This window comes from Strongylocentrotus purpuratus, unplaced genomic scaffold (genome assembly GCF_000002235.5).
Source record: "Strongylocentrotus purpuratus isolate Spur 01 unplaced genomic scaffold, Spur_5.0 spur5_scaffold_13, whole genome shotgun sequence".
Classification (NCBI taxonomy): Eukaryota; Metazoa; Echinodermata; class Echinoidea; order Camarodonta; family Strongylocentrotidae; genus Strongylocentrotus; species Strongylocentrotus purpuratus.
In genome coordinates, this window is record NW_022145598.1 from 9,340,956 (window position 1) to 9,485,134 (window position 144,179).

At 37.6% G+C, this 144,179-nt stretch overlaps 6 protein-coding genes and 2 long non-coding RNA genes across 8 annotated transcripts; 7 read left to right on the forward strand and 1 right to left on the reverse strand.

Annotated features, from left to right (window-relative positions):
- Positions 1-4,045: 4,045 nt before the first annotated feature.
- LOC115923165 (monocarboxylate transporter 3-like) lies at positions 4,046-7,043 on the reverse strand. Its single transcript, XM_030983486.1, has 3 exons — positions 6,812-7,043; positions 5,644-6,156; positions 4,046-4,231 (listed from the first exon to the last, which is right to left on the reverse strand). The coding sequence occupies exons 1-3, from the start codon at positions 7,041-7,043 to the stop codon at positions 4,110-4,112; spliced, it is 867 nt and encodes a 288-aa protein (XP_030839346.1). The 3' UTR covers positions 4,046-4,109.
- An 18,264-nt stretch (positions 7,044-25,307) lies between these two features.
- On the forward strand, positions 25,308-27,885 carry LOC115923166 (monocarboxylate transporter 12-like). Its single transcript, XM_030983487.1, has 3 exons — positions 25,308-25,614; positions 26,274-26,786; positions 27,764-27,885. Exons 1-3 carry the CDS (start codon positions 25,308-25,310, stop codon positions 27,883-27,885), a joined length of 942 nt encoding a protein of 313 aa, XP_030839347.1.
- An 18,809-nt stretch (positions 27,886-46,694) lies between these two features.
- Positions 46,695-47,719, forward strand: LOC115923309. The gene is made up of 2 exons (XR_004063844.1): positions 46,695-46,797; positions 47,601-47,719. It is a non-coding gene; the product is annotated as an uncharacterized LOC115923309 (long non-coding RNA).
- Positions 47,720-65,499: 17,780 nt separating this feature from the next.
- LOC115923167 (monocarboxylate transporter 13-like) lies at positions 65,500-77,041 on the forward strand. Its single transcript, XM_030983488.1, has 3 exons — positions 65,500-65,717; positions 72,896-73,039; positions 76,680-77,041. Exons 1-3 carry the CDS (start codon positions 65,522-65,524, stop codon positions 77,039-77,041), a joined length of 702 nt encoding a protein of 233 aa, XP_030839348.1. The 5' UTR covers positions 65,500-65,521.
- Positions 77,042-77,675: 634 nt separating this feature from the next.
- On the forward strand, positions 77,676-80,495 carry LOC115923310. Its single transcript, XM_030983760.1, has 2 exons — positions 77,676-78,185; positions 80,131-80,495. The coding sequence occupies exons 1-2, from the start codon at positions 77,789-77,791 to the stop codon at positions 80,250-80,252; spliced, it is 519 nt and encodes a 172-aa protein (XP_030839620.1). The 5' UTR covers positions 77,676-77,788; the 3' UTR covers positions 80,253-80,495.
- An 11,336-nt stretch (positions 80,496-91,831) lies between these two features.
- Positions 91,832-96,355, forward strand: LOC115923168. Its single transcript, XM_030983489.1, has 3 exons — positions 91,832-92,063; positions 92,906-93,418; positions 96,234-96,355. The coding sequence occupies exons 1-3, from the start codon at positions 91,832-91,834 to the stop codon at positions 96,353-96,355; spliced, it is 867 nt and encodes a 288-aa protein (XP_030839349.1).
- Positions 96,356-104,622: 8,267 nt separating this feature from the next.
- On the forward strand, positions 104,623-114,162 carry LOC115923169 (monocarboxylate transporter 11-like). The gene is made up of 4 exons (XM_030983490.1): positions 104,623-105,101; positions 107,488-107,631; positions 113,463-113,792; positions 114,107-114,162. The coding sequence occupies exons 1-4, from the start codon at positions 104,906-104,908 to the stop codon at positions 114,160-114,162; spliced, it is 726 nt and encodes a 241-aa protein (XP_030839350.1). The 5' UTR covers positions 104,623-104,905.
- A 680-nt stretch (positions 114,163-114,842) lies between these two features.
- LOC115923311 lies at positions 114,843-115,805 on the forward strand. The gene is made up of 2 exons (XR_004063845.1): positions 114,843-114,945; positions 115,704-115,805. It is a non-coding gene; the product is annotated as an uncharacterized LOC115923311 (long non-coding RNA).
- Positions 115,806-144,179: the final 28,374 nt, after the last annotated feature.

Genomic DNA, 144,179 nt, shown 5'->3' on the forward strand with positions numbered 1-144,179 from the left:
GACTGTTCTTCCAGCGGGCCCTTCATAACATAATATGTTATTACTACCCTTCTCCAATCTAATATGCTGAGCGCCTAGCTAGAAGGCAGAAGGTCCCATTGTTATAAGTCTTTGGTATGACTCGGCCAGGGTTCGAACCCACGACCTCACGTTCATGAGGCGGGCGCTCTAACGACTGAGCCACCATGCCCTAGAGGAGGTGGTATGTCCACATTTGAAAATAACAATAAAGTACTGTATTATGTGTCACTTTGTTAACTCTCGTGATTTCAGAATACAATTAACCCTTTTTCTTTTGCAGTACAATGTAGCACATCAGTGTTTGTTCCATATAATAGTTAGTAACACAGCTCGCGGTCATAAATAAAAAGCGCCAAAATAGCGCTGAGGCAAATTTTGACCTGTACCTTCATTTTTAAAATTTGATGATGATTGTCTAAATGAGGGGTCAGTATCACGATCCTTGTTGCGCGGATTTTCAATTATAAAATATTAAAATATGGAAGAAAATCGAGTGAAACAAGCGAGACACTGTCCAAAGCAAATTGAGAAAATGACGTCATTAATTAAAAAATATAAAATCTTACTTAAAATGCCAACATGATGACGTCTTAACCTCTGTGAATCAAAAATGCATAAAATTACATTAACACTACAAGCTTTTTGAATTAAATTGAATTGAATTGATTTTCGTCTGCAAAATATGAAGCAAATTACATTTCTAGAAATACATCAATTCTGTTGATAAACAATTATGATAATTATAAATGATAACATTCAAACAAAATGTAACCGATAACACAATACGAAGAATTATTCATAAAGAAATCTGCAGAAGAAGAAGAAGGGCCAATGCAATAAACGATTACTTGATAGCGTGATAGCGGGGTATGAAAAATTATTTCAAAATATATAAAGAATTATATCCCTTATCGTAAGATTTTTGCATTAGGTGTGTACACAACAAGAAAAAGAATAGTTTTACTGTAAAAGACGTTTCCTGCCGACTAGATCGAAATAGTTCATTTTTATTGATGACGTCACGCATAGTACCTTTTTTCCCTAGGGACGTGACGTCACAATAAAAAAACCCATATTCTTGAACTATGCGTTTTCCCAGCGAGCGCGTACATGATTTCAAAGTGCCTCTGCGCGGTCAACCCCTGCGGTGTCAAGGCGCTCAAGCCATATGCAATTTACGCTGTGCGATAACTGCACTACACTAGCGCCAGCTAAACATTTTTACATCCTTCAATGTTTCATTTGAGCTGTGCAATTTTCTTTATTTCTTTTCGATCTGAATGTAGATGTGAATGTGAGTATAAGGTTCATGTTATTACAGAAGTGTACAAGGAATAATATAGATGGAAGGGATATAAAACAAATATAAAATGACTCATTCTCGGAACAAGCTAAAACTATTCGCACTCAGGAACATCATTAGTTTATTTGTATAGTATTTAGAAATGGTAATGATGATGAAGGGGATGATGGTGATGATGGTGATGATAATGATGATGACGAAATGAAAATGAAAATATGTTGATGTAAATATGTCTCACACAAAAAATAAGTGTATGGGAGTTATAAAATATAGGGATGGATATTATAGAAATCTATAAATAATATTCAAGATTAATTCAGCACTGGGAAAAGACCAAACAATGTAATCTGACAGAATTCTTTATTCGTATTACATTTAAATGAATTAAGGGTTTTACGTGATTTCACTGAGTCTAATTTATTAAGTCTAATTTTGATAGTATGTACTATATTCACAATAACGACAACAATAGGCCGAAGGCGATGGTTGCGTGTTATAAGCAGTCGCTACGACGTTCTTTACATTTAAGTTATTCCAATGAAGCTACATAGCAATGTTTACAAGTATTTCACAAAATATTACAACCTGAGGAAACTGTGTTTAACAAGTGTAGAATAATCTGTTAAAATGCCCAGTGCAGGAATACTGTTTTTCACTCAAGAAAATTTTCACTCCTTAAATGGATAGTAAAGTTTTGCAATTTTAGTGAGATAATTAAAAAAAATAAAAAAATAATGAAAACTGAGTATCAAATTTGAAAGAACAAACAATTTAAATGACAAAATCATCTTTGTTTGATCAAAATCGCTGAAAAATCCATAAATATAACTATTTCTAATATTTGTGGTGCCCCACAAATATTGGGTAACTTGAACCAACAATTGACAAAAAAAAAGCACCTTATACGTTTTTTTCAGCCAATGCTGTTGTTGGTTTTTTTTTTTTCGTGCTGGTTATAATACGCACAACCAGCCAGCCCGTGTATTGTTATTATTAATTTGTTAATAAATTAACGGTCACGATAGTTCTTTGACAATGGAGGTGAATTAGTATGATCCTTTTGGCTAAATTTCACATATTTTGGAGTCTGAAATTACCTTCATAGCAATTATAGGTCCTAAAAGAGCACTAGAAATGTCATAAATAAGAATAAGAGCAATAACCATGCACTCTGAAGTCATTTGAAGTATGAAACAAGAACTCAACTATCCCTTTAAGAATTCAAAACAAAATAATCAAATAAATCATATATGAATAAAACATCTAGAAACATAGTAGTCTCTTTTAATTACCAGCAAGCGTAATAATACACACACAACTGAGAATAACACAATATAATATTCTAAATGATATGTGCCCTGTAAACAAGTGGCTAGCTCGTATCGGGAAATATAAGTGACTGTCAATGCTCTATTTCCAACAAAGAATAATAAAACATATCACATTTGTTCCAAGGTTTGAAATTTTTGGAAACAATTTTCACTCTATGTTTTTTGACCAAGGACGATTACTATTTTACTATCTTACTCTTGGGGAAACATCCTACTCGGGGCAACACAACCCAGAAATCAACTCTCACAAAATTTAAATCATGTTACTTTGAAAGTAATCTATTAAGATGCAAACAACAAAACACTTTAACCGAATGAAACTATTTTCTCCACTTTATAACCATGTACAAATGAACCGGAGAGGAGGTAGCTTAAAGGGGCTGTAGAATGACGAGACTATTTGTCTTTTCCGAGGCCTGACTCAAGGCCAATCGGGTATACTACTACGACTATGGACGACGCGACCGCAGTAGGCCTATGCATTCACGTGCGTACAACATACGCAAACCGAAGAGTGAGGAGAACTTCGGTCTGTTTAGCGAACGCTAGAGCGCTGACCCAGTAATAATCAAGTCCATTCGTTTACATGCAGTTGTCCAAAAGAAGTCGTAGATGGCGTTAACCAGTATTTACCATGCTACAACCCCTTTAATATACAGGAAAAACAAATGATATAAACTAAGAGTAAAGTGGCAACAAATAAACAACGTTATACGAAATAGGGTCCCTCCATGGACCAAACACATTGACCAAACACATGGCCCTTAATTCAAACAGAGGGAGGGATACAGCCACAACCAAGGGTAAACTATGTTGTTGTTTTTTGTTCAAAATATTATGTTTTCTTCTTGTTCATTGTTTTCTGCTCTAAGTGTTATTGTTACCTTCCAACATTATATATTTCCTTTGGGAGTTTCAATAATGCCAGGTCAATATCCATTTAATCTTTTAAACAATATCTGGGAGGAGGGCCTTCCCAATGGGAAAGGAATGTGCATAAACAAGCTTCTAGAAGATGATATCGTTTATTCATTGCATTCACTCTGCAAGTGAAACTATACATGTACCTTCTACATAAATCTACTCCATCGACTAACCGTATCGATTGGCTGTACTTCATTAAACCGATCAGAATCGTTTTTCTAATGTTGTAGGACATGTGATTACTTTTAATGCAAATGTTATTTTTATTGTACTCTATAATACTTGAACATAAGGGACAATCTTTTTTTTAAATTATATACACAATATGTTGGTAATGAAAGTATTACTATATGCAGCATGTAAACAAAAGTATCTATCAGTTGCTTATCGATTACTTAAATAATATGTTCCAAAATTGTTTGTAAAATAAATGTTTTTTTAATATATAAAAAGAAGCTACATTCTGAACGAACTCGCTTTCAGAGCTCACTGTAAAAAAATATATGTTAGATGCTTCCGATACAGCATGTTCAGACGGGGTTTGCTTTTGGTTTGCATCTCACGACTACCATGAGGAGGAGAACGACGACCTCGATGAAAGCTAATAGTTTGAACGTTGCGTTGTAGGATGAGAAGTGATCCGCAATCATTCCTGAAAAAAATACAATGAGAGCAATTTGAATCCACTATGTTGATCTGAATACCTATGAATAAATCCCTTGATTACACTCATTCGATCAGTCACTATTTTGATCTTTTTGCATTCATTGTGTTATCTCATTGAATCCTTAGCGGAGTGTTCTTCTTCTTTAGGAAAAACGATCCATTATATTAAATCCAATCTATTTGTACATGATTAACATGCGGCCCTTTCATCATTTGGTGCTCGATGGACCAGTCACGTGTGATGATTCTTTTCATGACGGATGTTGTGTAATGAATATTCATTTCATAATGACTATTCGATATAAATAGACACTGATTTATATCATATATAAATCAGTAACGGTACTCCAAGATTATTTTTGTTCATCATTTGGTCTCCATACAGCTCTTATATTTGATGCCCTCTATTGTCACCATTATTTTCCTCGTCTGCGTTTGATACCTGGTACATGTCTCCTACCAATGGGTGTGGTCTTCATATCCATTAAATCCTTAAATGCAAACTATTTCTAAATAACCGGTAGGGAACTGTACCCCAAACCTACTGAGTTTGCAATCTTTGTTCTGTCTATCATTGAACCTTATAACATTATAGTTTTTTTTGTATTGAGCAGTTAGAGCAAAACAGTTCATAATCGTGTTTTTTTTTAAATTGCATTCCAAATCAACGATTAAAATCACGAGAAGGGTGAATTGTTGAAATTAATCTTATCGAACCATTCTTTTCGCTTTCATGAAGGTTTTCAAACTGATTTTCTTCTTTCTGGAAACAACATGAAATCAAACTAATTTGTTATTTTATTCAATTTAAGTTTAAAGGTAAAGACCAGTTTTGGAAACGCCTCCCTCTCAAAAAATGACATGGAAGTTCTTATTACCAATCATGTGAAAAAAGATGTTTTGACTAATACGTGATGATACAAATTTTGTCGGAAAACCGCCTACTAATTGATATATTTGGTAAATTATTATATCTATCTGGACTGGATAGATATATTGTAGTCCCATATACATCTTTCTGTGTACAGTGTTTGTAACTTTACCAAGACTGGGCCAAATTTCTTATCATTTTGATGATTCCAGAACCTTGCCGGACACACCAATACTTATGTGCTAAATGATCAACCTTTTCTGATCGATTCCACAACGTTTCTTTCACATTGCAATCGCATGACCAGCACTGGTCTATACCTTTTAATAAAGGGGCACGTTCCCGCCAGTGTATTTATCGGAACAAGCCATCTGCGTAAGAGCCGTATTCTATTGGTGTCAATAGGCAGCTATAACGCCGTCTGCCAGCGCGTACGTATTTTGAGCGCCCTATGGAATACGTGGAACATGCCCCTTTAACAACAACAAATTATTTAATGGCTCATATGCGATTAAGGTGATCCTTACCACTCAAATAGCCACCAAGAAACGACCCGAATCCGATAAAAAGTGCTTCGGCTGCATACGCGACATCAAACTTCTCTGGAGATGCTCTGTCCCTCACAACCAGATGTCCCAACACCGCCTCCCCTCCTACTGCCATTGCGGAGATACATGACGTCACCAACATGGCGTAGAAGTTGGTGAAATATACGTCGCAAAGAAGGGCGGCGATGTTCAAGATTGGGAGGAATAGATAGAGGGTGACAGGTTTGGCGAGGCTGTTGGTAAGGACACCTACAGCAGCCCTGCCAAAGGTATTTCCTACTGCTGCTGAGAAAGTGATGATAATGGTGTTCCGGACAGAGATTCCCCTCTGCAGAGCATGCGGTACAAGAAAGGAGTGCCAACCGGCCCAAACCAGATACGACACGAAAATTGCACAAAGTACCACATTGAGCACAGGATCCACGTAAAAATCAGATTGACGAAGGCTGTTGGCGATACTACGAAACACTCCAATCTCGTCCCTGTTGTCACCTTTAAAGAAAAATTGATTATGAAGGCCTCCAAAAAGATAGTTTAATCTCAAAAGTACATTCGGTATGAATTTACATGTTATATATCACAGTACACGAGGCACATGTAGGTCTCTCATCAATTTTCTAATAACGATTAAAGATTATTTTTTTAAATAGAAAACTAACTATCATATTTACACTTCCTTTCTCTGCACTACTCCATTATTTCATTCCAAGAGTATACCATTGTATCGTTATTCAGCTGTTTATAAGTAGTTTATTGGTCTCTTAACATATTTTATCGTTCGAAGGGTTGCCAAAACCCTCGACCCTGTCCATAAAATGTGAGTTAGCAGTCAAAGCATTTATGTTTAAGTCGGACATGGTTACATATCGTCGACCATAATTTATAATTTATGCCAGTCTTCTTAGACTAATTTAGCACCCGAGACCGAGGCCCACGAGACCGACACTCTAGGTCTAGAGAATCTTCCAACAAACTTTCAACATGGTAAAAGGCCCAAGAGACCAACAGAATACAAGACCGACATGTTGGTCTTCTTGACTTTCTGCCATATTTTTCTGACATAAGTTCACGAGACCGACTATTGCGTTTGCATGAAACTGCCGGTCTCACGGGCTTTTGGTCTACTAGGAATAACGGTCCAACTCACCTTCTGTGTCCCGACTTGTGCTGCTGTTGCTTTCTTCTCCCTCGTTGAACTCTGGGGGCGAACTTGGGACACTTTGAAAACCATTTCTCTGTGTGCTACTCTCATCTGTATACAACTTAATTGCCATGCCAACTGGGATTATATTTGACATCAGAGCGCTAATGATGAGCAGTCCACCTCTCCAACCGTAAGCTTGACGTAGGAATTCAGCTATGAGCGGTAACAAAACCATTCCGACGCCATATCCAGTCAAACCAATGCTGAAAAGTAGGTTGAAATTTTGAGCCACGTGGTGCAATGTCATGGTACAACATATATTCACCATGCAATATCCAAGACCTGTTTCACATAAAAAGAAAACATGTGGGATAATTGAAATTGGATTATCATACCTGAATATAAAGCATAATTACCCATTAAAATTAGAGGTACAAGAATAATTCACGAACGTCATTTTTCAGACAAGTTATATCATAATTTATCAAGGTTCAAGCTTTCTGATTGTCGGAACTGCGGGCATTTAGCCATTGGACGCCTAAAATACAAAACAAAAGCGAAAACTTTAGTGCGGGCTAAAGCTCCTTTTGTGAGTCGAACAAATTAAAAATGAACGCTTATAGTGTTTATAGTGGAGACGCACAATAAGATACGATCAGTACGCAAACTATTCCATATTCTATTGAAAATATTCTTTAAAAGAATTCACTTTACCTCAAGCATTAAACATATGTATGCTCTGATAATGATGAGGAGAATTATGATATAATCTTCATAATCGTCATGGCGGGAGTGTCGTGGTCGAGTGCTTTAAGGCGCTTGACTGGAGATGCGAAGGTCGAGGGTTCGAATCCCGACACGGCACTAATATCCTTTGGCAAGATATTAACCTGCACTTGCTACTCTCCACCCAGGTGTCAAATGGGTACCCGGTAGGATGCGGCCGTCATTGTCGGTCAAACAGCTTGTGAGCGTCAAGAAACGCCCGGCTGAAATGCTCCCCGGGAGTGGAGATTGTGCACACAGTGTGTGCGGGCAAGCACTGAATTCAATGACCGGGGCAATAGTATATTGTTAAAGCGCTTAGAGACATTTGTATTAAGCGCTATATAAAAATTAAATATTATTATTATGATCATTATTTTTTTCATTATCATTATAGTGGATTTATGTTACTGTAATTAGGTGGTATGTACGAATGAGCATATGTGTCTGTGCCTAATCTGGGCTTTACAGTTGTGGTTGAATCAGATATGAGGATGTACGCCTGGGGACCGACCTTTGACGTCACTATCCGAAAGACGTGACTCAGTTTCAAACCGGGGTCACCTGGGCCAGTTCGTTGGTGAAGACAGAGAGCTGACCAAACTCACATCTCCCTATCATCTATATCCCATATTCGTATTTAAAAAATATGTTATTTCAATCCTGAAGGGGCTCGAAGTGTACATGTAATAACATGATTGTTGTAGCTAAGCAGAGGTTAAGGCGTCGTCATATTGCAATTTAAATTAAGATCTTTATATTTGTAATTAATAATTTCGTATTTGCAATGTTCTGTTGACAGTGTATCGAATGTTTCTACTAAATATTCTTCCAATTTGAAATATGTGGTTGCTGAGAGTTTGCGCTACAGGGGCCGTACTATATACTGTGCATTTATCTCAGCGCTATTTTGGCCCCGTTTACCTACAGTGTATGACCGCGAGTTGCGTATAAGTATTCTATGGAACAAACATCGATTTTCTAAATTATAATACGAAAAAAGGTAAATATTGTTATGGCATCATGCCATTTAATACAATGTCGCACGATTGCACATCAAATATTCAAATGAGTACTACATACTACCGATACTTGTACAAGTTACAGGTAGTTGGGGATGTTCGGAGGGGAAATGGGGCAGTTTGTTGCAAATTTCTAAACGCACCACATTTGCTGATGCCACGCAATTGATTTGATGTCAAGAAGGGTGTCCCCTAGAGCCACAATTTTGGTCAAATCTAAAATGGCCGCCATATGAGTTACAAATTGTTTGTGTTTACACAACGAGAAGCTTTATAACAGGGGTTCTCAACCTTTTAGTTGACGGTCCATATGTATTTTTTTTATTAACGATGTATGGTCCGAAACATGGGAAGCCATTCGCCTAAAAATTACGGTCGATAGTAACTTCAACTTAAGTTGAACAATGTACAATTGAGTGTTGGAAAGCCGGGTACGACCTAAACATAAGTCAATTTTGATTCAGACTTTATAGACAATCTATTCTCCTTGATTTTGCAGTAATGAAACTCGTATACTGAAGAAATTGAGGCTTGATTTAGGTTTATATCTATTATAAGGAGAGTTGTTACAGGCAAAAGATAAACAGAGCCTACAAGTTTTAACAATAAATATCGGCTTAATTAGGGCCTTTAAGTTTTAACAGGGGCGTTGTGGCGTGCGCCTGTAATCCAGCTAACTAAGGAAATTAAAAAACTGATGATGATTCAGCCGAGGACGCAGGTTCGAAACTGCGTCAGGTCTTTCGGATGGACCAAAATTAACTCTCCCCTCCCAACGTCTTATGAAAACCTTTCATGTAATCAGCTGTAAGGTTATTATAGTATAGTAGTTTCAATAAAGCATTTTCTTACCGGTTATTGAGAGATAGATTGACATTTGAGCGTTGCTGGTTGCCATGGAAGTCAAGGCCACGCCCATCGAAGCGAGACATGTACCAGATATTAGAAGCAGACGACGAATGGAATGGTGGCGATAGAGGGCAGCAATTATAGGAGCTACATGCAGACAGACAAAAATATTATGCTCATAATAAGCAACATTTTTTATAACTGATATACATCTGTTTAAATCTCAAATATTAATCATGAATTGAATATTCTTTAACAAGATATATCACAATGATAATATTATCATCGATTGTTTAGGAGGGCTATCAAAAATATACCAAAGAACATATTGTGAAAAAATACACAAAATTCATTAAACAAGGAAATCATATCAAATTACTGAGGAAAGAAGTAGGCTTTTCGAGATCATTTGAAAGTGTCAGGACAGATTAATTCTCCAATGGAGAGGAATCGAAGAAGGAATTGCGAGACGTTTTTCGGTAGATGAGAGTCTGGATTTTTGAATAATTGGGTTACATTTGTGAATTGTTGAGCGAAGGTTCCTAGCTGGTGTTTATATTTTGAGGGTGTCATTCGGAAGGTATCATGCGAATGAGCTAATTGCCGCGAGGATTAATAATTGACGTCACGATCCATGTACAGCATGTAGTACTATTTTCAGATACTCAGATACTATACACGGTGTAAGACGTCACACACAAAGTAGTACGTACTGTATTGCGAAAAATCATAGTTTGTTCACAGTTGAGTGTTGTATCTTCCGGTGCAGATATTTATGAGTAGAAAAGTACATCTAAGCTTAAGCGAAATTCTATAAACTGCCTACGTCCGGTTGTGTAGAGTTGTCATGGTCTACTTGTAGATTGCATGGTTCACGGCAAGGGTTCCGTCACGATATAATAGTCCTTTAGCAAGTCATTAATCTACAATTGCCACTCTCCTCCCAGGTGATGTACAGAGTGAGTCAGAAAAAATGTCCCACTTTTTAAAAGTTGTATTGTTTGAAGTAGTAACATTTAATCATGGGTTTCATGATATATCTTGATAGAGTTATCCTCCCAGTACACTTAGGTACCATTTTCATTTGAATCTGTGCATGCATGACTGAACATCAGACAATCTTTACAAGACTGCCAGATCTCACTTGCGCCAAGTTGCTGGGTGAGGAATAAAATAGTGTTTTGAACAAAGACAGCCACACAGACAAACACACACACACGCACACACACAGGCACACCGATATCGTTCGTAATTTGTCATTGGTAAACAACAAAAGACATAGCCAACGATTGTTCATGTACCTACGTATTGAGAAAGCACATTGGATTCATGTGCACTTCATGATGATGATGATGATGATGATGATGATGAAGATTAAGATGATGAAACTGATGATGATGATGATGATGATGATGATATGATGGTGGTAGTGAATATGTACTAAAGGGATAGATTGTCAGTGAATGCCACTTAAACATTCAGCGATATTGATAAAAATCAATGCTATCGACTCAAGCATTCTTGCTTATGATAGTTGGCCTCTGCATTTATCTTGATTATTTTTTACTTAACTCCATACTTCCAAGCTTTCATTATATATATGCATTTTTATGTGTGTGTATTTAAGTTGTCACTCTTTATGTGAATCAATTATGTTATATACTTGTATTGTTATTTGAATGTTTTATATTTGATTTATCAATAAATGCAGAAACATCTGCTAAAAAAAGAAAAAAGATAGAAATTATAAAACAATTGTTACCGTGTGTGTTGTGTGTGTATGTGTGTGTGTGTGTGTGTGCGTGTGTGCAGCGCGTTTGCGTGTGTGCGTGTGTGTGTGTTCGTGTGTGTGTGTCTGTGTGTGTGTTTGTGTCTGTCTGACTGTCTTTGTTTTTTTTTATTCCTCACCAAGTAACTTGGCGCAAGTGACATCTGGCAGTCTTCTATAGATTGTCTGATGTTCAGTCATGCATGCAGAGATTCAAATGAAAATGGTACCTAAACGTACTGGGAGAATAACTCTATCAAGACATATCATGAAGCCCATGATGAAATATTCATACTTCAAACAATACAACTTTTAAAAAATGAGACATTTTTTCTGACTCACTGTGTAGATGGGTACTCGGAATAAACTTTTCGATCAGGGTACCTCGGCTAATAGACCATGGGCTGAGTAGTGAATATCTCCCCATTTCTTCGTTTTCGTGACCCACCTCTGGTAACTACCCAATTTTTGTCTGAGAGGAGATAAAAATTCATAGAATAAGAATTCATAACTCGGCAAAGCCGAAAGTTGCACACTAATTAGTATTCATAATAAATAGAAATTAAGCATATCAATAGCGTCCTCTACGTCAATAAAATGAAAGTCATGTAAAAACGTATGGGAACAAGGTAAATGACAACTGCAAATTTGTGATAAATATATGTTTGGTAAAAAAGCAATACAAATAATAATAATATTAATGATAATGATGATAAACAACATCAATATCAATAATAAAATAATGATAACAAATCATTATCGTCATCATTATCATCATTATCATCATCATCATCATCATCATTATCATCATCATTATCATCATCATCATCATCATCATCATTATCATTATCACCATCATTATCATCATCATTATCATCATTATCATCATCATCATCATCATTATCATCATCATCATCATCATTGTCATCATCATTATACATCATAATCATCATCATCATCATCATCAGCATCATCAAGTCATCTTTTTTTTCACTGACAGTTCACTCTGTCTTTGAACTGCATAGTCATGATGCAATCATATCGCTTGGTAATGCATTCATAATTACATGAAACAATTCAATAAATTCAAATCTTATTCTCATTGTCACATGGAATTTTTGTATTCATTTATTTACAATTTGTACGAGCTACAGTACTATAACATACTTATTTTGGGGTTTTACATGACGTCTTGTAATCCTTTTGAGATAATGCAACATATTCAACGCATAATTTTTACTAATGAAACTGACTTCAATAGTTACAACTTCTGTTAATCTCATTAACTGTTACATCCTAGAAATATCTTGATCTACACATTTGTTCAACCACTCCAAAAATATCCAATCGTTCAAGTTGAAAATGCTATACTCTAAATTTTCTTTTCTCTCTACTTAAGCGAGATCCATGGGGGGAAATTACTTTTCAGAGTGGAACATTCATGCTTTGAAAAATTCATACCAAGAGCATATATTGATTTAAATATATCACTAAAAATGTACATAACAGCACAGTTAATAATTGAGGATATGAGCTTAAATTGTACAGTAATCATGGTATCTAATGGCGATACTATCCAGGCAACAGATATGACAGACGAGTCTGTAGAAGAAGAAATATCAGAAAATACGAGACAAAGTTTGTAATATTGTTAACTCATGTACACCTTTTGTTTTTAACTATTTCACCTGCGACATTCTTCTCATCTCAGTATAATTTCTTTTATAGATGTTTGGATTATCCAGATGATTTTCTTAATTACAATCAAACAACCCCAGTAACAAAAGTAGTACCGGTAAGTTACAGTTGATACAAATATTGCGTGATTGCTTTGCTCACTATAGCTCCATGACATCATTAAGTTTTTTTTCAGAAAAATCTTAAACCCTGCAACATTCGATAGGCAGACAATTTGGTAGCGCTCAATTGCTCCTCATATCAGGACTGGCCACATTTTAAGAACTTTTCGATTCATTGATTTTAGTCAGAGTCTTCATATGATCCTGCAAAGGTGGATAAGGATACTGATAGTCGTGTGTACGACCTTCAGCCAAAAAGTACCCAATTTAGGAATCACAAAACATGCTGAGACAAAGCAACAAAAAAAAACATCTTTCTATTTCAGGCGAAAAACTTTGAGCATTCGCTTGCAAGAGGTAAATATATTAAAGTATCCATAATAATGAATTAAATGTAGAAATATTCCCCTTTCCACAGAATGGATTTATGCCACTGAATAAGAAAGTATTTTTACACATGATGGGGTGATAATACTACAGCGCTGAAAGGTATAGACCAGTTTTGGAAACGGCCACCTCTCAAAAAATTAAATGGAAGCTCTTATTACCAATCATGTGAAAGAATATGTTTTGACTAATACGTGATGATACAAATTTTGTCGGGGAACCGCCTACTAATTGATATATTTGGTAAATTATCGATTATCTTCAACATTGACCATTTGGGCATATATTTCTCTATTTGCGCAATGAGGTTGAAGTATTGCCATCTTCACCTTTGAAGGCAATTTTTAACCAATATTGAATGGATATTTTAGAGCCCAAACCCTTGGAATGCAATTTTACCACTACCGGTCTATATCTTTAAACATATGTTATAGGTGCCATACAAATGTTAATAATAATAATAATAATAGCCTAATAGTCCACTCCAAATTTTATTAAGCCGAAACGGAAATTCTTTTTGCCCAATTGATCGTGAGCCCGGCAGCCACAGGGCAGCGCCAGGTCGACGTTGCTCTATCCCTTATTGCTGAACGCCAAACAAGGTAGCAACAACTCCCATCTTTTAACGTCTTTTGGTATGACGCGGCCGAAAATTATCATTTTCTGTTAGTACTGTTACTACTCTTGGTAACGTGAATAGGACGATTTTCCTTCCAGGGCTCCACCATGCACTCATGAAAAATGTTTGCTGTAAAGAGTTACCTCAGGAACCATAGTTTTCAACCTGACCCTCGAAAAGGCATTTGTATGTGTTAACTGCGCTGTTATTAAAGGGATAGGCTAACTTTGCCTCATATTCTTAAAAAAATCCTGAATTTAGCTCATGCTGCAATCATAACTATAAACCTTAAGGTCATACATGAATCCCATGACTTTTACAAGCTGATCGCCTTTCTGATTATCAAGATATCTATGATTGGAATCAGAAATTTCAGAATTCGTTTTCGCAACGATTTTAATAACGCTACAGTCTATTGGGGGAAATAAATACCGGTCAATCAAAGATTTTTACTTTTTTGAGGCACTTCATGATTATTTTGAAGCGCAATTTGTTTAGGGTTTCAATATTACACCGTATCACAGACACTGAAAACACGTAGGGCCATTTATCTCAGATTTGATATCGTTTAATTGTATTCTTACGAAAGGGCAATCGTCCCGCAGAGGGGATGTATCCACTAGACCATGGAAGATCTACCTTTAAGTCCAACATTATTTGAAAACCTAAAGCTATGTCATCAAATAATAAAGGGGGTCTTTAATTTACGTGTCATATGGGGGGGGGGGTCATTAAGATTTGACACTTCAGTTTCAAAGGGGGCGGGGCACGGGTCGGTTATTCTCCCCTCACTCCAGCAGGCTGGTAGTTTATTTTTGTGTAAGCGATTCATCGCAAGTACATCGTGCGGGATACATTTAGAGATAATTTGCCACTGGATTTGAGCGATCACATTAGGAATAACTAAGATTTAGATTCTCACCTGGAAAGTTAGAGAATGCATTGAGAAGTCCAAGAGCAATTCCAATGTCCGTCGATGTCGTTCCAAGACTAATGTTGATATCTTCCAAGTAAATTCCAATGGTCTTAATAATACCCACATGACAGGATGCCTTTAAGAAATTACACACCACCACAGGTAAACTTCGAGAAGTTAAAATCTCATAAAACCGACCCATGGTAGGCTTTGATGGAATGATACAAAAAATATAAATATGTGCTTCACTTCTGTAAGCAGAATAACATATACGATACGTAGAATAGACGCGCAGATTATTGGTAGAAGTAGCAGTGTACCATTGTACTGTTGGAGCTCCAAACTTCTAGTTCAATTTGGTGTACGGTTGAACAGTTTTGCGTTAATACAAGTGATTTACCGTCTTTCAGCAAACAACAAACCTTGCTAGACTATATGATCTATTGAACTATTCGTTAGTGCATGAAAAAATGATGGTATCCAGAGGCGGATCTAGCTATTTGCAAAGGGGGGGGGGGGGGGTTGACCTAGTGGCGGATCCAGGATTTTCCAAAAATCGCGCAGTTTTACTTTTTTTACGTCATGTTTTTTGTCTCACTTGGCCGCCCAAGGAGGGGGGGGGGGGGTTAAACCACCGACCCACCCCCCCATATCCGCCTCTGGTAAAAATAAAATAGGCTCGCAGAATGAATGACAGAACTCTATAAGTATCTGTTTACCATAGTCCAGTCGGAACTACAAACTTCTAATTCAATTGGCATACTTGGTGCGGTTAAACAGTAGTGCATACCTTTGCCGAAATACATGTAGTTTCTTTCAGCAAACGAAAAACCTATTCTATATCGTATACAAAAATACTGGTATCAATCCCCAGTCTTCTTTAAAGAAATTGCTCGAGTGGAACGCTCTTAACTATCACACATCACACAACACAATAATATGATTGCAATGCCCTCAGGGAGAATAGTATGAATACCGATGAGGCTACCCTCGGTAAACAAGACATATTATTATTATTATTATTATTATTATTATTATTATTATTATTATTATTATTATTATTATTATAACACATTGCACTGGAATAGTGTATTATTATCACTAGCAGATTTAACCCGTGGCAGCACAGGGGGCAGGAGTCGTTTTTCTTTATCAAGATGTGAGTGTGTGTGTGTGTGTGGGTGGGTGGGGGTGTATGGTAACTTGTCTGTACAGCTAGACTGACCATTTACACTGAGATCAAAGTAGTTTATTGATAAACTAAATTTAAACAATTGATTCATAGCAGACTTCTCTTTCAATATAATAAATAATAAATAATAATATCTAATTTTGATATAGCGCTTAAATGTCTCTAAGCGCTTTACAAATATACTATTACCCCGGTCATATGGATGGGAGGTTCAATTAAGTTAAGCTTCTTGGGTTGAAGTGGAGTAAGAACTCCCATAATCATTACATAGTGAAATCCGAATCTAACTATAGAATTGAAAAAAAATGTATTAGATAACGGTGTATTTAGTAAGCAGTCAAGAGGCAATTATTTTGATATAGAAATGTTATCATTACATGTACTGGGTCAGAAATAAGTACATTGTACATGTACCTTACAATGTACACTGTCGCTCATAACGTTGGAATATTTTTTTTTACCCCAATTTATGGAATTATTTTGACAATGATTTATTCCTAATAGATCTAGATAATAGTATACATTCTCAAATTTTATTGAATGACAATTGGGGAGTTTTTGTTTTGCGTGACTGCTAAAGCATGTGTGTACTACAATGCTAATTAACTAGGGGACCTACGTCCGTAAGTCATAACTGATAGTAATGGGGATTAATACCTCACAAAATGGCACTAATATAGCACATCGATACGGTTTTGATCCTGGGGGCTAACATATGAAAGGAGTATGTCCCCCACAAAAAAAAATTGGGTCGAAGGATTTCATAGATCTGTCATTCAATTTAGAAACTGCACAACTAGCATTCAAATTAATATTCACTTGTCGAAGCGTAATTTTTATCATTTAAATTAACACCTGTCATTCGTATTCGTAATATTTTTCATTCAAGTTAGGAATGTTAGGGGGAAGAATTGCAACAAACTTTTACAGTTTTTAAATAATGCAGTTAAAATGCATGATTTGCCATCGGGGTCTAAGCTGTTATTCCATTTATTCATTTTCAGGACAATGCAGATGGGTGTAGTCAGACATAAAGTAAAGAAGGGGCGAAATCAAGGGATATGGCAATTCTGCACGGACATGTTCATATAGCCGGGAAAGATGGGGGTACCCTCAATCGCCCCTTTTAACTACAGACTCGGAATTTTACAAAAGTAATTCACATCGTCTCTTATACCCAGCACACCCCTCTGTTTTTCTTAAAGAGTTTCATAGTTTACTTGCCCGCCAGCAGATCGATGGCTAAAGACATGGCTAAATAATGAATCATGTTAAAATTGTTAACTCTAGTCCCTACCCCAGTCACAATATTGTACCCTTCTTCCATAATGAAATTATGATGAAATTATGATAAATTTATGATGAAACATAAGACAAACAACTTCCTTACATGAACATTTACAAATATACTGAGACCATCAGGTCCGTAGATGCAAGTCGTTTTTTTCTTCGTAACAATCAAACTTAAATGCTGATGAATATCAGGTAAATCTTATATAAGTATCAGTGTATAAATGCAAGAAAATGAAATATGATGAAATGCTCATTGAAAAAACAATCTTGAAAGAAAAAGAATGAGCTATAAAAAGTGTGTAATAAACGAGAAATGTATATTGACCATCAATTTAAGTGCACAAAGTACTAATTTGAATGCTACAAATGAATTAGAATGCTAGAAGTATTCCGTCGCGTTGTCAGAAAATCTTGTTGCGCCAAATCGAATGACCAAATAGCGAAAGAAGCACATTGTTCATTAGTTTGAATGAAACATACGTAGATTCTCACAAAAATTCCATAGATTTGAAAACTAGAAAAGGGAATATAAACCCGAGATATACCTGACTGCACTAAAACCGTCGAATTGAACGCAAGACAAATTAATTTGAATGACAAACTCGCGAATTTGGCCGGGAAATCCTATACACTATTCCAGTCCGATGTGTTGTGTGATGTGTGATAGTTAAGAGCGATCCACTTGAGCGATTTCTATAAAAAAAAAAAAGACTGGGAATTGATACCAATATTTTAGTATACAATATAGAATAGGCTTGTCGTTTGTTGAAAACAAGTACACTGTCACTCATAAAGGTGGAATATTTTGGTTTTACCCTAATTTATGGAATTATTTTAAAAATAATTTAAAAATAATAGATCTAGATAATAGTATACATTCTCAGATTGTATTGAATAATAATTTGCCAATGTGTGTTTTGCGTGACTGCTAAAGCATGGGTATGCTACTATGCTTATCAACTAGGGGACCTATGCCCTTAAGTCATAAATGACAGTAATGAGGATTAATGCTTCACAAAAGGGCACAACTATAGCACATCGACACGGTTTTGATCCTGGGGCCTCACAGTTATGAGGCCATTGTTTTGTCACTGAACCATGACTGTACGCAGCGGGGGCTAGGGTAGGGGGCAGTTTCCATAAATTAAAAAAACGAACAGAAAATGCAATAAATTTTCAATAATTTATTGCATTTTACCCCGGTCAATAACATAACAAAATCCTCTGGACGGCCATGCATTATGGCTCAAGGCATGGGCACACAGGATATTTTTTTATGTTGGGAACAGGGGTAAAATGCAATAAATTATTGAAAATTTATTGCATTTTCTATGTGTTTTTTATTTATGGAAACTGCCCCCCTGCCCTAGCCCCCGCTGCGTACAGTCATGGTTCAGTGACAAAACAATGGCCTCATAACTGTGAGGCCCCAGGATCAAAACCGTGTCGATGTGCTATAGTTGTGCCCTTTTGTGAAGCATTAATCCTCATTACTGTCATTTATGACTTAAGGGCATAGGTCCCCTAGTTGATAAGCATAGTAGCATACCCATGCTTTAGCAGTCACGCAAAACATTGAAGGGGGTTCTGGTAGGGCTAGTGTAATCTTTGGGTACCCCATGGTGGTCCTTTTGCCCAATTTGTATGTATATAATCAGATGACGTCACCTCTGTAGTGTCTTGAGTCCATTAATTAGATTCGGCTCTATACTTAATAATAACATTAATAATAATAATAATAATAATAATAATAATAATAATAATGATATGTTATCCCCGTGCGATATGTTGTCGAATTAATAAGAGCGATCCACAGTTGCAATTTCTTCCAAACGACTGGGGATAGACACCATTATCCTTTCATGCGATAAAGAATAGTTATATAGATCATATATCCTAGCTGTCGAGGTTTGTTGTTTACTGAAAGGAAGAACATCACTTGTATTTGAGCAAAACTGTTCAACCGAACACCAAATTGAACTAGAAGTTTGGAGCTCCGACAGTACAATGGTACAACGATACTTTTTGAGTTCTATCAATATTCTGCGCGTCTATTCTCCGTTTCGTTTATGTTAACCAGCTTACAGAAGTAAAGCCCGAATTTATATTTTGTGTATCATTCCATCATAACCTACCATGGGGCGTTTTCATGAGATTTTAACGTCTCCAAATTTACCTTTGGTGTTGTGTACCTTTTTGAGGGCATCCAGTGATGTAGGTATTATCAAGACTATTGGAATTTACTTGAAAGATATCAACACTAGTCTTGGAACGACCTCGACGGATATCGGAATTGCTATTGGTCTCTTCGGTGCATTCGGCAATTTTCCAGGTGAGAATCTAAATCTCAATTATTCCTTATACGGCCACTTTAATCCTTTGCCAAATTATGTCTAAAAGCATCCTATACGATGCACTTGTGATGATACGCTTATAATAATCAACTTCCTCACTGCTGGAGTTATATAGGAGAACATAACTGGCACGTGCACCGCAACTTTGAAGTTAAAGAGGCAAAACTTAAGGACTCCTTATCCGATACGCAAATCAAAGAATATGTGCCCCTTTTCTTATTTGCTGACATAGCGTTAGGTTATCAGAGAATTAGGGACTGAGAAGTAGAGATTTGGTGGTCTAGTGGATACGCCCCCTCCCCATTTTCCATAAAAATGTCCAAATGCGTCTGACAATTAACAGAAAAGAGGTGGGTTTTTAGATATTTTTAAGGTGTTGAGGATTGCTGGCGACGGAGAAATATGGGTACATTATTTTGCCGCTTCGTAGAAGCAGTTTTGGAAACTCAGTCACCAAATGTTAGAAGCATTTTTGGAGATAGTTCAGCTGAAAAATGTGCATGAGCTAGAGGAGTACTTTGATGGATTGCTGAAAGGTACGAGTTCTGATAGCTAGGGAGGAACTTCACTTGATGCATTTAAAGATCAGAAAAAAGTGCCCTGTAGTGAATCCGGGACCTGATGGGTAGCAAGTTCAATTTGGTTTCATGTCACAGATCTTTGGAGAATGCTTCCTTGCGTGTCATCGGGACATGTTGTTCCATGTTCGTGTTCGCAAAACAAACATGCAACTCAAGTTCTTGATATGGGATAGATGCAGGGACGCTGTCACCCTTGTCAATATCAAATATCACTAAGACAAGATTCCAGGATTGTAACTGTTTCTTCTGTACTTGCCCCATTATTAGGTTTTTAAGCCTGAATGAAAAACAAGTGTATTAAAATCGTTAATGGAGATACGATCATGAGTTGATTTTTTGACAATGGCGCCTGGATGACGTCATGAAGACCTGATGACATTGAAAATGCTGCTCTCACGTCTCGTGACAAATGACCAATGACTTGGCCAAAATTGAAAGAAATTGACGAAATTGACGAAATCAATTGGTAATCTTTCGATGACATACCACCTAAAAATAAAAACAGTACCATGTTTAAAGCGCCTAATATTAGTTTCAAGTTTCAAGTTTTTATTTTCTGTTTCATTAGGAAAAATACAAATTTCATGCAATAAATTAATTGCAAACAACATTTTAAACAAAGTATACACAAATAATTATTCAAGTAGGCCTATACATATTTACTTTGCATAACAAAAAACATTATTTATATCATTCTAGATTAAGTTATAAGGAATTATCAGATAATCATATCATACAATCTAAATATCAAGAAGAAGAATACAAATGTTACTGAATATGTATATGTCTAGTGAAATGGAGGGATCTACTATAACAAAATATTTTTAAAACAAATTAACACAAGGATTCAAACACAAAACAAGTGACTACTGAAGAGAACATATACAACGCAGCGTGAAAACACAATGGTAATTATGAACTACATGGACAAGATTATACAAAAGAAAAGGGGTGAGTGGGTGTCGACCCCATGATTGTAGGACAGTGTATATACAAAATTATGAAGCAGGTAGGGATTTAGAACATGATTAAGAGAGGTTGAGCGCGCAATTTTAATTTGAAAAACCATCTTTTGTAAAAATATTTAGCAAGGTTACCAAGATTTATTTGAAAGATATTGGTCAGGTTTCAATGGTCTTTTTGATTAATGCTGATAATGGCCCGAATTCACAGAGGAGGTCTGTAGACAAACCAAGGTTTATATGCGTCATATGACGCGTTTTGACGGTTTAACGGTGGCGGTCAGCATTCATGGCTTCACTTTTGCGCTCGATACGCGAGAGCAGTGGAGCTAACGAGCCAGAACAATGGGGTTACAGGACCGGATCTATTGTTCTGGCTTGTTCAGTTTTGGAGTGTGGTCGGTGGGTGCTGGCTGGCACTGTGATGTACAGTATTGGCATCTTACCTGATGTCCTCTTTCAATCTTGTTAATGATGTGAGTTTACTGTCAGTGGCATATACACATTATGTGTCACATTATTACATGTTTCAGTGTTTCATCCAGTCATTGTTATTATCACTCAATAGCTGTTGTTATGGAGACAAACATATACTGCACTTAATATTCAATAAAACGCCCTACTGTGGGGAAAATTTTGTATTAAAACAAAAATCTACAGTATCGTATATAAGCAGTAAAATCATTTGGTTTATATTGTCTTTTATTGCTAGAGCTTAGATATTCTGATTTACCCATGCATATCCTCACAATACGGCACCGCACTTAATTATGTATATTGTGCATAATTTCTGAGTATCTGAGAATAGTACTGTATGCTATACACTGATCGTGACGCCAGATGTTTACACCTGGTGGCAATTTGCCTATTAGCCTGAATCCCTCCAAACGGCACACTCCTGGTATATACACCAGCTCATCAGATTCGCTAAACAAGTGGCAACTATAACTCAATTATTCCCAAATCCAGACTCCCATCTATTATCAAAAACATTTTACAGTGGCTTATTTGAAAACATGAACAAATATCCCCCTTTCCAGCAAAAATTGAAACCGTCTTGACACTTTCAAAATATCCTTAAAAACATACTTCTCTCCTCCCTAATTTAAACTGATTTACCTATTTTAAGAATCATATGTTTCTTATCGCAATCTGCTATTTTGTTAAGCTCTCTGGTACTTTTTTCTGTTTTTTTGCTCTCCCAAACAATCGACAATAATATTTGCATTGTTATATATTATGTAAATGAATATTCATTTGATGATGACTATTTTATATAAATGGACACTGTATATAAATTATTATAACCTGAGAGTGTTCTTGTCTGCCTACAGCTCCTATCATTGCTGCCCTCTATCGTCACCATTCGACTCGTCGTCTGCTTTTGATATCTGGTACATGTCTCCCTCCAATGGGCGTGGCTTTGACATCCATGGCAACCAGCAACGCTCAAATAGCAATCTATCTTTCCATTGCCGGTAAGAAACTATACACCGTACCTACTAAACATATTTCAAGCCCTTCTTTTCTTTATCTTTGTTGACCTTACAGTTGATTACATTTTAGGTTTTCGCAAACAGTTGGAAGAGCGGAGAGTTAATTGTTGCAATTTACTCACTCTTATGAAATCATTCTTTTCGCTTTATTAAAGAAGGTTAAAAAGCGGACTTTCCACTTTCTGGAAACAACATGATTAAAAACTAAAATACGCATCGAATACAAATTTGAGATTTTAATTGTAACTTGTACAAGAATAGGGGGCATGTTCTCATTTGAAGATAATAATGAAGTACTGTATTACGTGTCTACGGAAGCGTTAAAGTGCCATTCTACTTGACGACATGACGAGATATTTCATCTTGTCAAGTCGACTTAATATCCATATCATGTCGACATGTAAAGATATTTAACCTACCATGTCGACTTATCAACTTTTATTAGTCGACATGGCGAAATAAATTATCTTGCCAAGTCGACTTCACAAAAAATTCATGTGGTCATGGCGACATATATTATCTTACCAAGTCGACTCCCCAAAAAGTAATGTCGACATGGCGACATAAATTATCTTGCCAAGTCGACTTCACAACAAATTTCATCTCGTAATAGCGACATAAATTATCTCACCAAGTCGACTTCCCAAAAAGTATATGTCGTCATGGCGAGATATGTAGTGTGACGACTATTTCATGCAGCGCGCGTATATGGCAAGCCCTTTGTGTAAAAACCAGATGAACTCTGTTTTTCTCAGATAAACTCAGTTTTTCTCAGATAAACTCAATTTATCAGAAAAACTGTGTTTATCAATGATAAACTCAGTTAATCAACAGATAAACAGAGTTTATGAGTTGATAAACTGAGTTTATCAGAAAAACTCAGTTTATCAACTTAGAAACATTGTATTAAGCGCATTATAAATGTAATGTATTATTATTATTATTATTATTTTCTGATAAACTGTGTTTAACTGTTGATAAACTGAGTTTATCTGAGAAAAACAGAGTTTATCTGAGAAAAACAGAGTTTATCTGGTTTTTACACAAAGGGCTTGCCATATACGCGCGCTGCATGAAATAGTCGTCACACTACATATCTCGCCATGACGACATATACTTTTTGGGAAGTCGACTTGGTGAGATAATTTATGTCGCTATTACGAGATGAACTTTTTTGTGAAGTCGACTTGGCAAGATAATACATGTCGCCATGACGACATGAACTTTTTGTGAAGTCGACTTTGCAAGATAATTTATTTCGCCATGTCGACATTACTTTTTGGGTAGTCGACTTGGTAAGATAATATATGTCGCCATGACGACATGTATTTTTTTAGAAGTCGACTTGGTAAGATAACTTATGTCGCCATGACGACATGAACTTTTTGTGAAGTCGACTTGGCAAGATAATTTATTTCGCCATGTCGACTAATAAAAGTTGATAAGTCGACATGGTAGGTTAAATATCTTTACATGTCGACATGATATGGATATTAAGTCGACTTGACAAGATGAAATATCTCGTCATGTCGTCAAGTAGAATGGCACTTTAACGCTTCCGTACGTGTCAATGGGAATAAAATGTGCAATAGCACGGTTAAATAGTACAATGTAGCACACGAGTGTTTGTGCAATAGCATAGTTAAATACGCAACTTGCGGTCATAAAAAAAGCGCAAAAACAGCGTCGTGGCAGATTATGACCTGTACCTTCATTTCTAAAATTTGGCGATGATTGTCTAGGTATGGGGTTAATATTACAATCCTTGTAGCGCGGATTCTCAACTATAACACATCAAAATATGGAATAAATCGGGTAGAACAAGCGAGACACTGTTCAAAGAACATTGAGAAAACGACGTCTTTGATTAAAAATATGAAATCTTACTTTAAACTGCAATATGATGACGTCTTAAAATATGTGAGTAAAAAATGCATGAAATTACATTCACCCTTCAAGTTCTTCGAATTAAATTGAATTTATTTTCTCCTGCAATATAAAATCTAAATACATTTTTGGGAAACACATTATATACATGTACAAAATATACACTTTTTTTAACGTGTATACAATATAATTATAAATGATAACGTTGAAACCAAATATAGCTGATAACACAATACCAAGAAATATTCATAAAGGAATCTGCAGAAGAAGAATAAGAGCTATTACAATAAGCAATTGCTTGATAGCGTGATAGCCTGGGGTGGGGAGGGGAGGGGGGGGGGGAGTGATGATTTAAAAAGTATATAAAGAAATATTTAGTAATGTGATAACCTTGATGACGAAATTTATACAATATTTATATATAAAGTGATGGATGTTCTATAAATCCGGAAATAATATTGCCTATACTTTAATTAAAACATGGCGTACGTAATTCATTCTTTTCCATCTAATTGAGTGATTAGGCATTATATCAATATAAAAATCCCAATTTTTTTCATTTTATGTTAAACAGGTCTTGGAAATTGTATGATAAGTACTTGTTGTACCATGATATTGCACCGTGTGGCTAAGGAGAATTACAACCTACTGTACAGCATTGGTTTGACTGGATATGGCGTCGGAATGGTTCTTGTACCGCTCTTTGCTGAATTCTTACGTCAAGCATACGGGTGGAGAGGTGGACTGCTCATCATAAGCGCGCTGATGGCTAATATTATCCCAGTTGGCATGGCAATTAAGTTTGAATCACATAAGAATAGCAGACAGAGAAATGGTTTTCAGAGTGTTCCAAGTTCGCCTCAGGGGTGTAACGAAGGAACAGAATCGAACAGTAGCACCAGTCAGGACACAAAGGGTGAGCTCGACCGGAAAACCTTATTAGACCGACAGCTCACGAGACCGGCAGTTTCATGCGACCGACATTATCGGTCTCGTAAACCTTCAAAAAAGATGTCTAACGGCCAAGAAGACCAACATGACGTTCTTGTGTCCTGTTGGTCTCAAAGGCCTTTGGCCATGTTGACAGTTTGCCAGAAGATTTTCTAGACCTCCATCTTTAGTCTCGTGGGCTGTCGGTCTCATGTGCTATAGTCGAGATGGTCTAGTCTAAGAGGACCGGCATAAATGTAAATTTGTTGTCTGCAAGATGTTACCCTGTCCGATTTTAACAGAAATGCTTTGACTGATAATTCAGTTGCGCCACCTCGGAAACAGATATTATTTTATGGAAACGGTCGAGGCTTTAGCCACCCTTCGAAAGATGAACTGTGTTTAAGAGACCAGGAACTAGTTATATACAGCTCAATACTCATACAATCTTCTACTCTTGTGATGATATAATGGCCTTTGTGATTAGAGGAGACTTCTGAATATATTGCCGATTTTTGAATCATTTTATCGTTAATCGTTGGTATTATACGAAAAGTTAGACCATCATGTATACTGTGACATAATACGAGAAAAGAACATACCGAATGTATTTAGGATATTAATTTCTTTCTTTCTTCTTGAAAGGGGACAGCAGCGACGAGATTGGAGTTGTTCGTACGATCGCCAACAGCCTTCGTCAATCTGATTTTTACATGGATCCTGTGTTCAATGTGGTATTTGGTGTTACTTTCGCGTATAATATGGTTTGGAGCGGTTGGCACTCCTTTCTTGTACCGCATGCTCTGCAGAGGGGGATCTCTGTCCGGAACACCATTATCATCACTTTCGCAGCTGCAATAGGGAATACCTTCAGCAGGGTTGCTGCAGGTTTCCTTACCAACAGCCTCGTCAAACCTGTCACCCTCTTTCTCTTCGCTACAATCTTGAACATCGCCGCTATTCTATGCGATGTGTATTTTGACAACTACTACGCCATGTTGGTGACGACATGTATCTCCGCAATGTCAATTGGAGGTCGGTCGGTGTTAAATCAGCTGGTTGTGAGGGATAGAGCGTCTCCCGAGAAGTTTGATGTCGCGTATGCAGTTGACCAACTATCTGTCGGATTCGGGTTGTTTCTTGGTGGTTATTTATGTGGTAAGGAATCACCAAAACCGAGTAAACAAAACGTAGCCATTTAATTATACTTCCTTAACTAATCACAATTAACAAAATGGCCTTTTAAAATACTTTGAATTACATTTTAAAAAAATCACAATATTGTCATGTTGTTTCCAGAAAGTTTAAATTCCGATTCGTAACTTGCATTCAAGCAAACAGAATGATTCGATAAGAGAAAATGAATTAAAAAAATTGCACTCTCCCAGGATTCTAACCGTTCTTTTGAAATTCAATGAATATAACATGAAATACAAAGGTAAAACAAAGTTTTGTGAAATTTTGAAAATTGGGTGGATAGTGATTCTTTAAAATTTTGAGATATTTGGATGCCCCTGTGGATGTAACACAGGCACTAGAAAATTTAGCCCCTAAAACACTTCTGCTTTTGAGACAAATTGAATATAAAAATTTACCGGTGCTCCAGGTAAATGCTGAAAAATGTCAAATAGCGCCTATGGCCGAACAATGACAATTTCAGAATATGTAGTTTATATTTTTCAAACGGGAATAGCTAATCGGTCGATTTTAGTCAACAACCATTGTTTTATAGCTTAATGAATATCTTGACCCTGAGAGGGAGCTATATAAAATAAAGGGTTTATCATTTACAATTTCATAATTTTAGACTCCATTTCAACCGCGACAACGATTACTGAATATTGTAGGACCGCATATGCTTCCAATATGTTCATTTGAACCAAATTCATGACCCCATACCAAAACTTTGTATTACCTTTAAGAACTAAATAGTTCAAACTGCTTACACAATCCTATGATGCAATTTACTACAAATAAAGAGAGAACGAGGCCACTCGGCTTAGGTTTAAATGAGATATCACAATAAATGAAATTAGAACAAAGTAGTGATGACCAAATTACTGTAATGTAAGGTATCTGTACATAGGTATGCATATGAACATGGTCTATTAATTTTTTTCTCATTATTTTTGCAGGCATGATTGCGGATCACTTCTCGTCTTACGACGCAACGTTCAAACTATTAGCTTGTATCGACGTCATCGTTCTCCTCCTCATAGTCCTTGTGAGATACAGACCGAAATCGAACCCCGCCTGACGTTGCAGTATCAGAAGTGTCTTACGAATATCTTTACTAATGAGCTCTGAAAGCGAGGTCATTAAGAATTTCTTTCTTCTTTATATAAGCAAAAACTTTTCTTTACAAACCTTTTTCTTTTTCTTTTTCATAAACGTATTTGGAGTATATTGACAATCAATTGATACATACTTTTTTTAAAATACTGAACATATGAATACATAAATTGTCAATATACAGTGTATATAATTTAAAGAAAATTGTGTCTCTTATGTTTAATTTAAATAATATGTTTATATTGTACAGAGTGAGTCAGAAATGTCCCACTTTTTAAAAGTTGTATTGTTTGAAGTATGAACATTTAATCATAGTTTTTAAGAATTGTCTTGATAGAGTTATCCTCCAAGTTCGATTAGGTACCATCTGAACATCAGATAATCTTTACAAGACTGCCAGATCTTACTTGCGCCAAGTTACTGGGTGAGGAATAAAACAGTGCATTGAACAAAGACAGTAAGACAGACACAAAGAAAAACACAGAAATAAACACACACACATACACACACACACACGCACATCCACACACACAACACACACGGTAACGATTGTTCCATAATTTCCCCTTTTCTGAATAAGCCATTGATTTTTTATCAAGATCGCTGAATTTTTAAGTGGCATAACCCTGACAATCTTTCCCTTTTAATAGTACACATTCACTACCACCATCATGTCATCATCATCATCATCATCATTGTTATCATCTTAATCATCATCATTATCATCATCATCAGCAGCATCATCATCATCATGAAGCACAACATCCGCCAATACGCACCAAGAGGACAGCGGCCACTCAACTTTTCGTACGAGAAGAAGAATTCCCGACAAAAAGTAACAGTTTGGGTGGGCCTTGTCGGGAATGGAACGCTCATTTATGTGCGTTTGCGTGTGCGCGTGAATGTGTAGGAGTGTGTGCGTGCGCGTGCGTGTGTGTTTTTTGTGTATGTCTGACTGTCTTTGTTTAAAACACTATTTTATTCCTCACCCAGCAACTTGGCGCAAGTGAGATCTGGCAGTCTTGTAAAGATTGTCTGATGTTCAGTCATGCATGCAGAGATTCAAATGAAAATGGTTTCTAAATGAACTGGGAGGATAACTCTATCAAGACATATCATAAAACCCATGATTAAATATTCAAACGTATAGTAAAACGTTTTGGATGTTTCAGGATTATTTACATGTAAAAGTTTGCTGCAAAGCTGTATATATGTATATATTTATGTATAATTTGCGTTTTTATTATCATGTCTTGAATCCTTAATAGTGGCAAGTAATTTATTGATTCTGTGAAGGAGTGATACTTTTCTTTCGTGAAAAAAAGCTTCCCTGCACATTTTCTTAAAACCGTTTAAAAGTGTTAGATATTTCGTAACTTCTAAATCTTTATTTTTTGCAATGCTTCCGGTGAGTGGTCACCTATGTTTGTTTAACTTGTCAGAATTTTTACACATCCTTATTCTGCTCTTCTGGAATTAACGATAGATTTTCCATTTATAAAGAGTTTTTTTTTTAGTTCCATAGTATTTCACCAGCAATATTCGTTTTGTTTCCTTGCTCCTTCAATTTTCATTATAAAGCAAATTGTATACCCTCCTGTTTGAACGTTTTAAGGATAATTAGTGGCCCCCGCGCCCAGCGGACATAATTATTGGGAGCTTTCTTTTTGTTCATATTTTGCTATTGGGTTGTTTCAGGGGGTGTTTTTCGTTAAGCTGTCCTTTTCGTGTGTTATAGCCACTATTAATTGATCGTAAGGTTCTGCAGCAAGTGTATTTAGGATACCTATTCATATGCTTTAGCGTCCTCCCCAACACACACAGACAGCCTAATCCATTTGTATATGCATGAATACTGTACTGCTATCGGTGATTGACTATAAACAACTTTCTGCTGGTGTACCACAAGCCTGGACTCTGACCAAACATCTTCCTGGTGATTATAAGGAGTGTCGTAATCCTCTCTTTCCTTGATGGGGTTGTAAAATCTATCCAAACAAATGTTGCTCAATTTCGTTATTCCGTGTGTACTCAAGACTGTTCAACAGTTGTTAAACACAGTTTCCTCAAGTTGTAATATTTTGTTAAATACTTGTAAACATTCCGATGAAGCTTCATTAGAATAACTTAATATTAAGGACGTCGTAGCGACTACTTCTAACACGCAACTATCGCCATTGGCCTATCAAAGCATATGCAGTAAATGTCTGGCAGACGTATGTAGCGTTCCCCGAATAAATTTGTTCAGCTTGTATCTTGTTATTTCAGCCTCCCTTATTTTGAGGTAACAAAATAATATGTTGTGCACTGAATGAATGATATTTCCAAAAAAAATCCGCACGACAAGTCTCTTTATCCACATGATTCTTTGTATTCGAGGAAAAAATTGAAAATCTTACGGTTAATTTAAGACCTCCCTTGGCGTAATATATCGTAAAAACATAGTACTCCGTTTGATTTCATCTTTTCCATTCTATACAAAAAAAAACTGAATGTTAAATCCTGTCTGCACTAGTCTGGCCAGGGAGATTATGCCTCCCTGCAAGGTCACTGAAAGGTGCTTATCTCATCGAATCAGATCTCAATTAAGATACGAAAAAGGGGATCATGGGGGAACAACAGGCATCGATAAGGAATTGTTTGCTATATAGAGGGCGCAAGTAGCTATAAGTAGTGCAGTGGGGCTTTAACACTTCAATTTCACGGAATGCCCAAGGCGGTCCCGGTGTGAGTGAGGATAAATTTACTAATTTTGATAGAACAAAATTCTTAATGAGTTGAAGTTTCCCCATCAAAGTCAAATCTCTTTGTTTCCACCACATAAGCAGCTTTTTAACTTAACTTTCTTTTTGTAAATCATTCTTTCCTGGCTTTCCACGTCTAACGTAAATTGTATACCTAATATCTTTACAATGTTTACTATCCTACCAAATGGAACTATTACATCTTTATCCGCGTTAGGACCCAACAGTAATACAAAAGTTTTGTTTCTCTTCAGCTACAATCCAGACATATTTGCAAAACTGGTAAACATTGTGTTTAGTCTATATATTAAAAGATTCAGTGTCTTGAAGTTGAACAAACAGCGACATGTCATTTGCATAAAGAATTTGTTTAACGTGAATATCATCGAAGGGAGCCTCATGAATAGCCGAGTCGCTGCGAATTGCGCGAGCAAGAATCTCAATGCAGAGTAAAAATGGATAGGGAGACAGAGGGTCACCTTGTCTTCACACCTTTCCCGATACGAAAATATCCAGTTGATATCCAAATTTCCTAGAAAATCCTTTGAATTTGATATCATTCGAAGGTAAGTTAAAGAAGTTTAGTTGTACAACTGAATGATCAGGAGCTATAGATGATATTATTTCATATAATTCTGCGGATATAAACTAATAATCAAGACGACTTTGCACAAAAGGATTGGTTTGTCTCTATAAAGTACCCTGCTTGATTATTCCATTTCTCACTCTCCAGATATCAATCAAACTTAATCTATCCACACAATTTTCAAAGTGTCTACACAATTATGAGGGAACCTTTTGTTTTCCAGTTTCCATGTAATGGCAGGTATAAATTGCTTATCGTGTTGAAATTACCTATTATTAGCTGATTATTTTGTCCATTAACCGCCGCTGTAAGGGCTTTTTCAAACTCGAGTTAAAAAAAAATTGTTCTAATTCCTTCGAACGAGCTGGGAAATATACATTGGCTATTGTATGCCTTACCCATTGTATGATGCGCTCTATTATAATAAGCCTACCATTGTCATCTGCAATTGCATAAATCACTTGAATGTCTAGTTTAGAATCAAATAGAATGAGAACCCCCTTACTATGGTTTGTCCAATGACTGAAATACGAACTATCATGCAATAGTGCCTTCCATTCATTTTCTATTTCCTTGGTGCTATACATTTCCTGTAAAAACACAATATCCGACCGTCTATCTTTACACGACATCAATATTGTCTGTCTCTTTAATTTTCCCTAATTCACTTAACGTTTAGAGAGAGGAAGTTACATACAAAAAATTAACTATTATTCTCAATTAATTGTTAAAATATCCCTGCAATTGTTGCTATCAAATTCGACCATTAAATATTTAGGCGAGGATGGCGAAGAAAAGTAGTATATCTGTTTCAAGTGATTTCCCATGATACAAGTACAATTTACACATTTACCGAGTAAGAGACTGCGATTCCTGCCGAAAATGAAAGTAACCCCACCAACACACACACCACAGCATACCAACATACAATACACATGCATATACAACATTGCAATCCTTGAGACGATAATACGCTCTTATTTATATATCTAATCTTTAAAAGATTGTCCTCAGTCCCTCTTGAATAGAATCGTGGAGAAAACCCGTATCGTAAACCTCTGAAGCTGTATACTAATATAAAACAAAACAATCAACTTGCAACACTACCCAATACTTGAGGCGGCCCGGGGGTCTCAGTCAAATATAAATACTGTCAGCACAGGATAGAAACAAATGGGGAAAGACAACAATAAGATGTGCAGATGTGGTCACCAATCGCCAGCAACTGACGGCGGCAGCCAGGTAGCCAGGTATAGGTAAGCATGCCTGACCAAGAAAACGCGCATAAAGGAGTGTTTTCTGCGGTCCCCGCATTAAGGGTTTAAAAAACGTCAATTTTGGGCCATTTTCAAGAAAAGGGTACTTTTTCAAAATTTTTCAAATTTCTGCTGTACGTGCCGGTATACGCGTTTAGGGGTATTTTTCTAGCCCTCATGGCCAGACCAGGACGGGAAGGGGGGGGGGGGGGGTAGGGATAGTAATGCCCATTGGCGAAATTACCGGCCGACGCCTGCGCCTGTCGGTCTTTAGATCTTCAGTAGATCTAGATGGATGCCCACGATACCTACCGACCCAGACCTACCAAGTCTCACGCCTAAAGCTTGTCCCTTACATTTTGTTTTGCATAGCAGAATATTCACTGTTAATTGTACATTGCGAACTTTTATTAAACACTACATGTACTTTACATAGGTTTGATAAAATTTGAAATGTAATTCTTTTTTTTCAAAGAAAGGACTTAATATGATGGCTGTGCATTAGACGTCCATTTGGAAGTGAACATGTTGATGTTATTGCTTCTCTATTGAAATATATTTTTACATTGTGAATATTACATCAGAAGCGCAATTTGCCTCATTTTATATTGTCAACAACTTAAATGGAAATCCCTATCGCACTTCAAAATGCTCAAGGGGTTACAATTTTACAATAATTGTTTAGGAGTATACTTTTTTGAAATACCCGTTTAGGGTGTGAATTCGGGAAAGAACCCTAGCGCTTCAGAAGAAATCCTCGTTTAGGGGATCATGGTGTCTGTAAAACCTGTGGTCACGCATGCTTATACTATTTCTACATGACTGAGACCCCCGCGATCAAAATCAAAAAGCGCATATGTAAACAATACCTGAATTTCTTTACGTCAATTAAAGTGTTGTGTTCACTTAAACGAAACACATTAATGATAGATCGGCACTCTCATTACGGTGTATTGATATCATCTATTAAATAACCAATGATCCTTCAGATAATAGGTCTGTACCCTGTAGAGAGTACACTGATATTCTTTGACCATCATTACTACTTAAAGATAAAGTTGAGTTCTGGTTATGCGATTACATTGTGAAAGAAACGTTGTGGAATCAATCAGATAAGGTCGATCATCTAGCATATAAGTATTGGTGTGTACTGCAAGGTTCTGGAATCATTAAAATGATAAGAAATGTGGCCCAAGCTTTGTAAAGTTACAAGCACTGCAAAAAGAAAGATGAATATGGGACTACACGAACATATGGCATAAAAATCCCTCCCGATTTGTATGATGTTACATGCCATATTTAGAATGTTAAGGCATTTGAAGAGCCATGCTTTTTTCACACTTGCATACAGCAATAATAACGCTTAAAAATTATTTATCATCTCTTCCCAGAACTCAAACCTTTCGTTGGACGTCGCATATGTCACCGAGCGGCAAATGCTTGCGAACGTTGCGAATTTGGATTCGCCAACCATTGTGACGAATGTTGGCGACGATTAGCGACTATAAGTGACATTTAGCGACAACTAGCAACAGTTGAGTGTTTCTGAAAGTGTTTGCGAAAGGCAATTGGCGACTGTCGTCAAATGTTAGCGACAGTTTTTGCGAAGATTAGCAACTATTTGCCAATCCGGTGCCGCTATTTGTGAACGTTTGAGACCTTTTGATAACCCCTGGTACTCAATGGGTCGATTTTTTAAAATAAAGGAACCATATGGTACAGAAGTCGCTAGCATTAGGGAAAGAAAGAGAACTGGCAATAACAAAGAGCGACATCGTCTTACAACCGTTTGCAAAGGCTTAGGATTGTTTTGCAAACGCCTGCAACTGTTTGCAGAAAAATAAATTCGCAAAGAAATGTTGAACGCGACAAGAAATACTGTTTGCGACAATGATAACTGAACCCTGGCGAAACCTTAAATTAGCTACGTTTTTAAAGGGCCTATCTCACTGAGCGGCGAATGCTTGCGAACGTTGCGAATTTGGATTCGCCAACTTTTCTGACGAATGTTGGCGACAATCAGCGACATTAAGTGACGTTTAGCGACAATTAGCAACATTTGAGCGAATGTCTCCGAAAGTGTTTGCGAAAGGCAGTTGGCGACTATTAGCGACTGTAAGCAAATGTTAGCGACAGTTTTTGCGAAGATTAGCAACTATTTGCCAATCCTTTGCCACTATTTGTGAACGTTTAAGACCTTTTGCTAACTACTGGTACTCAATGGGTCGAATTTATAAAGGAACCATATGGTAACGTGGTCGCTAGCTTTGGCGAAACACAGAGAACTGACGAAAACAAAGAGCAAAACCGTTTAACAACCGTTTGCAAAGGCTTGCAACTGTTTTGCAAACGCTTACAACTGTTTGCAAACGTTTGCGGAAAAATAAATTCGCAAAGAAATTTTGAACATGTTCAAAATTTCTTTGCGACAAGAAAAACTGTTTACAACAAAGAAAACTGTTTGCGATCTTTCTTGCAACCTTTTACAACATTTTACAAACTCTGGCGAAACCCCAAATTCGCTACGTTCGCAAGCATTCGCCGCTCAGTGAGATAGGGCCTTAAATGGTGTATCTCACTGAGCGGCGAATGCTTAAAGATAAAGACCAGTTATGGTCATGCGATTGCATTGTGAAAAAAACGTTGTGGAATCGATCAGATAAGGTTGATCATCTAGCATATAAGTATTGGTGTGTACTGCAAGATTCTGGAATCATCAAAATGATAAGAAATTTGACCCAGTCTTCGTAAAGTTACAAGCACTGAACACAGAAAGATGTATATGGGACTACGCACACGTGCGCGACACGTGCGTGTATCTCTCACACACCAATAAATCCATTTCATGTTTTGAAAGTGGGGCGTTTCCAATACTGGTCTTTACCTTTAAGAACGTTGCGATTATGGATTCGACAACTTTTCTGACGAATGTTGGCGAAAATCAGGGTTCACCTATGCGACATTTAGCGACTTTTAGCAATGTTTAGCGACAACCAGTAACATTTTGAGCGAATGTTGCGAAACTATCTGCGAAATGCAGGTGGCCACTGTTAGCGATTATAAGCGACTGTTAGCTATTGTAAGCGACAGTTTTTGCGAGAATTAGTAACTATTTGCCAATCCTTTGCCACTATTTGTGAATGTTTGCGACCTTTTGCTAACTCCTTAATGGATCGATTTTAAATAGGAACCATACGTAACGTGATCGCTAGCAGTGGTGAATAAAAAAGAACCCCAGCGACACTGTCTTACAACCGTTTGCAAAGGCTTACGAATGTTTTGCAAACGCTTATGACTGTTTTGCAAACGCTTACGACTATTTTGTAAACGCTTGCACCTGTTTGCGGAAACAGAAATTCTCATAGAAAAATCGCCAAAAAACATGTTCAAAATTTCTTGTTTGCTGTAATGAAAACTGTTTGCGAACTTTCTTGCAACCTTTAAAGTTGATACTCTAAGACAATCCCAAATACTGAGATAATTACATAAATAGAAAGCTTTTAACCCCCATAATAACACCAAATGGTGTCCACCCGACAAAACAAGTTTAGAATAATGAATTTATTCGAGTAAACTCTACCAAAATATCTAAGTCTGAAACCCGGAAGTGCACGTAGAGTCGAGCCTCTATCCGTGACGTCACGAACGGGAGTCATGGGCTCAGTGAGAGTGAATGGCAGTGATATCCCTACGTAAATGCTATCCTGTCAGAGCTTAGATTTGTTGTTGTTAAGGAGTATATTTGATGGATTTTCTGTTTTCATTTGAATAAAGAATAACGAAGCAACATTTTCCAGTCGCTGATTTCTTTTTATATCCTCATATTCACCTATTTGGTAGAGATTTAAGACGAGTTTACTGCTTATAGGAATTAAAGTTAAATCGTGCACTTATGAATAGGCGGATGCATTATATTGTCATGATGAGCAGTTTTGTAAAACGAATAGGTCTAGAACTATGATAGTACTTATCATAGATGTGTGTGACTGCCTCAAAAAAGGATACAGTACCAGTTAAACATTTTATGTTGTAAAATATCAAACTTGAACGAGATCATGCAAGCGCGCTTCCTCTATAATATTTTGGCGAGTGATGCGGCTCTTGCATGAACGTTCGTAAAGCGAGCAGAATCGGGAGGTAAGACCAAGCCGCTGCTCTAGGCGCTGCTTGCTTGTGATGGAACGTACGTGCGCTAGTTATATGTTTATCGGCAATTGCAAGAGAATGAAAGCGACGTTGCCAGCTAAGAAAAACAACTAACAAAGACTTGCTCCTGACTACCGGTGTCAGAATTGGTAGATGAAGGATGTTCAGGGCCAAGGAAGGCGAAAGACATGGGAAAAAGGAAGAAGAAACCATCGGGAGATCGCTGTAGTGTATGGTAATGAACTGTGCATGGGTAGACAGCTACTGTTCACTCCGTGCCTGGGCCGATTTCAACACCAAAACAAATATTACATGGTGAAAATATCGACTAATAGCACATCGTTGGCATGTATATGTCATAATTTTTAAAAGGGGAATTGATATTAATACTATGAAGTACTAGGGGAAGGTAAAGAATTGTACATAGAATTATGATTTATTAGACTTTTCAGCCTTTGAAACAAAAATATGCAGAAAATCGTATCACTCTGCACATGTTTGCTATGGAACATCCGGGTACGTGAATATACTCTCTCCCGGACGTGAGGTCATAAATAGTAGACCAGCGCCGTGACTGATTTTCTATGCAAAGAGAGGCGGATATTTTAGACATTTCAATTGAGGATTTCGAGTAGACAGATTTTTTTTGTGATATGCTAAGTAATTGAAAAACTTAAAAATAACATATACTTGCCGTAGGTAACAAATAAAGGGACATTTATTTGCTTAGAGTATCAACTTTAACAAACCTTTTGCAACCCTTTACGAACCCTGGCAAAACGCAAAATTTGCTACGATTGCAAGCATTCGCCGCTCAGTGAGATACCCCTTTACAGATAATAGTTCTGAACGCTCAGTATAGTGCATTCATCTCCTTTCCACCATTGTTATACTTCGCATAGTTTATGTTTTGACCTTCCTATCAAAAGAAAATCCAAAAATGCATTGATCATATTTAAAGCTATTAACCTTGCCCAACCAAGTTTGACTCCTTTTGTTAAAAAGCCTAACCATGCATTACCCATACATCCACTCAAGCATTTTCTTTAAAAAAAAAAACTGGGGATTGATACCAATATTGTTCAATACAATATAGAATAGATTTGTCGTTTGCTGAAAGAACTACATGTCTTCAGGCAAAGCTATGTACTACTGTTCAACCGCACCAAGCATGCCAATTGAAATAGAAGTTTGTAGTTCCAACAGGACGATGGTAAACTGGTACTTATAGAGTTCTGGCATTCATTCTGCGAGTCTATTTTACTTTACATATATGTTACCCAACTCAGAAAAAGTTACTAATTGATACAAAATATAAAACAATCAGAATATCTAACAATGTGAACTGATCTGTTATCTACAGAACCCTCAGCTATCATAATCTGCTCGTTTTCCCACAAAGTTGGACAGCACACTTTCTACACAAAGTATTGACAATAATTTAACGCCTATGCTTATGGGGATGGTAGAATAGGGTTAGGCTTGTTTTATTAGAGTAACTTGTGAGTAATGAGACGGCCGATCCACACTTGCAATTTCTTCCAAACGACTCGGGATAGATACCATCATTCTTTCATGCACTAAAATAATATTTCTATAGATCATAATTCTAGCTGTCGAGGTTTGTTGTTTGCTGACAGGAAGTTTATCACCTGTGTTTGAGCAAAACTGTTCAACCGTACACCAAATGGAACTAGAAGTTTGGAGCCCCGACAGTACAATTGTACACTGATACTTTTGAGTTCTATCAATATTCTGCGCGTCTATTTTACGTATCCAGCTATAAAAAAAGTGAAGCACAAATTTATATTTTGTGTATCATTCCAGCACAGCCATGGGGCGTTTTCATGACATTTTAACTTCTCCAAGTTTACCTTTGGTGTTGTGTACCTTTTTGAGGGCATCCAGTAGTGTAGGTATTATCAAGACCATTGGAATTTACTTGGAAGATATCAACATTAGTCTTGGAACGACATCGACGGATCTCGGAATTGCTCTTGGTCTCCTCAATGCGTTCTGCCACTTTCCAGGTAAGAATCTAAATCTCAATTATTCCTACTGCGACTACTCCAATCCTTTGCCAAATTATCTCTAAATTATCCTGCACGATGATGTTTTGATGGTTCGCTTACATAATCATCAACTACCTCACTGCTGGAGTAAGGGGAGCATAACTGACCCGTGCACCTCCACTTTGAAACTCAAGTGGCAACCCTTTAGGGCTCCCTATCCGATACGCAAATCAAAGAATGTGTCCTTTTCTTATTTGCTGACATAACGTTTGGACTGAAAAGTAGAGCTGTGGTGGTCTTGACGATACGCCCCCTCTGTATCATCCATATACATGTTCAATTGCATCTTACCATTAACAGAAAATGTATTATTTTGATAGCTTTAAGTTATTGAGAGATTACTGGCTTCGAAGAAATCTGGGTACCTTATTCTGCCTCTTGTGAGCGGCAGTTTGGGGAACTCATTCACCAAGTGTTGGAAGCATCTTGGGAGACGGGTGGTCCAGCTGAAACATATGCAGGAGTTTCGTGATGGTTTACTGAAAGATATGAGTTCTGATAGCTAGGGAGGAACTAGACCATGGATTATTATTATTATTTTTTTTTAATAATTTTTTTTTTTTTTTTTTTTAATTTACATTCATTTATTTATTTATTTATTTATTTTTTATTTTATTTTTATTTAATTCTTTTTAATTTATTTTTTGGTTTATTTTTATTTTTTAACTAATTAATTAATTAATTATTTTTTTTATTTTTTTTAATTTTTTAATTTTTTAATTTTTTTTTATTTATTTATTTATTTTTTTATTTTATTTATTTATTTATTTATTTTTTTTTTTTTTTTGGGGGGGGGGTATTTTAATCTCCCGAAAGGAGGTTTCTTTTTTTTCCCCCTTACTTTGGGAAATAATTTGAAAAAAAATGTTTGAACAACACAAAAACAAGATGTACAATTTTACAATCTCACAGAAATGAAAGATGAAAAAAGAAGCTGCTTTAACATTAAGTGTTTGAAACATCTAAACGATGGTCTATGTTTCCTGTACCTGTTATACATATATTTCTTTAACAATTAAGATTGAACAAAAGTTCAAAAACCGTAATTCGGGTGTTACAAAATTATATAAAACACTAGTAATATCACTATACCAGGCTTGAAACTCTTACCATACCGGCCTTATATATTCACACTCCCCCAAAATATGCTCCATCGTTTCAGGAAACTTTCACAAAAATTACATAGTTCTGATTCAACCAATTTCATTCTTTGTAATCTATAATTAGTTAAGAAAACAGTTTGTGTTGATTTTGCACTGGAAAAGTCTTGTTTTAACTTATATATATATATATATATATATATAATCCCCAATCACGATCTGCAACATTTATTTCTTTCGTAAGTTTGTAATGAGAACTAGGAGGTATAAAGACCCTTTTAATTAGAATACGTTAACATTACTTGGATGTCATGTTTTCAGGCGTAAACCCCGAGTCATTTTGTAAAAGCCTTGGAAACACAATTCTTCCTATCAAAACCTTGTCTTAGTTTCTGTTTCCAAGCTATAGATATGGCATGAACAAAACTCTTCAGTACCATTACTACATTTGGGGACATTTTCAGATGCGAACATTGTTTTAAGGTCGACCATCTTGAGACCCCCTTCTTCTAAATCCCCTATGATAGTTTTTCTTGTAAGCATACCTTTACCTTCACCCCATACATACTGATGTTTTATTTGTTGAAAATAATGTGTTGAAGATAAATGATTTATATCGTTATAGCCTCGGTCAGTTTATGTACCAGTTAAATAATAATACGCAACCCTCAGTCTTCAATTAAATATTCATCAAAAATAAAACTATACACAAATACCCCACGCGCCAATCTGACGAATTCCATATGCCATAAACTAGAACTATACTTCCTAAATTCATATTCACTTACGCAGGCCCGGAGCTATGGACGATTCTTGATGTTAGCATCAAGAATGCCGCCAGTGTAAATCTTTTAAATTCAAATTAAAGTCACAGGGGGCTGCAATCTACAAGCTCAGCTTTTCAGCAGTCCCCTCCATGACCAACCTGTTTTATGTGCCTGTTGTACACTATGGACCAATTAAAATTTATTGTTAAGTTTCATTGTTTTACTATGTACAATGCAATCCCATGTACTTTATTTATTTTGTTTGAAATGGAAATAAACGAAATGAAATGAGAAAAAAAAAATCTATATTACGTCATGATATAGGTCTCCAATTATGGATTTTACATATGTCTTTGCCTTCTTTTTCAATCAGAGTTATCACTGCTTGTCTTTGAGATGTTAACATTTATCCACTACTCAAACCCTTTTTTAAAGAGAAGGTTGAGTTCTGGGAAGAGATGAAAAATAATTTGTGAGCGTTATCATTCTTATTATGCAAGTGTGGAAGAACATCAGATAAGACATGTTTCCTGAAAAGCATGGCTCTTCAAATGCCTTCATATTCTAAAATATGTCATGTACATCGTAACACTCGGGGGTAGGTTTTTTACACCACGTGTTCATGTAGTCCCATATGCATCTTTCTGTGTACAGTGTTTGTAACTTTACCAAGACTTGGCCAATTTCTTATCATTCTGATGATTCCATAACCTTGTAATACACACAAATTCTTATATGCTAGATGATCAACCTTTTCTGGTCGATTCCACACCGTTTCTTTCACATTGCAATCGCAGGACCAGAACTCAACTTCATCTTTAAGTCCTGAACAACAAATTATCCAATAATATTCCAAAATCGTAAATACCATTCAGACGAGAAACCATGGATGCATTTGAAGACCAGAAAAGGTATTTTATAATGCTTCCGGTACCTGATGGGTAGCAAGTCCAATTGGCGAAAAATTGGTTTCATGTCGCAGAATTTTGAAGAACCCGTGATAATTCTGACGGCAGCGTTTTGAATTCACTGTATTTTTGCAATGTGGGTAGCAGAGGCACAATAAAACAGACCATGTATATAGCGCATAATATTAATATTGCTAAGCACTGTAGTATTATCACCCCGGCGTTAGCTGACGTACACTGATCGAGAAATACCTTCCTACCGGTCACTCATTTACATCACATAGGTGGAGAGCGGCAGTTGTAGATTAATGACTTGCTAAAAGACATTAATGACGCGGCTGGGTTTGAATCGTGAATCATGCGATCCACAGTGCAATGACGTACATGTATCCACTACTAGACCTCTACAATATCGGATATAAGCAGTATAAATAATTTGTTTTATTCCGTCTTATATCGCTTAAAGGTCCCCTCTAATCAAAACGGGCTTAAAATTGAAAAAGAGACATGAAGACAAACAAATTGACGGAGATTCCGAATATGACAATGATTTTTCTTAGAAATCATCAATAATTCTGGAATCTAGCTTTAAAAATGACGACTCAGACCACTAAAAAAAAAAAGGTCCAGTTTTGGAGCTGTATGGCGCAATAGCATATGACGTCACTGCAGGAGACAACATTGGCATTATACACAACATAACATAGCACTTGAATGGAGATATCCTACTATACGTTCTATAACATTCCCAAAATCAACTAAATCTTCATTAATTTTTCAAATAATGGTCACGATTAAAAAGTCGTTATCTTTTGTTTTTTTACCTGTTTCTAAAAACGAAGACATTAGTATAAATGCAATTTCTCAAAGATTTCACGGCAAACCGCTTCACATTACAAGTGCATAACGACGATGGGGTGCGGGTGCACGCGCGTGCGTGAAGTAAACGACTGTAATTTCAGATCCTCATTAAATGTATGCAAGCAATTCACATTATGAATTGATGATGATAATTTACTGTTAGAGGGTGACGCAAAGTGACACCTTTAAAGAAAACCATAGATATCTTCGTCGTTTGAGAATTTTTTCAAGATTTATTACACGTTTGAGGGTTAGTACAGTAAAAGGAATATGATAAGTAACATTTCATACAGAAATTACGCAATTTTTTCATCAACCTTCAACAATGTTTCCGAGTCACGTTATGCGTAGATGTTCTGATCTACTGATGCATATCTGCACAATACGGTACCGCACATACTCTTTCACAATGTGTTTAGTATCTGAGTGTCTGAGAATAAAACTGCATGCTTTACACGGATCGTGACGCCATATGTTAATCCTGGTAGCAATTTTCCTATTAGCATGAGTCCCTCAAAATTACACCCTCCAAGTATAAAAACCAGCTCGTAAGCTTCGCTAAACAAATGATGACTATAACCAATTCCTTCCCCAATCCAGTCTCTTATCTAAGAATTTTTGTTTATAGTGGCTTATTTGAAAACGTGGAGCAATAAATCCTTTTCCACCAACAAAAAGCTAACATGTCTTGACACTTTCAAAAGATCCTTAAAACATACTTTTTGCCTCCGTAATTTAATATGATTACCCTATTTTAAAAATCGAATGTTTCAATCTGACATTTTTGTAAGCTTTCTGGTATTTTCTTTTTTCCTTAGCTCTCCTAAAAAACGAAAATAATATTGTTATTGCAAATATATTGTGTAAATTAATATTCATTTGATGATGACTATATTATATAAATAGACACTGTATTTAAAATACAATATCTTAGAGTGTTCTTGTCTGCCTACAGCTCCTATCATTGCTGCCCTCTATCGTCACCATTCGACTCGTCGTCTGCTTTTGATATCTGGTACATGTCTCCCTCCAATAGGCGTGGCTTTGACATCCATGGCAACCAGCAACGCTCAAATGTCAATCTATCTTTCAATAACAGGTAAGAAACTATTCGAATAAGAACTATATATTATAACAGTATCTTGTACAAGTATAGGTGGTATGTACACATTTGAAGATAAAAATATGGCACTGTATTATGTGTCATTTTGCTAACTGTCTTGATGTCAGAATAAAACTAACTTTTTTCTTTTGCAGTACAATGTAGCACATCAGTGTTTGTTCCATAGAATAGTTAGATACACAAATCGCGGTCATAAATAAAAAGCACCAAAATAGTGATGAGGCAAATTTTGACATGTACATTCACTTCTAAAATTTGACGATGATTGTCTAAATGAGGGGTTATTATTACGATCCTTGTAACGTGGATTCTCGACTATAACATATCAAAAAGTGAAAGAAAATTGAGTAGAAACAAGCGAAACACTGTCCAAAGAAAATTTAGGAAATGACGTCATTAATTAAAAATTTAAAAATCTTACTTTAAATTCCAACATGATGACGTCTTAACCTCTGTGAATCAAAAATGCATGAAATTAAATTTACACTTCAAGCTCTTTGAATTGGATTGAATTGAATTTATTTTCTTCTTCAGCATATAAACGAAATTACATTTCTGGAAAAACATCATACAAAAATATACCAATTCTTTTGAAAGTATATACAATATGATAATTATAAATGATAGCATTCAAACACAATACGAAGAATTATTCATTAACAAATCTGCATTAGAAGAAGAAGGACTATTACAATAAACGATTTCTTGATAGCGTTATAGCGTGAAATGAAGAATGATTAAAAAATTATATAAACAAATATTTAGAAATGGCAATGATGATGATGGGGATGACAGTGATGATAATGATGGAGATGATAATGAGGATGACGAAAATGAAAAAGAAAATATGCTGATGTAAATATGTCTCACACAAAAATAAGTATATGGGAGTTATATATAATAAAATAGTGATGGATGTTTTATAGAAATGTAGAAATAATATTAAATATTAATTCAGCACTGGGAAAAGACCAAACAATGTAATTTGACAGAATTCTTTCTTCGTTTTACATTTAAATGAATTAAGGGTAATACGAGATTTAATCGAGTCTAATATATTGAGTCTAATTTTGATAGTATGTCCTTTCATACATACTATTACCCAATATCCACTATAACAATGATGACAATATTAATGATCATTATGATGATAAGGAATAAATGAGAATCCTCCTCCTCATCATCATTTTTACAGCATACATATGTTTATTGCCCGAGTTAAACTGAATTCTTTGTAAATATACGAATACATGGAATAGTAATATACTGATCGTGTTTGATAGTGCGTATAAACTGTAAATATTACGTGCATTGATTTTTTAATCATTTGACGCACGAAATGAGCTATTGCTCATGCAAAATGTTTGTTATTTTCTGGTAATTTAGACGCAGCGGTCCTATAGCGAAATGCTTGCAGTACTGCAAAACAAGAAAACTAGAATTTTGATACATTATTATATATCTTCTCTGAAACGTGGCATAGGTGAATTGCTTTCTCGTTCATCTAATTAAGTGATTATGCAATTTGTTAAGATATAACAATTGTATATAAATGACACCACATGTTTTCTTTTTATGTTAAACAGGTCTTGGATTTTGTATGGTTAATATATGTTGTAACATGACATTGCACCGTGTAGCTAAGGAGAATTACAACCTACTTTTCAGCCTTGGTTTTACTGGAACTGGCGTTGGAATGGTTCTGTTTCCGCTCTTAGCTGAATCATTTAGTGAAGCTTACGATTGGAGAGGTGGACTGCTCATCATAAGCGCACTGATGGCACACATTATCCCAGTTGGCATGGCAATTAAGTCGAAATCAGATGAGAGTAGCACACAGAGAAATGGTTTCCAGAGTGTCCCAAGTTCGCCACCAGGGTGTAACAAGGAAGAAGAAAGCAACAGCAGCACAAGTCAGGACACAGAAGGTGAGTTCAACCGGAAACTCTTATTAGACTGACATTTTCGGTCTCGTCACTGTTAATATGACGGACAAAGAAAGAGGACAAAATATACGGTTCCTATTCTACCCTCAACAATTGCTGTGGTAGACAAAGGAACATCCCTTCACTGCTATAGGGTAAAAATGTGTAGAACAGGTGTAACATGCATATTCACCTGTTCTACTTAATTTAAATAATAGCAGTGAAGGGATGTTCCTTTGTCTACCACAGCAATTGTTGAGGGTAGAATAGGAACCGTAAGTTTTGTCCTCTTTCTTTGTCCGTCATGTTCACAGTGCGTGAACCTTCAACAAGATGTAAGAAGGCCAAGAACAGTACGTCAGTCTTGTGGCCATTACGGCGAAATACCCGCTCATCATCATCCATCTGGCTCACTCAGTGTCTCTCTAAGAAACGTGCTAGAGAATTGTCTTTCCCATCGGTTGCTGCAAAACTGTGGAACCAGCTACCTACTACTGTGCAGGCGGCCTCATCTACTGACCAATGCAAGAAATTACTCAAGTCACATTTATTCTGCTAGAAATTACTTTATTACCAGCCTACATAATATACTTAACTGATCTCTGAGAGGTGACTTACTTCTGTTTATAACATTGTGGAGCGGTGTGTGCAGCGCTTTGTACGGCAAGGAAAAGGCGCTATATCAAATATCTTTTGGATTGAATGGGATCGTTTATTTTTGTATTATTTCATATATAATCCTTATCATGAAAATAATGAGAGACCTACATGTACCATGTTTATTGTGGGATGTAAAAGTTAATATCATTCAAGATTTATTTTTGACATTAAACTTCTTTTCTTTTTAACTTTTTATTTAACTCTTCTTCTTTGAAGTTAAAAACAGTGACGACAGCGGAGTTTTTCGTAGGATCACCAACAGTCTCCGCCAATCTGATTTGTACGTGGATCCTATATTTAATGTCGTATTTGGTGTTACTTTTGCGTCGCATATGGTTTGGAGTGGTTGGCACTCCTTTCTTGTACCGCATGCTCTGCAGAGAGGGATCTCTGTCCGGAACACCATTATCATCACTTTCTCAGCTGCAATAGGGAATACCTTCAGCAGGGTTGCTGTTGGTTTCCTTACCAACAGCCTTGTCAAACCTGTCACCCTCTATCTCTTTGCTACAACCTTGAACATCGCCGCTCTTCTTTGCGATGTGTATTTCGTCAACTTCTACGCCATGTTGGTGACGACATGTATCTCCGCAATGGCAGTAGGAGGAAAGGCGGTGTTGGGACAGCTCGTTTTGAGGGATAGAGCGTCTTCCCAAAAGTATGATGTCGCGTATGCAGTCGACCAACTTTTTATCGGATTTGGGATGTTTGTTGGTGGCTATTTAAGTGGTAAGAAATCACTAAAAAAACATATTGTAAATGAGCAATTAAACAAGCATCCTTTTAAAATAGCTTGAAAGGTTAAAATCTGATTTACAATCTTAATTACAGCAACAAAAAAAAGAAGATTTGACAAGATTAATTTCTCCCGGAGATTCTCACCCTTGATTTTAAATGAAATTAATAAAACACTATTATGAACTGAATAGTTCTAACTGCTTACAGAAACTTATAATTGTTATTAATTGCCAGGACGAAAGAAAAGGAATAAGGAATGTGAAATTTAGTAGGTTTGAGGTACAGTTTGCTACCAGTTATTAAAAGATAGTGTGCGTTGCTGGTAGCCATGGATATCAAGACCATGCCCATTGGCGGGAAACGTACCAGATATCAAACGCAAACGAGAAAGAGAATGGCGGCGATAGAGGGCTGATGTGCGCAGACAAACATAACATTGGGGTTATAAGAATATATAGGCCTACATCAGTGTCTATTTATATCGAATAGTCATCATGAAATGAATAAACACTTACACAATATCTGTCATGAAAAGAATTTTCACAAGTGACTGGTCCATTGCGAACCAAGTGATTAAAGGGCCTCGTGCTAATTTGGTAAAACTAGATTGGATTGAATAATGCATCTTTCTAAAAAAAGAATAACACTCCGCGAAGGATTTAATGAGATAACACAGTGAGTGAAATAAGGAAAAACTAGTGGCTGATCATATGACTGTAATTTAATGAATTCATGCACGGACTCATATTCAGATCAACATGGTGTATTCAAAATTCCTTTTTTGTTTTTTTCAGGCATGATTGCGGATCACTTCTCATCCTACAACGCAACGTTTAAACTATTAGCTTTCATCGACGTCATCGTTCTCCTCCTCATGGTGGTCGTGAGATGCAGACCAAAAGCAAACCCCGTCTGAACATGCAGTATCGGAAGCGTTAAAGATTTTTGCTCCGTTTTGTATTTAAAAAATTTGTTTGTCTTCATAAACAAATTTTAAGCATATCATTAAAAAAAGGTAATCAACTGAAATATACTTTAATTTTTTTTTAGAACATAGTATTACATACATTTTCAACATACAGCGTATATAATTTCCGAAAAAAGAAAATTGCTTCTCAGTCTGAAGTTTAAAGAGAAGGTCGAGTTCTGGGGAGAGGTGAAATGTGATTCGTGAACGTTATCATTTTTATTATGCGAGTGTCAAAGAACCTCAGAGAAAAATGTTCGACTGAAAAGCCTGGCTCTTTGAATGCCTTCATATTCTAAATATAACAAGTATCAGCTTAAAAATGAGGTCCGATATTTTATGCCGCATGTCTGCGTAGTCCCATATACATCTTTCTGTGCAAAGTACTTGTTACTTTACCAAGACTGTGCTTAATTTCTTATCATTTTGATGACTCTAGAACCTTGCAGTACACACCAATACTTATATGATCAACTTTTTCTGATCAATTCCACACGGGAAGATATAGAAGACCAGAAAAAACGCCCCGAATCTACAGTTCTGTTAAGACTGCAATATTAATCTAGTATGAGAAGGTGACAAATATACAGATTTAAGAGTAGTTTTTCTTAAAAATATTTTAGCAATTCGGAAGAAAATTTAGTAATTTGGAATACAATACAATACAATACAATGAACATTTAGGGCGCCATTCCCATAAGGCTCAGAGCGCTAACATCAAATAATATTATTGGTCTTTACTACATATAGTAATTAAAGGCTACAAGTAGATATTCCATATAAAATATTAAATTCAATTGATTAAATTAAATAATTAAACATAAAAGAGAATTCATGTAAAGAGATGAGTTTTCAGAGCCTTCTTAAAAATATCTATAGAGGCAGATTGTCTGATGGACATGGGGAGATTATTCCACCCTTTGGATGCTGCTACCGTGAAAGTCCTATCCCCGGCTTGGACACGTGTAATTGGATAATTTAGACGGAGGTTATCATTTGAAGATCTGAGATTTCTGCTTGGTGTATATAAAGTTAAACAATTAGACAGGTAATTAGGAGCTAGGTGGTGCAATGATTTATAGACATATAAGAGTAACTTACAAATGATTCGCTGTTGAATTGGAAGCCAGTGAAGGGAATTAATTAATGGTTGAGCTGAATGACTTCTACCGACCTCAAACACAAGACGTGCTGCCCAGTTTTGTAGGCGCTGGAGACGGTTTACATGTAACTTTGGAAGAGAGGAAAGAAGTCCATTACAATAATTAAGTCTAGAGAGAATTAAAGACCTTACAGCATGATGACAAGTTGATTGATCAATATATCTACGAATTCGTGATATGTTCCTTAAGTGAAAAGTGACCGTTCTACTAACATTGTTAATATGTGAATTCATACTCATATGAACATCAAAGAATGCGCCCAAGTTTTTAATTGTGTCTGTAGGTTTTACGGAAATATTTCCTATGGTGAGAGTTATGTCTGGCAATTTTCTGAAAATGTCAAGTAAAATTCATATTTATAATGGGATTAGTCAATAAAGATATAATATATTTTCTCTTCGTTCACCACAAATATAATTGCAGTGAGGGATAACTTTTAGATACTACTTAATAACAAAGTAAGAATTTAAAATCTTACTTTTGTTGGTTGAATTTTTACAGTAGGTCGAATATAATTATGTATAAGTATTATTACGTCACTTATTTTAGGCGTGCCATGTAACTCATACCTATTTTGTATAGCATGAGTGGTAATTTATTTAGAAAATTGCTATATTAGATTTTATATATCTAAATCTTCGGACGTATTATGGTACATTATATTACTTACTTTATGCATTACGTGTCATGTTATTACAAGAAGAAATAAAAAAGGGTTTTTCCACTGTATATAACTTGCCTTCTGTTTTGCTATATACACTGTATTTTAAATTGATTTATATGATATATATGTTAACAAACAGAATATTGATTTGTTACATTGCATTGTAAATTGATGTTTATGTTTATGCACCGATTATTGATGTACATCGATGGAGTTTAATGAATACAATATAATACAATACAACACACGTTAAGAACGCACTGCACTATTCGTATAAGCATGGACCTATTACGGATGGACATTGAACGTGATTTTTTCTTTGATCCAATGATAGTCACCGCCTTCTGATTATATGCATATTAATGAGAAAATTCAGCTATTTTAACAATAACGACTGCGTAAGCATTTTCGGGCATTGACAAAGGAGCAGCTTCCCTCTCTTGGGTTTTGTTTGGATGGTATGCTCTGTAAGAGTATGTCTTCAATAAAAACATCCCCAATGGGGAGCAGCAAAGTTGAAAAGCAGGCGATTTTGGTGATATGAAATTTATTATTACTGATTAGCACACTTTTGCACGCACCAATGACCTTATAATACAATTAGAAGGCCATTATCTTTATACGCCCTGTGCGTTTTAATTCTGGAATATTATAAGGAAATTGGGGAAAACAGGATTTTAAACCACAAACAATCCAAACGAAACCTATCTGGTAATATCAACATGTTTTTTAAAAATAGAACACAGCACACGGAACAACAATTTCCAATTATTAACCAGAACTGCACATCGATTTCCAATGATTTCGATTTATTATCTTCTGCGCATGTAGATTAACATGTTTAAAATCACTATCATGATTCTGTCCCGGTTTATTGGCGGTGACCATCATGAGATCAAAGTGAAGAAACATGTACGGAATGTTATTGAGACGACATTGACGGAGACAATCACAATGAATTCGTTAAAGGTACTATGTCTCTTTTGCAGGCCAACAAAATGAAAAGGTTAAATTCCAATGGCATTTGAAAGATAATACTAATTTAGAACTCCCCTAAAAAAAAATGGGGCTTGAAAATGTCTTTAAGTTGGAAATAACGACTTTTAGTTGTCAAATCGACTTAGGAGCTATAGAGCCATTGTGCCGCATGGTCGTACGTTTTATACTGCGCAAACATTCAATCAGTTTAATTTTGACCATTACAAGAAGTGGGTTATTGATGTAGACAAATCCTTTGCAGCTCATTTTATGTATGTTATTACCAAAGAAAAAGAAAAAGCCAGTCAGTCACTCACTCAATACTGACAATAGTGTCTGACAGTGAAGTCTAGCAAGTAAACGGGTTTCCTTGCATAATTTGAATATTAGGACACTGCTAACGTTTAAATTTCACAGATAGGACATACATGACATATTCGTAATTCCTGCAAAGTTTTTCATAATTTGAGGTTGACTGCAAAAGGGACATAGTATCTTTAAGAAAACGATGAACGTCCATCCGTAATAGGTCCATAGTATAAGACAAGGAGGAAAGCATAGTGAAGTGAACCACCCGTACGCCCTTCCTAACGTTATACCAGTAGTCAATACTCAGTGTTTCAGTTCAATGTCGCCCTCTCCTCACAGGTTACGCGAAATATATAACTATGGCACAACAACGACTACAGTAATAATAATGATAATAATAGTACACTACTTCAGTGAGATATTTTGTATGATGTTTGACTATTAAGAGGGATCCACTTGAGCAATTTCAATAAAAAAGATTGGGGATTGATGCCAATATTCTTGTATACAATTATATAATATTAACTGGCCTTGAGGGAGATACCAATTATATTGCCCGAACAAGACTCATATTGCCCCGAGTCATAGACGAGGGCAATATGGGTCTTGTGAGGGCAATATATGTGGTATCTCCCGAAAGTTAAGCCAGTCAATATTTTGATTGTTATCCAAATCAGATATCTTGAGCAAATACATAAATCAACCATGACAATCTCAAAGAACTGAACAAACTTTGTCGAGACTAGACTATACTATACTTTCACTCGTCTCTACACGCAAAGTCTATACGGGCAGGGAGACCAAGGAAAATACAAAGAATATAACGCTCCGTTCCCACTGCTAGTGAAAACTAGGGCAATACGGTTTTATTAAAAATAAATAAAAAAAAGTCAAAAGGGGAGGGTTTTCCCAAAAAACATACACATAACAAAAAAACTCACACATAACCCCCCCCCCCCCCCCCCCTGCGTACGCGCCTGAACCGCACCAAGCATTTTGTAGTTCCGACTGGACTATAGAGTTCTGGCATTCATTCTGCGAGTCTTTTTTTTTTATGTCGCTGTTTGTTCTAGACATTTTTGCAAATATGTCTGGATTGTAGATGAAGAGAAACGAAACTTTTGTATTATTGTTGGGTTCTAACGCGGATAAAGATGTAATAGTTCCAATTGATAGGATAGTAATACAATATAGAATAGGTTTGTCGTTTGCTAAAAGAAACTACATGTATTCAGGCAAAGCTATGTACTACTGTTCAACCGCACCAAGCATGCCAATTGAACTAGAAGTTTGTAGTTTTTGAAGAGAGATTTGAAGAGAGATTTGAATTGAATTTGAATTTGAATTTATTAACAACAACACATCACAATAATGACAGTACATATGAACAATCATACAATGCAAAAAATAATACTGATACATGTACATGTAGATATAACATAAGAGTAATGTTGATTAAACAGTAATGGTTTAAATACGATATTTAGACATACATCTGCATACTAGTACGTAGATATGTTTATTACTATATTTAGGTGAAGTTGTTAATGGGAACTAGAAGTTAGCACAAGTGCTAGTCGAGCCTAGTTCCATTCTTTGGCAAGATTTTTTTTCTGTTAATTTGTTTATACATATGAATGTAAAACTTGTTTGTTTTGTATTTACATATATACAACAAAATAATACAGTTTATGTAACTTTTGTACATACTAAAATGAAAAAAGAAAAAGAAAATAGTTTTAGTGTTAAAGCATTATAATGAAAGAAGACAAATCTGGACTATGGTAAACAGATACTTATAAAGTTCTGGAATTCATTCTGCGTTTTTTTTTTTACTTTACATTATATGTTACCCCACTCCGAAAAAGTTACTCATTGATACAAAATATAAAACTATCAGAATACCTAACAATGCCAAATGATCTGTTATCTGTAGAACCCTCAGCTATCATAATCTGCTCGTCTATCCATAAAGTAGGACGGTACAGATTCTACACAAAGACAGTATTTGACAATAGAACGCATATGCTACTGGGTGATTGATATCAGTCATAGTGATGGTAGAATAGGGTTAGACTTGTTTTATTATAGTACCGAGTTAGTCATGAGCTGGCCGGATCCTGTCTGTTGGACAGGCTCTTAAATTGAAGGGGGTTCTGGTAAGGCTAGTGTAAATTTTGGGTACCCTATGGTGGTCTTTTTGCCCCAATTATATACGTGTAAATATTCAGATGACGTCATCTCTGTAGTGCCTTTGGTCTACTGATTGGATCTTGCGCTACAGTTGTACAAAAAGATATAGATTTAATAATAATAATAATAATAATAATAATAACAATACTACTTCTACTACTTCTACTACTACTACTACTACTTCTACTACTACTACTACTTCTACTACTACTACTACTACTACTACTACTACTACTACTAATAATAATAATAATGTTTAAAATAATTATAATAATAGTAATATGTCAACCGTACAACAACAATGCAAATTGAATGAACTAAAAGGTTGGAGATCCTACAGGACAATAGTACATTGATACTTATGGAGTCCCATCAATATTCTGCGCGTCTATTTTACGTGTCGTATATTTTACCCAGCTAACAGAAGTTACTAATCGATGCAAAATATGAAACAATCAGAAAATCAACAATGGTAAACGATCTGTTAATTAGAACCCTCAGCTATCAGAATCTCCTCGTTTTGCCATTAAATTGGACAGCACACACTCTACACAAAGTATTGACAATAAATTAACGCATATACTACTGGGTGATTGGTACCAGTCATGGTGATGGGCAGGGGCGGCGATCCCGTGGGGGGGGGGGGGGGGTGACGGGGTGAAACGTCCCCCTCAACTTTTTTTTAAGGGGGAGCGTCCCCCCTGGAAAAAAAAAAAAGTGCAAACAATTATATAGCAAATACTGACTAAAGACTGAAACACACTTAGATTCTGGAGAGCCCAAGAGTGCAGCGTTTAGACTTATACCATGCAAAAATCTTCTCGCTCGGTCGCTATGCTCCCCCGCATAATATCCTTCAAAATGTACAAGGAAATATTGTTAAAAAATCTGTATTCCGTTAGTGTCACCGTGGTCACTGGTGTACTGATGGGGGGGGGGGGCGTGGGAGCAGTTGCCCGCCCCAAAATAAAATTCCGATTTGGTTTATTTCTAATTCGATACCAGTGATTTACAAATGTTGCTGAAATGACACGATTTTCCGGGATTTTTTCTCACTTATTTGTAAATAATACTTGTTATGAGTTTGCTGGAAATGACAATTCCCTAATCTACAGTTAGGCAAAGAAATATGCTTACACGTATTTAGAAGCCTACATTTCAGGGCCCCAAACTGTTCTGAAAAAAGTATGTTGAAGAGAAATAGAAAGAAAGAAATAGGGAAGGAAAGAAAGGAATGGATAGTGACCTGCCCACAAAATAATGAGGTATCAAAATATGCTCATCTGACCGTAATTAAATGCCTAATACCCCTGAGTTTACAGGGGCTCCACCCCCGGGCCGGACCCCTGAATGCTCATCTAACCGTAATTGAATGCCCAAAACCCTGAGCTCCAGGGGGCTCACCCCCTGGACCCCACGCCAATCAGTGACCTGCCAGTGTCACAAATGAGGTATCAAAATATGCTAATCTGACCGTAATTAAATGTCTAATGTCTAACTCCGCCTCCTGGACCCTACCAGGGGCCCTAAGGCAGGCCCCTGGAAGCTCATCTGACCGTAATTTAATGCCTTAAACCCCTGAGCTTCTGGGGGCTCCGCCCCTTGACCCCGCCGGGGCTTAACCATTGGACCCCACCACTCTACCTGATCGTAAATAAAAGGCCCCCCCCCTACTTTGAAAAATGTTCCGCGGGGCCTGCTGAAACATGTAAGAGTGGTGGTCATGCAGATTTTGTTCTGAACCCCCCCCCCCCCAACGCTATTACTCATTACGCCACTGACCGTGGTACCAACGGAATACAGATTTTCCCTCTCATTTCGTCCCCCCCCCCCCGGGGACATGAAAAGAAATCGCTGCCCCTGGTGATGGGAGAATATGGTTAGGCTTGTTTATAAGAGTACCCTGTGAGTCATGAGCCGGCCGGACCTGTCTTTTGGACAGGCTCTTAAATTGAAGGGGTTTCTGGTAGGGCTAGTGTAATCTCTGGGTACTCAGTGTGGTCCTTTTGCCCAAATTGTACATGACTGTATACGTGTAAATATTCAATTGACGTCACCTCTGTAGTGCCTTGAGTCCCTTGATTGGATCCGGCTTTATAGTTGTAAATAAGATATAAATGTAATAATTATAATAATAACAATAATGATAATACAAATATTAATAATAACAATAATATGTCATCTCCATGCGATGTGGTGTGTAAATATTAAAAGCGATCCATAGTTGGCATTTCTTCCAAACTACTGGGTATTGATCCCATTATTCTTTCTGTAATAAAGAATATTTCTCTAGATCATAAATTCCAGCTGTCGAGGTTTGTTGTTTGCTGAAACAAATTTAAAGCTATTAACCTTTCCCAACCAAGTTTGACTCCTTTTGTTAAAAAGCCTAACATGCATTATCCATACATCCACTCAAGCATTTTCTTTAAAAAAACAAACTGGGGATTGATACGAATATTATTCAATACAATATAGAATAGATTTGTCGTTTGCTGAAAGAAACTACATGTATTCAGGCACGGTTATGCACTACTGTTCAACCGCACCAAGCATGCCAATTGAAATAGTGTAATCTCTGGGTACTCCATGTGGTCCTTTTGCCCAAATTGTACATGACTGTATACGTGTAAATATTCAATTGACGTCACCTCTGTAGTACCTTGAGTCCCTTGATTGGATCCGGCTTTATAGTTGTGAATAAGATATAAATGTAATAATTACAATAATAACAATAATGATAATACAAATATTAATTATAACAATAATATGTCATCTCCATGCGATGTGGTGTGTAAATATTAAAAGCGATCCATTGTTGGCATTTCTTCCAAACTACTGGGTATTAATCCCATTATTCAATTAACCTCACCTCTGTAGTGCCTTGACTTCTATTCACAAAAAACTTTTCAACCGTACAACAATAATGCAAATTGAATGAACTAAATAGTTTGTTAAAAACAACGCGTCGAAACGCGTAATATGACGCACATAAACTTAGGTTTGTCGAAAAACCTCCTTTGTGAATTCGGGCCACGGAGTTCTATCAATATTACTCTCGTCTATTTTACATGTCGTATATGTTACCCAGCTTACAGAAGTGAAACACGAATTTATATTTTGTGTATCATTTCATCATAGCCTACCATGGGTCGTGTTCATGATATGTTAACTTCTCCCAGTTTACCTCTGGTGGTGTGTACCTTCTTACGGACATCCGGTACTGTAGGTATTATGAAGACCATTGGAATTTACTTGGAAGTTATCAACATTAGTCTTGGAACTACATCGACGGATATCGGAATTGCTGTTGGTCTCCTCAATGCATTCTGCCACTTTCCAGGTGAGAATCTAAATCTCAATTATTCCTACTGCGACCACTCCAATCCTAAGCCAAATTATCTCTTAAATCATCCTGCACGTTGCACTTTTGATGATTCGCTTACACAATAATCAACTACCTCACTGCTGGAGTTATCGGATCATTTATCACGATTTGTAAGCGATTTAGATAGTAGATCACTGCAATAAACGTAGGACAATATCGTTTAACATAGTAAAACAAGATAGTTTGATGTGCGAGGGACAAGAGTTAGTAGTAGCATGAAACAATAACGTAAACCTTCTATGCCTATACGATTGTGTACGTTGACATTGGCAAGGGCTTGACTCAATGGGACTACAATCTCATGCGACAGTATTACCTCTTTAAAAAAAAAAATATATATATAGGATTATTCAATCATATACACATTTAATGGGCAATTAAAGATAGCATGTCCCTTTTGCAGCCAACATCAAATTCTGTAGAACTTTGCAGGAATTATGAATATGTCATGTACAAAAATGTTCCAGAAAGGTATATACTTGCTTCATCAAATTATTACTCCTCAAGGTCTTCGTAAAACCTTCCAGTAATTGAAGAACGAATTTGATATTGATCTCAATGATTTTTTTTAGAATTCAATGTATCTAAAAAAGCGTAAAGAATTCAATATACTGTAGAAATGTTCAATGAAGAATTTAAAGAAAAATCAAAAGAGATAATCATTATTCCTGAATGTATTCGACTGATACTGGTTCTTAAGAGCAGACATCTTTACAAGCTACTAATAAATGACAAAATGAAAGAGCAGCAAGTACTTTTTGATTGCAAAATAGATTTGGTATGTCCCAACAAGATATATGCAAAGCACGCCAATTATTAGTATAAACTTCAATAGATACAAAAACAAGAGAATTTCAGTTCAACGTATTAAATAATATTTTGGCAATGAACTATAAGCTACAATGTATATCAAATGAAATTGGTATCGTCCCCTTTATGCTCGTTCGGATGCTCTGAAAATGAAACAGTCGAACACATTATGTGGACCTGTAAAGTCACACAAATATTTCGGAATGATGTAAAGTCGTTCCTTGATATCATTGATTTCTTTTTCCTCGATGACAAGACGGTGATAAAAGGGGTATTAGAAAAGTGTACGAACAAAATGCTTTTAAATCACATTTTAGTTATAGGTAAGAAATATATATATATATATATATATAAGCAAATGTAATAGCACACACCCTAGTATATATATATATATTTTTTAAGCAAGATCATACAACGAAGAGTTATATATAGCAAAAGATATAGAAAATTGAATGTACATGTCAAGAAGTGGGGTCCACTCGCTAATACAGTAATTAAATACTATATAACCCCTCAAAAATAATGAAACAGTCTCATTAACGAATTCAAACGAATGTTTTTCAGGTTTATTGTTTTCATTCATGAAAATTTCCTTTCCTTTCCTTCCGCACTAGTTCGTGTTGTGAGCATAGTCCACTGCCTCTGCTGTTGAGGTCTTAAAGTGTAACACGGTGCCCAAGCTCCTGACAAATGAGTCGTTGCGCACAGCGCGCTCCTTTGCATAATAGTACATCTAGCTACATGTATGCTGCTCGCTCGAGCTATTACATTGTAGCTGGCCGCAGCAATGTTTCGCCGAATTTATATTCAAAAATAATATATACAGGGGGAGGCAACAACAAAAAAGGACGCTTTCTGGGGAAAAAGGGCACTGTCACCGATAATAGGCAACACAAAACCACGACAATCTGATTCGCCACCAAAGACAAGCATTACACATCCCAAAACCGCGTCACACCTCCCTCCTTAAAACAGAAAGCTATGTTTCCTTTCACAATCTTTTTTTTATATGCTCAATGGTATTTTGTTTTTGTTCATAGCTCTCCTAAATAATCGATAATAATAATATTATTGTAATATATTGTGTAAATGAATATTCATTTGATGATAACTATTTGATATAAATAGACACTATATATCAATTGCAATACCCCGAGAGTGTGCTTGTCTTCATACAGCTCCTTTCCTTGCTGCCCTCTATCGTCACCATTCGACTCGTCGTCTGCTTCTGATATCTGGTGCATGTCTCCCTCCAATAGGCGTGGCTTTGACATCCATGGCAACCAGCAACGCCCAAATGGCAATTTATCTGTCAATTACCGGTAAGAAACTGTGCACCGAACCAACAAACAATGTTAAAAGACCTTTCTTTGTTTAAACCTTACAGTTGATTACATTATAGTTTTTCGTAAACAGTTAGAAGGGGAGAGTAAATTAACTTACACTCATCAAATCACTCATTTGAAGATAATAATAAAGGACTTTTGTGTGCCATTATTTTAACTGTCTCGATGTCAGAATAATAAAAAGAAAGTCGCAGTAGAATGTAGCACATCTAACTTCACTACCATCAGGCTGAATGTATAATTTATCGCCTCACTCTAAACCCCGCGCATGTTTTTATTTTGATGACAAATGCAGCGATATAAAAATAAAGGAATCTGTCGCTTGTAAATAAAATAAAACGCCATCGTATTTTCATCTGCACACACAGCGGTAGGTTCGGCGTTTCAAGAGGGAACGAATGCCATCCTAAATAATCATTCCGTTTTCAATTTGAAAGTCTGGTGTCTTTGATTGTTAATTAGCTCCTACCCTGTGTATTTACAAACAAATGATTTTAGTTATCAAAATCGGTTTCATATCCCCATTTGAATGGTTTGAAATGCCATCACATTTATATACACTAAACTCATTATAATTTGAGAAATAATAGCTTTGCAGTTATGTTCACTCTTTATGGGATGTCGTCTGATTGGGCAGTATTGGTGCATTATGTGACGTCATTAAAACATCGTTATTTTTATGGCGAATTATACCCCCCCCCATAAGATCTCGGCCGTGAAGCTGCCGATCTCCGCGAAAATTTGCACGCATGTCAAGTGAAGTGTATAAAATACTATGATACTTTCAATTTTTTTTTTTATTCACTCATTTGCACATTTATGGTAATTTATGCAAATAAGGTCATACAAATCACATTTTTACCCATAAATCATATATAATCATTATATAAGCATTCTTTTTCACTACATATATTCATTAGACCATTCTAAACAATAATACGACAACTAAATTTTGAGGAGCCAGCTTCTTCCCTATGTTATCCCTTGTTTTGATAATTTTTTATGTATTTCATTCTTTTTTTGAACTTATGTATTTTATTGTTTTTGTTGTTTTATTTCATTTCTAACTACAATTCAACTATTTTGACTCCCAAAACAACCACCTAAACTTGAAACAAGACCCAATAACCCATGTTTGATCTGTTTTTAGGAAAAAAACGGCTTTTCCTTATGTTTTGCACACAAATCACGAAAATGAGCGATTTTCGGGCTGACATGCAAAGACAAAAGGTCACGTGACCTTGTAACCGTAGGTCTGATTACCACTATTGATGATAATGAGCCACCTTGTCTAAATATCAGAAATAAAAAATAAATAAATAAATAAATCAATACATTATTATATACCTTTCCTAAACGTTGAGTAGGATTTTTTTTCGTATACATCTTGCAATATATTTGGATATGATGATTACATACATGTATAAATGGCCCCATGTCTTTTTCTTTTCAATAAACAGGTCTTGGATATTGTATTGTTAATATATGTTGTGTCATGACATTGCACCGTGTTGCTAAGGAGAATTACAACCTACTTTTCAGCCTTGGTTTGACTGGATATGGTGCCGGAATGGTTCTGTTACCACTCTTAGCTGAATTCTTACGTCAAGCATACGATTGGAGAGGTGGACTGCTCATCATAAGCGCTCTGATGGCTAATATTATCCCAGTTGGCATGGCAATTAAGTTGGAATTAGATGAGAGTAGCACACAGAGAAATGGTTTTCAGAGTGTCCCAAGTTCTCCCAAGGGAGAAGAATGCAACACCAGCACAAGTCAGGACATAACAGGTGAATTCAATCGGAAAATCCTATTAGAGCGACAATGTCGGTCTCGTGGACCTTCAGCAGGGCCAAAAAGACCAGTATGTCGGTTTTGTGGCCATTTGGTCTCGTCGGCATTTAACCATGTCGACAGTTTGCTGGAAGATTCGATAGACCTACATTGTCGGTCTCGTGGGCTGTTAGTCTCGTGTGCTCTTGCCGGGACTGGTTAGTCTACGAAGACTGGTATAAATTATAAATCATTGTCGACAATACGTAACCTTGTCCGACTTTAACATACATGCTTTGATGCTAATTAATATGCGCCATCTCGGAAACAGATCATTTCATGGACATGGACGAGGGTTTTGCCCCGCCTACTAACGATGAAATGTGATGAGATCAGGAAACTTACTATATACATCACAATAACCATACAAAGGTCTAACTCTTGAGATGATATTATGACCTTCGACCAGAGAAGGGAATTGCAGATTTGATGTTCATTTTTTTATTATTTCATATGTAATAATCATTATCATAAAATTAATGAGAGACCTACATATAACATGTGTAGTGTGTGATGTAAAAGGTAATATCGTTCCAAATGTGTTTTGGACATTAAACCTCTTTTTTATGGCCTTTTTAATTAACTCTTCTTTAAAGATGAAAACGGAGACGACAGCGCAATTTTTCGTAGGATCACCAACAGTCTTCGCCAATCTGATTTGTACGTGGATCCTATATTTATTTTGGTATATGGTGTTACTTTGGCGTCGCATATAGTTTGGAGTGGTTGGCACTCCTTTCTTGTACCTTATGCTCTGAAGAGAGGGATCTGTGTCCGGCAGGTGCGGATCCACGGGGGGGGGCCGACGGGCCCGCCCCCCCCCCTCCCCCGAAAGGAAAGGAAAGGAAAGGAAAGAAAAGGAAAGGAAAGGAAAGGAAAGGAAAAGGGAAGAAAGAAGGGCTAAAACACGAGTTAGGAGTGGACCCAGGGCCCTCACCTATCCGTATATAGGCCAAGCTCCCGCGGTTCAGGTGGACATGCGCCGAGCTTTGGATTGTTTTAAGGTCTAAACTAGCCCTAATTCGTGTTTTAGGCCTATATATTATGTTAGAAACAAAATGCCGATGATCTCTCTACACTAGGGCGTACAAGTTACAACGTTCAAAAGTATTTCAGGACTCGGTTAACTTCAGGTCCATCTGTCAAATCATCATGCTGTGTACAGGGTCCGCGGTATGGCGGGGCTCGAGCCCCCCCCCTCTTCTTTGAAAAAGTATTTTAAAGAGAAATAGAAAGAAACCAACCAAGGGCAAGGCCCCGGAAACAAACTTTTTTTTTTCCTGCAAAATGCGAGACCACATATTTTATCTACATAAAAGCGCGACTTAGCAAACGTAATTAAGGAAAAAAGCACGAAAAAATAGCAAATGCGAAAATTAAAAACACGGAGGCATCGTGAAGCATGTCGGCAAAGCTTCCAAATTCGGCAGTTCGCGGATTCATAAAATTAGTTCCGTAAAAGTGGTCGTAAAAGCCTGATTTATTCAGAAAATTACCCATTTTTATCGCCAGAATCTGGGTAAAAACACTGCATTCAGTTGAACAGGTGCACAGAAGACGACCTGTCAGTCTAAATTTTTCTTTTTCAATCTGCCCATAATATTTATTATATGTAAATTATACCGAATAAAATTAGTCTCATGCACATCGTTTATTAGTGTCACAGATGGGTTATTACTGTTACACTATATGGACAGATTGGATAGATGCGTAAATCATTAAAAATCAAAATCAGTATACTATGCGAAAAGGATTCTTCTCCAGCTTCCGGAAACCAACCTGGGATTTGTATTGTGTCCTGCAGGACGTAATTACTCACCTCTTTTGCATAATATGTGCGTGAGATTTGGTTCTTTCTTATACGTGCCCCTTTTCATCTCCGATGAGTGCATGCCCTTATTAAAATTTGAGAGGTGTCCCCTTTAACTCTGTAATAAGTGCCCCTTTTCATCTCTGATTAGTGCCATTTTTCTTCTGAAAATTGCACTTTTTCCATCATCTCTGGTGAGTGCCCCTTATTTAGTGCGAGGAGTGCCCCATTTTCACCTCTGGTAATTTCCCTTTTTACTTTGACATGTGCTCTTTTTCATTTCAAATAAGTGTCATTTTCCCCTTTGGATATGTGCCCCCTTTTCCTTTCCCTGTAAAAAGTGCTCCTAATTTAAAAGGATTAAGAAGAACTTTTCTTTAATTTCACCCAAGTGTGGCTCGCTACGCTCTCTCGTATTTAAAGTTGGTATGATTATGGTTCATATTAAAGATCTTTTCAGTCTTTCATGATTAGATTGTGCTTAAAACGTAACGCTTAAGATGTAATTTTTTCACTGCGACCTCACAAATCCAAATTTTTTGCTCGCTCGCAAAAATTATTCGTACCATCACAAACCAACTACAAAGTATATGTGTGATGCTTGAACAGTATGAACCATGTTAAGAGAGAAACAGACATTGAAATCATCCCTGTAACACATTGTAGGGGTATATACCAATGTCTAAAAAAAACTGTAAATTTTCGCTTTGAGGTTTCCCTTAGTAGGTGCCCCTTTCTCCCGGAAAGTGCCCTTTATTGTTGATGCCCCCCACACCCTTTGAATTACCTCAATTGCCCCTGGCCTGCTCAAGCCTCCGAGCTTCCAGGGGCGCCGCCCCCTGGACCCTACACCAATTTACGCTACGCTCTACCTACTTTAGCCCCCCCTACTTTGAAAAACGTTCACCGGGGCCTATTGTGAGGTGTTTAAAGCTGCAGCCCGAATCAAGTTATTGCTGTCTGCCCATTACAACTGCTGCACTAGTCTTGTACTGACTGATTTTGACAATCAAGTGATACCCGAGGTATTAGGAATCTGTACTGTGTCAATTGTGGTTGTCAACATTGTTGCAATTGAAGATCTTGTTTAGAAATGAAATAAAAAGGATAAAAGATATACTTTATGGACTCCTGATCTTGATGAGGGAATCATTGCTGTGTTTAGTTATACATATAACAATATTAAACACTTACACCTAGAGGCAGTGGCGTACGCAGGATTTTTTCAAGGGGGGGGGGGCGGGGGTTAACATTTTGAAATCAGGCAAAAAAACAAAAAAAACAAAAAAAAATCACCGAAGGGGGGGGGGGGGTTGTTCTAAAATACACACATAAAAAAAAAAACTAAAGGGGGGGGGGGTTTAACCCCCAAACCCCTCCCCCCCCCCTGCGAACGCGCCTGCCTAGAGGTACCGGTGCCATGAATACCAATGTCCTAAAGACTTTTTGTCACAACGGGCGGATTGCACACATAGTCCCACTTCTTGTGTATACAGTCTTTTCCTCCTATCATAAATTTATGCTGGAAAAAGTCACAAATTTTAAATGATATCCTGGCAAAAAGTATACACCAAATCGAGTTTACAAATTCGACTTTTCTTAAGCTTTTCAGGGGGACGCATCCCCCCTCAGACTCCCCCTGTCCGCGCAAGCGCGGCACGCGGCGCTGATGCGCCGCTCAATATTTTCTCACAAATTGGCCCCCCCCCCCTCGACGCCGGCTGGATCCGCCCCTGGTGTCCGGAACACCATTATCATCACTTTCTCAGCTGCAATAGGGAATATCTTCAGCAGGGTTGCTGTCGGTTCCCTTACCAACAGCCTTGTCAAACCTGTCACTCTCTATCTCTTCGCTACAATCTTGAACATCGCCGCTCTTCTATGCGATGTGTATTTTGACAACTACTACGCCATGTTGGTGTCGTCATGTATCTCCGCATTAGGGACTTTTAGATTTGCACGTCAACAGCTTTGACTGCAACGTGTGACGTCATTTTAAGGCACTGCGCATGCGTTACGTCGTCTCAGTCGGCGATCGAGAATGCGTCAACCTTGATTTTCCTAAATCTAGTACATACATACATATTGATATTTATATAGCGCCTTTAGATGCTCAAGGTACTAGTATGCCGTGTGCGCATGCAGGGGCGGATCTACGTAGCGATTATTCCGGCTCGGGCCCCCCATCCTAGCCCCCCAAAACGATAAAAAAATAGGATAATAACGTAAAGTTAACCTTTATAAAAAAAAAATTAAAAAAGCGCCCCCCCCCCCGCTTATTCGCCGGCCGGCTGAGTCGGCACTAAATGTTGTATTAAGATTTGGCTACCCCCTCCCTCCCTTGACGACGTCTGGATCCTCTGCAGGCGCGGATCCACGGGGGGGGGGGGGGGGGCTGACGGGTCAACAACAAAAGAATTAAAAAAATATTCTCACGAATTAGGTGAAAAAAACAAAAATAGTGGTTTTCACCTCCCCGCCCCCCCCCCGCTTATTTATCGGCTGACTGAGTCGGCGCAAAATATATCCTGAAAAATTGGTGCCTCCTACCCCCCCCCCTGCTTATTCACCGGTGGCTGAGTCGCAACTAATATTTTCTCACGGATTGGGCCCCATAGGGTTAGGCTGGATCCGCCACTGTGCGCATGAGTTCCTCAGGTAGACAAAGGAACATCCCTTCCCTGCTATTATGTAAAAATGTGTAGAACAGGTGTCACATGCATATTCACCTTTTTACATCATTTGTTTACATTCTAAAGATAATACAGTCTAGCGAGGTTTGTTGTTTGCTGAAAGAAAGTAAATCACTTGTATTAAAGCAAAACTGTTAAACCGTACACTAATAATAATAATAATAATAATAATAATAATAATAATTGTAATAATAATAATAATAATGATATGTTATCCCCGTGCGTTGTGGTGTCGAATTAATCAGAGCGATCCATTTCTTCCAAACGACTGGGGATAGATACCATCTTTCTTTCAAGCAATAAAGAATAGTTCTATAGATCATAATTCTAGCTGTCGAGGTTTGTTGTTTGATGAAAGGAAGTTCATCACCTGTATTTGAGCAAAACTGTTCACCCGTACACCAACTAAAAGTTTGGAGCTCCGACAGTACAATGGTACACCGATACCTTTTGAGTTTTATCAATATTCTGCGCGTCTATTCTCCGTTTCGTATATGTTATCCAGCTAACAGAAGTGAAGCACACATTTGTATTTTGTGTATCGTTCCATCAAAGCCTACCATGGGTTGTTTTTATGAGATTTTAACTTCTCGAAGTTTGCCTGTGGTGGTGTGTATCTTCTTAAAGGCATCCTGTCATGTAGGTATTATTAAGACCATTGGAATTTACTTGGAAGATATCAACATTAGTCTTGGAACGACATCGACGGATATTGGAATTGCTCTTGGACTACTCAATGCATTCTCTAACTTTCCAGGTGAGAATCTAAATCTTAACTATTCCTAATGTGACCGCTCAAATCCAGTGGCAAATTATCTCTAAATGTATCCCGCACGATGTACTTGCGATGAATCGCTTACACAAAAATAAACTACCTGCCTGCTGGAGTGAGGGGAGAATAACCGACCCGTGCCCCGCCCCCTTTGAAACTTAAGTGGCAAATCTTAATGACCCCCCCCCCCCATGTCACACGTGAATTAAAGACCCTCTTTATTATTTCATGACATAGCTTTAGGTTTTCAAATAATTTTGGACTTAAAGATAGATCTGCCATCGTCTAGTGGATACATCCCCTCTGCGGGACGATTGTCCTTTCGTATAAGAATACAATTATATGCATAGTTTCAAGTAGATATTCATTGATTTTAAAAACTAACTTTATTTTCATTATTGCAAAGTTGAAACTTTGATTCGACAAGGTTATCAAAATTCAATGCTTGGAAACATTCGAAGTAATGATTATTATAAATTACAAAACGCTTAAATACAGCCCCGGTATAGCGCCTGAAGAGCTCTCCGAACGCTGCTGAGATGTGTGAGATCACAGTATGGACATGATTTGCACAAGCAGACGATGTCCCATGACATCTCACACATTTTCAGTGCCTGTGTTTTCATCTTATCTTGAGTTCTTTCTCTTATACCCCATTCACAGTGGTTTTGAAATTTGTAGCGGCGTTGTAGCGGATGATTTTTATTACCTCCGTAACAAACACGTGTATGCATGGCTCATGACCCGCGAGTGACCCCGATATGACCGGAAATACTTCAGCGCGGGGTTTTCGATTGCTTGAAATTGCGTGCGCTAGCTGTACTTTACACACTCTTCCTCATGTAGCTAGCTCGATTTAGCTTTTTGTATCCTCGATCATATTACTTTTTAAAAAACTAGCATTTTTATTGCTTCCAGTCAGAATATTTTAATTTTTTGAAGTGTGAAATATTTTTATTTGGATAATTATAATATCTACATAATAATAAAATCAATTTGAATCCACTGGTTACTTTATTTCTATTTCACTTTATGTTCCCCATTGCTGGAGAAAAGAGGTCAGTGATAGGTAAGTAAACAAATCACACGTGTTTGTCGCGGTGTTATAGCGGAGAGCCTTCACACTGAGTAAACACCGCGACAGCAGCGGGACTGTCCCGCTGCTGTAGCTAGGCGAACCTAGCGATAGTTTGTCGCGGCGTTATCGCGAGGCGGTGTTATCCCGCGATAGTTTATAACGGGTCCGAGCCTTCACACTGAAGACAACACCGCGACAGCAGCGGGACAGTCCCGCTGCTGTCGCGGTGTTTGAGGCCACTGTGAATGGGGTATTACTTCACTATGTCAGGCTAAATGTATAACGTATTGCCTCACTCTAAACCCCACGCATGGTTTTATTTTGATGACAAATGCAGCGATGCAAAAATAAAGGAATCTGTCGCTTGTAAACAAAATAAGACGCCATTGTACCGTGTGAGTAAAAAAAAAGTTTACACCTAGAAAATTACTAATCATTTTAAAAATCATCTATGAACAGTAAATTATTATACATCTTATGAAAGAGTGTTTTATCCCAAATCATTTGGTACCATTTTTGTGTGGTATGTGTTCACCCTTGGATGAACAGGTGGCATTGTTTGCGAGAGTGCAAAAATCGACTTGCGCCAAAGTGATATGATGCCTTTAGTATGTATTATGTTGGGATTAGTGGAGTGAGAGAATGGTTTGAATGTATCAAATGAAATGCATTGCATATGTTTTTCGCAAAGGACAAAGTCACACACACCCAGGGCTCAAATTAATTTTGTGTCCACGGGGGCTCTTCCCAAAAAAAAGAGCCCCGTGAGAAGGCTCACGGGGCTTTTTTAGTACTGACGGGGGCTCTTTTTTATACAAATATCCATTGAATTGGTACCTATGATACTCCTCAATTATTTGCTGTTTCATCATTATCATTTTAATCAGCATTTTCCCTCTTACAAATTTACAAGCTACATAACTGTTAATGACTTTTATCCCGTGATGACATTCTCTCGATGTCTTCCCGTTCTGCACATTATTTCCTCCTCATTATTGGGAGCAACCTTTACATTCTTTCTTTACTGAGCCACGTAGCGGAGAGGCGATTTTGTGTGTGTGCTATTTTGGACAGACGCGGATCCACGGGCCGATTCTACCGCCCCCCCCCCTCCCCCAGCCTCCCAAACCGGTAAAAAAATAGGATAGTAACGTAAATTTTAGCTTAAAAAATAAAATAAAAAACGCCCGCCCTCCTGACTTGCCAGTGACACAAATGCGGCATCAAAATATTTGTGCTTCTCCGATCGTAATTAAATGCCTAAAACCCCTGACCCCCCCCCCCCCACACACACACACCAATTTACGCTCGCTACCCTCTACCTGATCGTAAATACTTTAGCCCCCCCACTTTGATAAACGTTCCGCGGGGCCTGTGTATATAATATATACGCATACAACACTGATCTTTATGATGTCTTTAACGTGACATATCTTCTTCTCCCCTTGCAAACGAGAAAGAAAACAAGGTCATTGATTGTGATTCAAATTGATGCGAATATTTGTTTGAATAAGCACTGCTATTCATCCGATTCTTCTTTGTAAAAACAACTTTTACAAATTTCAGCCATGCTTATTGAGTTGAGACGTTCCATTCAATGTAAAATACTCATTAAAGAATACACTTCTCCTGATCTGAAAGTGATCTTACAACACAGTGGCTGAATTGCATGGCTGAGATTTGTAAAAGTCGTTTTTACAAAGAAGATTCTGGTGAAAAGCATTGCTTATTCAAAAAAAAAATCCTTGCATCAATTTGAATCACAATGACTATTTGTCGCATGATCCGTTTATTAAATAACCTTGTTTTTTTTGTTTTTTTGCAGGTGGAGAAGAAGCTATGTCACGTTAAGAAATTATAAAGATCAGTTGTATTATGCGTATATACATAATGATACCAGAACAAAATGTTGATTATCAGAATGTCATTTTGGAATACCTCTATAAAAATACCACATTGTCTTTAGCCCGTATCAGTATTAGTATGAGCCAATATAAAGCTATTATTCTTTATTCAGTTCAGTATAATGGTTTTCCTCAAAAATAGTTTCGCTATTTTTTTAGGGTTGAGACGCTAAGAAATGGTTTCAAATGTACATTACACAAACCCTGAACCATTGCAAAATGATGGTGGTTCTCTCTCTCTCTCTCTTTATTTTAATCATGCATTATCAACTACATATAAAGCAGCAACCAAAAACTTAGGGTTATCTGAGATAGGTGAAAGTAAGAGTTAAAAAGAAAGTCATGCTAAAACGGCGCTTCACCTCCCCCCCCCCCCCTGAAAAAAAAATTAGTGGTCCTCCTCTCCAGCATCCCCTCCCCGCTTTAATATTCACCAGCCGGCTGAGTCGGCGCAAAAATGTTCCCCCAAAACTGGACCCCCCAAAACAAATATATGTGCATTTATCCAGCCCCCCCCCCTCCGCTCATTCGCCGATCGCCGGCTGGCTGATTCGCCGCTAAATATTTTCTCAAGATTTGGCACCCCCCCCCCCCCTCTTGCCGCCGGCTGGATCCGCCCCTGATTTAGGACCCCCGTAAGTGATGTTTTCCTGGCATCTACTTACATGCGAAGCATCGTCCACGAGCCGCATAGTGGCGAGGCGATTTTTTGTTGTTGCTATTTTGAACCCCCGTATTGTTTTCCTGGCATCTACTAACATCTTACTGTGTGGGTCGATCTGGACACATAATGGCGTTTTTCTATGCACATCACATTTTCACTTGGCAGCCCAAGGGGGCCGGGGGAGGAGAAGGTTAAACCCTCTAACCCCCCCCCCCCCGTAGATCTGCCCATGTTACCATATCATTCCACGACATCTTGGTCTTCCTCTTCTTCTCAATAGGGACTTTTAGATTTGCGTGGACGTGGACGTGTTCTTTTAAGGCACTAGCAGTCACATGTGACGTCCTTTTAAGGACTGGCAGTGCCTTAAAAGGAGGTCACACGTTGCAGTCCACGTTCTCATCGTGCAAAAAAAGTCCCTACATTGATTTACTGGTCGAGGTTCATTATTTGCTGGTCATTTGAAATCCCCAGATTTCAGCGGGTTTACGCTTTCACAACGAAAAACTTCTCGATGACCATATGTTTCTGCCCTTGTGCGATCGCCTCCATAGCTCCAGCAGACACGGCGCGGCAGCGTGCACACGTACCGTTACTAACGGCGCAGTAGGCCTATAACCACTGATGACGGCGGCACTGCTCTGCGAGCTGAATCGGTAATAATAGGCCTACCGCCTACTCATAGAACTAGAAATCTTGCACGCTTATCTAAGTTTCATTTCATTGGTTTAAGGTTTGTAAATTGAAACTCAATATTGTGTTAAAGTTATAACAGAAAAGATAATCTTTATTATATAATTCCACGAGGGCGATTTTTAATTTTGCAATCGCCCCCGTGAGCAACCAGACGGGGGCGATTATGTAGCTCAGGGGGCGAATCGCCCACTGCCCCCGTGTATTTTGAGCACTGCACACACCCACACACACGCGCACAAATGTTCCTTGATATTTGATATTCGATATTTGAATGTGTGTCATGATTAGTTTTGTTAGGAGTGTTATTTGGATCTGCAAACACCGAATTAATACCCAAATCCCAATTGTTTTATTCAAACATCACATAGGCAACTTTGGCGCAAGTCGATTTTTGCACTCTCGCGAACAATGCCTCCTCTTCACCCAGGCGTGAGCACATACCACACAAAAATGATACTGAATGATTTGGGATAAAACACTCTTTTATAAGATGTATAATAATTTACCGTTCATAGACGATTTATAAAATAATTAGCAATTTTCTAGGTGTAAACTTTTTTTGGACTCACTCAGTATATTCAGCTGCACACACCGTGGTATATGTTCGGCGTTTCAAGAGGGAACAAATGCCGTCCTTGATATCATTCCGGGTTTTTTTTAATTTGAATGTCTGTTTTCTTTGATTGTTAATTAACCCCTATCCTGTGTATTTACAAGCAAAAGATTTTAGTTATCAGAATCGGGTTATATCCTCTTTTTAATGGTTTGACATGCCATTACATTTATATACACTAACCTCATTACAATTTGACAAATAATAGCTTTGCAATTATGTTCATTCTTTATGGGATGTCGTCTGCTTGCGCAGTATTGGTCCATATAGTGACGTCATTAAAACATCGTTATTTTTCCGGTGACTCGTCTCTCGTATATCCCAGCTGCTATGGAGGTGGTTGTATTTGTATTTTTATAAATCACCCGATATGTAGTTGACCTAAAACTTGTACGATGGCCATCTGTTAGCTTACCAGTTTCTAGTGATACATTAGTTGACATATTTGTGATTTTCTTTGAATTTCACCTTCAACAATATTAAATCTGATATAAATGGCCCTACGTGTTATCAGTCTCTGTGACATGGTGTAATATTGAAGCCCTTAACAAAGTTTGCGCTTCAAAATAATCATGAAGTGCCTCAAAAAAAGTAAAAATCTTTGATTGACCGGTTGTTATTTTCCCCAATAGACTGTGGTGTTATTAAAATCGTTACGAAAACGAATTCTGAACTTTCTAATTCCAATCATAAATATCTTGATAATCAGACAGGCGATCAGCTTGTAAAAGTCATGGGATTCATGTATGACCTAAAGGTTTATAATTATGATTGCAGCATGAGCTGAATTCTGGATTTTTTAAAGAATCTGAGGCAAAGTTACCCTATCCCTTTAATAACAGCGCATTTTACACATACAAATGCCTTTTCGAGGGTCAGGTCGGAAACTATGGTTCCTGGGGTAACTTGACAGCAAACATTTTTCATGAGTGCATGGTGGGGCCCTGGAAGGAAAATGGTCAAATTCACGTCACCGAGAGTAGTAACAGAAAATGATAATGGTAATAAAATTAATAGTATATATCATTTCGGTTAAGCTTAGATGTACTTTTCTACTCATAAATATATGCACCGGAAGGTACCGCACACAATTGTGAACGAACTATGAATGTTCGCAATACAGTACGTACTATTTTGTGTGTGACGTCTCACACCGTGTATGGTATTTCGGTATCTGAAAATAGTACTGCATGCTGAAAATGGATCGTGACGTGAAATGTTAACCCTGACGGCAATTCGCATGATAACCTTCCAAAGCCCCCCCCCCCTCTAAATATAAACACCTGTTAGGAACTTTCGCTCACCAATTGACAAATGTAACCTAATTATTCCAAAATCCAGACTTTCATCTACCGAAAAACGTCTCACAATTCCTTCTTCGAAAATGGGCACATACACTAATATTTGATCTCGGAAAGCGTACTTCTTTCCTCAGTAATTTGATATGATTTCCCTTTTTAATGAAGTTTGTGTATTTTTTCACAATATGTTCTTTGGGATATTTTTGATAGCCCTCCTAAACAATCGATAATAATATAATTATTGTAATATATCTTGTTAAAGGTACTATGTCCCTTTTGCAGCCAACCTCAAATTCTGTGGAACTTTGCAGAAATTATGAAAACATGTCATGTATGTCCTATCTGTGAAATTTAAACGTTAGCAGTGTCCAAATATTCAAATTATGCAAGGAAACCCGTTAACTTGTTAGACTTCACTGTCAGACACTATTGAGTGACTGACTGGCTTTTTTCTTCTTTGGTAATAACATACATAAAATGAGCCGTAAAGCGTACATGAGCATTTGTCTACATCAATAACCCACTTCTTGTGATGGCCAAAATTAAACTGATTGAATCTTTGCGCAGCATAACACGTATGACCATTCGGTACAATGGTCTGAAAATCAAGACTATTACTTATTGACTCTATAGCTCCTAAGTCGATTTGACAACTAATAGTCGTTATTTTCCCACTTGAAGACATTTTCAAGCCTCACCTTTTTTAGGGAAGTTTTAAATTAGTATTATTTTTTCAATGCCGTTGGAATTTAATCTTTTCATTTTGTTGGCCTGCAAATGGGAAATAGTACCTTTGAAAAATATTCAATTCATGACTAATATTTGAAATAGATTCAAGCAGATGAATATCAGTTATAAGAAATGTTGCTAATTACATGAGCATAAGATTTTTTCTGTCTTCATATAGCTCCTATAATTGCTGCCCTCTATCGCCACCATTCCATTCGTCGTCTGCTCCTAATATTTGGTACATGTCTCGCTTCGATGGGCGTGGCCTTGACTTCCATGGCAACCAGCAACGCTCAAATGTCAATCTATCTCTCAATAACCGGTAAGAAACTGTTCATAAAATCTTATTAACTATATTACAGTCCATGTTTATCTTTAACCTTACTCCTGATTACATGAAAGGTTTTCGTAAGAAGTTGGGAGGGAGAGTTAATTGTTGAAAATATTTGATCAATTCATTTGTTTCGCTTTTATAGTGAAGGTTATAATTTAGATTTTCCACTTTTTGGAAAAAGCATGAAAACAAGCTATGATCCAAATTGAATGGGTGTAAGGAATACTTTGGTTCAGATTGGTCTAAAAGCACTAAATTTGGCAAAGACGTCGAACATGCCATACTATTTAGATTTTTTACGGACGCCAAGAAGGGCACCGCCTGGGGCCGACATTTTGGTCCAATAAAAAAAAAGCCCGCCAGATGAGCTGGAATTCAATAGTATTTAAAAATATGGGGCCTACAGATATCGAAAATCTTATTCTGTTGTTAATTCATCGATTCGATGTCAAGGAGGGCGCCCCTTGAGATTACTTCCGCCATTTGAGCTCATGGTTTATTAAACTATTATAGTTTATATAGCTCCCCTTCTGCATTACCGAAGCACGATGATTATAATCCCCAACTTCCAAAATATGTTCTTATAGGAGTGTAGTTCAGGAGAAGTGGATCGGGAAGCTAGCTAAGGACAAACTCGAACCACCCTACCAACAGGGACTTTTAGATTTGCACGTCGACAGCTTCGACTGCAACTTGTGACGTCATTTTAAGGCACTGCGCATGCGTCACGTCGTCTCAGTCGGCGATCGAGACTGCTTCAACCTTGATCTTCCTAAATCTAGTACGGTACTAGTATGCCGCGTGCGCGCGCGTGCACGCTTATACTTCCTGTATGCATGTATATCGTCGAGTGAAATCTAAAAGATTTCTAATTGTAGTCAACATGGGCAGTTGAGTACGTTGACACGCATGATCAGTCGGCATTCGTCGTGTTCGCGTCCACTCAATCTAAAAGTCCTAATAGTTCTTGAAGAGGACTTGTCTACCGAATGCAAATAGATGCATACAAAACAATAATTAAATAGAATGCCATTAGCTTTTGACAAAAGATGAATGGAGGGCACCAATGAGGAGAATCATTGAGAACTGGGATGTCAAAACTTTAATTGATTTATTGTTGACAACACGGAAACTGTTTCAAACAGACACATATCCACATAAAATGTAGAATGTGTGACATTTATATAACTACGATTTGAATGTCTTACATTCTGAACAGAAATAGAGAAAATAAAAGATAGTAAAAACTAAAGAGACACCTCAGGAAAAACGAGAAATTATGAAGACGATCTAAGAGAGAGAGAGAGGGGGAAGGAGAGAGTAGATAAAGGAAACACCAAGGAGAAAAGTATAGAAACAATGGACCAAATTTGAAAGAAAAGCGGAGCCTGTCTTAGTGCATTTAGAAAATAGCAACATCGTGGAAAATGCATGAATGGCCTGGATGAAATATTGGGATTACTTGAAGACTTCCGAACCTTCGTGTGTGTAGTTGAGTTTTTACAGACATGTATCAATGATCAGATATGATTATTTACGTCTGGGGACCGACCTTTAACGTCACCTGGTCCATCCAAAAGACGTGACTCAGTTTCGAACCTGCGTCCTCGGCTGAATCAGTTTTTAATTTCCATAGTTAGCTGGATTACAGGCGCACGCCACAACGCACCTGTTAACACTTAAAGGCCTTATATAGGCCCTAAGCCGATATTTATTGTTAAAACTCGTAGGCTCTGTTTATCTTTTGCCAGTAACAACTCTCCTTATAATAGATATAGACCTAAATCTAGCCTCATTTTTTCAGTATACGAGTTTTATTACCGTATAATCAAGGAGTATAGATTGTCTATAGTCTTAATCAAAATTGAGTTATGTTTGGGTCGTACCCAGTTTTCTAACACTCAATTATACATTGTTCAACTTAAGTTGAATTTAATATCGACCGTAATTTTCAGGCGAAGGGCTTCCCAAGTAACGGACCATACATCGTTAATAAATACATATGGACCGTCAACTAAAAGGTTTGAGAACCCCTGTTATAGAGCTTCTCGTTGTGCAAACTTATCTGGCGGCCATTTTAGATCTGACCAAAATGGTGGCTCTAGATGTGGTGCGTTTAGAAATTTGCAACAAACTGCTCCATTTCTCCTCCTAACATCCTCAACTACTGTAACTTGTACAAATATAGGTAGTACGTAGTAGGCATTTGAAGATTTGAAAGCGTGCCATCGTGCGGCATTGTATTAAATTTCATGATGCCATAACAATATTTACCTAGTTTGGTATTATAATTTAGAAAATCGATGTTTGTTCCATAGAATACTTGCGGTCATGGGTAAACGGGGCCAAAATAGCGCGGAGGTAAATGCACAGTATATAGTGCGGCCCCTGTAGCGCAAACTCTCCGCTACCACATATTTCAAATTGGAAGAATATTTAGTAGAAACATGTGATACACTATCAAAAGAACATTGCAAATATGAAATTATTAATTACAAATATAAAGATCTTAAATTCAATTGCAATATGACGACGCCTTAACCTCTGCTTAGCTACAACGATTATATAATCCCATGTACACTTCGAGCCCCCTTCATGATTACAATACATATTTTTTTAATACGAATATGGGATATGGATGATAGGGAGATATGAGTTTGCTCAGCTCTCTGTCTTCGTCTACAAACTGGCACAGGTGACCCCAGTTTGAAACTGAGTCACGTCTTTCGGATAGTGACGTTAAAGGTCGGTCCCCAGGCGTAAATCCTTTTATCTGATTCAACCACGTTTGTGAAACCTAGATTACTGAGGCACACATATATGCTCATTCGTACATACAAATTAATTACAGTAACAGAAATACAGTGTACGATAATGAAAATAATAATGATCATGACGATTACGAGGATTATATCATAATTCTCCTCATCCTCATCATTATCAGAGCATACATATGTTTAATGCTCGAGGTAAAGTGAATTCTTTTAAAGAGTATTTACAATAGAATACATGGAATAGTTAGCGAACTAATCGTGTCTTGTTGTGTGTATCCACTATAAACACGTTCATTCTTATTTTGTTCGACGCACAAAGGGAGCTTTTGCCCGCACTAAAATTTTAGCTTTCGTCTGATATTTTAGGCGTCCAATAGCTAAATGCCCGCAGTTCCGACAATCAGAAAGCTTGAACCTTAAATTATGATATAATTGGGATTCTTAACCGTCTTTGTTGTTGCTATTATATTTTTTCACTCAACAAATAAGATTGGCCATTCATTAACTTCTTTCAAACGAATTTCTAATATTGTGGGTTTTTTTTTTTGCATTTTAGAGCCTTATTATGTGTATTTTTTTACTGATGTAATTAAAAGAATCCCATTGGTTAAATTGGAAATGTTTAATCATGTTAACAGGACATCGATGAAAAACAGCTTTGCTGATTCGATTGTTTCTTTTTTTATCCTGTATAAATATGTCAAATAAATAAATTAAAAAAATATAACTTATCTGAAAAATGACGTTCGTGAATTATTCTTGTACATCAAATTTTAATGGGTACTTATGCATTTTATTCAGATACGATAATCCAATTTCAATTCTCCTACATGTTTTCTTTTCATGTGAAACAGGTCTTGGATATTGCATGGTACATATATGTTGTACCATGACATTGCACCACGTGGCTCGAAATTTCAACCTACTTTTCAGCATTAGTTTGACTGGATATGGCGTCGGAATGTTTCTGTTACCACTCATAGCTGAATTCCTACGTCAAGCTTACGGTTGGAGAGGTGGACTGCTCATCATAAGCGCGCTGATGGCACATATTATCCCAGTTGGCATGGCAATCAAGTTCGAATCAGATGAGAGCAGCACACAGAGAAATGACGTTCAGAGTGTCCCAAGTTCGCCCCCAGAGTTTAACGAGGAAGCGGAGAGCAACATCAGCACAAGCAAGGACACAGAAGGTGAGTTGGACCGGTATTCCTAGTAGACCAAAAGCCCGTGAGACCGGCAGTCTCATGCGAACGCCATTGTCGGTCTCGTGAACTTATGTCAGAAAAATATGGCAGAAAAGCCAAGAAGACCAACATGTCGGTCTTGTGTCCTGTTAGTCTCGTGGGCCTTTTACAATGTTGACAGGTTGTCAGAAGATTTTCTAGACCTACCGTGTCTGTCGTGTGGGCCTCGTTCTCGTGTGCTTAATAAGTCTAAGAAGACTGACATAAATGGTAAATTATGGTCGACGATATGTAACCCTGTCCGATTTTAACATAAATGCTTTGGCTGCTTACTAAGGTGCGCCACCTCGGTTCAACATATGTTATGGACAGGGTCGAGGGTTTTGCCAACCCTTCGAGCGACAATAAACAGCTGAATAACAATACAGTGGAATACTCTTAGATAATATAATGGAGTTTGTGCAGAGAAAGGAATTGTAGATATAATGTTTAGTTTTGTATTTAAAACAAATCTTTAATTTTTTTTGTATTAGACAATTGATGAGAGACCTACATTTTCCTTGTGTACTTTGATATTTTAGAGGTAAATTCATTTCGAAAGTAATTTTGAGATAAAACCCCTTTTTGGAGGCCTTCATAATCAAATTTTCTTTATAAAAGATGACAACAGAGACGAGATTGGAGTTTTTCGTAGTATCGCCAACAGCCTTCGCCAATCTGATTTTTACGTGGATCCTGTGCTCAATGTGCTACTTGGTGCAATTTTCGCGTCGCATATGGTTTGGGGAGGTTGGCACTCCTTTCTTATACCGCATGCTCTGCAGAGGGGAATCTCTGTCCGGAACACCATTATCATCACTTTCTCAGCAGCAATAGGGAATACCTTCGGCAGGGCTGCTGTAGGTGTCCTTACCAACAGCCTCGTCAAACCTGTTACCCTCTTTCTCTTCGCTACAATGTTAAACATCGCCACTCTTCTTTGCGACGTGTATTTCACCAACTTCTACGCCATGTTGGTGACGTCATGTATCTCCGCAATGGCAGTAGGAGGGGAGGCGGTGTTAGGACAGTTGGTTGTGAGGTACAGAGCATCTCCAGAGAAGTTTGATGTCGTGTATGCAGCCGCCTTAATTTTTATCGGATCCGGGCGGTTTCTTGGTGGCTATTTGAGTGGTAAGGATTCACCAAAAACGCATATGAGCCATTAAAATAATTTGTTGTTGTTAAAGGTATAGACTAGTGCCAGTCAGGCGATTGCTTTGTGAAAGAAACGTTGTGGAATCGATCAGAAAAGGTTGATCATCTAGCATATATATATATATATATATATATATATTGGTGTGTCCGGCAAGGTTCTGGAATCATCAAAATGATAAGAAATTTGGCCCAGTCTTGGTAAAGTTACAAGCACTGTACACATACAGATGCATATGGGACTACAATATATCTATCCAGTCCAGATAGATATAATAATTTACCAAACATATCAATCAGTAGGCGGTTTCCCGGCAAAATTTGTATCATTACGTATTAGTCAAAACATATTCTTTCACATAATTAGTAATAAGAACTTCCATTTCGTTTTTTGAGAGGGGGGGGGGGCGTTTCCAAAACTAATCTTTACGTTTAACTTGAATTGAATAAAAAGAATTTTTAGTTTGTTTTCATGTTGTTTCCAGAAAGAAGAAAATCAGTTTGACAACCTTCATGAAAGCAAAGAAAATGGTTCGATAAGATCAATTTCAACAATTAACCCTTCTCGTGATTTTATTCGTTGATTTGGAATGCAATTAAAAAAACACGATTATGAACTGATTTGCTCTAACAGCTAAAAAAAAACTATAATGTTATTAGGTTCAATGATAGACTGAACAAAGATTGCAAACTCAGTAGGTGTGGGGTACAGTTCCCTACCAGTAATTTAGAGATAGTTTGCATTTAAGGATTTAATGGGTATGAAGACAACGCCCATTGGTATCAAACGCAGACGAGGAAAATAATGGTGGCGATAGAGGGCAGCAATTATAAGAGCTGTATCGAGACCAAATAATAAATAAAATAATCTTGGGGTACAGTTACTGATTTATATATGATACATATCAGTGTCTATTTATATCGAATAGTCATTATGAAATGAATATTCATTTAATACACAACATCCGTCATGAAGAGAATCTTCACACGTGACTGGTCCAGCGGGCACCAAATGATTTAAGGACAAATCCACTCGAAAAATAACTTACTTTCAATAAAAGCAGAAAAAATCAGACAAACCAATCAAAAAAAGTTTGAGCAAAATCGGATAACTAATAAGAAAGTTATGATTATTTGAAAAAGTATGTAAAACTACGGAACAATGAGAAATACAACACAAATTGCAAAGATGGTTGTCAGTTTGTGACGTCATGTTCTCACTATTTATCAATTGCTCTATATGGTTTAATCCCATTAATTTCCCTTTTTATTCCCCAAACTTGATTTCCCCATGCCTTTGCCCAGGTTATATGATTTGTATCATATTGCGTGCATGACATATCAAAAAATCTTCTATGAACTTTGAAGAACTTATACTTTTTTCTGAATATTGTATATTCATAATTATTGATTTTTATATAAAAAGTTTATCAAAATTCACATTTTTCATGATTTAACTGTTTGTGGAAAAAATTACTCTATATTAGTGCATCCACACAAAAACATATTACAATTAATTTAACTTGGTTGCTGGTGTAAATAAATAAGATTCTTAAGGAGAAAATAGGAAATTTATATCATGAGGTCACAGACTCATGAGTGAGTTGCCAATTTGTCTAGTGATTTTCAAAGTTTTTAATGTCATTAAAAATTCATAACTTTCTTATTAGTTATCCGATTTTACTCAGACTTTTTTTGCTTGGTTAGTCTGATTTTTCTGCTTCTATTGAAAGTAAGATATTTTTGGAGTGGACTTGGGCTTTAAAGGGTTGCAGGTTAATCATGTAGAAATAGATTGGATAACGCAATTAATGCAAAAAGATCAAAATAGTGACTGATCAAATAACTGTAATCAAGGGATTTATTCATAGGTATTCAGATCAACAAAGTGGATTCAAATTGCTCTCATTGTATTTTATTTCAGGAATGATTGCGGATCACTTCTCATCCTACAACGCAACGTTCAAACTATTAGCTTTCATCGAGGTTGTCGTTCTCCTCCTAATGGTAGTCGTGAGATGCAGACCAAAAGCAAACCCCGTCTGAACATGCTGTATCGGAAGCGTGTAACATATATTTTTTATAGTGAGCTTTGAAAGCGAGTTCGTTCAGAATGTTTTCTTTTTATATATTAAAAATAAAATTATTTTAAAAACAATTTCTTTTCCTTTTTCATAAACGCATTTGGAGCTTATTATATAAGTAATCGATAGGCAACTCATAGATACTTTTGTTTTACATGCTGAATATAATAATACATTTATTACCAACATACTGTGTATAGAATTTGAAAAAAATTGTCTCTTAAAATGTTCAAGTATTGTAGAGTACAATAAAAAAAAAAACATTTGCATTAAAACAAAATCCCATGTCCTACAACAATAGAATAACGATTCTGATCGGTTTTTTTTATCAAGAACAACCGATCGATACGGTTAGTCGATGGAGTAGATTTATGTAGAAGGTACATGTATAGTTTCACTTGCAGAGTGAATGCAATGAATAAACGATATCATCTTCTAGAAGCTTGTTTATGCACATTCCCTCCCATAGGGAGAGCCCTCCTCCCAGATATTGTTTGAAAGATTAAAGGGAAAGTCCACCCCCAAAATAAGTTTGTTTCGATAGAGGCAGAATAATAAGAAAATCAGGTGAGTGAAAGTTTGAGCAAATTCTGAATGAAAATAAGAAAGATATGAATTATTGAAGTTGTGATCAATCAAATACAAATTGGCAACTCTGTGACTTATTATATGAGCTCTCCTTCATTTGCTTTGTGCATAATATTCCATAAAATCATGTTTTCTTCGTTATTGATGACGGAATATATATTTGTTCCTTGCAGGGGGAGTATAGAAACATATTTGCAGTTATTATATTTAGGGTGCATGTATGGTTGAAATTTTTCTTGAGGGAAAATGAAAATTTTAGATTTTTTTAGTACTGAGCAAATGGAAGTTTAGCTCGCATGATACGTCATAGAGTTGCCAATTTGTGTTTGATTGATCACAACTTCAAAAATCCTAACTTCCTTATTTTTAATCGGAATTTGCTCAAACTTTCACTGACTTGTTTCTCTCATTTTTCTACTCCTATTAAAACTAATTTAATTTCAGGGTGGACTTCCCCTTTAAATGAATATTAACCTGGCATTATTGAGAGTCCCAAATGAAATATATAATGTTGGGAGGTAACGATTACAATAAAAGCAGAAAACAATGAACGAGAAGAAAAAATAATATTTTGAACAAAAAACAACGACCGAGTTTACGTTGATTGTGGCTGTATCCCTCCTTCGGTTTGAATTAAGGGCCATGTGTTTGGTCAATGTGTTTGGTCCATGGAGGGACCCTATTTTGTATAACGTTGTTTATATGTTGCCACTCTACTCTGTGTTTATATAATTTGTTTTTCCTATATATTAAAGGGGCTGTAGCATGGGAAATACTGGTTAACGTTATCCACGACTTCTTTTGGAGAACTGCACGTAAACGAATGGACTTGATTATTACTGGGTCAGCGTTCTAGCGTTCGCTAAACAGACCGAAGTTCTCCTCACTCTTCGGTTTGCGCATGTTGCACGCACGTGAATACATAGGCCTACTGCGGTCTCGTCGTCCATAGTCGTAGTAGTATACCCGATTGGCCTCGAGTCAGGCCACGGGAAAGACAAATAGTCTCGTCATTCTACAGCCCCTTTAAGCTACCTCCTCTCCGGTTCATTTGTACATGGTTATAAAGTGGAGAAAATAGTTTTATTCAGTTAAAGTGTTTTGTTGTTTGCATCTTAATAGATTACTTTCAAAGTAACACGATTTAAATTTTGTGAGATTTAATTTCTTGGTTCTGTTTCCCGAGTAGGATGTTTCCCCAAGAGTAAGATAGTAAAACAGTAATCGTCCTTGGTCAAAAAACATGAAGTGAAAATTGTTTCCAAAAATATCCAAACCTTGGAACAAATGGGATATGTTTTTTAATTCTTTGTCGGAAATAGAGCATTGACAGTCACTTATTTTTCCCTATACGAGCTAGCGACTTGTTTACAGGCGCAAATCATTTAGAATATTATATTGTGTCATTCTAAGTTTTGTGTGTATGATTACGCTCGCTAGTAATTACAAGAGACTACTGAACTTTTCCGCCCTCTACCACTATGTTTCTAGCTGTTTTATTTGATTATTTTGTCTTGAATTTTTAAAGAGATAGTTGAGTTCTTGCTTCAGACTGCAAAAAGCTTCAAAATGCATGGTTATTGTTCTTATTCTTCTTTATGACATTTCTAGTGCTCTTTTAGGACCTAAAATTGCTATTTTTGACTTAAAAATATGTGAAATTTAGCCAATATAATCATACTCGACCAATTCAGCTCCACTTTAAAAAATATACGGTGACCATTAATTAATTAATTAATAATAACAATGAATGGGCTGGCTGGTTGTGCGTATTATAACCAACACGAAAAGGCCAACAAAAAGCCAACATCGGCTTTGGCTGAAGAAGAAATTACGTTTTGTCAACGGCCGGTTCAAATTATCGAATATTTGTGGGGCACCATAAATATTAGAAATCGTTATATTTATGGATATTTCAGCCGTCTCTGAACCGATTTTGATCAAACAAAGATAATTTGGTCACTAAAATTGTATGTTGTTTTAAGTTTGGCACTCAGTTTTTCATTATCTCACAACAAAACTATTTTGTGTTGCGCCCTCTGCAACAAAAGTCAACTATCCCTTTAACGAGGGCAAGTAATTGGCCGACCTTATGAAGGAGTGATACTTTTCTTGAGTGAAAAACAGTATACCTGCACCGGGCATTTTATTAAAACAGATTATTCTACACTTGTTAAACACAGTTTCCTCAGGTTGTAATATTTAATGAAATACTTGTAAACATTGCTATGTAGCTTCATTGGAATAACTTAAACAGAAAGAAAGTCGTAGCGACTGCTTCTAACATGCAACTATCGCCATTGGCCTATCGAAGCATATGCAGCACCTCTATAAATGTCCAGGAGAGGTATGTAGCATTAACCGAATTATCTTGTTCAGCTTGTGTCTTGTTATTTTAGTCCCCCTTAATTAAATTATGTAACCAAAAATAAAATTGTTGAAAGTTGAAAAGGTGGATGAAATAATAAAAAAAATTATATTAGTACTTGTGGTATGGACAATAATTATTTGTATGACAGGTTTTGAGTCAACCCTAAAAATCGGCATCGGCGTTTTTCGTGCTTTGAGCTAAAATAATCGGATAACCGTGCAATAATGTTTGTTTATAATTACTTGTATGACGGTTTTGAGCCGTTTTTCATGGTTTACGAAAAGTACCCGCATGACTGCGCAGTAACTGTGCAATGTCGTGATTTATAGTGCGCCAGCGTACTGAACAATTGAGGCGTGAGACTTGGTAGGTCTGGCCCCTGAGGGCCATAAAAATACCCCCAAACGCGTATACCGGTACGTAAAGCACGATTTTAAACCATTTTGAAAAAGGTACCCTTTTCTTGAAAATGGCCCAAAATGAATGTTTTTGAACCCCTTAACCGCGCGGACCGCGTCCAATCTATAAAAAACACCCCTTTATACGCGTTTTCCTGGTCACGCATACTAACAGTATTTATATTAGACAGAGACCCCCGGGTACATATACTACATGTAGATTTTATTTATTTATTTCAACGTAGGTAAGAACGTACTGAGTAAAAATGGTTTATCATTCAGTCCCCTTGACAAGCCATCTGATATATTCTGATCCTATCTCTACACTGTATCATGCCTTCAATTGACACGTTTACATTTTGTTTGGCATGTATTTTACAACACTCTGTTGTACATATGTTGTAAAAATATATTGTAAAATTGTTTACTTTACTTGTATCAAAGAGAACTGTTGCTGAGCTAGCGTCATGAGCTTTTATGAGTGTTTATCTCTCACCCGTTTTTTCCACCACTGTTTCTGTGTGTGTCTCTCTCCCTCGAGTTATCCACCCCCGCCTAGTCGTTCTCTTTCTGTCACTAGGGACTTTTAGATTCGCACGAAGACAATAGGTCTATGCTACGATCGACGTCCTTTTAATGCACTGCCTTGAAAGGACGTCACACGTATCAGTCCACGCAAATCTAAAAGTCCCTACTCTAACTTGTTTTCGACCTCCCACTGTACTTAAATATATGATTGAGCAAACTTTAATTGGAGAAGTACGAACAACTGCAGTCGAATGTACATTGTAAGCAGGCGCGTACGCAGGGGGGGGGGGTGTTTAGGGGGTTAACCCCCCCCTCCCCTTGGTATTTTTTATGTGTGTATTTTTAAGAAAACCCCCATAAAACCCCCCTTTCAAAATGTTAAACCCCCCCTTGAAAAAATCCTGCGTACGCCCCTGATTGTAAGGTGCATGTATAATGTACTTACATATTTATTTCTGACCCAGTTCATGTAATGATAACATTTCTATATCACAATAATTGCCTCTTGAATGCTTACTAAATACACCGTGTTCTAATACGTTTTTCCATTCTATAGTTAGATTTGGATTTCACTATGTAATGGTTATTGAAGTTCTTCCTCCAGTTCAACCCAAGATGCTAACACTTAATTGAACCTCCTATCTATATTGAAAAAGAAGTTTGCTATGAATCAATAACAAGATGTTTAAATATATTTCATCAATAAACTACTTTGCTGTCAGTGTGAATGGGCAGTTTAGCTGTACAGACAAGACAAAGTAAGCCACCTCCCCTCCCCCACAGACTCCTTGATAAAGAAAAATGACTCCTACCACCTGTGCTGCCACGGGTAAAATCTGCTAGTGATAATAATACACTATTCCAGTGTGATGTGTTGTGTGATGTGTGATTGTTAAGAGCGATCCACTTGAGCAATTTCTATACAAAAAGATCGGGGGTTGATACCAATATTTTAGTATACAATATAAAATAGGCTTGTTGTTTGTTGGAAAAAAAATACATGTTTTCAGGCAAAGTTATGTGTGATGCGGCGTGACTCTTAAGAGCGATCCACTTGAGCGATTTCTATTTTTAAAAAAAAGAAGACTGGGGATCGATTTAAATATTTGTGTATACAATATAGAACAGGTGTGTCGTTTGCTGAAAAAAAACTACATGTATTCAGGCAAAGTTATGCACTACTGTTCAACCGCACCAAGCATGCCAATTGAAAAAGAGGTTTGTAGTTCCGACTGGACTATGGTAAACTCATTAATTCAGCGAGTCTATTTTACTTAAAATATGTTACCCAGCTTCCAAAAGTTACTAATTGATAACAAAATATAAAACATTCAGAATATCTAACAAATGAATTTCAACTGATCTGTTATCTATAGAACCCTCAGCTATCATAATCTGCTCGTTTTGCCATAAAGTAAGACAGCACACATTCTACACAAAGAATTGACAACAAACTAACGCATGTGCTACTGGGTGATTGGTTACAGTCATGGGAATAGTAGAATATGGATAGGCTTGTTTTATTAGAGTACCTTGCGAGTCATGAGCCGGCCGGGCCTGTCTTTTGGTCAGGCCCTTAAATTGAAGGGGGTTCTGGTAGGGCTAGTGTAATGGTCCTTTTGCCCAAATTGTATTTGTGTAAATATTCAGATGACGTCACCTCTGTAGTGCCTTGGGTCCATTAATTAGATTCGGCTCTATACTTAATAATAATAATAATAATAATAATAATAATAATAATAATAATAATAATAATGATAGTAATAATAATATTAATAATAATAATAATTTTAATAATAATAATAATAATAATAATAATAGTAATAATAATATTGATATGTTATCCCCGTGCGATATGTTGTCGAATTAATCAGAGCGATCCATTTCTTCCAAACGACTGGGGATAGATACCATCATTTCTTTCTTTCAAGCAATAAAGAATAGTTTTACAGGTCATATATTCTAGCTGTCGAGGTTTGTTGTTTGATGAAAGGAAGTTCATCACCTGTATTTGAGCAAAACTGTTCACCCGTACACCAAATTGAACTAGGATTTTGGAGCTCCGACAATACAATGGTACACCGATATTTTGTTAGTTCTATTGATACTCTGCGCGTCTATTCTCCGTTTCGTTTATGTTAACCAGCTTACAGAAGTGAAGCACGAATTTATATTTTGTGTATCAATTCATCAAATCCTACCATGGGGCGTTTTCATGACATTTTAACTTCTCCAAGTTTACCTTTGGTGTTGTGTACCTTTTTGAGGGCATCCAGTAGTGTAGGTATTATCAAGACCATTGGAATTTACTTGGAAGATATCAACATTAGTATTGGAACGACATCGACGGATCTCGGAATTGCTCTTGGTCTGCTCAATGCATTTTGCCACTTTCCAGGTGAGAAAATTAATGTCAATTATTCCTACTGCGACCACTCCAATCCTTTGCGAAATTATCTCTTAAATTCTCCTGCACGATGAAATTTTGATGATTCGGTTACGCAATAATCAACTACCTCACAAAAGATATTGCATAGTAATGCATACTCTAGTGTTGTGGTTAATGGGCAAATAACATCGAAATTTCGTATAGAAAGGAGATGTAGCCAAGGAGATCCACTTTCGCTATACTTGTTTTTGTTATGCGCCAAAATTATTAGGATGTTATTTCGAAATTTACACTGGGTGAAAGGAATTTCTGTCGGTTCAAAATAATTTAAGATCCTCCAATATGCTGATGACACAGTTGTTTCTTGATGACACAGCTGCTTGTTTCTGTAATGCACTACATATTTTGGATTCATTCGGAAATATTAAAGCGAGTTCGTCATTAGGATTTGCGCATGCGCAGATAAAGGTCATTCGTTCCCAAATTGTATAACCATTGAGACGAATACTCGTAACGTGCTCATGAAAGTTATGTTATCAGTATTCATAATAATTAGGTACCAAAAGTACATTTATCTGATACACAGGTGGAAGTATTCTTCTCAAGAGGGCAAACGATAGGTATTCATGAAGCATCTCCATCACTTCGGAAGTGACTATTCTAAAATGCACAAGTGGGACGTATCCATAGTGTAAAAGATCTGTGGATATTTGGGGGTCATGCGTTCCGAAGCTATTTACGAACTGGCTTATTGTAGTGGACTGAAGATCACTATCCAAAAAACAAACGCAATCTAAATTGGGGCCTCTAAATGTAATGAAGACATAGAAGTAGAAAGAAGACGAGTGAATTTTAAACATAATTATTTGTTTACATATTTCCGTTAAAGGGGCTTTACGTCGTGTATAGGATCTGAGTATCTAAAAATAGTACGTGACGTCAGTTAATCCTCATGGTAATTGCTCAAGGGGGCACGAGATCCTCCAAATAAAAAACGCCAGCTCGTAACCTTCGCTCAAGAACTGACAATTTTTACCTAATTATTCCAAAATTTAAACACTCATCTTTCGAAAAACGTCTAACGGTTGCTTCTTCGAAAACGTGGAACATTACATGTTGTTTTAGCTCTCCTAAATATTCGACAATTATACTACTATTATTGTTATACATAATGTAAATGTTATATTTATTTCATAATTTTAGATTGAAATTTATATAAACAAAGATGTATAAAAGTTAATAGAAATGTTGGTAATTATATCATCTTAAGATTGTTTCTGTCTCCATACAGCTCCTTTAATTGCTGCCCTCTATCGCTACCATTCCATTCGTCGTCTACTTCTGATATCTGGTACATGTCTTGCTCCAATGGGCGTGGTCTTGACTTCCATGGCAACCAGCAACGCTCAAATGTCAATATATCTCTTAATAACCGGTAAGAAAATGCACATTGAACTTATTGAAATAAATTGCAGCCCTCTGTTTTGTTAACCTTGCAAGTGATTACTTATAAGGTTTTGTATGAAGTTGGAAGTAGGAAGTAAATTGTTGAATTAACTTAGTTTTATCACATCATCAATTTCGATTTAGAGAAGGCTATATTAAAAGCAGACTTTCTATTTTCTAGAAACAATATGAAAACAAACATGAATAGGCTACATATGAAAAAAACAACTATAGATTATACTTGTAACTTGTACCAGTATAATCAGTATGTACTCATACCGATACTTTAATGAGTTCTAGGACAATAACCCCTTGGCATTAATGTTTGTTTCATCGTACACAACTCGCGGTCAGAGATAAAAGGGTTCCAGATAGCGCTGAGGCAAATTTTGACCTGTACATTCAATTCTAAAATTTGATTATTATGATCCCATTGTCTCAATGAGAAGTAAAATTTACAAATCTTGTAGCGCAAATGCTCAGAAGAGTAGAAAAAAAGCGAGACAATGTCAAAAGAACCCTGAGTATGTGACGACAATAATAATAATTAAAAAAAATAAATAACCTCAATTTAAATGGCAATATGATGGCGTCAGCTCGTTTGTTTGCCTGGCTGCGTACAGGGCATGCATATGCTTGTTAATAAGCAACCCGGGACCGAAGGCTTTAAGTCCTCTCCGAGAGACTCGGTAAAGATGATTCACGATTTACCAAGGGGAAGTAGCTCATCAACTTGGTTTCGAACCAGGGGGTTCGCGGTCATGAGACAAGTGGTCTACCACTGAACCATCACGCCTCCGTAACATCTTAACCTCTTTAAAAAACAATTCAAGGTACATTTTAAGCCCTTTTAAAATATACCCACCCCCCCCCCCCCGGAAAAAAATGGGGCTCGTCCATTCTGATGATCTGTAGCAGATTCAGATTTGATAATCTCTACAATTTTTTTGACATTTTTAGTGCATGCATTTTGAGGTTTTATGTGCGCATGTTGGAATTAATGGTGATGAAGGTTCTAGTAATAAGAATTGTTTAGAATTGTTGAGAACAGGAACAGAAACCCAAATCATGTTCCATCATGTTTTAAATTTTTATTACGCCGACGCGTCAAAAACGCGAATATATACGCGTGTGGGCGAAATTTAAAAGAAATGTTCAAAATTGGCTGAAACATATGCAAAATTAATTTGAGACGATTTTGAGCATTAATTTTTAAATTTAACGCGGGCGTCATGGCGGAGACGTACGGGTACGCGCACATTAAATTTGTTGATAATGCTGCGCAAAAAAGTTAAGTGTCATGAAACGAAATATGAAAGTGTTATGCCATTTGGTTTTACAGAGACATTATACATATTCGGATCCATAAAATGGCGCCAAGATGACTTTAAATTATTTCTGTGTGTCTAGTCCATTAAAGATGTTACCATTGTGTCAATTATGAACGCAAAATACAATTGCTACCCTTGAAATATTTATTCCTCAAAAAAATAAATATAAGAAATGATATGCTCATTAGTACATACCCACCTAATAACAGTTACAGTCATCCACTATAACAATAATGTAAATAATAATGATAATGATAAGGAGGAAGATTATATTATTATAATTCTCCTCATAATCATTATCTAAGCATGGAATGTTGTATTGCCCGAGGTAAACTGAATTCTTTTACAGAATATCTACAAATGAAATAGTTTCTTACTGATCGTGTTTTATTGTGCGTATCCACTGTGATCATTATGTGCATTTATATACCTCACTTAAAGGTGATACAAAGTTTTGGGAAATTTTGAAAATTGGGTGGATAGTGAGTCTTTACTATTTTGATATATTTGGATGCCCCTGAGGATACATTAAAATCACTAGAAAATGTAGGCCCTAAAACACATCTGCTTTCGAGAAAATTTGAATATAACAATTTACCGGTGCTCCCAGTAAATTTTGATAAATTTCAAATAGCGCTTACGGTCGTACAGTAGCTGCGACCATAAAAATCTCAGAATATGTAGTTGTGATATATAATTTCCAAACGGGAATAGCTAATCGGTCGATTTTAGTCAAGAAACATTGTTTTGTAGCTTAATTATTAACTTGACCTTGAGAGGGAGCTATACAATATAAAGAGTTTATTATTTACAATTTCATAACTTTAGACTCGATTTCAACCGCGACAACGGTCACTGAATATTGTAGGATCGCATATGCTTTCAATATGTTAATTTGAACCAAATGCATGACCCCATACCAAAACTTTGTATTACCTTTAAGAAATCCAGCTATCTGATTGGTCGAAGTTGCAGTCTTGATTTTAGCCATTCCCGTAAAGAAACGAAAAATGCCAAAAACTTTTTATAGTCCAAGAGTAAAATCCCGGCAAAATTCCAGTTACCGGGAAAATAATAAAATCTTGTTGCGATACCCATTGCTTTACGCGTTAAAATGTTCTTTGAGCGAGCGCAGATACCATACATTGTGTGTGTGCGAATTGGTCGCTTAATTGTTAGGTTTGTTAATACAGCGCAGCGCAGCTCAGACGACCGGCGAGGCTAGGCCTAGATTCTACTTTTATTTTCCAACGAGGCAAAAATGGCTAAAGAAACTCTTCCTAGATTTCAACTTCTTGATGATGATCAATTGCATGACTTGATTCATTCTGCTGACAGCAGGAACACCAAAAATTCCGTGAAATTCTCCATAAAAATATTTGAAGACTAGATCTAGGCTACCTGCAAGTTATCAACACAGACCTTGATAGCGTAAACAAATTTCCAAATTCGGAGCTGGTCAACGTAGGCCTACTCCAAAAGTTTTACGCTGGTGCTAGACGGAAGAATGGTTCTTTATACATGAAGAAATCAATGTTAACTATTAGATTTGGACTTCAGCGTCATTTCCTCAATTCTAACAATGTCGACATCATTAAGCATAAAGATTTTACCAATTCGACAAGTGTTTTTTAGCAATGCTTAAACAAGAAGGATAGAGAGTTGTGACTCACAAACCAGCTATCACAGCAGACGACATGGACAAAATCCAAGGTTCGCTTGATTTGGATGATCCTGTAGTTCTTCAGGACACGGTATTTATTGATGTTATGTTGTATTTTTGCAACCGGGCGAGGGAGAATTTGCGTGAAATGACACTCGACAGCTTTGAAATTTGTGAGGAATTAGGGGGAAAATGCTACATAACTCTGACAGATAAATTCACAAAAACAACCGTGCAGATAAATTAGAGAAAAGCGAAGGTGGTGTCATAAGTTGACTCTTTTTTCAGTATATAAAAGTTATAATGACTGCTTTAATATTGGAGGCATAGTTGTTTTTATACACTCTCGGGGAGATTACATCGTGCTATTAACCTCGGCACGCCTCGGGGCTATAGCACGATGTAACCTCCCCTTGAGCGTATAAAAACAGCTATGTCTCTCATAGCAGTCATTATTACTATATTATTTGTGATTGTTTGACGCACAAAAAACAGCTTTTGCCCGCGCTAAAGTGTTCGCTATGGTAATTTAGACGTAGCTGTCTAATAGCAGAATGCCCGCAGTTCTGACAAACTAGAAAGCAAGAATCTTGATGCATTATTCTATACCTTCTCTGAAACATGGCGTAGGTGAATTGTTATTGTACATCTAATTAGTATAGATATATGATAATACAATATAAATGGCCCCATGCGTTTTCTTTTCATGTAAAACAGGTCTTGGATATTGTATGGTAAATATATGTTGTGCCATGACATTGCACCGCGTTGCTGGGGAGAATTACAACCTGCTTTTCAGCCTTGGTTTGACTGGATATGGCGCCGGAATGGTTCTTGTACCGCTCATAGCTGAATTCTTACGTCAAGCTTACGGTTGGAGAGGTGGACTGCTCATCATAAGCGCTCTGATGGCTAATATTATCCCAGTTGGCATGGCAATTCAATTGGAATCAGATGAGAGTAGCACACAAATAAATGGTTTTCAGCGTGTCCCGAGTTCGACACCAGGGTTTAACGAGGGAGAAGAATGCAACAGCAGCACAAGTCAGGACATAACAGGTGAGTTCAACCGGAAACTCTTAGTAGACCGACATTGTCGGTCTCGTGAACCTTAAAAAATATGTATGAAGGCCAAAAATACCAGCATGTCGGTTTTGTGGCTTTTTGGTCTCGTCGGCATTTGACCATGTAGACAGTTTGCTCGAAGATTCGATAAGACCTACATAATGTACATTGTCGGTCTCGTGGGCTGTTAGTGTCGTGTGGTAAGCCGGGACTGGTTAGTCTAAGAAGACTGGTACAAGTTATTAATCACAATACGTAACCTTGTCCGACTGAAACATAAATACTTTGGCTGCTTATTCATATGCAAAGAGATAATTTTATGGACAGGGACGAGGGTTTCTAACGATGAAATGTTATGAGACCAGGAAACTTACTTTATACAGCTCAATGACCATACTCTTGAAATAATACAATGGCTTTCAGATGTAATATTTCATTTGTAATAATAATAATAATATTGGATATTTATATAGCGCACATATACACCCTGCAAGGTGCTCAAAGCGCTCCAATATTACCCGGCTCTGCTAGGCTACCGATTTCGGTGCTCACAGCATTCAAGGAATTCATTCGTAATTGTCCCCATTTACGTCACCTCGGTGGAGTGTGAAAAATGTAGATCAATGTCTTGCCAGAGGTCTTTAGTGCCGCGGCGGGATTCGAACCGTGGACCTTTTGATCGACAGTCCGGCGACGTATCCACTCGTCCATGACACCAATTATCATGAAATTAATGAGAGACCTTCATGTACCATATGTAAATGGTAATATCATACGAAATATATTTTAACAGTAAACTGTTTCTAATGAACTTTACATTTAACTCTTCTTTAAAGATGACGACAGAGACGTCAGCGGAGTTTTTCGCAGGATCACCAACAGTCTACGCCAATCTGATTTTTACGTGGATCCTGTGTTCAATGTGTTATTTGGTGTAACTTTGGCGTCGCATATGGTTTGGAGTGGTTGGCACTCCTTTCTTGTACCGCATGCTCTGCAGAGAGGGATCTCTGTCCGGAACACCATTATCATCACCTTTTCAGCTGCAATAGGGAATACCTTCAGCAGGGTTGCTGTTGGTTTCCTTACCAACAGCCTCGTCAAACCTGTCACTCTCTATCTCATCGCTACAATCCTGAACATCGCCGCTCTTCTTTGCGATGTGTATTTCGTCGACTACTACGCCATGTTGGTGACGACATGTATCTCCGCGATAGCAGTAGGAGGGAAGGCGGTGCTGGGACAGCTGGTCATTAGGGGTAGAGCGTCTTCCGAAAAGTTTGATGTCGCGTATGCAGTCGATCAACTTTTTATCGGATTCGGGATGTTTCTTGGAGGCTATTTGGGTGGTAAGGAGTCACCTAAAACCCATATGTAAATGAGCAATTAAAATGTATATATTTGTTAGTAATCACAATTTCAAAAAAATATCCTTTTAAAATAGCTTGAATTGAGTAAAAAGGATTTTAAAGCTTGTTTTCATGCTGTTTCAAGAGATGTTAAAATCAAATTTACAACCTTGATCACAGCCAAAAGAATGAATTGATAAGAGTAATTTAAAAAAAGCACTCTCCCCGTGGTTCTAATCGTTGTTTTGGAATGCAATTAATGAAACACGATTATGAACTGAATAGTTCTAGCTGCTTCCAAAACCCTATAACAGCCTTTATCGAGGTGTTTATTCAATATTCAACCATAACATAATTTCACAAACAATTTAGAAAAACAATGAAACATAAATGATACACAAAATATTTGTGCAGGTATCATCGAATACTTATACACAACTCGCGGTCATAGGTAAAAGGAGACAAAATTCGCAGTTAACTTTTTATTTTGTACTTTCAGATGTTCCTTTATTTTTAGTCTGTGAGTCATTTCTCCAAATATATCAAATTCGAATCTCTATTATCATACACATACTTATTACGAAAACTAATAATTTGATAAATAGACCAAAATGCTATCGTCATTTATATACCTCACTTCACTCCGATCTAGGGGTGTTCGCAACAAATTATAAAAAGTGTTTATTATGATTGTTACAATTGGGCTATTGCCCTCGGCACGCCTTGGGCAATAGCACAATTCTAACCTTCCCTTGAGCGTATAAAAACAACTATTTCTCTCAAAGCAGTCATTAATACTATACTATCTCCCTTTCAAGATCAATAGCATGTAAAAATAAGTCCTTTAAGTATCCAATGAAGGTTCTGTTGGCCCTACATGGAATAGAAGCATGATTGAACAACATCATCATGTCCTTTGCACTTTAAACAAAGTTCATCTTATTGAAAACCACACTTGAACAGATTTTTCCGAAGCATATCATATGAAAGCTTAAAATTAGATTTACGTAGACGAAATTGCTTAATCCTAATCAAATTTCTGTTAAAAACAGAGGACCAGTAAACGTCCTTCTGCAAGACATGTTTCCAATACAAACAACATTTATTTATTTTAATTTGTTTTAAACTTATCATATTATACCACTGTTTACTACTCAGATGACTAACACGCTTAAATGCTTTCCCAAATACAATGTGGGAATGATGAAATTATGATCTTTGAATCCTAAAGGTACCCTATATGCTTATCATTTATCCAGATTTTTGCAATAGATTTGTTTAGCTTTGACTTGACTATACAAACAGCTATACTGTTATTAGCTACAAGGGTAAGAGATAAAAGGACTGCACAACTCGATAGGTTTGAGGTACAGTTTCCTACCAGTTACTGAGAGATAGAATGCATTTAAGCGTTTTTGGTTGCCATGAATATCAAGACCACTCACATTGGCGGCAGACATGTACCAGATATCAAACACAGACGAGAGATACAATAGTGGCGATAGAGGGCAGCAGTTATAGGAGCTGTTTGCGGACAAAACAAAAATATCGGGGTTACTGATATATATGAATTGATATACATGTACATCAGTGTCTATTTATATCGAATAGTCATCATAAAATGAATATATTCTTTACACAATATCCGTCGTGAAAAGAATCCTCACAGTCAAGTGACTGGTCTATCGCGAACCAATTTATTAAAGGTAAAACAAAGTTTTGGTATGGGTCATGAATTTGGTTCGAATGAACATATTGGAAACATAAGCGATCCTACAATATTCAGTGATCGTTGTCGCGGTAGAAATCGAGACTAAAGTAATGAAATTGTAAATAATAAACTCTTTATATTGTCAAGCTCCCTCTCAAGGTCAAGCTATTAAGCTATCAAACAATGTTTTTTTGACTAAAATCGACCAATTAGCTCTTCCCGTTTGAAAACTATATATCACAACTACATATTCTGACATTTTCATGCTCGCAGCTACCATTGTACGGCCGTGGATGCTATTTAATACTCATCAAAATTTACCGGGAACATCGGTAAATTTGTTAATCCATTTTTTCTCGAAAGCAGCGTTTTAGGGGCTAGATTTTCTAGTGCTATTAAAACATCTACAGGGGCATCCAAATATATCAAAATTGTAAAGGATCACTATCCACCCAATTTTCAAAATTTCCCAAAACTTTGTATTACCTTTAAAGGGACGCATGCTATGTACAAATATATAGGATCGAATATAATGGATCGCTCTTCCTAAAGAAGAAGATTACTCCGCTAAGGATTTAATAGGATAACACAAGGAATGAACACTGTGGTCATAATGTTGGAATAATCTTTTTTACCCCAATTTATGAAATGATTTTGACAATGATTTATTCCTAATAGATACATTCTCAGGTTTTATTGAATAATAATTTATGAGTGTTTGTTTTGCGTGACTGCTAAAACATGTGTATGCTACTATGCTTATCAACTAGGGGACCTACGTCCTTAAGTCATAACTGACAGTAATGAGGATTAATGCCTCATAAAGGGCATGGGTTTCCTAGTTGATTAGTATCGTAGCACACACATGCAAAGCAAACACTCGCAAATTATTATTCAATACAATATGAGAATGTATACTATTATTTAGATCTATAAGGAATAAATCATTGTCAAAATCATTCCATAAATTAGGGTAAAAATAATTATTCCACCTTTATGACCGAAAGTGTATTAAGAATAAATGACTGATCGAATGAATGTAATTTAAGGGATTTATTCAGATCAACATGGTTTATTAAAATTGCCCTCATTGTATTTTTTCAGGCATGATTGCGGATCACTTCTCATCCTACAACGCAACGTTCACACTATTAGCTTTCATCGAGGTCGTCGTTCTCCTTCTAATGGTGGTCGTGAGATGCAGACCAAAAGCAAACCCCGTCTGACCGTGCTGTATTGGAAGCGTCTTAAATAATTATATGTTTTATAGTGACAGGCGGAGGGTCAAAGTTAAATATCATGCTTAGTTTTTGAGTTACCGCACAAACTAAGCACACCTTGTTTATTCGAAAGACTTTATCATAATAAACAGTTTTTATAATTTGTTGCGAACACCCCTAGATTGGATGGGGCGTCCCAAAAAGCGGCCCTTTGGACAAAAAAGGGTATTTTGTTAATTAGTTGTTAAGGAAACCTTGAACCATCATACGTTTGGTCAGGCGCACCGGAAGCAGTTTGGGATGGGGGGGGGGGCGCAAACATTCCAGGGGGTTCACCTTCCAGGGGCAGTGACGTAATGAGAAAAAACACTTTCGGAAGGGGGGGGGGTGGGCAGACGAAAAATCTGCATCACCACCATTCTTACACGTTACATGCATGTAACGCGGAACGTTTTTCAAAGTTGAGTATTAACGATCACGTAGAGCGTAAATTGGTGTGGGGTCCAGGGCATGAGCCTCGGCAGGGGGTCAAGGAGCTGAGCCCCCGGAAGCTCAGGGGTTTTAGGTATTTAATTACGGTTAGATGAGCATCCAGGGGCCCTCTTTAAGGCCATTGACGTGTTCCCGGGGGCGGGGGAGAGCCCCCAGAAGCTCAGATGTTTTAATATTTAACTACGGTCAGATGAGCATCCAGGGGCCGCTTTAGGGCCCTTGGTGGGGTCCAAGGGGCAGAGCCCCCGGAAGCTCAGGGGTTTTAGGTGTTTAATTACGGTCAGATGAGCATACAGGGGCCCGCCTTAGGGCCCTTGGTGGGGTCCAGGTGCAGAGCCCCCGGAAGCTCATGGTTTTAAGGTATTTGATTACGGTCAGTTGAGCATCAAGGGGCCCGCCTTAGGGCCCTTGGTGGGTTCCAGGGGGCAGAGCCCCCGGAAGCTCAGGGTTTTAAAGTATTTAATTACGGTCAGATGAGCATCCAGGGGCCCGCCTTATGGCCCTTGGTGGGTTCCGGGGGCAGAGCCCCCGGAAGCTCAGGGGTTTTAGGTATTGTATTACGGTCAGATGAGCATCCAGGGGCCCGCCTTAGGGCCCTTGGTGTGGTCAAGGGGGCAGAGCTCCCGGAAGCTCTGGGGTTTTAGGTATTTAATTACGGTCAGATGAGCATTTTTAAAACCTTATTGACATTGGCAGGTCAATTCATGTTTTCTCCGTCTTTCTTTTCTTTTTATCTTTAACATACTTTTTTCAAAAAGTGAGGGGGGGGGGGGGGCTCGAGCCCAGCCACTTTGCAGACCATGACATAAAGGCTTCGAAATAAGCGTATTTTTCGCCCGACTGTAATTTGGGAATTTCTTATTTTCCAACAAACGCATAAAAAGGTATGACTTACCAAAAAATGGAGAAAAAAATACTGGAAAATCATGTCATAAAAACAACATTTGTAATTTACTTGTATTGAATAAGAAATACCCCCCTCCCCATCTGTACGCCAGCGTTTAGGGGCTCCTTTCTTCTCAACCCTATAACAAAAAAAAAACAGGCACGCTTTCCCATTCTCGCACAATATGTCCACGATATGCGCGTATCGCGATTATAAAGACCTGCATTAATACTGTATAGTTGGCATGCACAATGTTTATGAAATTTAACTCCTGTGAACTTTCTTTTTCTTTGAATGGAATTGTATACGTGATTGAATTCAGGTTTTTATTATTGTTATGTTCTTTTGGGTTGAAATTAAAAACCGTAATTACACCTTTACTGCTTTTTTTTGGAGGGGGGGGGGGGCGTTTTTTTTGGGGGAAAATGCGTTTTGCCCCCCCCCCCCCACTTTTTTTGTCTGGGGGGGGGGGCAACTGCCCCCTGCCCCCCTCCCCCCCCCCCCCCCACTCTCGGCGCCTATGCCCCTATCTCAGTGTACGGGAGAAAGCATCAGTGTCTTGCTTTCGTAGAACTCTATTATCACAAATGTTAATAAAATAATTGTTTTCAACTTTGAACCAAGGTTCTTGACTTTTTGTAAATATTATGTTATATAATTCTTTTTTTTTTTTTTAGTATAAAACAAACCAAAGCTTTGTATTTAATCATATTTACCTTAAATGTAGAATAGCTTATAGCTTAAGAATGCATTCAATAGTTATTCACATTCATTCATTACATTCATTCTCATTCATTGCTATGATACTTGTGTGTGTCAGTGGTACCAGACACGTGCTATTTTCTCGTCCCATTTATCCTTTCAATGTTAACCATCCACATTTGATTGTTATTGATATTGAGTCAAGCTCAACGCATGTTCAGTCCCCTTCCTAACAAAAGGAATACACAAATTTTCATTGTGGAAAAAAAAAAAAAAATCATTTTTCAACATCTTAGTTAAAGAGATTGAAAGCTGAATAACATAATGCTGACTTGTTAAGGTGGTCAATGACTACCCAAGCTATTTTCTAAGTGGCATTACTATTAGCTGAATGAAAGTGTTATTAATTATAATTTCCACCCAATAATGTTTGTTCGAACTTTAATATGTCATTAGGCATTTATGTACCATACGAGGTCAACCGTAAACAGTTCATCACCTTATCTTACAAGTACTATGATCACGGAGATTCAGCACTCGCAGTAAAACAAAAGTGCATACAATGAATAAAACTTGGACAGTTGCCAGGAGAGACAACAGTCACGATTTGATTTTCTTTTAAAGATTTTTTTCCAACAAGGCCATGAGTGAAATTTATTGTACGATACGTTGTACTTCACTGCCATTCAGATGTCACCAATTGTAACTAAAGTGGAGCCTTTGAGTGAATTCAGGTATTTTAGAATGATGTTAGAACATTTTAGAATCAATAGAGGTGGCCATGTTTCCACATCTAGTACTAACTATTATTTATAAGACCCCCAAAGCATAACTTTGCTTTTTTGCATGCGTGTGAAAGTATCGGCTTATTTCAAAATATAGACCGTACAAAGTTATTTTGATATTCTTATGATTTTCATGAAGAAAGCCTACCTACTTGTATAGTGCCTGTAAATCTTATGAAGGGAATAATTAGCATGTGGGTAAAATCGAGTGATTTTTAGAGATAAGCCCACTCAGGAGAACCGATACCTTAACAGTAACACAAATACTAATGCATGGGACTGTAGTGTAAAAACCTGGGCCAACAGTCATGTGACTAAAACCTGATGAAAACTTCACTGTTTAAACATAAAAATGCTTTTGAAATAGTTTTAAAATGATAGCAATAAATTACCTTCATGTTCTGATCTTTCTTGCTTCTTCCTGGCCCTCTCAATCTTAGTTTTGTCGGTGAATCGCATGTAAACATGCGTGATTATAGCTGCAGTAGCAAGTACTGCACTCACTCATTCACTGTAGCAGACACTGCATGCATACAAAGACTCAGAGTACAGGGACTGTGATTGGTCCATTGCACTCTGAGCTTTAAGACCCCAACTGTGATTGGTCAATTAAGGAACAGCTATGACATCATCTTTGCAGAATGGCTGTCTGCTACATTTTGCATCTTTATATCAAAATTGTGAAAAAATGTACAAATTTGGAGATGGGAACATTTCACCATTGTTCTTAGATATATGTCCATTGATCATTTAGGACAAAATGAGGTACTTCCCAGGGGGAGACAACTGACCTGAAGAATTTTGAGGCTTGGCCCATGGTCTACTGGTGCGTGCCTCTTTTTTAGGTGTAAGAAGTGCCCCATTTTCCCATCTGATAATTAGGCTTTGTACTTTGACACGTGCTCCTTTTCTTTTCTAATAAGTGTCTTAACCCTTTCGATAAGTGCCCCCTTTTCCTCTCATCATTAAACGTAGTTGTACCAGGGGTAGTCGTCCTAGAAGCTGTTCACACCGGCAGAGATAGCGCGGTCTAGCGCGCGCTAGACCGCGCTATCTCTACGGTGTGGAAGGTACAACGTCGTTTCGGTCCGCCAAACAGCGAGCCACGGCGAGCCAAAACGGCGTGCCACTGGAACACCTCTTGGGGTGGCCCACGAGAGATAGCACGGTCTAGCGCGCTAGACCTCGCTATCTCTGCCGGTGTGAACCCGAGTTACGATAGCACGCCGGAAGTCATCGTTCTACACGCGGGGAATTTTATACTCATTCTATTTTGGTGCGATCTGAATCGGTACAACTCAACACTCCTAATTCTATGGAGTAAAACGCGTCGGAACATCGTGAAAAAAGAAATATATAGTAAGTAATGTTGGACCTGACTTTACTAAACGTACTTTGTTCGCTGTTTTTCGTGGGTTAGCAGGTTAACTACGGGTTCGTAATAGCGCGCGAACTCTTTGACCGCTCTGACCTCATGGCGTCACGCGTCATGGCAACAGGACCTCTCAAAAAAGGGAGTTCTACGATAGACCGCGCTATCTCACTGCGGTGTGAATCCGGCGAAAGCCAATGTGCGGACCGTGGGTCGCGCTACGATAGCGCGATCCACGGTCCGCCCACGGTCCCCCTTGCGGTGTGAACAGCCTCCTAGAGGGTGGTTTCCCTACAGGGTACTTGTCCTAGGGGGTACTTGTCTGGGGGGTACTTGTCCCGTCGGTATTCGTCCTAGAGGGTGGTAGCCCTAAGGGTAGTTGTCCTAGGGGGTAGTTGCCCTAGGGGGTAGTTTACTGGGGATGGTTATCCGGGGTGGATGTCCAAGGGGTAGGAGTCCTAGAACCTAAAAGGGGTATATTCCAATGTCTAAAAACTTTGACATTTTCGCTATGAGATTTCCCTTTAAAGGTGCTCTTTTTTCCAGAAAGTGCCCTGTTTTTTGGATGCCTCCCCCCTCCCCCCCCCCCCCCCATTTTGGAAGTCGCTCCGCCGCCTCTGGTCCTGGTGACACACAAGGAAGCGTTCTCCAAAGGTCTGTGACATGAAACCAATTTTTCGCCAATTTAATTTGCTACCCATCAGATCCCGGATTCACTACAGTACACTTGTCCCGATCTTTAAATGCATCAAGTTAAGTTCCTCCCTAACTATCAGAACTCGTGCCTTTCAGCAATCCATCAAAGTACTCCCCCAGCTCCTGCATATCATGTTTCAGTTGAACTATCTCCAAAAACGCTTCCAACACTCGGTGACTGAGTTTCCAAAATTGCTTCTCCCAAGCGGCAGAATAATATACCCAGATTTCTCCGTCACCAGCAATCACTCAACACCTTAAAGTTACCTAAACCGCACCTCTTTTCTTTTATGCTCCCCTAACTCCAGCAGTGAGGAAGTTGATTATTGTAAGCGTATCATCACAAGTACATCATACAAGATGCTTTTAGACTTAATTTGGCAAGGATTTTAGTGGCCGTAGTATGAATATTTGAGCATATTGCTCCGGTTGTCTCATTTTCGCTCGCTGGACCATTGCCAGCACAAACGTAGCTAGTTCGACGTCACTACCAAACAAGAATGTTTCACTATGTTGCAGGGCCATTGGGTATGATGTGTGAACCGAGTGTGCGGAAATGGTGTGTTGGGTAGGGGAAGTGAGAGTGTTCGTGTGTGTGGTAATTGTATGTGTGTCAACAATTAAAGACTAATAAATGACAGATGGCTAATCATAAATCTACAATGACGAGTAAACTGTCTACATCACAGTCCACATATAAATGTGCCTTGAACGTATAGCAGACGGCAATCGGCGGATCAGATGACACTTGATAGTGATTTTGAAAGTGAGATTGCTTTGCTAAATATAAAATACAAGAACCTTTTCCATATCTCTAAACTATCATTGATATCTGATAATTAAACAGTTAGTAAAATAAACCTACCAAACTACATAATACAATGAAATACTTGACTGAAAGTAGGGGAGTTTGATGTGGTGCACAATTGCACCCCTCTGTAAATAATCGAATAGTCCATGGCGTGTCACGAATATTCATGTTTGGCTTAACTCGGCAAAATGAATTTTTAACGATTTTGGGGGTAAAAGTCCTTAGGCTAACATGTTAGGCTGCTGGACTCTGACGATAGGGGGCGTTGTCCAATGAGACTATTCGGAGCCATATGATTTAGATTCTCACCTGGAAAATTGCCAAATACACCGAAGAGACCAATAGCAATTCCGATATCCGTCGATGTCGTTCAAAGACTATTGCTGATGTATTTCAAGTAAAATCCAATAGTCTTGATAATACCTACATCACTGGATGCCCTCAAAAATGTACACAACACCAAAGGTAAATTTGGAGAAGTTAAAATCTCATGACACCGCCCCATTATAGGCTTTAATAGCTTAGACAGATACAGAGATTTGATTGGTCCAGAGCTCGTCACGTGATATCAATTATGTGGGTCCAAATTGTTAAATTTTCCTGGCCGGTCACTTTTCGGCGTTATACCAGCTGGTGAAATAAATACGTTTTTAATCAATGCATGTTGCCCTCTTGAGGACTGGATGTCACCAATTACACCAATTACACCATTTATACCGAGGGTCATTTTCAATTCAATTCAATTTTTTTTTTTTTAAAATTTCTTTTTTTAAAGAATTTTTTTTAAAGAATTTTTTTTTTTTTCTTTTTGAATTATCTCTAAATATTATTTTTCACTAAACTTCTTTTTCTTAAATTTTGATTGTTACCGAAAAAAAAATCAAACCAAGGCTATCTAATATAACAGTTATTGACTGGCAGGGGGTATATAACATTCTTTGGACCTGAAGGGAGTTATATTTTCCCTCAGCGCTGCGCGCTTTTGGAAAATATAACCACTTGGGAAATATAACTCCCTTCAGCAGTCCAAATAATGTTACATTACACCCCTGCCAGTCAATAACTGTATAATATTAGATAGCTTTAAGATACCGAGATGTGATTGGTCCAGAGCTCGTCACGTGATATCAATTGTAAGAATCCAAAATGTTATATTTTCCTGGCCATTCACTTCTCAACGTTATATCAACCAGCTGGTGAAATGAATATATTTTTAATCAATGCAATGTCGCCCTCTTGAGGACTGTATGTCATCAATTACACACATTACACAATTACCGAGTGTCCTTTTTTCATAAATCTTTTATTCCCCTTGAATTATTTTTTCCCAAATTTTAATTTTTCCAAAAAATTCTTTTTTGGGTAAGAATTATTATAATTTTTTTTTTCTCCCTTGAAATTAGTTTTTCCAAATTGTGTTTAAAAGTATTTTTTTTTTTTTTTATTGAATTATCTTTTTGCAATTGTTTTTCTAAAATTTTGGTTGTCCTAGAAAAAACAATTTCTGGCATAAACAAAATATGGACACCCCCCCCCCCCCCTAAAAAAAAAAAAAAAATCAAACAAAGGCTATCTTATATAACAGTTATTGACTGGCAGGGGGTGTATAACCTGAGCATACCTGATCAACTCTGTTTCAAAATACAACCCCACACGAAGTCTTCGCTCCTCATCAGACACACTATTACTTAATACACCCAGAATAAAACATGCTTGGGGGGAACGGGCTTTCTCAGCCATGGGTCCAAAACTGTGGAATAAGCTCCCTCTAAAATAACGTCAACTGTCATCGACAGAAGCATTCAAATTACAACTAAAAGCCTATTTGTTTCTTTCGTTGTAATTATTGCAATATTCTAATTTACTATGTCTAGGAGAATTCCGAATTTGTTTTTCGGTTTATTGTTTTTTTCTTTCTTATGCCTGTTACATGTACTCTTTTCTAAGCGCCATGAGCACCGAAAGATGGACCTGTGCGCTATACAAGTAGCCACTATTAATATTATTATATTATAACATTAACCTGAAGTGAGTTATATTTTCCCTCGTGACCATATTTTCCCTCAGCGCCGCGCGCTTTGGGAAAATATAACCACTTGGGAAATATAACTCCCTTCAGCGGTCCAAATAATGTTATATTACACCCCCTGTCCGTCAATAACGGTATAATACATACAACAAATTCGTACTTCACTTCTGTAAACAGAGTCACATACACGACACGTACAATAAACGTGCAGAATATTAATTGACCTCAAGAAATATCAGTATCCCATTGTTCTGTAGGAGCTCCAAACGTCTATGTACGGTTGAACACTTTTGAGTGAATACAAGTTATGTACTTTGCTCCCTCTCATAATACCCTTCAAAATGTACAAGGAAATGTTGTAAAAAATCTGCATTCCGTTAGTATCACCGTGATCACTGGCTGCACCCCTGGGCCCCACTAGGTGCCCTCGGGTGACTGGGTATTAATCTCATTTTTTTTTATGTAATAAAGAATATTTCTCTAGATCATAAATTCCAACTGTCGAGGTTTGTTGTTTGCTGAAAAGGGGAAATGACTTCTTTTCACGCAAAACTGTTCAATCGGACAACTATGCAAATTGAATAAGAAGGTTTGTAAAAAACACGTCGAAGCGCATTATGACGCACATAAACTTAGGCTTGTCGACAAACCTCCTTAGTGAATTCGGGCCACGGAGTTATATCAATATTACTCTCGTCTATTTTACATGTCGTATATGTTACCCAGCAATACAGAAGTGAAACACGAATTTATATTTTGTTTATCATTTCATCATAGCCTACCATGGGTCGTGTTCATGATATTTTAACTTCTCCCAGTTTACCTTTGGTGGTGTGTACCTTCTTAAGGACATCCGGTACTGTGGGTATTATGAAGACCATTGGAATTTACTTGGAAGATATCAACAAAAGTCTTGGAACGACATCGACGGATCTCGGAATTGCTCTTGGTCTCCTCAATGCATTCTGCCACTTACCAGGTGAGAATCTAAATCTCAACTATTCCTTCTGCGACCACTCCAATCCTTTTCCAAATTATCTCTAAAATCGTCATGCACGTTGAACTTTTGATGATTCAATCAACTACCTCACAGCTGGAGTTAGGGGATCGTTTATCAAGAGTTTTGAGCGATTTAGATAGTGGATCACTACAATAAACGTAGGACAATATCGTTAAACATAGTAAGACAAGATAGTTTGATGACTGTGTGAGGGACAAGAGTAGGTAGTAGCATGAAACAATAACGTAAACTTTGTGGCCCGAATTCACAAAGCAAGGTTTGAGCTCAGACCAAGGTTTGACCTCAAACCTCCTTTTGTTTCGCCAAACCTCCTTTTGTTATTTACAAACCATTTACAAACCAGGTTTGTAAATAACAAAGGGAGGTTTGGCGAAACAAAAGGAGGTTTGAGCTCAAACCTTGCTTTGTGAATTCGGGCCTGTATGCCTACGATTGTGTACGTTGACATTGGCATGTGCGTAAATCAACGGGACTACACTCCCATGCGTCAGTATTACCTCTTTTTAAAAAAATAGTTATATAGTTAATTCGTTGCCCGACTTTTCTCAAAATTTAAATTTTTCAGATATACATAGGTTTAATAAATCATATTAATGTGCAATTAAAGAAACTGTGTCCCTTTTGCAGCCAACATCAAATGCTGTAGAACTTTGCAGGAATTATGAATATGTCATGTACAAAAATGTTTAAGAGAGGTATATACTTGCTTCATCAAATTATTACTCCTTAAGGTCTTCGTAAAACCTTCCAGTCATTGAAGAACGAATTCGATATTGATCACAATGATTTATTTTTTAGAATTCCATGTTGACTCTTTAGTGATGTCAAAAAGCGTGAAGAATTTAATATACTGTAGAAATGTTCAATGAAGAATTTAAAAAAAAATAAAAAGAGAAAATCATTATTCCTGAATGTATTCGACTGTTACCGGTTCTTAAGAGCAAACATATTTGACAAGATACTAATAAATGACAAAAATGAAAGACCAGCAAGTATTTTTCGATAGCAAAATAGATTTGGTATGTCCCAACAAGAAATATGCAAAGCACGCCAATTAATAGTTTAAACTTAAATAGATACAAAAACAAGAGAATTTCAGTTCAACGTATTAACTTATATTTTGGCAATGAACTATAACTACAATGTATATCAAATGAAATTGGTATTGTCCCCTGTATGCTCGTTAGAATGCTCTGAATATGAAACAGTATAACACATTATGTGGACCTGTAAAGTCACACAAATATTTGGGAACGATGTAAAGTCGTTCCTTGATGTCATTGATTTCTCTTTCCTCGATGACAAGACGGTGATAAAAGGGTTTTTTAGAAAAGTGTACAAACGAAATGCTTTTGAATCACATTTTAGTTATAGCTAAGAAATTGAAATATATATATAAGCAAATGTCATAGCACATACCCTAGTATATCTTTATTAAAAAGTGTTTTAGCAAGATCATACAACGAAGAGTTATATATATATAGCAAAAACATAAAAAAGTAAATGTACATGTCAAGAAGTGGGGTCCACTCGCTACAGTAATTAAATACTATATAACCCCTCAAAATTAATGAAACAGTCTCATTAATGAATTCAAACGAACATTTTTCAGGTGTATTGTTTTCATTCATGAAAATTTCCTTTTCTTTCCTTCCGCACTAGTTCGTGTTGTGAGCATAGTCCACTGCCTCGGCTGTTGAGGTCTTAAAGTGTAACACGGTGCCTAAGCTGCTGAAAAAATGAGTCGTTGCGCACAGCGCGCCCCTTTGCATAATAATACATCTAGCTACATGTATGCTGCTCGCTTGAGCTAACTACATTGTAGCTGGTCGCAGCAATGTTTCGCCGAATTTATATTCAAAAATAATATGTACAAGGGGAGGCAACAACAAAAAAGGACGCTTTCTGGGGGAAAGGGGCACTGCCACCGATAATAGGCAACACAAAACCACGACAATCTGATTCGCCACCAAAGACAAGCATTGCACATCCCAAATCCGCCACAATAACTCCCAAAACATAACAGTCAGGATGCTAATGTCTACGTGTCAAGATTTCTGCGATAACGAACACTTTATTAACTAGTCTTGGCTCCAAGCGCACGCAGGCGCGTCACACCTCCCTCCTTAAAACAGAAAGCTATGTTTCCTTTCACAATCTTTTTTTGATATGCTCAATGGTATTTTGTTTTTGCTCATAGCTGTCCTAAATAATCGATAATAATATTATTGTAATAATTATATTGTGTAAACGTATATTCATTTGATGATAACTATTTGATGTATTTTAGACACTGTATATCAATTACAATACTGAGCCCGAGAGTGTTCTTGTCTGCATACAGCTCCTTTCCTTGCTGCCCTCTATCGTCACCATTCGACTCGTCGTCTGCTCCTGATATCTGGTACATGTCTCCCTCCAATAGGCGTGGCTTTGACATCCATGGCAACCAGCAACGCCCAAATGGCAATTTATCCGTCAATTACCGGTAAGAAACTGTGCACCAAACCTACTAACAATGTTGAAAGACCTTTCTTTGTTTAAACCTTACAGTTGATTACATTATAGTTTTTCGTAAACAGTTAGAAGGGGGGTTAAATTAACTTACTCTCATCAAATCACTCATTTGAAGATAATAATAAAGGACGTTTGTGAGCCATTATTTTAACTGTGTTGATGTCAGAATAATAAAGAGAAAATCGCAGTTAAATGTAGCACATCATGATTTTACTTCACTACCGTCTGGCTGAATGTATAATCTATCGCCTCACTCTAAACCCCGCGCATGTTTTTATTTTGATGACAAATGCAGCGATACAAAAATAAAGGAATCTGTCGCTTGTAAACAAAATAAGACGCCATATTCATCTGCACACACCGCGGTAGGTTCGGCGTTTCAAGGGGGAACAAATTCCATCCTAAATATCATTCCGTTTTCAATTTGAAAGTCTAGTTTCTTTGATTGTTAATTAGCCCCTATCCTGTGTATTTACAAACAATGATTTTAGTTATCAGAATAGGTTTCATATCCCCTTTTGAATGATTTGAAATGCCATCACATTTATATACACTAAACTCATTATAATTTGAGAAATAATAGCTTTGCAGTTATGTTCATTCTTTATGGGATGTCGTCTGCTAGAGCAGTATTGGTGCATTATGTGACGTCATTAAAACGTCGTTATTTTTATGGCGAATCTCTCGTATATCCCAGATGCTATGGAGGTGGTTTTATTTGTATTTTTATAAATCACCCGATGTAGTTGACCTAAAACTTTTACGATGGCCATCTGTTAACTTACTAGTTTCTAGTGATACATTAGTCGAAATATTTGTGATTTTCTTTGAATATCCACTTAAAAATAATCATGAAGCAGGTTATTCAGTTTTTGAAAAGCAAATTCTGTAATGCGTTTATATTAAAAATTGTTTTACATTCAATGAATTATGGGTTTGTTGGGGCTAAATCCTGGGAGCCAGCATATACGCAAAGCGATTTTTTGTATTCTTTCAGAACATAACATTTTTCAAATGGGTGAGGTGGGGGGGGGGCTGGGGTTCAGCGTCCATTTTGAGGAGCTAAAGCAGATTTAAAATCTGCCTCTTTTTTGCCATTTTTGTGTGCGCGCTTATTATAATTGAATGGTCAAAAGGATCTAGCAGTAAGTTCGAATTGTTGCGAATAGGATCAGGAACCCAAATCATGTTTAAGAAACCCCGATGTTTTAGTTTTGATTGGGCTGACGGGAGTAAAAACACTCTCTCTCGTATACACGTGTGTGCGATATTCATAACAATAGTCAAAGTTTGCGCGGGGGATGTCGGGGAGACGTACATGTACGTGCTCATGAAATATGTTAATATACTGCGCAACAACTTGAATTGTCTTGATATAAATTATGGAAGTGTTATGATTAGAGATATGCAAAATTCAAACAATGGCGCCTAAATAACGGCACGTTATGCAAATGATCTTGAACATGTTCGTGTGTCCAGTTCTTAATAGGTGCCAGTTTTAAAAAAAAAATGCAAATGCAATTCTTTAGATATCTGTTTTAAAAAAACACACACAAAAAAAACACAGGTCTGACGAATATAAGAGATGATAATTATGTACTTACGTGCATACTATTAATACCCAATATGCACTAGAACGATAATGAAAATATTAATGATCATGATGATGTTAAGGCTTAAATTATAATTCTCCTCCTCCTCATCTAGTCCACTCCAAATTTTATTAAACCGAAACGGAAATTCTTTTTGCCCAATTGATCGTGAGCCCGGCAGCCACTGAGCAGCGCCAGATCGACGTTGCTCTATCCCTTATTGTTGAACGCCAAACAAGGTAGCAACCAAGGGTGTCGATTTGTATCCGTGGTTGGGGGGGATGATAGGTGCCAAAATATTTTCGGCAATGGATCAAAGCAACCAAAGTGGTAGAAGCGTGTGGCAAGTTGCACCCCTCCCAAGCGCGTAGCCAGGATTTAATTTAAGGGGGGGCGGTAGTTAGCACACGAAGCGCGGTTCCTAGGGGGTTGGGTGCAGGGAGGGGGAGTCCCCCCCCCCCCCGCAAAGCGAGGAAGCTTTGACGTTTCACTAAATTATTAGAGAAAGAAGACGATTCGTTGGACCGTTCTCGACTCTTAATCCTTGTTTGAATTAAATTCTCCTTCCTCCGCGCGTAGCGCGGTAGCTCTGACGTTTCATTAGATTATTAAAGAAAGAAGACGATTCTATGTACCATTCTCGACTCTTATTCCTTGTTTGAATCAAGCTCCCCTTCCCCCGCGCGTAGCGCGGAAGCTCTGACGTTTCATTAGATTATTAAAGAAAGAAGACGATTCGATGTACCATTCTCGACTCTTAATCCTGGTTTGAATCAAGTTCCCCTTCCCCCGCGCGTAGCGCGGAAGCTCTGACGTTTCATTAGATTATTAAAGAAAGAAGACGATTCTATGTACCATTCTCGACTCTTAATCCTTGTCTGAATTCATTTTTACCCAATCCTGCGCGAAGCGCGGAAGCTTTCACATTTTATTACATTATTAGAGAAAGAAGACGATTTGTTGTATCGTGTCCTTCATGAATTCAGTTTCCCCCCTACCTTGAAGCTTTAATGTTTCAATAAATTATTACTCTTTATCCTTGTCTGTATTCACTTTCGCCCATTCCGCGCGTAGCGCGGAAGCTTTCACGTTTTATTAAATTATTAGTAAAAGAAGACGATTAGTTGTATCGTGTACTTTGACGTTTCATTTGATTATTACTCTTAATCCACGTCTGAATTCAGTTGCCCCCCTAACAGCTTTGCCCTGTTCGCTAAATTATTAGAGAAAGAAGACGATTCATTGTACTGTTCTCTATATTAATCCTTGTCTGAATTCAGTTTCCCAACTGAAAATAAGTTGTGACATAATAATCTTTCTCCAAAAATGAAAAATGTTTTAGGAAATATCAGGAAATAAAATGAGTGAAAAAAATAAAAATAAAGATACAATGACGTGAATTTTAAAAAGGGTGAACGGAAACAACATAACAACTAGTGAACTATTTTATAAGTCATACTAATGTCCGAAAATCTTTCTCTTTGTCTCCGATCTCATCACGAAATCGTCACAGAGTTCATCTATGTTTACACTGTCCAGGATTGTCTGATGTGCATTGCAGATTGCTACTTTTGTGCTTCGCGCTTAACATTTAGCTCGTTGCTTTTGATGCTGCGTCTTTGCATTTGGCGCACTGCATTTCTATGATATGCTGTTGATTGAACAAATTGAATAAATTCATCAATTCCTGATGAAGCCGTATGAGCGAGAATTCAATTTATTCTTGTCTCATATACGGTTGTCTTATTAACTTCGTATATAATGTATGTATTATGAAAATGAGATAGCAAAATGTGTATATTGATGGTCATCTTGCGAGTAATAACAATTAACTACTCTCATCGGACTCTCATCATTAATTTTTCTCTTCATTTAAAAAAATAATTTTATGGTGAATTATTGGGGGGGATGATTGTACAGGCCATCCCCCCCACCTGAAATATTGGGGGGGATATATCCCCCCATCCCCCCCGGGATCGACACCCATGGTAGCAACAACTCCCATTTTTTAACGTTTGACGCACAAAAGAAACGATTTCCCGCGCTGAAGTGTTTGTTATTGCCTGGTAATTTATACGTAACGGTCCAATAGCGAAAAAGCCCGCACTTCTGCCTATTAACCAGAAAGCAAGAATCTTGAATTTAAGATAATATAATGCTTTTCAAACTTAAAGAATGATTTCATACAATTTGTTATCAGTTATATATACATTTATATTTTTAATGTTATTAAAGAGTGTCCATTCAATTGCTTTAATACTAGATTACATGCATTAATTGTTCATATTATTCAGTAATTTACTCTCCTGTAATTTTAGTTGGTGTTGTAAATATGTATATAACAATTAAAATATCAAAGTATATGTTGCCCTTTTTCAAGGTCTTATACTTACTGAAATTTGCTAATAGTTACTTTACATCGGATTTAAAAACTAGTTACTGTCTATCCTATAATGCTAAATTAAAATATTATTTGCAACAACGTTTTCTTGAACAAAAAAAGCAAAGCAAAACAAAACAAACACAAAATTATGTTTATATTGCGAGGATACCAAATACTCTGTTTATATGTTTATACATGTCCTTACCTATTGTTTATTGCTGTTATGAATTTATGTTCAAGATTTTGTTATCAATTATATTTATATAATATTGACTGGCCTTGAGGGGTATATCAGAAATATTGACCAAGCTCAGATCATATTGCCCCGAGTCGAAAGACGAGGGCAATATGGTCTTAGCGCGGTCAATATTTCTGATATCCCCCGAAAGTAAAGCCAGTCAATATTTGTATTGTTATCCAAATCAGACATCTAGAGCAAATACAGAAATCCACCATGACAATCTCAAGAACTGAACAAACTTTGTCAAACCAGCACTGTGCATCCAGTACTTGACAAAATTTTCGATACACTGCAAACAGTGTGCATTTGGTGTGATTATTACGTCACAATAGAGTGCGCAGGTTCTCGTACGCATAATGGGCCGTATGCATAAAAAGTAGCAATTGCTTGTGCTAGCCTTTTACTTGAATCCGTATGCATAAACATAAGCAATAATTTGCTTGCAAGCAAATGCTTTTGCTAGCAAGCACAAGCAATTGCTTGATGTCCGCAAGCAATTGCTTAAAGATCAAGCAATTGCTTAAAAACGTATGCATAAAACGAACCTTTTGCTTGTTCTTATAAGCAATTGCTTACGTTTTTTCAAGCTCCGTCATAGCAGCTTGAGCTCTTGCTTAATCGGGACGTTCGCGGTTAAGCATCATGTTTATGCTCGTTAGAGAAAGACCAAAGTTGTACAGGAGTAGAATAAATCGAGAAGAAATTGCTCCCGAGACCTATCGGAAACTATTCCGTTTCGACAAAGAGAACGTTGAGTGATTAGCACACAGGTTCATACCTGAACATGATGAAAAACGGGGAGGATGTCTGACAACGGTGGAGAGCATGGAGGCCACGCTCATTTGAATATACTACTAGTATGCGAAACCTGCCTTTGTTCTCCCATGATTGATGTTCGCACCGGCGTGACGTCGCTATTGTTGAGATCGTAGGCAATTATTGCTTGCTGGAGGCAAGCAAAAGGTTTGAGCACAAGCAAAATGTTATGCATACGGATTTAAGCAATTGCTTGAGCTTGATCTTTTGCTTGACAAGCAATTGCTTGTGCTTGAAGCAATTGCTTGCAAGCAATTGCTACTTTTTATGCATACGGCCCAATAGATGCGCAATAAAAATGACAAAATACGGCGCGGTCAATACAAGATACCCGGATATGCGAGACCGTGGAAAATACCAAGGTATATTTTCACTCGTCTCTACACGCAAAGTCAATACGCGCAGGGAGACCAAGGAAAATACAAAGAATATACCCCTCCGTTCCCACTGCTAGTGAAAACTAGGGCAATACGGTTTTGTAAATGACCAGCTCAGATGTCTGATACGGGTAATAATATTATATATATATTTGTTAAACTATAATGTACCTCATTATGTTTAACAGGGCTTCATAAAAGACTACCATTATTGATGATAATGAGCCACCTCGTCTAAATATCAGAAATAAAAAACAAATCAATAAATCAATACATTATTATATACCTTCTCTAAAACGTGGAGTAGGACATTTTTTCTTGTACATTTTGCAATATATTTGGATATGATGATTAAATGTAAATGGCCCCATCTCTTTTCTTTTCAATAAACAGGTCTTGGATATTGTATGGTTAATATATGTTGTATCATGACATTGCACCGTGTTGCTAAGGAGAATTACAACCTACTTTTCAGCCTTGGTTTGACTGGATATGGTGCCGGAATGGTTCTGTTACCGCTCTTAGCTGAATTCTTACGTCAAGCATACGGTTGGAGAGGTGGACTGCTCATCATAAGCGCTCTGATGGCTAATATTATCCCAGTTGGCATGGCAATCAAGTTGGAATCAGATGAGAGTAGCACACAGAGAAATGGTTTTCAGAGTGTCCCAAGTTCTCCCAAGGGAGAAGAATGCAATACCAGCACAAGTCAGGACATAACAGGTGAGTTCAATCGGAAAATCCTATTAGAGCGACAATGTCGGTCTCGTGGACCTTCAACAGGGCCAAAAAGACTAGTATGTCGGTTTTGTGGCCATTTGGTCTCGTCGGCATTTAACCCTGTCGACAGTTTGCTGGAAGATTCGATAGATCTACATTGTCGGTCTCGTGGGCTGTTAGTCTCGTGTGCTCTTGCCGGGACTGGTTAGTCTACGAAGACTGGTATAAATTATAAATCATTGTCGACAATACGTAACCTTGTCCGACTTTAACATACATGCTTTGATGCTAATTAACATGCGCCATCTCGGAAACAGATCATTTTATGGACATGGACGAGGGTTTTGCCCCGCCTACTAACGATGAAATGTGATGAGATCAGGAAACTTACTATATACATCACAATAACCATACAAAGATCCAACTCTTGAGATGATATTATGACCTTCGACCAGAGAAGGGAATTGTAGATTTGATGTTCATTTTTTTATTATTTCATATGTAATAATCATCATCATAAAATTAATGAGAGACCTACATATAACATAATGTAGTGTGCGATGTAAAAGGTAATATCGTTCCAAATGTGTTTCGGACATTAAACCTCTTTTTTGTGGCCTTTTTAATTAACTCTTCTTTAAAGATGAAAACGGAGACGACAGCGGAATTTTTCGTAGGATCACCAACAGTCTTCGCCAATCTGATTTGTACGTGGATCCTATATTTATTTTGGTATATGGTGTTACTTTGGCGTCGCATATAGTTTGGAGTGGTTGGCACTCCTTTCTTGTACCTTATGCTCTGCAGAGAGGGATCTCGGTCCGGAACACCATTATCATCACTTTCTCAGCTGCAATAGGGAATGCCTTAAGCAGGGTTGCTGTTGGTTCCCTTACCAACAGCCTTGTCAAACCTGTCGACCTCTTTCTCTTCGCTACAATCTTGGACATCGCCGCTCTTCTGTGCAATGTGTATTTCGTCAACTACTACGCCATGTTGGTGACTACATGTATCTCCTCCGTGGCAATAGCAGGGAAGGCGGTGTTGAGTCATCTGATCGTGAGGGATAGAGCGTCTTCCCAAAAGTATGATGTCGCGTTTGCAGTCGACCAATTTTTTATCGGATTCGGGATGATTCTTGGTGGCTATTTGAGTGGTAAGGAATCCCCAACAACCTAAAATGTAAATTAGCCATTAAACTATCTTTTGTGTAAGCAATCACAATATAAACAAATATTCTTTTAAATTAGCTTGAATTGAATAAAAACAGATTTTTTTTTTGTTTGTTTTCAGGTTGTTTCCAGAAAGGTTAAACTCTGATTTACAACCTTCATTAGAGCGAAAAGATTGATTTAATAAGATTTATTCCAAATATTCATTCTCGCCGAGATTCTAACAGTTGATTTTGAATGATATTAGTTAAACACGAGCATGAACTGAATTGTTCTACATGTAACTGCTTACAAACACTTATAATGTTGTTAATTGCAAGGTAAACAGAAAAAAAGGCATATCAAATTTAGTAGGTTTGAGGTACGGTTCCCTACCGGTTACTAAAAGCTCGTTTGCGTTGCTGGCTGCCATGGATATCAAAGCCACGCCCATTGGCGGGAAACATGTACTATATATCAAACGCAGACGAGAAAGAGAATGGCAGCGATAGAGGGCAGCAGTAAAGAGAGCTGTGCGCAGACAAAAATAAAATTGGGGTTATAAAAATGATGTACATTAGTGTCTATTTATATTTAAATAGATTGGATTGAATTATGGACTCCACTGTGGATTTAATGAGCTAACACAATGAATTAAATAAGAACAAACTAGTGACTGATCGAATGACTGTAATTTAAGGGATTTATGTATGTATTCAGATCAACATGAAGTATTCAAAATGCTCTCTTTGTTTTTTTTCAGGCATGATTGCGGATCACTTCTCCTCCTACAACGCAACGTTTAAACTATTAGCTTTCATCGACGTCATCGTTCTCCTCCTAATAGTGGTCGTGAGATGCAGACCGAAAGCAATCCCGGTCTGAACATGCTGTATTGGAAGCGTCTTACATTATTATATCTTTTATAGTGAGGTCTAAAAGCGAGTTCAGGATTTGGCTTCTGTTTACATTATTAGCAAAATATTTTTTAACAAACCATTTCTTTTCCTTTTTCATAAAAGTATTTGGAGCATATTAGGTATCGGAAGCGTTAAGGCTTTTGCAACTTTTTTGTATTTAAACAAATATTTTTTTACAAACTTTTTTGGGCATGAAGATATTTGGAGCATATCAATAGAAAAAAGGGTAATCAACTGAATCATACTTGAAGATAAGGTGTGGTTCATACTTCATTGACTTATTTCTTATCATTTGACATGTAATTTATATGTATGTTTTTAAAAATTGTATGTAAGGGTTTCGGTAAATAAAAACAAACAAACAAACATGAAATAATGCATGACATTCTAATAAGTTTATTTATTGGTTTAATTATACATATTTGAAGAAATAAATGAGAGCTATATGCTATCTCAAACATGGACTACCTGAGTCAAACGTGTAGCACTACTTGGTGTAATACGAGTTTGGGTTTTTATAATCTGGAATATACCGAGTACAGAGTTTAGTCGAAGAAATTCATTAACAGTATCATCATCCTTCAATAAGACAATATTAAAATCCCCAATTATATCAATATGCCTATGTTCATTACTTAATTTGTTAATAACATTGTAAAATTCAAGGAATATTTCATGATTTGATTCCGGCTTTCTATAAATAACACCAACAGTAGACCTTTTACGGTTTTTATCTAAAAAGTCAAACAAATATTCACATGTTAAATTGGTTTCTTGATTATAAACGATATCTGTCCTTATCATGCGCGGTTCCAGGATTTCTTAGGGGGAGGGGCCCAAATTTGAAATTATGCGAGCCAAATTTTGGTACGTAACGGTGACCAGCAGTGGCGTCATGAGCAAAAACTTTTTTTTTATTTGGAGGGGGGGGGGGGGGGAGACAAAAACAAAAAAAAATCCGCATCACCCCACTCTTACATGCAGGCCACGCTAATAAGTGGGTGGGGTAAGTATTTACGATCAGGTAGAGTGTAGCGTAAATTGGCCGGGGTCAAGGGGCGGAGCCCCTGGAAGCTTAGGGGGTATGGGCATTTAATTACAGTCAGATGGGCATATTTTGATACATTATACATGACACTGGCAGGTCACTAATTGGCGTGGGGTCCAGGGTGCCGAGCCCCCGGAAGCTCAGGGGTTTAGGCAATAAAATACGGTCAGATGTGCATTCAGGGGCCCGCCTTAGAGCCATTGGTGGGTTCGAGGAGGCGGAGCCCCCGGAAGCTCATGGATTTTAGGCGTTTAATTACGGTCAGATGAGGCTATTTTGATAGCTTATTTGTGACACTAGCAGGACACTTATTGGTGTGGGGTCCACGGAGCGGAGCCCTCAGAAGCTCTGGCGTTTTATCATTTTTTAACGGTCAGATAAGCATTCAGGGGCCCGCCCTAGGGCCCCTGGTTGGGTCGAGAGGGCGGAGCCCCCTGAAGCTCAGGGATTTTAGGCATTTAATTACGATCAGATGAGCATATTATGATACATAACTAGCAGGACACTAACAAGGGCGGATCTAGCTTTTTGCCAAGGGGGGGGGGGATTCGCATTTCTCGCTACGCTCTACCCTTCCATTAATTATATAGCCCCCCTCCCCACTTTGGAAGACGTTTCGCGGGCATGCATGTAAACATAAAAAGTGTTGGTAATGCGGATTTGCTTTCTTCCCTTCTGCCCCCTCCCCCCCCCAGAAAGTTTTTGCTCATTACGCCACTGGTCTCTCGCATTTTGTACCCCCCCCCCCCCCTGGTCATGAAAAGAGATCGCCGCTCCTGTGTATGTGTATGCCTCTATCACTTAGAATGTAATCACTAACATCACTTAAATGATTCTTCTCCTCTCCTTCTTCTTCATTTTCCTCTTACTTGTAGTTGTAGTAGTAATAGCAGCATGTTTTCTGACTGTTTTCAAGACAATATCATGTTTGTCGATCATAGTTCTACATATCTTGATGTCCAGGCGCGTACGCACTGGGGGTTGGGGTTCCCCCCCCCCCCCCCCAACGAAACAAAATATCGATCGGCCAAACTTTCAAATTTTGGGACAAAAAAAAAAGTGCTTTTAGAGAGAGAGAAATAAATAAATAAACAAATAAAAAAAAAGGAAGAACATGAAACTCACTGCTTACAGATTACATTTCCAATGAGTTGGATCGACATGTGCCTACGAAGTTGCGAACGAAAGTACAACAATACGAAAATAGAAGTTCTATATATTTTCACACGCTAGTGAGGGGAATTTCTCGATTATTTCCAATGAAACCGATTGCGGAAAGCCTAGACTGTATTTTAAACTTTTTTGCACGTACTATAGTCAGGGGCGTCGCTAGACCTTTTCCAATGGGGGGAGGGGGCAGTGTATAGACCACCGATTACCGATTAAACTAGCCACCAATTACCGACAAATACATTAACGCCAATGTCTACAAATTTAACCCGATAAACCTGAGACCGGGGGTCAGGGGGGCGTTATTTTTTTTTCTGCGGCATAGATTGGGGTTAGGTGCGTGTTGAGCCTATGGGAAAGGTTAGGGTTAGGGTTAAAATCAAGACCTCTTTTTAAAAGAAAGTCCCAATCTGTGCTGCAGAAAAAAAAATGACGCGCCCGGGGGCTATTATTCCTATGAACTATCTATACCTGCGCATGCGCACATGGTCATTTCCTTTGACCTCATAAATTCGGTGTGGCGTGATCGGCAAGAGCGATGCGCGTGAACACCAGAGTCAAGAGCTCGATTCATAGTTTTGCTATAATGGAACTTTTTTTTTCTTTTGCTGATATTATAGAGTACCGAACTCCGAAGCTGTGACGACATAAAAAATATTTTTTAGAATTTCCTCAATTAATTCAGATAGTCATATCTCAGCCAATGCTTAACACATTAAATTGATTTTCGACATTTCGACATTATTTTTGATGCTCTTTCGGAATATGAAAACAAAATTGAGAAATTCTAAAAATAAATGTTTGATGACGTCACACTTCACCACTTTATAGTAAGGTTGATAATGACAATTAACAATGATAAGTAATGATTGCTGGTGAAACTTCGAGAAAATACAAGTTTTTGGTTGTAATCTCTCTCAAAGTGGTCACAGCGGATGAAAAGTGTCAATTCGTATGACAAAAATATTCGCCAGCGCCAACCGACATTATACATATCTTGATAATCAGACAGGTGATCATTGCAGCAAGAATTAAATCCAGGATTTTGTTTCAGAATCTAAGACAAAGTTACCGGATCCCTTTATGATGGACCATTTCAAGAGAGACACAAATATCAATCATCCCTGATAATGTAATCACAGTCATGAAAATGTAGGGGGCATATACCAATGTCTAAATAATTATGGTAGATTTATCTGTTGATGTTTCTCTCTGTAGGTGGCCCTTATATTCCAGAAAGTGCCCTATTTTTCTGGTGCCCCCCCCCCCCCAGTCCATTTTAGAAATGCTCAACCGCGCCTGTTTGTGCTTAAAGGTTCTGGTCGTGCGATTGCATTGTGAAAGAAACGTGGAATCAATCAGAAAAATGTTAATCATCTAGCATATAAGTATTGGTGTATACTGCAAGGTTCTGGAATCATCAAAATGATAAGACATTTGGCCCAGTCTTTGTAAAGTTACAAGCACTGAACACAGAAAGATGTATATGGGACTACCCTTGGTTTAAAACTTTTAAACTCAAATAATAATTATGAAAAGGTATAGTGTTATTCTTCAATAAGAAATGCATTTGATAAATATACCTCGTCACCCATGTATTTTCATTATTAATAAATTCATAACAATTTAATATCACAAGTGCTATTTTGAACATTGAATAATGGATAAAGTCCATACTGGATATGTATATATAAGACGATCGTTATACAGAAATTCGCATTTTAATGATTAATAACTCAACTCGTTGTTGTAAGTCTAGCCCCATCAACGTCTTAAGACAAGACAGACTGACAGCTCCATTAATATTTATTTTTCCAGCGAGCGAACTCGACGTTTGACCCCAGCGCTCTAATTTCACCGCGCCGGGAGATAGGGGCGAGTCAATGTCGCTCTGCTGTAGATAGAGCTAAGGACACCACCACATACTTCGAATTCCGTCCTGAATTACTCTGGGCTTGTCAAAATACGGTGCCGTCCTCTAACTCGGCTTACGGGGGAGAGTATCATCATAATGTACATCTTTCTGGACTGTCAATAATTTCTCTCTCATGACTTTGGATAAATACCTGGATTTCTACGAGTCCGTGCTAAAGGCGCAGACGACCTTTTTCTTCAGCAACGTAATTCTGTTATTCACCGGGAATCTTCCCCGTTCAACCCTCGCCTAGAGTTCGGACAGCCTTGCGCTGGTCGATCGAGCATCATGTCTGCTAAGGTAATTCTGCTCTCATTTCTCTATTCTATTCAGAATGTCATCACAATTGTAGAGATCTCACGTCGGATTATACTACATGATTTTATCTTATTAAAAGAGAGCATACAATATTCGGGTTACACGCAATTATTCCATGGCGCTTTCGAGCCTTGGTGCATGGTGTAGCCTAGCCTTGAAACCGAAATTCGAGCGCTGTATGACTCATCCATACTGTATTGTACGTTGCTCGAGCATAATCTTGATAGCGGTAAATTAGCAGACGATAATACCATAGGCTGTATTGATTCGTAACCGTTGCGCTGGACGTGCAGGTTTTGGGAGAATTATATTTCATAGCGTAGGAGCTTACCTAAATAACATAGGTTTGCAATATTTATTTGGTTGATAGTAGCACATTGAAGCGGAGATGAGCTGAGAGAGAGAGGGTGAGATAGCTGAGATAGAGGGAGGGCAAAGGCCGCGAGAAGGGGTGAGAGGTTATTGGGATATTCAGAGACAGACAAGCCAGACATAATTATCTGCAATGAAATCAAGAATGGGGCGAGAGGGAGAGGCATGGGACAGAGAGCATGGGAGTGATAGACAGACACACATATATCCAGGCAGACTGAATAAAGATGAGGATGTTGATTTGCTGATGCCCGGGAGAGAGAGGGAGAGAGGGAGAGAGAGAGAGAGAGAGAGCGGGAGAGGGAAGGAGGGGGGGGGGGGGGTGCTGAGATCCGCAAAATACGACAAGCGTGTACATAATTATATAAACGGTAAGTTGGATGGTTAGAGAGAAAGGGGAGGGATGAGATTGAGAGTGGAGAACCAGAGAGAGAGAGCGAAGAGGAAGAGTGAAAAAGAAACAGAGAGAGAGTAGGAGAGAGGAGAGGGGGAGGATTACCGCCAAATACGACATGCGTGTATAATAACCGTGAAGATGTAGAGTGAGAGAGAAAGGGGCGGGGCGAGATTGACAAGTGAGAGCCAGAGAGAGATAGAGTGTGAGAGAGAGGGAGGGAGAGAGAGAGAGAGAGAGAAAGGGGGGGGGGGTAAGTTGCATGCATTGAGAAAAAATGGCAAACAAAAGAAACACAGGCAAATGCATGTGATTGTAATATAAAATTTTGCGAGTTCTCTGACAATCGAGATACACAGAAACATAGTTCTGATAATTACATTGTATAAGAAATTTTAGTTGGAGTTGTATTGTCCATGCACAGACAAAAGAGAAAAGTTTGAAATAAGTAGTATAATTATTGTCGAACGTTATTTTACCGCGTAACGAGATGAGGTGACAATAATCATAATATGTTATGTTTCAATGATTAATTGAATATATTTCGTATTAAGGGCTCTAAATCTCCAAATAATTGCCTCCCGATAACGACAATTGTATGGATTAATTTATTCAGATGTGGAGATTAGAAAATTACCCACCAGTCAGAATATTTTGTCTGCATTCATCTATATCTTTTGTCATGTAGCAGTATAAATAATGATGGAAGATTCTTCTACATCACAAGTAACAACCTATACGCGCAGTATGATACAGTTTAATACTTGCAAATCCATTCTCATATCCATAATAACACGTGTGTGTCGGATAGTAGAGAAGCCAATGCAAGGCTATTTCTATTACAAAAATAATAACAAAAATAATAATAATAATAATCTTGTAAAGTCCACTCCAAATTTTATTAAGTTAAACCGAAAATGGAAATTCTTTTTGCCCAATTGATTGTGAGCCCAGCAGCCACTGAGCAGCGCCAGATCGACGTTGCTCTATCCCTTATTGTTGAACGCCAAACAAGGTAGCATCATCAGTAGAAATAAAGGAAATAGATTGGAACCATAAAAGCGAGTAATTAATTCTAGCAACTATTAAAAGATTATGCTGGAAAAAAAATTACATTTGTAAAACCCGTTGCACTTGAAGTGCCATTCTTGTATACTACGCCAAATGGCTTTTCAGTTTAGCATGCCCCAGTAAACATGTAAACAGTGAACAAAAGCCCCATACAAATTATGACGGCTCCGCTCGGGTTGACGTTTTGAACGCACCTATCGATTCGTGTAGATTGTTGATGGTCTGTTGTTAACTGATTGCTAAGAAAGCATGTGTATGCTTGTAAGTAAGCATACATGTGATCGACGGCTTTAAGTTCTCTCTGAGGGACTTGGTAATGAGGATTAATGCTTTACAAGAGGGCACTAGCGCATCGACTTGGTTTCGAACCCGGTACCTCCAGGTTACGAAACCACGGGCACCGCGGGCACTATGGCTCAGTGGTAGAGCAGTTGTCTCGAAAACCAACGTTCGAAACCAAGTCAATGTGTTAGAGCCCTTTGGCAAGGCAATACTCCTCATTTAATACCAAGTCCCTCGGTCATGTTTGTGAATCTTACACATAGAAGTTTAAATTGTATTACGGATTTCATTGATAGGTCATAAGTTATCACAATCCAGGGCGATAATGATGATCATAAATTCATAATGGTGGGGTTGCCCGGTTTGGGATACGTTAATCCGATTCTCTTCCCATTATTGTACATGTATCTATTCCAAATTGTATAATGGTCCTCGAGAAACTGCCCTCTCCCTCCCGCCGCTGTCGGCATCCATGGAATTTTGTTTGTTTTGCAATTAAACTTTGATTTGTTGACTCTATATAAACTGGATCAATGTATTCACCTTTTTCCACATCGTCCTTCATACATGATTACGTATTCGTGCATGCATATTTTAGTTCAGATAAGACATTCTGTTGATAATAAATTGCTTATTGAGAATTCATTTTTCGGGCTGACACTCTGGCAACGTTTGGAGTGTAATCCATAATTAAAAAGCGTAATTTGTAACTGGTAAACTTGTATCTCTTTTTTGTCGTCAATAAAACAATTCAGACGACCATATTTTAACGAAAGCCTTGTATGAAATTTGTTTTTGTTTATGTAAGCCTGCAATACGATTTTCACGATGAGCACATTATAATACCATATCCCTGATAATACAAACCACAATGCAGCTGCAATTACGTGCACTGCATTATAAAGGAAAAGATTCACGTCAAATTGTTAAAGAGGAATTGATTTCTGCTCCATAGAAAAGCCGCATGTGGTAATGTAGAAGGTAATCTTTCCGGTGCGGTGACATTTGCATGCTGAAACCGAATCTTGAACGAATATTGGGGACCAGCCGAGGAGATCAATAATAAATTGATTGTGCTGTAGCCTGGATAGAGTCTTAAAGATAAAGTTGAGCACTGTGCATGACTGCTCAGATGATTACAGTATGAAAGAAACTGTCTATGTGCTATTGGTTAAGGTTGATTTTTATTGATTTGGAGTCATTACAATTATGAGAAATTGTCTGTCATGCTTAAAATCACACACAGTAAAAAGCACAGCAAGTAGATATCGGTGTATACGACTAAGCACACATGTGGGATAAAGTTCGATCCCAAATCTTCAAATATTTCTCTGTAATTTCGTATATGAATCATAATTATAAAGAAGTTTTAAGTAACACCCCCCCCCCCCGAAAAAAGTAAATGTAATATTTTTATTTTTACCAGAAAATGACTCTCTCGTTGTGTAATGTTATGGCTTAGGTGATCTTGTGCACATAGTCTCAGGCCTTGAATCATGCATATTTTATGAGGGATAAGGGTCAATATTGATCCATCCAAAGCCACGGGAAGTCACGACGAAGAACTGCATGTATATATAAAAACTTAGTCTAGTGATTGGAAAAATGGCCGAAATGAATGAATGTAATTAGATATCGTCATCAAATTTACCAATTCCATTTGTTAGTCATTTTGACATCTGATCGGTCGTACGTCTTTACCTATACACGATAGGCGTGTACTGCCTTCCACTAAATCCTACTGGCTTTGGTTCTAGCTTTTCTTTTCTTTTTGTACTGTAATCTAAACTCAAAATAGATATATCTATATTTACTTTTGCGGGTAACAAAGGACACATATATTTGGAGAAGAAATAGTCACAATCACTGTCAAAGTCCTCGGTTTGTACGATTAACATTCGAAAAGAATAAGTCTGTGACGGTATTGCCTCCCTTTATCCTCTCATATTTGCCTTTATTTCGTGTTTCTTCTGAGTTCACTTTATTGTATGATTTTCATCGCGTGGTTGGTTTCGCACAAAAGAAAACAGGGGCATATTACGCCCATTCAGTTTGATACAGAGATCTTGTAATGATTTAGAAACGAAAGGATTGCCTGGTTTTCCGCGGGCATGAGAGCCTGTTTGTGTACATATTGAACTAATATGACAAAAAAGGTATTCAATTGTATGGTTGAAATAAAAATGTTGGTTACCTATAATTAGTAATACTGAGAAGGTATAGGAGCAGATACTTTGAAGCTATAGAAATAGCTTTAAAAGATCCTTTTTAACATACTTCTTCCCTCATTAATAATGTATCTATTTTATCAGTCTATATGCATGTCTTTAATTTGAAAGCGCTACGGTTTTGTTGTTGTTGCTTTTGACGCTCCTAAATGTATGAACAATGGAATAAATATGTACATGAAATAGACTCGTCAAATAGATATACAGACAGTGATGTCGATATATTGTTTATTGTAATTCATAGGTGTTGTTTAAAGACTTGTAGTGGTGTAGTGTGAATTCACCCATTGAGGGGCACTGAAATGATTGGGGGCACTGGTCTTGTTCGAAAATTGAAACATGAATATACAAGGCTACTGATTAGGGGACGGTATCAAAAGTGGTTCAGGAGTCTTATCTGTTCTTCATTATGTCCCCTCGCTTTCTCTCTCTCTCTCTCTCTCCCTCTTTTCCACCACTCGATAAGGCGTCGCACCTGCCTCCATGTCCCCTGTCTCATGTAGATACACCACCGGCTTGGATTATAGTATTATTATTCATTACTTATCATAATTATGCATTTTGCGTATCATGTTTCTTCCTTTCTATCTTTGCAGAAAGAGTCTATGACTGATCAGCAGCTCCATCTTGCTGCACTCCAGGGCGATCTCAACAAACTGAGGCTCATCCTAGACTCTGGCAAGGTCCATGTCGACTGCAAGGATAAGGTAAGATCAAGAGATTTAAATTTTATACATAAAAAGACAAGTGTGAAACGTCTCTGATATTAATAACAATATCTGATATTCATATAGCGCACATATCCACCATGCCAGGTGCTCAAGGCGCTCCAACATGACCCTGGCTCTGCTAGCTGCTGCCGATTTCGGTGCTCACAGCATTCAAGGAATTCCTTCCTACCGGTACCCATTTAACACCTGGGTGGAGAGTTCCAAATGTAGATTGTTGTCTTATCTAAGGGCATTAGTGACACGGCGGGACTCGAACCGCGGACCCTGTGATCCACAGTCCGACGACTTATCTACTATATCACAACACCCCTACCTCTGATAGCGATGTGGACATGTTTAAAAGCCGTATAAGTGCCCTGAAAACACGGCTGCACGTCTTCGTAAGAACACCTATATGAGCCCAGTGTAAATGCTCACGTTTTCAGTTATGTGAAAGTCGGGTCAACACAGTATGAAATCCGTGTAAGATATGTGAAAAAAGGTGTGAAAGCATTGTGAAAACCGAAATGAAAGCAATGTGAACACTGTTTGAATGAAACTTTTGTGAACGCATCGTGAACACAGTGGGAAATCCGTGTAAAGTGTGGAAGCGCTGTGAAAGCTTTGTGGTGCATGTGATTGCGCTGTGGACACACTATATACAGGTTTGTAAAAACATTGAGAAACATTTTTGGAAGAATTGTGAGAAAAAACGTGAAAGTAATGTGAACACAGTTTAAAATTTAAATTTAAAACCACCGATAACACTGGAACCTTTATGAGAACACAATGTAACAGTTCTGTGAAATGACTGTAAACACAGGGCTTTGTGAAAACAATGTGCACACGGTGTGAATTTGTTCATATAATAATCACTACGAACACAATTACATCCATTTTAAAATAATTTCAATGCACAATCCTTAGTGAACGTATTGTAGGTACAGCGTGGGGCCCTGTGACAGTCCGTTGAATATATTGCTAAAAGCTCTGTGAAAGCTGAAAACACCGTAAACATTAAACTCTAAAAATAGAGTGCAAAATTTTGCTGTGCAAAATCGCTGTTTAAAAAAGTTGGGTAAAGTATTACCCAACCTTGTGCCAAACACCAAGTCCCTTCGAAATTTAATTACACTTGCCATAGTGTCATATCAAAATTCGACTGTGCGCATTTCCGGGGTAAGAAAGTAACGATGCAGATTAATATTTGAACCACGCGTTGGGTAAACACAAGTTTTGACACCTAAACGTTGGTATTATGACACAACTGATGTTAAAAACTATGATTGAAGCGCTAGCGAGGTCGGTCGTTCCGAATTAGCTGTTCATCGAATTAATCGTGTTCAAGATCGACAGAGGATGGACGACTTTGTTCTAAATAGACTACGATCATGCACTTGTGTCTTTCCGCAGCATTTATTTGCATGAATGCGTGTAAATCTTCTCAATATGGACATAAAATTCCTCATAATTATGGACAACACATTATTCGTATGGAGAATGTCATCCGCGATGCAGTCACCTACTGCGAGCACGCCAAGCGAAAGACTGTCTAGCCAAGAGGCAGAGAGAGGTCTGCTACTTATACACTACACTACATATCGTCCTTGTTTTCACGAAGTGACGGTAGTGAGGAAAATCGTAACGCAAAGTGAATGCAATTTTTTTTCACTACCGTCACTTCGTGAAAACAGCGACGATATAACATGTACCTTTCCAGCCAACTCCTCGGACAAATTCTCCTTTTTACCCAAATCTGTGTAAAAATAAAAAATCATACAATAAGGTTGGGTTAAAATTTTACCCAACTTTTGGGTAAAAAATTACACAGAAACAAAGTAAACGAGTACCCAGGATAAGTTGGGTAAAAATTACCCAATGTTGTGTCAAAAATGGAACATGGTTGTCGCCGGGTAACATTTTACCTTTTACATTGGGTCAAATATATTGCACATCAGTTGGGTAAAACATTAAACATTTGCTGGGTAAATTTTTACCCAACCACCCCTGTGTCAAATTTTACCCAAGAAACATGCATGTTCCCTTTTTACCCTCGTAAAGTGTCTTTTTTTAGAGTGTATGTAGATGCTCTGTATCTTCTGATGCGACCCTCTGCCTTCATTGCTACAGAACCCTTCACAGACGTGTTATAAGTGCATATTTCGCAGAATATTGCAGATGTCTTGCTTAGTTGACTGATTCAGTCCGGGATTCACTCTGTCCACATCAGGCTAAGATTACTCACTGTCAATAAGTGGGTGAACGCCGCGTCACCACGAGCCGTGATTTATACCGGAAATCGGGCAGGCGTGGACCCTAATGCGGAACACCTTGATTTAGCTGCATATTGAATGCGGTTTATTAAACGGAAATGAAAACGGTATACCACAATTCATTAGATTAAGCTTGGGATCATTTCTCGCGTATGTGCAATGGATCAACTAGCATTCTGGCAGCATTGACTAGAACGTTCACTACCTCATTTGTTGTCATCCTCATCTTTCTCTTCTTCCTCTTCCGTTTCCTTCTCCTCTTGCTCCATCTTCTCTTTGTGCCATTCCTCCCCATCACCATGGCCTTTGTTACTTTAAAGGCCCACTGCACTACTGGTAGCTACTTGCGCCCTCTATATAACAAACGATGCCTAATCGGTGACCATTGGTCCCCCATGATCCTCTTTTTCTTATGTTAACTGAGAGCTGAGTTGATGAGATAACCACCTGTCCAGTGACCTTGCAGAGCGGTCTAATCCCTTCTGTAAACTACGGCAGATAAGCTTTAAATTGACAATCTTTTCCCTTTTTTTCCCGCTCTTGGACAATCTTCTGCCAATTTACCCATGATATTGAATGTCAAGCATTGAGAACTTTCCCATAATTGTTGTTTATCAAAAATGAAATCATAGAAATAACGCTTTTTCATATATGTTATAATTTGTGGAAAAGATCGTATTTGTAATGCTATTAGGTCAATCTTTAATATGGAATGAAATGTTCCTATTAAAATGAAATGAAATGTTCCTATTAAAATGAACGTTAATGCTTACTTAGGGGGATGTTGGTACATGAAAAGGAAAAAAAGACAATTTGACATGACATACTGTCCTGTGAACATGTTGTCAATTCAACATTCCCTATATCATTAGTAAACTTTATTTTCAAAAGTCAAATTATCTTCTTCCTCATCCAATGCTCCTGTGAGAACCACATAAGGAAATAATTTTCTTAGTATGATATAGGTACTATGATATATCCGAAACTGTGTTAATGATTTTTCTCACCATGGGGGCCTGCACTACGTAAACCAAAAAACATGTAATGAGCACGATCGGAAGTGATTAGCGACGTAATTACGTAAGAGATTAAGGGAGCCGTCCGTTCTTAGATAGGTCCGTAATTATCCTGGAATCAATTTCATTTATTCATGGGCTGTAATGCTCTGAGGTATATATTGCATGTAGTTAATTAGCTTTTGCAGATAGCTAGAAAGCTTTACGTCAGGCCTCAAAACCAATCTTTTCAAGCAAATGTGCAGTCCATGACTATTGGAGGAGCAGGCGCCTTTGAATGTTTGAAACAGATAAATGGCGCCTTACACATGCTGTGGATCATCATCATCATCATAACTATACTCTTAAAAAAAAATCTCCCTCTGAATCTGGCTGCCTCCATTCTCCATCTTTCATCACTGCTCTCTCTCTCTCTCTCTCTCTCTCTCTCTATATATATATATATATATATATATATATATATATATATCTCCTTCTCTCTCCATCTCTCTCTCTCCCTCTCTCACCCCCCCCCCCCCTCTCTCTCTCTCTTATTCTTTCATCACTGCTCTCTCTCTCTCCTTCTCTCTCCTTCTCTCTCCCTCTCTCATCCACTCTCTCTCTCTTACTCTTTCACCACTGCTCTTCTCTCCCTCATCTCTCTCTCTCTCTCTCTCTCTCTTTCAATCGATGTGTTCTGTATGATAGTATCTCTATGTTTACCTTATCCGTCCATAGCATTGTCAAATATCATCTGAAGATATTTAAATAACTCGTAATGTGCCTCTTTATTCACCCCTGTCTACCTGTCATAGTAATTCGAACATGTGCCCTTGAATTTGTAATACTTTATGTTTGTTAAATCCTTAAATTCTAGCTATATTCCAATGTCAGTCGTACCTGACAGCTAACATTCCTTCTAGTTTAATTTAATACGCATCTGTTTAGCTAACCCCTCCTCTTCCCCTTCCCCTTCCATGCCTTCCCCTCGCTTCGATTGCCCCAAATCCCATCCTCCATCTCCTAATATTTCCTTCTATATGCATAAAGATTGGAATCGGAGCTCGACGTTCGTTCCCTCGATGGCAATAATGAGATAAATATGATGAAACGGAGAGAGTACATGGGTAGCCCGTGGACCTTAAAGACTGATTGAATTACCGGATGAAGCGGAGAAGAGTAAACAAGCGTGCATAATGATGATACTTCGTGTCACATGTAGACATCCTTGTATAAACGGTCACGACAAGCCACACATTAAAAATGCATGTTGTTTGTACTTGAACCATGAATCATTCATTTGAGGGACAGAGAGAATTAGAGAGAGAGCGAGAGAGAGAAAGAGAGAGTTAGAAAGAGAAAGAGTTAGAAAGAGAGAGAAAGATATGTGTAGAGAGAGAGCTCTAGAGAAAAAATATAATTTTCTTAAAGGAGAACTAAATGTATGTATTCTGCCATTGTGTCCATGACAAACTGACGTACCTGTACAAGACTTAGTGTTGGACTGGTCTTCAATAAATCATTATAAACATGAAATATACCTAATTGAATGGTTACTCATGACGTGGATTGTTCGTCAATTTTGCTCGATGGATGCAACATAATTTCCGTTATTAACCAGAGAATTTCGAAGCAGTGATTTCAAGTATTAACAAAAAAATTATCCTTGGTGATTAGAGGGAAACTACCCTCGCTGGATATAAGTTTTAGTTACTGATCATATTAAACTCTTGACCAAGGCCTTTTACCCTCTTTAATCATTTTGCCTGACGAGGTGGAAGCATACCATTTGTCATCTATTTTGTCATTAAATATCTTAATGGGTCACATTCAAGGTTATCATGTATATATAGGATGCCATTACTCATCAATTATCTTTCTCTCGGAAACGCCATGAGCAAATGCACTTCATCCAAACCAATGATACGCAGATGATGATCATTATTCTCTTTCTTTCTCTTTATCTCACACTGTATATGCACACACACACATACACACGCGCACGCACACATACACTCTCTTTCCTGCACGTCCACACAAACACGCACACATACACGCACTCATCCACATTAACCCACACACGCGCGCACATACTTGCACTCACCCACATTCACCACACACACGCGCACCCACACGCATTTACACAAACAAACTCACCCACACACTCACATCATGATGATCATCATTCTCTTTCTTTCTCTCTATTTCACACTCTATTCGCACACACACACGTACGCACATGTACACTCTCTTTCCTGCACGTACAAAACACACACACAAACACACACATGATCCCACATACATACACTCTCCCACATCCACCCACACCCGCGCGCACCAACACACGCGCGCACCCACACGCATACACACGTATACACGCAAATGCACACACAGACAACCACTCAAAACACAAACTCATCCACACACAAATTAACCCACGCACATTCACCCACTCCCGCTTCTGAAAGCAAACTATACTATTACCTTTGGGACCGCACTCCATCTCTTACCGTCCTTCAAGCGTGCCAATGACATCTGGATAATGCTAGCTATTACTAAGCGTTTAGGGGCAGAGGTAGGTTTTGAAGAAGCTTCCAGAACATATGTATCATCATTTCATGCAATTTAAAGTCTGGAGTTCTTGAAATTCAGATTAAAGTCACCCTCACATTATCAAACAAAATATGAAAAACGTAAAGTAAATAAATCTGGCAAAACATACTCAGAAATGCTTTGAACAGGGGAGAACTATACTTAGAATGCACGATTGCCAAGACTTTCCAAAAAATCAAAACATCAAACGAAGGCATTTTCAAAAGGCTTGTTCATCGCCTATTGGAACGTGCAAACACTAAAATCACTTATAGATCTACGTTTTACATACATGATTTCTTTCAGGGGGTAGTTTCACAGTTCGACAATATGGTATAGACACTGCACTTGAATTGATTTCCCGAGAGTCTTTCCGATCATGTTCTAGTGTAACTCAGTACTAGGACGTTCAAAGCATGACCTACTGGACACGAATAATCGGGTCGTCAGTTATTGTAGTCCTATATGTGCTTATTTGTGTGCTGCCGGTTAATTGTTAATAATAGTTATCTTCATCTCCTCGTTTGACAAAGTTTTAAATACGTACTCATGTTGTGGGTTCTTCAATGTTCAAAGAAACTTGTCAGCTTCATGTTAAACAAATAATAAAGATATTTTGATTCTCTCGAAATGCCGATTCCTAACTAGAACTCATCCATCAAGATGAACTATATGAGTCGCCCTCATGTCGAGCATTATCCTACCCAAATGCTTGTTCAGAAATCATTCCCCGAGAGAGGAGTCTTACCTACTTTATATGCGCGAAGGTTCCTCTCAAGTAAATGCCATTTTTCAAATTTTCATCCTCAATCGCGTGCAAATGTACCTTACGGCGTTTTCCCCCATGCGCTCTCTGACTTGGCATACGTCCCATGATAATGCTGAAAGAGTTTTCACTTCGTATTTTAATGGATGCTCTCCACAGAGAACATGATCGCAAAAACATAGAAGAAATCCATTCCAGCTTGTGTCTATTGATCTGATGCCGTATCTCAGCAGGAATTTGATGAATGCCTTTCCCCTTATAATGTCTGTACACTTGTATGTTGAAGATGTTGAAAAATGGTCACCTGTGTTCAGACCTACATGTATATACCTATGTAAATGTACGTATTTAAGATCAAATACAATTTATCTCGATTAATCATACCATAGATGGACCTTTAACACTTGTGAAATGAAACACCCGTACCAGCACCAATGTTACTTTTCAAAAGGGTTCACTCACTTTAAACACAAAATGGAGCATTACAAATATAAACGAAATACACATAAATACAAAGCAATGAACAAGATAAAAAGATAGAAATCATAAGATTAAAGATAAATTCACCCAGGAAGACAATAAAAACACAAATAACCCAAACACACCAAAGGAGTGAGTCGTCGAGGTTGGGGGTGGGGGGGGGTGGGGTGAAAGGGGGGGGGAATGCTCAGACCCTGCTCTCTCTCTCTCTCTCTCTCTCTCTCTCTCTCTATATATATATATATATATATATATATATATATCGCGTGTTTTCATCAAGCTCACTCCAATGTTTACATCCTTACATCTGTCCTCCCCAATGAGGGATCGAGAGACATTTGAATGATTAATGATGAGGAAAGATTTGTTTCACCTCACAATCGAACATTCTCGTGTCATGCCTGCCTGCACAGTTCGGAATCGGTTCACATGTTGGGCAAAATGAAAACACCCTTTGTCAAAACAACAAACGTTTGGCTATTTTCGAGTCGATTATGCCAAGAAAGAAGTCTCTTTGACAACAATTCAAGATTTGTTAACGATAAAGCAGTTACAATTTTTCAATTTCAATTCAATTTATTTCTCCACAAATGCAAAACATAGGGAGCTACAGAAAATAAAAAACATACATACAATACAATAATAGAACATGTACATTATATGAAACGACTCCAGTTGGAGCAATGTATGTTTTAAAAATAAAAAATCAGCAAATGTGGAAGGGGTAAAATGATTTGTCGAGGACTACCCCAACAAGGAGTTTGTTAGCTAATTTTGAAGCAAGAATGTATTCATTTCAGCCAAGGGAAAAGATGTGGAATTGTTCTTCTGCTTCTTTTCTTATCTGCGCTGCAGTAGTTTGGTTTGTGTCTCCTCTTGTACTAGCGCATTAAGATGATATTAGAACGGATAAAATACAAAAAAAGTACAAAGCATGTACGGAAATGGGAGAAAGGTTTTCAAGGAAGAGAGAGAGAGATGGGGAGAGAGAAAGAGACAGCGCTAGCGAGTGTGTGTGTGTGTGCGCGGGAGAAGGAGATAATGAGATTGCGAGAGAGAGAGAGAGAGAGAGAGAGAGAGAGAGAGAGAGAGTGGTGGGAGAAGGCAAGAGAAAAAGAAAATGGATGATCTAGTTTGAGAAGGGAAGGAAGGATAATCGCGGGAACGTGAATTCCCTGTATCTTCAGTATATTATAAGTACCCCATACCTTCGATTTCGTGTCAGCGTACAATCCCTATACTATTTATTCAAACACATCAATCGTATTTGCATAGACACTTGACCGCGTCACTAGTGCAACGTAATGGGTACAGGAGAGGCTAGGAGTTAGGTAAACAGGAGCGAGTTTGGCCAAGGAGAATCCGAGAAATTTAAACAAATATCAGTGAGCACCTGCGCCTGGCAAACAAATTTCTCCTCGATTGGATAGTAACTCTCTCGAGGAAATGGCAAACTATTCTTTGTCGCACGACAATATATTAGCATGTCTTTTTGAAGTGCGTCTATTGGGGGAAAACGAGTATGGTAAAACCGGTCACTCAAATGTTTACGTTTTCGAGGCACTTCTTTCTTGACCATTTTGAAGCGCAAGTTGTGTAGGGCTTCAATATTACACCATATCACAGACACTGGTAACACGTAGGGCCGTGCATCTCAGATTTAACATTGTTAAACGATGCCTTTAGGTTCTATGGCTTAAATATTTTGTGGGTTAGTTAAACGTGTTATGTTATTCAGTATTCTTGTGTATATATTGCCGGGTTGTATCATAAAACCCGTCATAAAAGCTACTCTATGTTATGAAAAATAATATCCACTTCCAATATCATATGGATGGTACATGTAGCATGGATGTAGTAGACGTGTTGTAACAAGAAGCAGACAGCCGAATAAAATCATAACCTTTCGCAATAATCAAAAGCATAAAATCTAGGTTACGAAACGAAGAGGAAAAATCTGTTCCAATTATGAGTTGTAGCAAGAAGAGTGTCCGGTCTAATTTGTGGCGTGGCGTACGTGAAACTTGCCACTGAGGAGACTGGGGGAGGGGGCAATGGCATCATGGGGAGGGGGAGTATTCAGCGGTATTACCATGGGAAAATGACATGATATTTTAAAAGGTATGTGATTAGTGGGAGGGGGGTACTATCGATCACTTTTTCAGTTTCTACTTTCCTCTTTTCCCTTTTTTCTATTTTTCTTGTCTACCATTTTGTTTCTTGTTTCAAGTGGAATGGGGTATGTATCCCCTTTACCCCATGTATCTACAACGTTTGATCGTAATAACTCTCTTTCATTAAGTCGTTCGTGGTGTGAACAGAAACATGTTATTGTGTTTATAACTGTCGTTTTAAGGTCACAGAAAAACATGACTTTTATATTATGGTTTCCGAGCACATCGATCGCAAGGGGTAATTACACCATAATGTGCGATTGATGTTTCTTATTAAAGGTCAACGGTGTGGTGTTGTTACTATAAAAGAAATCAAGCGCGTGTTCACAATTCTTTTCTCAGTTGGTAATAGGCAGCAAACTCGCATCTATTTTACGGTATATATATTGCGGACGGATCGAACAATTTTAGAAGTGGTTAGATCTGGATAATTCCACTTGCGTTATTAGATTAGAGCGTACGTCACAAACGTCCTTTAATAATCAAAATTTGAACAAATTATATGATACAAACGTTTATTAGGGTAATAGCTTAAAATGGAAGTATGCAAACTTCCTTTGTTCGAGTGTAAAGTCTCACATTGAACTATTGTGACGTTAAAATCAGGGGCCCGTTTCATAAAACTTTGTATCTATAACAAATGCTAAATGTCTTTGACAAATTTGCTCTCAGCCAATCAGATGCCATGATTTCGGTAGCTTTTAACAGTAGCTTGTAACTTGTTATTGATATCAAGTTTTATGAAACAGGGTCCAGCAATCATAAAATCTCAGCGGAAAAAGGATGTCCTTTTAGAAAATCATAAGTAGTAATCCTCTTCCGTCTTCATGTTCATTTTAAAGCCACATAAGATAACCTTTGTACTATCTCGAGGGATTATGATACGGGCATCACTCATTTCATATTTTAGAAATCACTTTACGAAATCCATCAACAAATTAATGGGCATTTAGCCAGCGGCGATAATCGGTCATCTCGTTATAGCCTATGCGTTATGGCTTAAACGAATTGAGTGTATTAAAGCTTGCGGGTATAATCGGTCACTATCTACTGCCGATGGTTAATGAGTAGAGCGCGCAGCGGACGGCGGAAGGGCACGCAGCGTGGTAGATGTGTTGCCCCCAGGGGAGCACGGACCGAAGTGGGCGTGTGCTGCCAAAACTATTACACCATGTACTGTTTTGGTTCCAAAAACACGTGTACATTGAAAAGACAGTTATTGGCAATATTGCTGCTTGGTGGATATTAATAACCCGGTTTCGAACCATTTGTCATATTAAAGTACAGCCTGGTGAACTTGTATACCGTATGCATGACATAAGTATGATATATCTTATGCCATCGATGCTATTTCACAGTATGATGTTCTGTTGGAAAAAATTGTTGTATAAATTGTCCTGTACTCTATACACCCCTCTATACATCCCACCATTATATTTCTACTTCTGTATCTTACTTTAGGTAAAATTGATGAGGTCAGGACAGTCAGGGAAAACGTGACGCGTGTATCAAGAAAAATTGGTAAAATACACGAAGTGGTAAATGTATACAAAGTGGTAAAATATGAACAAGGTGGCAAATTAGATATTATTACAAAAGATGGAGGGTATACCAAATATCAATCAAGTGTAAAGATGAATACAAATCAGATTTAAAAAAAATGCAAATGGGAGTGAAGGAGTGGGGAGCTCTTAGGAGGGTTGCAGCAGCATGACTGGTGACAAAGTCGGATGGGAATAGGTTTTCAGGTACTCGGCTACTGAATTGCAGCTAGGCCGTCTGACCTCACGATTTGTCATCGCAGTATGATTAAGCAGCTGGGCATCTCGGATACGCGGAAACCCAGGAATAGGACTGAGCATTGTTAAAGGGCATCTTTCCCAATCGCTAATAGAGAAAGCGTAGACATGGCAGATGAATACGTAGGAAGAAGTGGTGCGCGGAGAGAGAGAGAGAGAGAGAGAGAGAGAGAGAGAGAGAGAGAGGGAGTAGGGGGAGAGGGGGAGAGGGCAGAGAGAGAGAGAGAGATGAAAGAAAGAGGGAGAGATGAGGCAAAATATTTGTAATGATAGAGACGACACAAGACAGAGCGAGAGAGAGGGGGGGGAAGAGAGGGAGAGATAACATAAGAGGGAGAGATGGGGCAAAATTATTGTAATGACAGAGAGACTACACAAGAGAGAGAGAGAGAGAGAGAGAGAGAGAGAGAGAGAAAAGAGCGGAGCGGATAGAGAGAGAGAGAGAAGTAGAGAATCAGGATTAGGCAGAACAATAGAGAAGATAATTCCGTCTGTAAGAGTTGATCGAGTCAACGAAAAGCATCTTTTTAACAGATATCATGTGGACAGTACATTGACCGCATTTACAAAAAGGTCATTTTCAAGGACCCATTTTAGGGCATGAAAAAATCATCAGATTACACGCAGACTCGTTGAAAGTCAATTTACCTGTACATTTTCCCCGACATGAAAGACTTCACTGAAAGAGACATTTATACGCTACAGACATGTTTCTTATTCAATTGGAAATGGTGACATAAATATATAAACTGGGTGTGTTTGTGAAACGCCCTGTTATTCATCATCAATGCATATTGACGTCAAATTGTGAATATTTTGGATTCTTTTATATAATTTGGAACAATGCAGGTATGATATTTTTTGTTATATCAGTCAAAATATCAATTCAAAATTGAATGGAAAGAGGTTACGTTTGATGTATCCCAAATGAGCAATTCGTTCGAATCTTTTTTTATAATGCGGTCAATAAGTCAATTTATTTTAAGTGAACCGTTACAGATTAGAATTTGAAAGAAAATCGTTAGTGTTCATGCAAATCATGAAGATTATGACGTACATGTTTTATTCATATACAAAGAAGTTCGTCAATATTTAAAAGAAAACAAGATGTATACCCCACTTCCACAGCATATTGACGACTGAACAAACAATTACTACCAGTATACGTCAGCTATAGACAACAACAGAAACATTTACAAAATGAGGTGTGATAAGTACAAGGGAAGTGAAACTATTTTTATGTCGCAAATTCCGATACATGTACGTTTTGCAGATCTCACGGGGTGTTTCACACGGACTAAGATCGACTTTAAGTTGGACTTTAATACGTTCACGCCACTGTTTGTTCTCACCATTTACTGGCATTGGTCGTGCAAATCATGATCACGAATCTACAGAATTTTCATTTGTGGATAATTCATTATTGAAAGATCTAAAGATCATAATGGTGAGATCAAACAGTGGCATGTACGGCCTGTCATAGTTAAGTTCAACTTAAAGTCGATCTTAGTCTTGTGTAATACCCCCTAGTATGATACACCGTTGTTTTGAAGAAGCCTGTTCGTAATTATCTGATAAATCCATCAACAAAGATACTAGATATGTGCTCATAGTATGCGATCTATATACATCATATATAAATGCGAATGTAAGTGCATTCTACGATAAGCCGGATCTGTATGAAGTATTATTTTATAGTGAAAACAGAAAGCTATTTGTGAAGTATCTCCATAAGTTTTGAGACCGTAAAAGGGCAATTAGCTGGAATGCTATCCAGGAAGTGAGGAATATGCACTACAATGCAGAGAATAGTAATTGAGTCCAGTGACCGGGAAACAATAATCATAGTAATTCTGTAAGCGCTTTGATCGGGTGTAACCATAGTAACTGGGAAAGCACTTTTTTAAGAAACATGTATTATTGTTATCATGATTATTATAATTACTACTATTGTTAATGTTATTTATACCATTATCAAAGTCGCAATACTGTGGAGGCATTCGTACATGCAGGTATACTCCCTCCTCCCTCTTTTTAATTTTTTTTTTTACTGGAGCTAGTTTTTCGGAACATCCTATAATGTACATTGCGTTCCAGGAAAAACGAAACCGAGAATTATCGATGTTTGATCATAACTTGATCACAATTATAATTAAATACATGAGACATATTTGAGGTGTCATATGAAAAGGCAGAAAATGACTTTCTAGAAACGCGATTTTTCTCTTTGAAATTCAGATACCGTTCGCCAAATGACTTTTTGGTACACTTTCTTCAAATTGTTGTTATTCACTCATGCGTGAAATATGCACTAAATAAAAGGAGAGGATCTAAGCTTTACAAATATGTGTCATTTATTTATTACAATTGTGATTAAGTTATGATTAAACATCGATAATTCTCGGTTTGGTTTTTTTTTTTTCTGGGACGCACTGTGTAGTAATACGTTGACTTTTTCAGCTTGCTCCGTGCCTGCGTTGGAAGAAGGGCAGGTCAACGGTAGAGAGGAGAGGATGGAAGAGTATAAGATAATATCGACCGGTGAAACCCACACCGCCTAGACCCTGTAGGTGAACAACGTCTTATAAGATCGCATTTCCTTGTACTCAGGCATTGTCGAGGAAGTAATACGTCCTCATTCTTTAACCCAGGGGTTGACCCAGCGTATAAGCCGGGGTTGTTATCACCCCCTCCCCCACCCACAATTGTACTCTCCGCTAAGCCTTTTTCGGCATTTCGTTTACGCGACCACGGCCCAATTACTGCCTCACTAAGATTTAATTTAAGAAGAGAAGATAAAATGAAATTGTTTAAATCCTTTTTTTTTTAATAATAATTTACTTGTCAAGCTTTCTCTCTTGTATATATCGTAAATACTTCTCTCATGTTTCTTGTTTTACTAGAATTTGCTCTTATCATTATTGTAAGTTCTTATTTTGCTGTAAGTTTTCCTTACTTCTGTACTATCTATTTTCATGTTTTCTGTGTCTATAGGGACCCCTCTGTAAACCAGCATTATTATGCTAACAACGCTGAGTAGGGCCATCCCTCCGTCTTCCTTGTTAAAAATTTTCATACGTGTGTCTTTATGATTGTAAATATATATATACGTTGATGTATTTTTTTTAATGACGGAAAATAAATACAATACAATATAAATATGACAAATCAGAGAATAAAAAATTAGAGACGATAATACAAATTATATAACAAATCAGATGAAATAGGAAAAGAGCAACGTTATGCATGATAAGATAAGGTCAGCTACGATAGGATAAAGTGGGATTAGATCATGATAAGCTAGAATATGGTATGACAAGCTTTTTTGCAATTTGCATTCTTTGATTCTCTCTGCAACTCTGATATAATTGAAAGAGTGGGGGTATTTGTATTAGCGATTATGATCATGCATGATATGCAACTCGCATGCCTTTGCTTTGCCTCAACAGGGTATTACCATAAGCTCTTGCATATTTCTCCAGCGCGGACTGTAGGTTATTAATGGTGTCAATGAAAGTTAGATTTAAACGAGTCTGGAGTGGTTAGACTAGTCACTAGAAGTGCAAGAAAAAGCATGATGATAGAGATGAGACTAAATTGTTTTACACTCAAAACAACAAGGTTGAGGTTAACATTCTTGTAGAAAAGGAAAGGGAAAAAGGCACGACTACTTGAATGCCAGTGGTGATATAATTGTAAATGATCGCATATCATTGTTATATAAATTATGGTTGTATAATAGTATTATCGTGATTGCCTACGATTAGAAGTGATTGCATTTGATTAAAAATGATTGCATGATGATTGTTGTATTTAGAGGATTTCCTATTGACGCTCTCACTAGATATGTTTACTCGGTCTGAAATAGTCCTACGTATTATATAGGCAGGGATAGCAGGATATCAGTCACCCTACCCAAGATCGAGAATAAATTTAAAAGCAAAGGAGTACAATTAAGCGGACCTCATTGCCTTATCTACTTCTACCTTCCTCTTTCTCCACTGAAATAATACAGAGCCAGTTACAGCATGGCATTGAGAATATTAGAGAAATTTCCACCGGATAGCCCCCATTGATACGCCAAACTGCTTGTTTGTACGGATTACCTTTCAAATGGATCCTCTCTGCAACTGCAATGACAAATGACAAGAGTAGAGTATAGAAATATTAGCATTTGCGAAATTGGTAAAAAAAAAAAAAAAATCAATGTCACAACACCATATCCGAGAAACACTGAAACTCTTTTTTCTTCTCCCACACGCAGTGGCATTTTTATAAGTGTTAATGAATATTTTTATCATTGCAGAAACAACGGTATTAGAGGAATGAGGGCATCTCGATGAGTAATATTAACTATGGTTATAGGAATAACAGCAGTAGTAGTAGTAGTATAGTAGTAGTAGTAGTAGTAGTAGTAGTAGTAGTAGAAGTATGGGCAGTAGTATTAATAGTAGTAGTAGTAGTAGTAGTAGTAGTAGTAGTAGGGGCAGTAGTAGCATTAGTAGCATTAGTAGCAGTAGTAGTAGGAGCAGCAGCAGCAGCAGCAGTAGTAGTAGTAGTAGTAGTAGTAGTAGCAGTAAATGTCGTAGTAGTAGAAGAAGTTGTAGTATAAGGATATTGTCACAATGACAATTATATGAAATAAGCGATTATAGGCATTCGTGTTGTTATGACACAAGCAACATGTAGGTGAATAGCTCGGTTTTTTGTGGTATATATTGAATTAGAGATGTAAATCCAGGATTTGAATAAGGCAGACACAAAACCAAAACAAGGGCTGTACGGAGAGCATATTCATAATAATGTCTTCTTAAAGGGATAGTTGAGTTCTGTTACAGAGGGCGCTACACAAAATATTTTTTTGTGAGATAATGAAGAACTGAGTGTCAAATTTGAAAGAACATAATATTTAAATGACAAAAACATCTTTGTTTGATCAAAATCGGTTCAAAGACGGCTGAAATATAACGATTTCTAATACTTGTTTACCACCACAAATATTAGACATTCTGAAAAAATTTGAAAAAACGAAATAACGCCTTTTACGTCGTATTTCAGCCAATGCCGACTTTGGCTCTTTTTGGGGGGCATTTTCTTGTTGCTTATATTACGCACAACCAGCCGGCCCATGTACTGTTATTTTTAATTAAATAATGAATTAACGGTCACCGTGTTTTTTGGAAAGTGGAGCTGAATTGGTACGCTCGTATTGGCTAAATTTCACACATGTTGGGGTCTAAAATTACCTTCATAGCAATTTTAGGTTCTAAAAGGGCACTAGAAATGTCATAGATAAGAATAAGAGCAATAACCATGCACTTTGAAGGCATTTGCGGTCTGAAAACAGAACTCAACTATCCCTTTAAATGCATTGGCATGAAAACATTCACTCAAACGCTCACGATCTCAGACTCCAACACGTTTAGGAACACTCACAGAATGATGACGGTTAGGATAGGACAGCTAAGCGTATTTCAAGTAAATTTGCTACTTTGCATTTTGTTGATTGTCTTTTGGACGGCTGTCAGGACTCGGCCTACGCATACCGCGTTTTATGGTAATATATGCATGGGATCTTCCTGGCGTTCGTCGTTTTCTCGCGATGTTAATCCCACTCCTGACTCTAAAAATACACCATTCGTGTAAAAAGATGATATTCAATATCATCAGTCGTAATATGACGTAGTCAGATTGATTACCCCATTTTCCCCCATAGGAAAGGAAGCTTAGTTTTGGGGGATTACATAAATAAGCTGGTATCAGTGGCAGTAGGACAGAACATAAAGAAAGGAATGCAAAACGATGACTACCTTTTCAATTCTTATAATATGCTGTCAGCGGGTGAGATGTTGTTGGTGTAGTTTGTTTGCAGTGGTAGTAGAATATATTTTATTGCATTCTAAATTGATTAGGGCAGGGCTACCCCGCCACAATGTCCGAATGTTTGTTCGTTTGGTCGTTTGGCTTTGTTTAATTTCCCTTTTTTTTCTTCTTGTTAAGCTTGACACGAATTGAGAGCACCAGCCTCGCAGCATCTAGGAAGGGAATGTTTAAGAAGACTGATTGAGACATTTTACATGTTTCAATGAAACACTGGTCATGTCGGGATAAACTTATCCTTGATGCTTGTCTCTGCTGTCTTCCGATATCAATTTGATCATCGAAGTGCATTTTAATATGCAGAATATTATTCACCGCTGACAAAATAGTGATGTACCAGTCATGCAGAGTAGCGCGCTGATGCGAACATTTAACGCCACATGTTTTGAAGTATGTGCAGCAAGACAGATGCTGAGGTGATGCTAGGAAGTGACTTCGAAGGGATACGTAATGCAATCAAAAAGATGCCCACACACATGAGTTATGTGCAGGATTTCGACGGTGAAATAATATTAGCCGATGACTCTGAGGAGATGCATGATGCGATGCGATGTTGCATGCACAGAGGAGCGTCGCTCCAGGGGATATGCAACATCTCAGCAAATAAAGAAAATTGATGACCTGTTTTCCCTTTGGTTTTTGGTTTGTTCTGTTTCTTTGTTTTGGTTTGGGAGTGGGGGTGTCTGCTATTGTATTTTCATTTTCTTTTTCTTTTTGTTTCTTTTTTAATGTGAACATCTCTTGAGAAGTTGGAAAGCCGGTAACCCATTTTTCCTTATTGGCAAATTAAAAAACCCAATGAATCCAATTGTTGTTATGCTATTGCTACTGATGCTTCCTCTTTAGCTGGGAAATATTCAGCTTACTTGTGGGCAAAGTTGGGCCGACACTCCCCTCCCCCTACCCCCCCCCCCCCTCTCCTCCTCATTAAAAATATTCTTGTGTCGCCCCTCCTGGTTGCACACTACAGACATTCGAGCAGACGTTATTGGTGGAGGAAGAGGGGCACGTAACACAGACCCTCGGGGCAGTCTGCAATTTGACAGGTCTGTTCTCATAACCTCCATCGTGATTTCGCATTTTTTGGAATGCACGGTACCCCTTTCCTAACGTAGGGAATGTACAATATTTTTGAAATATTCGTGACACGTTTTATTTCAATCTCCCCTTCCCTCTTCCAGGTCCCACCCGTTTCGCATCTGATGTGTCCCCCAGAGCTATGTCCCAATGATCATGATTGTATCAGACTACCAGATGTGTTCGTATAGGCCTGAAAGCCTGTCCTGTTTTCATCAGCTCGAGTTTGCTAAATAACCCGCTTTTTTCAGACTCTGGATATTATCCTGAAGCTCAAAATTGCGTTCCCACCAGATCGATATGCTCATCACAACCTATAGCTCGAACGGGCGCAAACTAGCCCGTTATTTCCCAAATAGCGGGATATTTTGGAAACAAGACCAAGATTTTTCTCGGGATGTTTTCTCGACCAAATATCCCGCTAATTGCAACTGCGGGCTGATGCAAACGCAAATTAGCTGGATAATTTACGATAGGGTTCGTTAAAATAGCTGGTTTTTGGGTAAACTCGAGCTGATGAGACAGGCCTTAGACAGCCATACAGAAACACATCTCCCGGCATAGATTAATTTGTTCAATGTTTCACTGCATACTACCCACATTTTTACATTTTTTTCGAACTCGTGTGTTGGAAGAAAATAAATAAAATATCACAAGTTGATTGTATCAGTTTTATTTGAACATAACGCCATTAGTATGAAACGCCTCACAAGAGCGTGTATGTTTACATGTCTCCATGCATGAAGTCATGAAGACGAGGTTGTCAGATGCCAAA

What these genes read in the sequence shown, in the direction of transcription:
- LOC115923165 (XM_030983486.1), bottom strand. Translation starts at nt 7,043, where the DNA reads ATGGTTTTGTTACCGCTCATAGCTGAATTCCTACGTCAAGCTTACGGT. An exon ending in CACAAGTCGGGACACAGAAG is followed by an intron (nt 6,157 to 6,811) that starts GTGAGTTGGACC and finishes TTTTCTTTAAAG; the next exon opens with GTGACAACAGGGACGAGATT. An exon ending in TCTTGGTGGCTATTTGAGTG is followed by an intron (nt 4,232 to 5,643) that starts GTAAGGATCACC and finishes TATTTTTTTCAG; the next exon opens with GAATGATTGCGGATCACTTC.
- LOC115923166 (XM_030983487.1), top strand. Translation starts at nt 25,308, where the DNA reads ATGATATTGCACCGTGTGGCTAAGGAGAATTACAACCTACTGTACAGC. An exon ending in CACCAGTCAGGACACAAAGG is followed by an intron (nt 25,615 to 26,273) that starts GTGAGCTCGACC and finishes TCTTCTTGAAAG; the next exon opens with GGGACAGCAGCGACGAGATT. An exon ending in TCTTGGTGGTTATTTATGTG is followed by an intron (nt 26,787 to 27,763) that starts GTAAGGAATCAC and finishes TTATTTTTGCAG; the next exon opens with GCATGATTGCGGATCACTTC.
- LOC115923167 (XM_030983488.1), top strand. Translation starts at nt 65,522, where the DNA reads ATGGGTTGTTTTTATGAGATTTTAACTTCTCGAAGTTTGCCTGTGGTG. An exon ending in TGCATTCTCTAACTTTCCAG is followed by an intron (nt 65,718 to 72,895) that starts GTGAGAATCTAA and finishes GTCTTCATATAG; the next exon opens with CTCCTATAATTGCTGCCCTC. An exon ending in AATCTATCTCTCAATAACCG is followed by an intron (nt 73,040 to 76,679) that starts GTAAGAAACTGT and finishes CATGTGAAACAG; the next exon opens with GTCTTGGATATTGCATGGTA.
- LOC115923310 (XM_030983760.1), top strand. Translation starts at nt 77,789, where the DNA reads ATGGTTTGGGGAGGTTGGCACTCCTTTCTTATACCGCATGCTCTGCAG. An exon ending in TCTTGGTGGCTATTTGAGTG is followed by an intron (nt 78,186 to 80,130) that starts GTAAGGATTCAC and finishes ATTTTATTTCAG; the next exon opens with GAATGATTGCGGATCACTTC.
- LOC115923168 (XM_030983489.1), top strand. Translation starts at nt 91,832, where the DNA reads ATGGTTCTTGTACCGCTCATAGCTGAATTCTTACGTCAAGCTTACGGT. An exon ending in CACAAGTCAGGACATAACAG is followed by an intron (nt 92,064 to 92,905) that starts GTGAGTTCAACC and finishes TCTTCTTTAAAG; the next exon opens with ATGACGACAGAGACGTCAGC. An exon ending in TCTTGGAGGCTATTTGGGTG is followed by an intron (nt 93,419 to 96,233) that starts GTAAGGAGTCAC and finishes GTATTTTTTCAG; the next exon opens with GCATGATTGCGGATCACTTC.
- LOC115923169 (XM_030983490.1), top strand. Translation starts at nt 104,906, where the DNA reads ATGGGTCGTGTTCATGATATTTTAACTTCTCCCAGTTTACCTTTGGTG. An exon ending in TGCATTCTGCCACTTACCAG is followed by an intron (nt 105,102 to 107,487) that starts GTGAGAATCTAA and finishes GTCTGCATACAG; the next exon opens with CTCCTTTCCTTGCTGCCCTC. An exon ending in AATTTATCCGTCAATTACCG is followed by an intron (nt 107,632 to 113,462) that starts GTAAGAAACTGT and finishes TTCAATAAACAG; the next exon opens with GTCTTGGATATTGTATGGTT.